General features: G+C 37.2%; 2 long non-coding RNA genes across 2 annotated transcripts; one reads left to right on the top strand and one right to left on the bottom strand.

Moving 5' to 3' along the window:
• Window positions 1-23,488: 23,488 nt before the first annotated feature.
• LOC134419403 (uncharacterized) lies at window positions 23,489-133,153 on the bottom strand. Its single transcript, XR_010028035.1, has 3 exons — window positions 132,801-133,153; window positions 28,250-28,380; window positions 23,489-27,683 (listed from the first exon to the last, which is right to left on the bottom strand). It is a non-coding gene; the product is annotated as an uncharacterized LOC134419403 (long non-coding RNA).
• Window positions 46,116-59,686, top strand: LOC134419852 (uncharacterized). Its single transcript, XR_010028173.1, has 5 exons — window positions 46,116-46,178; window positions 48,146-48,252; window positions 50,582-50,671; window positions 54,105-54,215; window positions 59,266-59,686. It is a non-coding gene; the product is annotated as an uncharacterized LOC134419852 (long non-coding RNA).
• Window positions 133,154-144,179: the final 11,026 nt, after the last annotated feature.

Genomic DNA, 144,179 nt, shown 5'->3' with positions numbered 1-144,179 from the left:
GGATGTGAGGGAGTTGCTGTGAAGGCCTTGGTTGGTAGCTGGGGTTAAACCACTATCAAGGAATCAAAGTTCCACTATGCTTTTCTCATGTCTAGAACTAATTTATTGAACTTTAAACTAGACCTTAGGACCTTTACCATCTAACACAGTTTCTTAAACCATTTAAAATGTATTTCTACCTACTTAAAACTGTAACTACACTTACTTAAAACTTAAACCCACTCTTCTGCTTCACATCTATGTAGCTTAATATATCTTAATTTCTCTAAAAACTTTAATTCAACCCCTACGTTCACTCTCTCTCTCTGAAGAACTCAGAGACTTACATTCCAGCATCAAGGTCTCACAATATCAAGTCATGATAATTCCTTAGACTCAGATTATCTGGAATACTTTAATATCAAGGCTTATAGCACTTCTGAATGGACAAAAAGGTGTTGGAACCCAGCTGAAATGGCTGGAAAATTTATTGAAGAGGCATCATTTAGCCCACCTGGCAAAATACATTTCTGATGAAAGTATAAAACCCTTTGACATTTTAGCAAGATGTAGTACTTTTTAAGAACTGCAAGAGTATCTTAAGGGGACTTGGATTCATATTGAAAGGTAACCTTGAAGACTCAAAATGAATTGGTTCTTATTATGATTTACACACTCTAATAAAGCTGTCAGCATTTTGGCTTCTCTTTTTAGCAAAACTTTAAGGATCCCTGTGAGCTGCTTTGAATTAATCTTGGATTGGAGATTCTCTCTCAATCCCAGTGGAGGTAGTAGTCTGGGATTCATAGCATGCACCAAGCTGGAGTCTCCTATTCCTATTTGGATTTGTCAGTTTACCTGAATAGTTTTCTTTCTTGTAAAATGCCATAAAAAGTCACTTGATTTACTGAATTCCTGACAGGATTCCATGGTTAGTATTAGATTTCCTCTTTAAAACACAACTGAAGTTGTAAAATTGACTAAAGAAGAAGCTGGTTATTGTGAACAGAAATGCCTGAAGCATGACGAGAGCATCAGGAAATACACCCCTGAAGCTCACAGCATTTGATCTGAACTGTACTTTAAGGAAGAGGGAGTGTGCCTCTTCTGTCATCTCTGCTTGGGACCCACTGGCTAGTCATCTTGAAATCCATGCCAGAAATCCCAATGACTTCAACAAGAACCAAACTGGCCCATATTTTATAAAAGAAGGTAAAATGCATAGCAGAAAGTTGGCTAAATTCTCTATGCTTTGGTATAATTTCCACTAACGAAATGGTCGTTCTTCCTGAAGACCAATAAATCCAAACAACATTGCAAATCTTGGCAATTTCAAAGTCTGAAATATCTGTCTTCACCTTCATTTGTGGCTATTTCCAATGGATGGGAGGATCTCAGAGATGCAGTGATTTACTTCATTTTAGACACAGTGCTTCTTCTTCCCTTAGAACTGTGACTATACAATATGAGAGCCTTTCTTCTTCCCATGGTTTCTTTTTTTAAGATGTTAAAAGGAAGAGAATATGAATCCTTGTGTTACAGAAATAATTACAGCTGCATCAGTGAAAATGTAATTTTACTAGCTCTGTGCTACCAGAATGTTAACACTACTCTAAAAAAGTGCAGATATCTGCATCCATGTCTGAGTTTAACTGCTTGGAAAACTTTGGAATAAATATGAGGGTTCTCCCACCCCTCCAATAGCATGATGTGAGAGCTGCCACAGTACTAGTTTTGTTTCAATACAAGACCTGCACTGTGAGCCTTTGGTGGCTGAAAGGTAAATTACATTCATGCAAAACAAAACTGATGAACTACTGAAAGCTGTAGCTGTTGAAATAAATTCCTGTGTGTTAAATTTATGGGAACTATGCAGTGTGTACACCACAGTGCATTCACTTGCAGCTTCAACTTTCAAACGACTTTCATTACCACAATAAGCAGCAATATTGCAGAACAAGGTCCACCAGTGATGAGTATAAAGCCATAATTTTGTTGTTGTAAATATATACTAATCAGCATATATTAAACCTTGCGTGGATCAAGGAGCATTGCTTCTATATTTATTTTCATTTACTATTCATTACTAACATAGAAGTAATAGCAAGGCCTGAAGGCTCAGTTTAAAAGGTACTTCACTGTATTAACACTGTTCACAGATTTCATCTTGCAGTTTAGGGCCTCCAGTGCCAAGATTTCCTCCAAGATTTCCCAGAGTCTGTTTGTCCTTTTCAAATGTACTTGTTTTCTCCGTGGCAGCATTTCCTGTGTATTTTCTACATGATTCTGACTTATTACACTGACCAGCTATTGAGGAAGACTGAAAAAGGGAGACTAAAGAATGTGTAATGTCTATTTTTCTCTGCATTATAGAAGATTTTGGTGTTTGGATTTCAGACCAGGAAGATGATTATTCCATTCTATACCCCTGTTTTCTGGAGGGTTTTGTTGAATTTTGGGTCACTGTCTCACATAAAATTTTTCAGTGTGATGCTAAAAATGTTTCTTATATTTCTTACATCAAATAATAGAAAAGACAGCAATTATTAGACAGATCACATCCATTTAATACAGTTTTCTCACATGGTATTTCTTATATTCTAAAACCAGTGAGTTCTTAACAGCTTGCACACATGCTAATAGTTGAGATATAATTGTTAAAGTGCAGATACCTCAGATATGACATTTTGCACACTTGATTGGAAAAATACAGATTACTGAACAGACAAGACCAAGTTAAATTTGAATCTAAGCCCTGTTACACAGAATAAAGTTCTCCTTACCAATGGACACCGATTAAGTGAACACAATCGTGCTTAGTAGCACTGTCAGCCCACAAAAACAAAAAGGATTTTTATTTTGATTATTTTTAAAGTTTAATGATAAATCCTTTCCCTTCTTCACATTAAAAAATAAAGGCTGTGCTGGAATCCCATTAAGGGACTGCTTTAGAGCCTGGTTCTCTGAGGCACTTACATTGTTTAAATTTTAATTTCTAGTCTGAAATTTTTATTTAAAACAGTACTTACAAACAAAAAAAAAGTTTCTCATAGTCTGTGGCTCCTACTCTAGCAAAATCTTCTAAGCTTTTACCTGTCCCAGTGTATTCTTTGCCAGCTCCCAGAGGCATGTTTTCCCTTCCTCTGGCCTCCCCTAGTCAGGGCTGCAGTGCTGTGGGAAAGCACTCTGCTTAATGCCCTCCCATGGTACTTTGACAAGGAACAGAATATATGAAAAGACAGAAGAGCTACATTCACCTTTGGTGTAATGACACGGAAGGCAATTCAAATGGCAGTCAATGAAGCAGCAGCACAGATAAATTCATTTAATGCAGCATGCTGGTTTAGGAAATTTCTGTCATGGCTATAATGTTGAGAGAAGGGACTATAACCACTACTTTATTCTGTGAGTCTCTACCTCTCTGGTGCTGTGAAGTATAATTTTCTTTGTAATTAGAAAATATTTGCAGAGCAAATTTGTGTTCATTGCAATTGATTTATTCGTTGCAATTTTCTGGTCTGTGCAAATCAATATTTAAGCTGCTTTGAGTAAAGAGATGGATCAGATGTTACAATTCTCTTTCCTAACCAGATGTAAAAACCCTCAGAATTAAGATGGGTTACATGTGGACCACTGTCCAGAGAGCCCCATAACAGATTTCAGCATCTCGTGGTTACTCTCCTGTATTCCATTTTTGCAGTAGAAACACTGGAAGCAGATGTCTGTAACCAGATGTGTCCCTTGCTCTCTGCTTGCTCACTTCTTGCTTATTCCTAGTGCCCAGTGGGGTGCTGTTACTGAGAGAAACAGATCAAATAGTTTAAAAATCTTCCAAATGAAATGTGAACCTGTATTTTTTCCCTCTGATCTTACACAGGCTAGGTTTAGGATTTTTAAAACTACATTAAGATGTAATTTCTCTGAAAAGTCTTGCTAATTCCTTTTGGGGTTTTTGGGATTTTTTTTTTTGTTTGTTTGGAGTGGGGGTTTTTTTTGAGGGTTTTTTTGAGGGACTTTTTGTGTGGTGTTTTATTTGGTGGTGGTTTTTTTTGTTGTTGGTTGTTGTTGCTGGTTTTCTTTGGGGTTTGTTTGTTTGCTTGTTTCAGTTTGGTTTTTTGTTTGTTTTGGCCTTTTTTTTTGTTTTGTTTTGTTTTTTTTTGTTTTTTTTTGTTCAATATCCATTGGAGTTTTAATAGATTTATGTGATTTTCAGTTCTTATATACAAAAAAAATTATTTTCTCTGAGGGTGGTGAGATATTAGGACAAGCTTCCCAGGGAAGTTTCAGACATCCCATCCTTGGGAATGTTCAAAGCCAGGCTGGATGGGGCTCTGAGCAGCCTGCTCTAGAGGAAGGTGTCCCTGCACACAGCAGAGGAGTTGGAACTGAATTATCATTAAAGTCCCTTCCAACACAAACCATTCCATGATTCTATCATTTTTGCAGGGAGCCTTTAGAGAACCTGCAGTAAAAGAGATAAATTCCTGTCCAGCAGATACCCATATGGATGAGTAACACATCAAATACAAATCTAAAATCCAAACAACCAACACAAAACATAATTCCTGGTTTAGAAACAACAGGTTTGATTTGGAGGCTGCAGATGGCTTTCCTGCATGTCTGTTATTCTGTTCTTTTCTGTGACTTTGCCGAATACAGCTGGGATAAGAGTTGTTAGTGCATTGGTCTTGTTCTTCAAGTTTAATGCAGTCTGCATTTGGGTAATGCTTGGGAAATAGATTGTATTCCACAGGCACAGTTAAGGAATAAAGCTGTAAGAAATACTGAAGAATACAGTTATATAAATGTCAACAAGAGGGAAAAATTCCGGTTTAATACAGATATTCCCAGAGAAACCTGTTTGTCATTTCTCTTTTATATTTTGAGATCTGTTTGGTGTCTCGGCATAAAAACTGAATACTGTCACTGAATACTCAGAAGTCATAATGCAGGGATATAATCCCTTGTATTTATTCACAGATCCCTGAGTGGATCAACAACAGCTATGTCCTTGATCTGGGCCTTTGGAAGGTGATAGGATCAGTGGAATTGTCTGAGAATGTGTTGAGCACACAGGCAAGGTACTGCTTTCATCCTGCTCACTGAGGCATTATGACAGCAAGTATCTATCCCTTGGTAATATTTCCATCCCTTTCTCTCTGTAATAAAATACTTCTGAATAAATGGAATTATTTTGACACTAGTTCTGCATTGTTTCTGCTCTAAATCAAAACATGTCTATGATACAGCTCCAAACCCACAAAAGCTGTGGGAGAAACTGAAGATAACTCATAAAAAAAAGGAGTGACACAAAACATTACTTTAAAAATTGCTTGGAAGTTGTGACGTGCCTTGCTAGGATTCTTCACACTCTTATCCTGTCCTGGTAAAAATGACAGCACCATCAATAATTCCCTAATCACCTCAGTCGTTAGAATATCCCATCTGCCTCCTGCTGAAACAAGTGTGATGCTTGGGGTTTAAATGGAATGCAAAAGAATTTTGTTCTCTTACTTTCTCCTTTCTTAACTTCTAGAAAAAAGGGCCACCAGAGAGAAAGCTGTTGAGAGTTAAGGGCTTTGGTCTGCTCTGAACAATTCAAACAGCCTATATTTCCCCAATGACTTTCCCATATGGGATATTTTCCCTCTCCCAGTATTTGTTCTCTCCAAGATGAGTGTACCATGGAAGTTGTATGGGTTTTACTCTGTAATAAGTATCTCAAAAGTAATCATGATAGGTTTAGTTTTTTTTTTTTAGATGTACTTAAAAACAGCATGTTTGTCTGATGAGGCACAGTTCAACTATTCATGGACTTCTGGCAAGATACATCATGAGTTAGTATGTCATCCATACTGAGATGAAAGACATTGATAACTAAGAAATTGTGCTAATTCACAGCCACTAATAGAGAGCATCTGTTTGAAATTAATAGAAATGCAAACAGATAAAATATGACACCCTATTGATGTCTCAGGACTACACTGTTGTATATTTTTAGCACATAAATTTTCTGAAAAAAATAATTTGTGGTACTCTGCTCTCCACTGACCTGTATCCTCTACTTCTGTTCACTCTAATTGGCACTTACAGGTCTGGGCCCTTAAAACTGGCACAAAAATGAATTAATGTGATGTGTTTTAAGCTTCTGGTCTTATCACGGTTTAATTGCAAGAATAAATTAATTTTGAATATTTTTATATACTTAAAAAACCCTCTTACTTTAAGAACCAAAAAGGGGTGATCATTCCATTCTCATTACATCCCCAAAATTGCCATGAGAAATAAAATAATTAATATCTGTGCTTATTCTTTATCATTAGTCTTTGTCCTAAGAATGGATTAATGAGAATATTCAATGAAAGTCAGAACATCCTGGCATTCACTTCTGTGAAAACTCATCCTCGTGTCAAAGACTGTAATGAGGACTGAAAGAAGCGTACAATTAATTCACAGCAACCTTAAGGTTGCAGTGAGAAAATAGTACATCATTCCAGACTGATGACCAAGATCAGCATATGAGAAAATGAAGGATGAATATGAGAAGACTGAAGGAAGAGCATTTTAAAGCTGAATTATAAAGCCTTTGCTTGATGGTGTGTCATTTCAAAATCCACATTTGCTTTTATTGACTACAGTTTTCACTCCATTCAGTTTATTTTCACCTCTCCTTCCCAGATGTTCCTTCAGAACTAAGCAATTATCTAGCAAACTGATTTTCTTCACCTCTCCCACGTAAGAGGCTGTCAAGAAACAAAAGATGAAACTTCTTGTATTCCACAAGAAAGGCTAAGAAATAAGGACACTATGAAGACCTTTAGAGAAATTTCCTTGACACCTATGATTTTGTGACAAGCATAATCCACTTTTGGCCCCGTATATACATCTTTAGGTATTCTTTGCTGCAGTGATTAAACCATGGGGTTCTGTTAGAGCCGTGGTAATGTTTGGTCAAAGGTTGGACTCCATGACCTGGGAGGCCTTTGCCAACCTTAATGATTCTGGGATTCTGTTAGGGCTGCTCATTTTCTGAAGGGTTCACAGCCACGAGGAGGAACAGACACTGATTAGTTCAATGGTTTCCTAAGGCCTTGTGAGGCCTTCTGTTGTGTCAGTTGTGGGTATTATTTCTGATCATTGTCCTCACAGTGGTGTGAGTGTTGCTGGCTTTGAGTGACAGGTACTGATATAAAATAATATATAGAAGCAAGAAATTAAATGAGCACATCTCCTTGAAAAATGTTTAAAATGGGTGCTTTGCTTTTGATTAATAATTAACATTGCTTAGTTTCTCTTGGCCTAAAGGAATTATTACAGCAGCATGCCTGTTCCATTATACTTCAGGTACTACCAGGTTTTTCATTATTAAGCCCTGTATTTTCAGTTTGTTTGGTAATGTGGCTATAAACATTGATTCCAGCCATGAACTTGCCAGGAAAAGATCTCAGCTTAGCAGAGACTTAAAAAAAAATTATTTTAATTTTTAAATAGTTCAGCTACTTGATAGTTAGCAGGGGGAATGGAAGCCTGGGATAACTCTTCAGAGAGAGAGCTAGTGATCAGAGCACGGCCTTCTCACTGAGTATTATGTTTTATGTTGTTTGTTTCCTGTCACAAAAAAATGCTGCTGGAAGATAAGCAGAGAAAGTTGGGGTGAGGAGCGTGACAAAGGAGAGACTTCATATCCTTAATGAATATCTGGTTCAGTATCAGAATAATGCAGTTCTTACTGTAGTTCCTTGTGGCTCCTGATATGGAGGTCAGAGCTCAATTTAAATTCAGAGAAAAAAAATTGCTGTCCGGGGTTGGAGAGAAGAATTTTTACTTATGGACCATCACTAAGAAATGTGGCATCCAGTGGAAAGATAAGAGGCAGTGAGCACAAACTGAAATACAAAAAATTCTTATTAAATACAAGAAAAAATGCTCTGACTGCAGGTGGTCAGACATTGACATAAGTAGTCTAGAGATGTTGTGCTTTACCCTTGGAGCAATTTAAAGCCTGACTGGGCATGGTCCTGGTCAACCTGCTATAGCAGACCCCTCTTTGGGCAGGGGAGTTGGGTTAAAGAATCTGCACAGGTGCTTTTCAGCCCCAGCTGTTTTGTGCTTCTTTGAATAATAATACTACTGTTAATGAATGGATCTGGAGCAAGATTCAGACTTTGGTGCTTTCTCAGCTTTGCATTGCCTTCAGCCTGGTGGAACAGCCTGACTGAGCATAGAGATCGACAAACATCTCCATGGATGCTTATGCCTCTAAAACTTTTGGTGAATTTTAACCCTCCTGCTATCCATGTCAACTACTCAAGTAATACAGAGTTACTTTATAGTTTCCTATGCCAAACTGTCTTTGAAAATCCTTTGAAGGCCTTAACCTGGCTGCTTTTTTGGCCTTTTCTTCTTTTTCTTTCTCAGTGATTTCTAGCAGGATCTGCCCTTGAAGTGAGAAGGAGGGTGCAAGAGGAGGCAAGCATTTCACAAAGATACTGGCAAGATAGTTGGGAGACTTTCTGCTCTTTTCTTCCTGTAAAAACCCCCAAAGGGCTGCAGAGTTCCAGAGGTGTAACCAACAAGTGAGACAGGACTGGGATTTTGAATCCTACTGCTAGAATTGCTCATGTATGGAGCACTGCCCTGCCAGTGGCTCAAATGTAGAAATAAGAACAGAGGCTAGCTGTGAGCTGAGTAAGATTCCAGAAGGCTTAATGCAACTTTTACTGAAGTAATGTTCTTCATACTATTAACTGCAGAAGCTCATGTTCTTCCCTATTATTCCAAGAATGAAAGATCTGACCAATGCTGAAGAGCATTTTCCCAGCATTAGAGACCTCCAGAAGGAATAAGACAGTGATTGTTGAAGGGTTTACATCTTCCCATTCAACAGCAGCTTCATGTTCTGACCCAGAAACTTGACAAAAATCTCTACCTTGTCAGAAGCCCAGCATGGGAACCTGGAGAAGAACCCAATTTGACATAAACAGGCAAAAATGCTACTATGCTGGAGAAAATTAGGGAACCAAACCCTTCACTTAAGATAACATCAAGGAAAATGTGTACTGATGAATTAGTTACATCATATAGGTTTATTCTTTGACAACAATCCCCTCTTTTTCATCCTCTCTGAGCCTTTCTCTAGTGCAAAGCAATGAGACTTTGAAAGCTGCACCCCATTCCTTGCAGGAATTTGCCAAAACCACAGCCCAAGGTGGCCTTTGAAAACTGAAATTTCCTTAGACCACAATGGAACTGGTGAGTACATTTTGACACAACCTCTCTTTGATTTCTTCACTTATATTTTAAAAATAAGACTACTGTAAAACTTCTTTTCCCCCCACCTTCACCTTTTTCAATTCTGGAGTAACACACACAGAGACAGCAGTGTTCCAAGCAAGGGGTTTTTTTTGTGTGCGTGTGCATTGAAATGGTACATTTATTTAATGAAGACACCTTGGGGCTCAAACCTCATCTTGAAATCACAGTATAAAAAATTTAATACATGTATAGTGTGTGTGTGAGCAGTTGCCACTGAAATCTGTGAAAGGAAACTGAAAATATCTGCTGCACACATACTTAATAAATATTTTTTTGAATTTCTGTGATGATTCAGTGTCTTAGCACTATGATTGTGGTAAAAAAACTAGTGAGCTTTGTAAGGGGTTTTAACAGTGAAATATTCAGTACAACCTTCTCTTCATGACTTTCCTTGCATGCGTATATGGTTTGTTAAAGTGAGAATTGCTTCCTTGTGTGTTTGTGCAGTGTTTAACACAAAAGAAACCCCCACACAAAATATCTGGGGGGTCTTTGCTCTATTTTGGAGCATGTAAAATTGTAAATAGTAATTGACAAACCCAAAAGCAAGTTACATTTAGTAAGGTAATCACAGAGAAAATGACAAATTTAACTAAGGATTGTAATATCTCATTGTATGCTAATACAGTTCTTGCAGGTACTTTGACAGCTTGGAGAATTCAGATCACATTTAGGATCCAAGTTCTCTATGCAGTGCAAGGGCTGAGTTAAGTACCAAAGAGAAAAATTCAAAAGAATGTAATTCACTTGTGGGACTAAGGAGAGGAAGGTGGACCAAATTGGCCAGAGCAGTTGATGTCAAATAGCAAGGAAGGATCATAGCTTTGATTCTGCCCCTTGAACCGAAGTTCTTAACTCTATGGTTAGGTGCTTTGCCTAAAATAGAATTTTCTCAAAAAAGCAGTAAGGGAAGAGTGTTTACTCACATGCCTATTCAATTCTTCAGAAGTAATTATTTATTAAAGTGAAGAGGAGCCTGGTTATTTTTTTCTACATCCTTGACTAAACACCCTAAAGCAATGGGCAACAGATTTGATATTTTCTTTGGCTCTTTTGTTGTACAGTACATAGTAAAAACCACGTGTTCTTTGAGCTTGTTCTATGGAGAACAAAACCTGGATGGCAAAATAAGCAATCTCACCTACACTGATGATAAAACACCTTTCAGCTGCTTTCTGGGAGGGAAACCAAGCCCACCTGAGTGTAATTTTGGAGTGCTGAGACTGTGAATTTGTCAAGGGAAAGACCTTTAGCATACTTCCCTCCTTCCACACTATTATAGCAGATTCTTCTGTTGTATGTGTATGGTTACTCTTCAAATGGAATGAAGAACTTAATCATCCTAACAGAAATTAATTTTCAACTTTACTGGCATTGAAATCTAATCTTTGTCTGGAAACAAACCTTTCCTGAGCAGTACTTTACAGCTAAGGAGCAGAAATCAACCTCTGTGGCTTTCAGTAAACTAGAACACATTTAACTGCGTGCCCTAAGAGAGACTCTCATCCTAAAATCTGGCTCCAAGCAAGGAAATACACCTTTTGTGGAATGTGCTGAAGCTAAAGTATTGATCTTAGGACTGAGTTACTCATATGGATGCTGTTCAACACTGTTCTAGTGGTACCATAGAAGCGAACACAAAAATGTGCTCTGCTAAAAAAAAAAAAATAAAATAAAATCTTATGCATCTCTGCTTTTTAAAGTGTCTTTGTGAGAGACACGTTTTTTGGATATAACAATAAATTCTATGAATGGGAGCTGTGAGTCTGCATGCATGTGTTAGTTTTACATAGTACTGAACACAAATATCTGTTCCAGAGCCCTTCTGGGAACAGATTTATTAAACAAAAAGAATAACTCATTTTGTGGAAGGAAAAACATTGTCTACTGTCAATGTTATTACAAATAAAGCTTGAATTGTTTCTTTTCAGTTTTTATTTCAGTTTATTGCATTTCCTTCAGTTAGTGGCATTCTGGTGAACGTGATGAAAATCTTGCCTCCTGCAAGAGTACGTGTGTGAACCATAACCGAAATCCAGTTTTGTCAAAGTTTTTGGAAGTGTGAATGTTCATAGAACATTCAGAATAGTTTGGCACAATCTCCAGTGTGAACACACATGAAAATACTAGTTAATACTATCAAAATGTGACATTTTGTTGTTTCTGTTTTCATTTATAGATCCTGCCTGTTCTGCAGCTGTTCCTTGTTATACAAGCTGACTAGAAACTGAAGAATAAACATGAGGAAGAAAAGAATAATAGTACTATCTTAACCTGCTCTTTTGATTTTCCAAGTTCACACATCAGCCCTTTGCACTAAATGTGTGTCTGTCTAGTACAAATCCCATCCAAGAGCACTTCCAGGTAACATAATTCTAATTAACAGACCCAGCAGACCAATGTTCCCCACAGAAGTAAAAAATCACCAAACGTCTGTTATTCCTGACTGGTCTGGTTTTTTTTGTTAAAACCAACCCAAAAACTCACATCTGAATATTTTCAAATCTACAAATACAGTTTTGCTGGAAGTAGGGAAAGGGGAGAAGAGTAATTGGTATGGACCAAAGGTGCTTGGTGGATAAAAAGTTTCTAATGAGAAGTTATTACATGCCAACTTCTCTTGATAAGTTTTTTGCATGGGATTTTTAAAGGGCAGAACTTCCCACCTGTCTTATGCTGTGCTATAAAACACCATAAATCTAGATGAAAGGTAGGGGGGTTTGTCCACAATGCTGTTAGCTGAGCTGTGCAAGCATTGATCCTTATTAGATAAAAAATATGAGAAATGTCACCCATAAGGTGTCAGTTTTCCTTATGCCCCTCAAGAGTGCTAATGCCTCCATGCCTCCTGGGTGGGAACAATCCTGTTCTTCGCCTGCTCAACACCCACACTACACAGAGAAATTATTGGATCCTTTCAAGCAAAACATTAGAAAATTTTGCATGGGAGCAGTGGTGGAGGGATGAGATCGAAGAGGCTTCTTGAATTGTTCAGCACAAACTGAAATGTGCAAGTCTGTGGTCTTCAGGACAGTACCTGCTTCAGTATTCTAAATGGCTAGATGGGAATGATTTCTTTTTCCCTCATAAAATTTGGGTCCTCTTGGACTCATGGCTTTTGAAATACTGAGCAAAATGGCTGTACCTTCACAGCTACCACATGAGCCTGGAGTGGGGCTCTCCAAGTGAACTGTTTCTAAAATGACACAGTTTTGGTTCTTAGTCAATCCACTTCAAAACCAGTATCAATGACTACCAAAGAGCACTCAAATCAAGCTGAAACCGATCGTAGCTTGTGGTTCTGAGATGTCCATTGCAATTCTAAGTACTGGATTGTTTGGTAGGTTTTTTTCAGGCTTGGTAAGTTGTGTTTGAAAAGGCAATCTAGGGAGTGTTTCACGGTGCTGTCTGTCTCAGTCTGTATGAGGCAGAATTGATTTCTTACATTGGGCAAAATGTCTTGTTATGGAGAGAGACATTGAAACTTTGAAATGCTTTTTTCTCCTGTTTTGGAAGTATAACATCAAGCTGTGGACTCCAAAACTGCTGGATTGGTGGGGTGTGAAGTCTTTTCATTCTGGAAAAAAAAATAAGCATGGCTAATAACACTTGTTAATGGCTAATAATAAGAAAATAGGCATGGCTAATGGGTGAGGGGGACCATAATTTTATGCAGTGTACATATAATAACAGACTGTTCCTGCTGAGATGCAGTAGAATAAGCAGAGAGTAATAAAAAGTAGGATAATTTTGAGTTATTAGCCCAAATTTTAGGAGAAGGAGTCTCTCAACAGATGACATGTGTGTTAGAGCTGGGAACCAGAGCCAACAGGCTGCATCAATCACAGGGTCAATTGTTCTGATTTTAAGAGAAGGAATTGTTTGGGCAGCCTTCGAGAGCTTCACATAAGTATCAGATTGTAATTCCAGCTTTAAATTTCTTACTTAAACCAAACCCCAAGTCCAACCCCCCTGGGGGTCTCTCAGCACTGCTAATGCACCCGTCAGTGCACATTCCAAGCAGCATGTGTATCCAGCAGACAATAGGGATTGTTGTGGTGGCAGGCAAAGTATGCAGTGGGTTGCAGTAGCAGGGATCATATCCCATATATTTTTAATATGATGTATGGCTCATGTTTCAAAAACTGATTATAACTAAAATTAGGGTATGAAATATTTGACTTTGATTAATATTTGCATCCAATCTAATGCCTTCATTTGTTCTGTAGTTTCATTTGAAACAATCTTATGTACAAAATGTTATGTCAGCTGAAGCTTAGCAACTGTTATTTATCTCTTATAGTCTTGCTGGAAACTTCTCAGCAGTTTACAATATTTAGTTAGGATATTTGAAGAGACCTAAAGGATTATTATAAAGAAGCAAAGCTAGGTTTGGCAAGGAGCCTTTCTTTTGTCTCTGAAACCTTCTGCAGTAAATTTAGAACAGAAGAGCAGTTCTCTGGAGTAAAAATATATGTATTGCTGGCTACAAGTGTATGTTTGCTGCTTCACAATTTTAGAATTAGATGATGGACTTATTTAGTAGACATTGGAGAGTAAAAAGTAAAACCTCTAATTTAAAACATTCCACATTACCACATTCCAAGAAAAACATGGACCGGTGAACAAAACCAGCAGTATTGTAATAAGAAAACAACTAGGTGCATTTTTTCCAAAACCTAAACCCAGAAATCTAAATGTATGAGTTACTGGCTAAAAAATCCCATTTTCATGTCTCAGTTTCTTCATGAACTGAAAAAAAAAACCAACTCAGACTTCAGAAAATTAAAAAAATAAGATCTAAGACTCCAGGTCAAGGTTTAGAGCACAGTTCTGATATTATAAAAATCTTTTTTGAACCTTAATGTTGCAATTTTTTTGTTAATTTAAAAATGTGTGGGTTTTTTCTTTATAGGTGATTTAATGTTAAAGCATTTTTTAATGTAAAGCTAGGATCCTTGTGGTGATTTAAAAAATAATTTTAATACATGACTCTTCATTTAGATGCTCATCGTTAGCTTTAAGCACAGGGTAACATTCCAGCCCAGCTTTCTACAGCATCAGCTTAATTTGAGTTTTACTGAATCCTAACTGCAGTAATGCATGGAAGTGAGACTGGAAGATTGTGGGAAGATCAAAGGGAGAGAAAACTTGAGCCAGATTCTTGAATCCCTGCTCTTATGAAGAGTGCTAAAGCTGCTTTGCTTTGACTTTCTTAAGGGATTTGCAGAACAAGAGGATCTGTACCTGTGCAAGAGGCACAGATAGAGGCAGACAGGTAGAGATCCTAGAACACAACTGCAGAGATTCTTGTTTGTATTAATGGAAGGCCCTGAATATGGATAAAAACCATTGTGAGGAAGGCAGGGCATGTATGTACAAGATTTTGGAAATCTGAGGTACAATCTCCTCCTCCTAGACATCACTGTCCTGCTTGGTTTAGCTCACCCTCTCTTGAATATTTAAGAAAATAGTTGTGATCAGAGATGGATCAATAGCTGTGTGAATGACATGGATAGAAGGAAGGATGTAGCACTTGGGTGCTTTGGAATCAACAAGGCTCCACACTGCTCTGATTTTGGCAGGAGAATATTCTTTTCCAAACTCATAAGGACTTTCCTCCTGTAGTAGGCCATGTCTCTAGATAAGCAACAGCTGCTTTCTATCAGGCAATTTCTCTTATGTCTAATCCTTCTTGCTTTATCCACATGGAAGGAACAGAAGGGATTGGACTACTACCCACTGGTTGGTACATCTGTATGATTCTACTGGTATGTGCAGATCTCTAACACGTTACAGTCAGTCACTTCCCTGTGGCAGCTTTCATGGATCCCTGTTCCAGATTTCACATTTAGTTATCTTCCTATGCCCCAGAATATCTCATGAGGGCACAATATTTTTTTAAAATAATATGTCACTTTTGAAAGGGTGATGGGGCAAAGGCTCCTGGATCCAGGCTTGCTCAGCTGTTTGAGCTCTTGCTGTTTATGGATAGATCAATATTAATCAGAAGGACACTGCATGTAAAATATAATCATCTTTGTGATTATATCCTTTATCTCCCTCTTGAAAATCTAGTCAAAAGGCAGCCTCTTTACTATGCTCAGTGCTTTGTACAACTCCATGACAGACCAGAAAAAAGCACCAAAATGTGGTGTGTCAAATGCAGCTCCCTTGGGAGGGTCAGTGTGACTGCTCCATTATGTGCCCTGACCTTCACTGCCTGAAGGACAAGGAGTTTTGTTCTTGGATCTGTTTCTCTCAATCTCTGCCTTCCCATTTTGACACGTGTTATAAATACAAGTGCCATAAATAGCTGTTTAAATAACCAGCCTGTATTGTTTCATTGCACTTGCTGCGATGTGCAGGGAAAGATAGATCTTTGATACATGATTAGAAGTACATGAGTTAAACTATAGCCCTTCAAGGTAAAAAATATGGTTTGATGAATAATATCTTCATATTTAGAAAATAAGGAATCCAATTCCAAGTTAGCTGTAGATTTTTTATGTAATAATAGGATGAATCACTTAACAGTTATGAGTTCACCTGATAAAAGTGGTATGAGGTTAAGCTGATGCTCCTAAACTGCTTGGGAATGCACACAGCAGGTTGCCACTATTCAAAGCAGTCCTGACTGAAAAACCTCCAGCCCAGCATCTATAGAGGCACATTGCTCACTGTGCCATAGTGGCAGCACTGTGAGCTTTTCCATGTTGGAGCTTACTTTTGGGAATGTGCAGCATTAGCTCAGCAAGGCAGTGGACCATAAGAAAAGTAGGTCACAGCTACTGGGATGGATAAGAGGGATACTTCTTGGAGTCCAAGTTTCTTAGCTGGGTGTCTAAAAGTCTTGAGGGTTTTAAACAAGTTTGTATCCAAAGAAATTCCATGTTTGACCTGGGGTTAATACCAGTGCAGAACCCCAGACTGGCATGAAAAACCAGTGTCAATCCATGCTTACAAGTTAACTGAATTACTGTCTGTATTCAAAGTTTTCTCCTCTAGCCTTTGGTCTCTTCTCATTTTTTTTCCTCTTCTGTTTTCACCTCAATTTATATGTGCTGTATTTTCCATCAATTTCTCCTTTCCCTTTCACTGGCCTCTAGGTAGGAGATGGAACAGGTAATGTTGTTTGGGTTTGGACCAATATTTTTCATATCTGATATTCAGTTCTTTTAAATTAGGCAAAACTTATTGCAACTAAGAAGTGGAGGCATCTTTAATTCAGCTGACACGCAGGTTATTGTTATGAGGGCTGCATCTGCGGTTGATATCCTGCTAAGTGATGCAATTATTCCACATTGCTAGGAAAACTGGAGTGCAAAGCACACCCACCATAATGCTTAAGGCAGTGTGCAGTATGAAAACATTTTGAAATATTTACTACAAAAAAAGTCTAACATCTAAAGAGAAAAAGAAATTCAATCCATGCAGTTCAAATGAGATGAAAGTCTACCTAAGAAAATTGCAAAAATAATGCAGGGAGTCTGAAGCCAATAAAATATATTTTTGGTTATGACCTAAGAAACTATCATGTTGTTGCATTACAATTGAATAAAATAGGAAGCTGGGTTATTGTCTGAGTGATAAACCCTTTGTGAGACGTTGAAGTTCACTGAAGATTATTCCTGTGTTTTCCCTCACATAACTGTAGTATCATTTTATGAGTTGCAAGCAAAATGTGCACCTCAAATCATGCACTCTTAAAAATACCAGCAATATAATCTATTTAGAGAAGGCCTGAAGCATTTTCAGAACAAGTACATCATTTTTAAAGTTTTTCCATGGGGAATTACTTATAAAAATATGTATCTTTTGGGATTTGAACCAGGATATTTGTTAATTATTGCTGACATGCCCCCCATAACACCATAAGCTCCCTCAAAGGGCAGGAAAAGAGAATCGGTCTCCCTTAATCACCAAGTATAAACCAAATAAATTTAGCAGCTACCTCTTGCTATCGAGGCAACAAACTGATACATTCAGAGTTCCCTAATGACTTAAATGTATAAAAACTAACAGGAAAAAATAGTGCTGCATGTTGTCAGGTTGAAACCTGAACTGGTTTCATTTTTTAGGGCACTTTCCAGAGCTACCCACTGGCTCAGAGAGCTGCAAGTGGGGTGAAACCAAAGGTTGTCTAATCAGTCAGAGGGATCACTTGTGTCACAGAGGGAGCTAAATTGACTTACAGGTGTAGTGAATGAGGCCTTCAAGGAATCAGGAGAGGGGACAAGTCCTGAATGCATTTAATATCTAGAACAGCATTTTGAAAACATGAGTTATCTTGCTATTTTGGGAATTTTAAAAATAAAGACTAAAACCCAAGGATTTGCACAAAGAATTGGTGTAGAGTATCCATGAAGAGTGCTATATGTCATCTTCAACTTTGCGCAACTCCTCTGAACATCCAACGTCTGTTAAATCAAGTATAACATGCAATTTTGGTCTATATGACTATTTTCCTTCTGTTTATCCTCATCCATTGATTTGTGTTGAGTTCTTCAGGTAGGAATAAAGTGAATACTTACTTAAAAGAAGTTTTCTAGCAGGGTTCCATATTTTTATAGACTGATAGTATGACAGCTTTGTAGACTCCCAGGGGGCACTGAGGTTACATTGCACTATTTGCTTTAAAAATTTCTAAAAGAGACAAAGCCACTCCAGGTTGTTCCTTGCTATTAAAACTGTATTTGACTATGAATGGGAAGCAACGTAACCATGTGCTTTACATGTAATATATCAAAGCCATCCATCAACACCAGCTCACTTGAATCTTGTCTGAGTTTGAAGTCCTGTGTTTTGCAGAAAAGGGCTTGAAACCAGATGAGTTTTATGACAAATGTTTCTCACAATGTTAGATGCAATCCTTGTGTATTTATTTATATTTTTATCCTGGAGAACATTTAGATTCTTATGGGAATGGGAACTCATTTCCAACTGACTTTATTTAAAGTTATGAATCTGCATTGGTTCAATGACCCTTGCACACAGGGTTTTAGTACAGAAGGAGACCCTTAAAATCACTGTCAAATTACACACAGGCCTTCACACTTGCACTTACTAGAAGAAAAATTTATTTGGTGCTTTTACTTTTCTGTTTATTGTTATTTTTTCTGACAATTTAAAGGAATAAAAGACTGATGTCCTTTATCTATACAGGAACATGTAAAATAATTATAATCATTGTGGTGATATTCATCCAAGATTATTTAATCCAATGATTTTACTTAAAGAATGTACTTTTAAATTTTAATTTTCAAATGCTTCAGCAAAGAGATGAAGGAGGATGAATGAGAGTCTTGTTCCGCTGCAATCTCTAACTTTTGCAGTTCAAATTTATCAATCTGTTATATTGTGACAAGTACAGACTCAGACACCATAACCTTCCTCTGTATTCATCTGATTCTTCTACTTTTGCCTTACCAGTCTTTAGGAGTTTTCTAAATAGTAGAACTTTTGTTCAGGTACATTTTAATGTTCTTTGGAACAAACTTGAAAGACGTTTAATGCTTTATCCACAGGAAAAATTGAATTAATTTACTCTTTCCACTTCAAAACTCCTCTAAACCCCTGTTCAGTCATCTGCTCACCCTGGAGCCAACTAAGGTTCGCAGCTACTAGATTGTTGCCCAATGAAGTTCCTAAACATGTATTGTTAAAAATCTGTTAAGTAAGATTGCACAACAGGTTGATTCCATGTCTGGGGCTTGAATTTTGGAAAGTTGACTTCTAGGTTTCTAATTCAATCAGTGTGTCTATTGTTTCACATATAAATATATAATATATATGAGGGAACAATAAAGGGAAACCAAAAGAGTATTTTAAAGTTCTTTTCTAAAAAAAGAGAACCCTTCTCAACACTAGAAAACACGACCTTTCATCCCTTTCTTGGTCTGAATTAAAGAAGAAACAACTTGCAGCTGCAAAAAACTCAATGATTTTTTTGCCTTATAAAACGATAACTTAAAAATCTTTTTACTCAAGATTTTTAAGAACTTTTAAAACTTTCCAAAATATTGTCATCACATACATCCCTGATGTCAAAAACATGCACTGTCACTAGAATAATTTGAGTCATCATCCACAAAAACAGTGCAGCAAGAGAAATGAACCATTGTTGCAAAGAGCATACATCTAATGACACTTGAAAATCCTTGAAGTAAGAAAAAAACTTTACTATTTAAGGTCTTATTTGAAATTTAAATTGATTGAAATTGAAATGCTTACTAATTGAAACTCAAATGCTTACTTTTTTGGGAGTCTCCCCGCAGGATCTACAGAGCAACCTATGTTTATCTAATAATTTTGGATATTCACTTTCCTAAAAATTTATTTTCGTACTTCATACTTTTATTTCATAAACTCTTTGTTCACTCAAGTTATATCTCACTTTTCATTTAAGTACATATATTTTTTGACTGGACAACCCTGTTACCTGATGTCACCAAACAGACCAAACTCTCTCCAAGGGGGAAGGCTGTCTCCATGCTGAGAATTGCAGGCAGCAGTCTTAGTCAGGAATTCCCATTTCTTTAAGGGTTTTTTATACTTTTTGATTTTTCCTTTTTTCTTTTTTAAGAAAACCCTATGTAAATGCAGTAAACAAATAATCTTACAATCCCCCAAAAATCCCAGGGTTTATGCTACTGTTCCATATCACACGAGGGTGTTAGGCCCTCTGCCAATGTTAATCCATTCCATATTAGAAACCTAAAACCTCTCAGATGTATTAGGCAGCCTACCAACACAGCCGTTCTGTGCTGGAATTTGGCTTAATTCCTCACAGTCATCCCTTTGCACTTCTTCAGCAAGGAGAAGGCTGGGGTTCCTAAGATCTTGTCATGGGTGGCTGCTGAGATTTTTGGTTGCAGCGGAGTTTCATTAAAGCTGTTACTGGAGCCATGGGCTTTGCCATCCAAACTGCAGTGGTCACTACTGAAAAACTGAAGGTTTCATGCCACAGAGTCAGAACATGCTATATTTGCCAGCACATACCACAGTTATTTCCTTTCCTAAGCCTGTGGAAATAGACACAAATGATAATTGTTAGCAAATGTCGTGTGCTGTACTGTTTGCAGAGAGGCTTACATAATTAATGTGCAGCCCAGAGATACTGGTGTTCACTGAACTATTGTTAGTTTGAAACACCTCAGCACCTGTTTGCTTTTTTTATCAATCTGTCTTTATGAAGCTTTGAAAATGATGTCACAATGACACCAACACACAGAGCAAGCAGTGATTTTTGTTTTCTGGACTTCACAGACTCCAGGGGAAAAGTAGTGACTACTGATTTATTCAGATGAAGCAAACATTCCATTTTAAAATATAAATGGGTGTTAACAAATGTTAGCCAGCCTCTAGCCTGATATCCCTGTTTAACATAGTACTGCTATAAATTGTATCATGATATCATGGTCCTAAATTGTGAGGACACTAAAAGAATCCATTCCAAGGGCTAGATGCAATTTCAAGGCTTTTTTTTCCCCTTAAATTCTCTTCATGCCAGAGGTGAATATAAACTAACTGAATTATTTCACCCTCTACATCATCAGCCAAACAACTTGAAGAGCAGTTGCCATTTTTAGATAATTAATACCCTAAATCAATTCATGTTTATCTGGGTGTCCCTTACGCAATCTGTTTCTGTTATCCAACACAACAGCTGGGTATAATTTATTTCTGGCTTATCTGGCAGCTTACAGGCATAGAATTTAAACTTACATATTCTTCAAAAGTGTTGTAAAACAGTTACCATGAGAGTATCCCCTTCTAGCACAGAGTTCTGTTTTGTCTGAGTTGTGTTGGATATGTTGAACCTTTTTTTACCCAACCTAGGGGCCTCTAAACACCTATGTATTTTGTAGGACAGGAAAATGCCATCAGACGATATTCCCAGTATTTACCCAGCTAACAGCTTCATAGGTTAGAGCTGAGATTTTGGGAACATGCATAAGTGTATTTAAGAAAAGGATTTAAATGACAGAGCTGCAGACCTGTAAATACTGTCAGGTGCTGCTCTGCTTAAAGGAATTTAAGATGGGGCTGAGGAGTGGCAAATGGGATAGAGCTGCTGGGGAATGGGTGTCAGAGCCTGCCTAAGACCTTCTGCAAATCTGGTCTGAAGATGTTGTGCTATAAGTGGAAGCATAGCAAAGCTCTTTGACAGCCTTGACAGCACCACTTGAGGAGGAGTGTGACAGGAGTGGTGACAAGGAGCGCTTTACATTTGTGGTCACACACACCTTATCCCATGCTCCAAGTTTCTGTACATCCTACCAGTGACCAATGGCATGGACCCATCTGCATGATGCTTTTAATAGCTTTAAAGCACGTGGAATCCAATATCTTCTTCTGGCCGGCTATCCATGTCTGACAGGATGTGCAGGGCTGCTGGCCAGAAAGCTGATTGACTTTTGGTGTCTTGGGGGCCGAGGCTCAAAAGGCAAAGAGGAAGACTGGCCCAAAATTTCTAATCAGCAATGAAAAAAATAAAGATCAATCTCATTCAAGTGAAAAGGTAATTTGAAAGAGATAAATACTACGTATTCATGAATGGTATTAAAATATATACCAAGATATTAGTAAAGCTCATTTTTCAAAAGAAAACATGGAGTGAAAAATGTTTGTATTTAAAAGTTGCTGTAGTAGGGTAGTAGGTTTTTGTTTTGTAAAACACATTTCATAAGAAAAAGAACATGCCATATAAACACAAACATACACACACACATCTGCATACACATACTTCCCAAACCCGTGAGATGTCTGTTTGAAAGATGTCAGTTCTTTCAGTGACTTAAAGTTTCTTCAAGGCAGAAAACTATGGAAGATACAGTATAGCCGAACATCTGTCTTGTCATGTAGGCAGATATTAGGATTAAATTAACTAGAAATGAATAGAATGATATATGACAGGGTGCAGATGTCCCAGCCACAGTGTGATAATTTCATTGCAAAACTATGTAATGAATTCCATACATTGCAGAAACACAAATATACCACTTTAGGTAATTGTGATGAAAAGGTATAATATGGAATGGATAAACAGATGGTGTACCCAAAGGCATTTCTCGTTTACTGTTGCTCTCGAGTCATTTTGAAATTACTTTATTTGGTTTACTGTACATCTATTATTACATCCTTTTCCTTCTTTTAATTTTTTTTTATCCTCTTAGCTCTCCTGAATCTGGATTCCATGAGGAGGTTTAAGGGCCATTTTGCATGTCTGCTTCTGATAGATTGGTTAGCTCCTATTTTCTTTTGTAAACTGTACATAACTGAGCTACATCTGAAGCCAACATTTCCGTGACTTCAGCACAAATTGGATTGATTCTGGTAGCCTTTTGCCTTTACATATTTTCTAAATTGGCACATGCTGCATCTGTGCTACTTGAATTAGCAGTACCGTTCATATTTTATCACAGATTATTGGCAAATTTTCCTTTATTGCCTGGAAATGGGTACTTTGAATAGCATGAGAGGTTCAGTTGAGGCCTAATGGCATATTAAAATGTGATTACATGAAGATATACGTTACGATATAATTATTTGACCATCCTGAAAAATAAACCCCCTTTTTTACACCTGTCAACAGGTGTTTTTTCAGTGCTACAAATAGTTAAATCTGCAACATGGCTTTCAATCACTGGCCTCCTTTGGAGAATATATCCAGCTCTTGAAATTTGGATGTGCATAGATGAACTTTAGGGAGATCAATAGCTGAGGTGCTCCATGTAGAAACTTAAAATCTGTTCACTGCATCCATATTTGCCTGTTCTTGGAGGCTGGACTGAGGCCCATTTGAAAATACAAAATCTTAGTTCTGCTGTTAACTACAGATTAATTGGCTCATCAACCTAAAAAGTGATATAAAAATATTTTCAAATGCAGTAGAGATCAGGAAAAAACCATCTGCAATAAATTATTATTTATTTTTGCTGCTATCATCTTGATTCATATTGCAGTATCACAGCAATAGTATCTGAAGCATTGGTGTTCACTTGCAATAAAGAGAATCTGAGGTTATCAAGAGTTTCAGTTCCAATTCAGTATTTAATCACCTGCCAAAGATATTTATTGCTGTGTATTCTCCAATTCCATGGATGTTCCCTCTTAATTATTAACCATGTCTCTAATTTTAGATCTATTTTTTAAGAGAAAAATCTTTAGTAAATGAAACAAAACAGGCGAGTGTTGTCAGCTGATTTTATTTCTATGCTAAAGCAAATCAGTGACTAAATATGGCAGCATTTTTATTGCCACCAGTACAAACACATGCAAGCACCCTACATATTTCAATCATTTCTGCAGTGGTTGGTTTTATTGCTGGGTTTAATCGCTTTAATTCAATGCAGTTTATACAGTGGTTTGATGTAGGTCCAGTTCCAGTACATTAAAATGTTAACACATCAGTTACTAGAGTTTTACTTCATACCTGCTTGTTTCATTTTCAGGTTCAATGTTACTTTTTTTCTGTTTCTTGAGCTTTCAAAGGAAGGGAATCTATTCAGAAGCATATGTTTTTAAATATGGAGACAGCACAGTTCATTTTCTCACGATGAAAGCATATTTTGGATAATCATTTTTTTCCAAACAGATGCCCAGTTTATCTCACTTAAATCAACTATTTCTGACTGGACCAATTCCTGGATGAGTTAATTGAGCATGGCTAAACCCAAAATGCTGGACTAATCCAAGGAAATAGGAAGAGGTGATGACTGTGAAGATTCTCAGCTTTCAGTAAAGGTGTTTAGTTGTTTACTTATATTCTCACAACAGAAGGAATGTAACAAACTCAGCCCACTGGAAATAATTCTGGATAATCTCACTCCATTACTTTCAGTGAAATTGAGTCTGCTCACTCTACCCTTGTGAACCAACATCTCGGGGAAACAAGAAGGTAATAGCTCATTCAGGCAGTACAAAATAAGTGACAGAAGGAAAGGCAGACTGAAAGCTGTGTGTCTCTAGTTTTTAATTCACATTAGTAGTCCACCATTAATGTATTAGTTTTCAATACCTACACTGAGCACAGGAAATCAGTGAAATGCTGTCAGCGTTGTTGGCAATGTTGTTCATTAGTGCCAGGCTGTCTTGCACACATCACAGCTGTCCATCTATGCTTACTTTTCAGACTTGGAAATTTTAGTTTGGTGAATACTGATACCTTGTTTGATCCTTTCCTCCCCACAGCATCTCCCATGAAATCCTATTCTGAGAAACATATACTCAAAAATTCAGATTCTTGAATATCTTTGCTATAAAATAGCTTACTTTCTATTCTCAGTGCTTTGTATACACTCATCTATCATTTCTGTAATAAAGTTCATAGGCAGACCACCCATGGGATCCTTTTGCACTCCTGACAGAGGGCACTGTGACTTCTAGATGGAATATAATGTTCTTCCTATTGGGTTTGGGTTTGAAGCACAGTCATGGAGTGATTGTTCTTCCTTTAGGCTTTGGATTTGAAGCACAGTCATGGAGAGATTTGCCTGAAAAGTTCACACCTTTTCTGAGCAGTACCAGCCAGTGCTCAGAAAATTCACTCAGGCTATGAGAATCAAGAAATGCTCTTAGGTGCCTGACAGCTACTATAAGTAAAACTGAAATACCTGAAATTCTAGCTTTACCTCTCTCTGCCATTTTTACATCTAAGGGTGAGCATTCCATCCTTTTGAAATATTAATTTTCAGTACAAAAAAAAAAAAAAAAAAAAAAAAAAACAAACCAGGCAACCTTGTATTTTTCTTCTAGAAAATAAAAAAATTACTTGAAGGATATCAGTCTACCATTTGCAGGCAAGTTTACAATGGCACAATGAGGTTTGTTTGCATAGAGGAGAATTTCTCAAATCCTTTCACATACATTTCACAGGACTACTAGAAAGTGAGTGCTTCTACTATGGAATGGTTCTGCTGATAGAAATATATTGCTTTTAGCAAACATGCCTTGCAGCATGGCTTTGAATTGCACAGAAATTATATTCTTCTTCCTACTAACCTCTGCTTGTGATTTTTTATATTTCAACAGGTTCTTTTTTCCAAATTACCATTGTTAAGCCCTTATTGGAAAAGCAGAAACAAAAACTCTGAAACAAAAAAATCATTAGCACTTCAGTCTGACCCCAGGCCCTCCCCCTCAGAGAAAAAAAAAAACACAAAAAAATCAACAATTCTCTTCCAATACTTTGTTAAGCAGATGTGCATGTAATAGGCTCACAGTTGTCACAGTCTGATTTTTTTTGGACAAGGCAGCTCGACTGGAGAAGGAATTAGGAAATCACTGGCACAGAGGAGGAAGAAATAAAAATAGCCAGGGGTTCATTCTGTGAGGACTTGTTGGGTCATATGAGGTTATCAACTAAACAAGTTAATGGGATCACACCCTGCTTGAAAAACAGACAAGAACATGCTTATGAATGAGCAAATGCAAACCCCTTTTTTTCCTGTTTATTATTGTTTGCAGACACAAAAACACTCAAGCAGATTTCTGAGGCTATTAATAAAAAAACCTAGAAGAAATTTAGAGGTTTGGGGCTTTAATTTTACCTATTCCCTGTGTGGCTATTTACAATCAGTACTTTTCTGATATTAATGACAATGAGCTGCAAAGTGGATTTGTGACCATGAATGAGACCAGCAGAGCTAGGCCTTTAAAAGTGAACTTCTGCCTCTGAATAATAATAAACTAGATTGTTTATATTAGCTTTTTTATCTATTTATTCCTGTTGTGGATGTCTTATTAGGATCTCCATCCTAATAACCATTTTGACTCACGAATGCAGAAAAAAAACCTGGGCAGCAACCACCAAAATCATCAAATATCATCTCATTTTTATCAGGGTGAGGTGTGTTCAAGAATCAAGAGTCAGGGCAGACACTTCTGACTGCAATATGAGGAATTATAACTAATTACAGAAGAACTCAAAATCTTTTTTCTATTCTGAGGCAAATGGAGTGGTACTACTTACCACATTTCTTAATTTTTTCTCTCTTTCCTCCTCCCTCACCACTACTAGAAAGCCAACAATAGACATTTCAGTGAAAATGTGAGACATCTTTAATGAATTTTAATCTAAAAACTGGGTTTCAATGCATCTACAGCAACCAATAGGGCCTGTTAGCTGAAACAAGGCTATGCAAAGAGCTAATGTCTAATATTTGTAAGCTCAGTTGAGTTTGTGTCTCATCTGAGGCATTGTTGCATAAAATGCATTTCATGTTTTGAAAAAAAATTATGACTACAGTCTTTAGTTATTTTTAATGCAGACTAGGGGACCATAGGGAATATTGTGATTTCCAAGATTTCTGATAAGAATGCTTCTCAACACATGGGCTGGAATACATTTCTGTAAGTCTTTATTCATTTATTTATCATGCTGCAATTCTCTAAAAAGGAAAATACTTGTGCTATAGTGGTATCACTGCTCATACAGGGAACTAATCACAGATTAAATTTAAATAATTTATATGTAAAATTAATTTGCCTAATGGTATAGGAGTTCAGTTAGCTGTACAGCAGCTTTACTGCTATCCTGAAGCCCTTACTATGCTGAAAAAGGAAAACAAACCCAAATGCAAAACATCAGTGAACACAATCTGAGATTTGCATAAGGACATTTTCCACATTCAGGATGTGATCTTGGTGCAGGAGCAGACTGGAGTGCAGAACTGGTTGCAGTAAGTGTGTTTTATCTTTTCCAGGTGCCCAGCCTGACAGAGGCAGAAATGCACACAAGCTCAGGCATTAGGTGCTTAGGCCTGACCCACACTGGTGCTACCTAAAGAAGCTTTTCAGGTCATTTTTGGGAGGCATGGATGAGGATTTTCGGATCAGAATCTGAGCAATGTGAATACAGCAGCCTTCATGCTGTGTTTTGGTGTAAGGCACTTGGCAGCCCTGTGTGCTGTGACTTCAGCCTGGAAACCTTGGTGTCAGCGATGAACTCTGTGAAATGTTCAGGCTTTAATGAAGGAAATAGTGGGTTGCACTAGTGGGGTCATCGTAGGGTCAACGATTGAAATATTATTATAAAACATACTGATACCCTGCTGCTGTTCTAATTAACCTCCCTCTGAAATTACCTGAAGGTCTTTGTTAATTGTCCTAAAACTGGTATTAACAGTATAGTGAAAAAAAAATCTGAGGTCCAACATGCTAGGAGATGGATTTCTTTTAAAATACTGTCTTGGAAACAAAAGCTTTTATTTTTCTGTAATGAATTATATCTACCTAATAAACCACTGCTTTTGTAACTTAGGAATATGACCAGTCTTCCTGGGACATGGTTACTTTTATTGGAGACTCCACTTGAAATCTTGACTTCTTTTGATCTTCAGCTTAAAAAGTTGAAGCAAGTACTTCTCCCAGAAATCATAAAATCTCTGCAAATATATTAGGGAAATGGTATAATTAATAAATTTAAATATATGCTTAAACCAAAAGAAAAATTCTAGACTTTGGGTGTAGCAAAGGAGTACTTATACAAAAAAAACCCCAAAACCCAAAAAAAACTCCAAAAAAAAAAAAAACCCACAAAAAACCCCCAAAAAACCAAAAACCAAAACAAAACAAAACAAAAAACCAAAACCAAAACCAAACCCACACCCCCCCAAAAAAAACAAACAAACAAACAAACAAAAAAAACCAACCAAACAAAAAAAAAACAAAAAAAAACCCAGTAAGAGTGGAACATAGAACCTGGAAAGAGAGGGACAAAAGAGAGGTTGTGTCTATTTACTGTTCAGTGATTTTGTAAATTCTAAAATTCTAAACATGGGAATTACTTATGTGATTCCTTCCTTTCTGTGTTTTTATTTTCCTTTTCTTTCTTTTTCTTATCGTGCTCAGGGTTCAAAGAACCATCATCACCACTGCTAGCTTTTCTCCAGGCAAGCTAGGAGAAGGATTCAGGAAAAGAGGCCTAAAAGTCAGTTTAAGAATGTGTCACCTTGTCCACCCTGCCAGGGACCACATTCCTTTCCTGCTGGTCCCCATCAAGGTTTAAGGTCTTTGCTCTCTCAGGATCCCCACGAGTCCAATGGCAAGGACTTGTTAGCTCAAAGTCTTCTCACACCAACCCTGAAAAGAAAGAGAGCACTAGAGTTAAGAAAACTACCAAAATAAAAGAATAAAAGTGTCTCTGTTTTTTCTTTTCTTTTTATTTTTTGGTGTGTGTTTGTGATGGATTATATCAGGGAAGGTGAGAAAAAGACTGCATTAATTATGGTGAAAACAACAATCTACTGTACTGCAGAACACTGAAGTAAATGCGTGAAGCAGCAAGGAAAAACATTCCGTTTATTCCACAAATACCCTAAAATATTTCCTGCATTGACATGAGGTGCTTCATTTTCCACCAGAAGTTGTGTAAAACCATGTAACCCATTGCACAGGACTTTCTTCTGCCCTTGGGCCAAGTCACACGCTTTCTCTTTGAGCAGCACTCTAATTTCATTCCCTAGCATGTGCATAATGTGCAAACAAGCTGAGGCAGAGGCTGCTCTGGTTTTGGCTCATTATATGTGTGTGGATGTATAAATATATAATTTTTTATTGGACACATCCAGAAGTACAATAGTGCAAACACCAATGTTGGAAGGTGCAATAAGGAAGTTTTTAAGGGGGCAGGGAGGCATTCCAAGAGACACATTGTTAATGCAGGCATCACTCAACAGGTCACTGCAAACCACCTAGTGTGCAAATAAAAGATGCTGATTTGGTACATAATCCTGTTTGCCTGGCAAATTGTCAGTTTGTGACACAGCACTATAAAAATGAAGAATGAAATGGAACACAATGTTGAGAATTTCAGTATTGTTAAAAGAATAGTAACATCAGCTTTAAAAGAAGCAAGGTGGTCATTTTCTTCCCCCTATATGACATAAAAAATTTCAGGAATGATCCTGATATCAATAATTTTGCTAGGAAAAGTCAGAAGCAGCATCAGCTTTTGCACAATAAAAGTAAGCGAGATCCACAGCTAAAAGAATGCAGATGACCAAGGCATAATTTTTATATGAACACGTATGAGCGTGAATAAAAATAAATAGACACAGCTTATAGTCAGGGACAGTCACAGACACACAAACACATCCCATGTGTATGCAAAATGTAAATGCACCTGTCAGGTAGCACACACTCATTAGCCATGATTAAACATAAATGGCATTTCCTATGAAACATTTCACTAACTGCAAGAATACTCATTTTTAACTAGTATTTTACACTAGTCATGAGGATTCTGCTAAAAGTTGTGGACAGACTATTACAAGATAGAATGTTCTTCATACTGCCTCCATTACAATGGTCTTTGCTCCTGATAGAGCTTCCAAAATATTAGATCAGCCCAAAAGAAGTTGAAGAAGAAGAGATCTTTAGATAGGAACGTACAGAGCTTCTACGTTATGTTTCTTTTTTTTTTTTTTTTTAAGAACATTTTAGATTCTACACTTTGAGAATTCACAACCCATTTAGGAGATTGTGGAATAATAAAATAAATACCTATCAGAAAAGGTTTTGTTTTTAATACTGGTCTTCACTGGGATTTGGTTTCCTGGTGGATAAGTAAGAGAAAAACACTAGCAGTCCAGAAGCAGCAGCAGCTGCAGAAACAAAAAGGTCATGAAATGTAAGTGCTATGCAAATAAAGGAAATAAAACAAACAGATCATTTAAAGTATAAAAGAAATAAAAGAAACAGCCATAAATCAACATGCTTGGGAAAGAAAATTAAAATAAAGGGCAGTTTGAAACAAATCAAAATGTCATCAAAACAGAAAATGGCAGAACCATAAAGAACTAATAAAATAAACAGTAATTGGAAGAAATTGCAAATAAAAATAAAATAGAACTAACAGGAGCAACAGGTGGTTGCTCATGTTACACCAAAGACTGAGTGGAAGCAAAAGCTTTTGTATTTCTCCAAGACAGGAATGGTGTTGGACCAGAGGGCCTAGCTTGTGAGAGCATAAGAAATAATCAACAAATCTTAAAGTTTTATTCCAAACATGTTTGAAATTTCTGGCAGTATGGATGCACAGTTGACGACTGTTTTTCCCCCACTATTTGGTAGGCTACAGAATTAAAGAGAACCAAATCAATCCCTCCAGATCTCTCTTCCCAAAGCCAAAAGCGTTGATTCAAACACCTCAGAAGCCAACAAGTAGCTAAAGTCCTGCGTGTGTCTTTTGTGAGCGAAGCTGAATTTCAAGTCTGGACACGAGCTGGGCTGCTGGAATTGCTCTGCTCATGTTGTGGAGTGAGGCCAGGGAGCTGGGTTTAGTTCAGATCCTTCTAGGAGGCCTGTGAAAAGCAGTATGGGGCACAGGGACAGACAGGTAGGATGAGACAGGCCCAAGAGGAAAACATAATCACCAGGAGGTGTGCATGGAGAGAAGAAAATTACCAGCTAATAAATGACTGAACAGGCAGGATTTCGCTTCTAACTAGACACCAACTCCTAAAGGAGAAAATCAACAAATTAACATGCTATGTCTGTTTTACTAGTTGTGACAAATGAATGACAAAGAAACAGTTGTGGTCAAAGTGTTTGAAATAAGTTTAAATTGATAAGGGGCCTTAGCTGTGCAGGACAGAGGTGCAGCACAGGGGCTGCTGGTGTGATGTATTCCTCTGTAATAGCCTAAATCAAAGGGCAGCCTTCCCAAAACTTGTAGAGCTGGGATTGATGTCCTGTCACCAGCAGTGTGATCAGCTGCTTCCCTGGCACCTGCCTGCAGCTGGGCCCTCTGCCACGGGCACCCCTCGTGCCTGGCAGGCTGCAGGGCTGGGTTTGGGTGCTGGGGCACTGCAGAGGGACACCCTGCACTGACATTTGTCACCCACCTCCATGGGCTGTGTGACACCTGCACAGAGGGCTGAGCAGGCAATCCCTCCACACCACTGTAGGGAATAGAGCAAAAGTGACTCGGGGCTGCAGCTGCAATAAGCTGCAGATAAGGAGTAATTTCCTAACCACAGTAATAGATTAATAAAGTAGCTGAACAGTACATGTTCATCAGGCCTACTAGAAATCCAACACCGTACTTCAGCAGTTTATTTTGCCTTTTTTTTTTGTTCTAATATATCTGTTCTTAAATGGCCCCTAAACCCACGCTGTGCAGTAATTTATACAAATATTCACAGGCAACTCTACACTCAGTATATATAATTTTATTGTTTTGACTTAAAAGTCACAGGACTGAATTAAAAATGCATGGGTGGCACTTTGCCATACTGCACCTAGAGAACAAGAGGCTGTCAGCCCGAGCTCTGTGCCAACAGGTTGCTGTGTACTAGACTAAACTGAACAGCAATAAGTCTACACAGCAGAGCTTTGCTGAAAGATGTGATCACACCTCCTAATGTGACTCCATGGCTCTGTTACTTACAGCTAAATTACATTATTATGACTTCATTGTTGAATCCCAATTCTCCTAATTATAGCCTAGAGATCTATTATTTGATTTTGTAACACCAAGTGCTTCTTTTCTAAATCATGTAATCTCTTGTAGCTTATTAATGTCAGGTTTGTGCACACGCAGGGACTTGGTTGTTTGCCAGGGAGAATCAAATTTTCAAATTTTCACTGTGTTATGTTGCAGGGGTTTGCTTGTTACAATCTAATTATATTGGCACTGAAAGCAAATTTATATTATAAAGCACTTTAACTCTTTCACGGAAACGTATTTGCATATGTAAGTGTCTCGCCATTGGTTTATTAGCTTTTTTCATTGGGAAATTTTTATGGGATTCTGTAGAAAAGAATAATAATTCTGAAGCCATTAACTATTTCTTTTCCTTTGAAAATATGAAGGTTTTAATTTAAAGTGATGCTCATTGTAATAAACCTGTGAGTGAAATGCAAGTAGGTGCCACACATGGAACTGGCTTTAAGCTTTGTAATGACAAAAGCGGAAAAATTGAAATTTATTGTTTTTTTAAATTGCATAAATTCTAAAATGCCATTTGAAATTGAGACTCTATTTCCCCAGCATAAAACTGTCTGACAGGTGGTTTGGATTTTATTTACATAATTCCCAATAATGATAAGTATATTTGGTTACAGGTAGGGTATTTCATACTAAGAGTAAGCTTTAAAGCTTTTAAGTCCCAATAACATGCCTGTCATTAGCTTCTGCTGAATTCAATGGATGTTTAAGTGACTCATGATCTTCCAGACTCAGGGAGTGAAATAAAAGACTGCAATTCTCAGTGACTATGGTCCGCTTGTATGAGACTTGGGACCATGAGTGATTTTAAAGCTCTCTTTAAACTTCCTGATTTTGTAATGTTTTTTCAGGGCTGTGAGGGCTGTTGCTCCCATGACATAAATAAAAGGCTGCTGGTTCAGTTTCCTCCTCTTCTGGTGAAGCTGTGAGTGGCTCCTGAAAGGGATGGGTCTGCACCACCCCACTCCAATGGCTTCTCCCAGCCAACATGCCTCCAACTCCTTTTGCATGAGGTCAAATAACATTGGCTGCAACATAAGTTACACAACTGCCAGTTTGGTGATTTTTACTGTTTTTTCAGGTCCCCCTGCCCTCCTCCCATCACTTGCAATTAGATCACTCATTTGGGCTGAATAGGAGGCCACTCAGCTCAGTCCAATACAAGAGAGATGGAGAGTGGCAGGAGAGGGGCTGCCGCTTCCTGCAAGAGCTATAATGGGTTAGACAGAAGATAAAACTGTACCCCAAACTCTACCCTGTCTGTCTCCTGCAGCACCTAACCTACAGTGTCCAAACTCCCTTCTCTGCTTCTGACTCCCAGCATTTGGTTGGTTCTGCATTAAGTGTCCATCATACAGGAAAAAATGTTCCACAGGGAATAATTCTGCCTAGTATGTGATAGCTTTCTGCCATCAGTAAGAAAAAGAAAGGATCAGCATTCAGCAGCAAGCCTAGTTCTAAGCAGCTTGGGGAAGATTTTGTCATTCACCATATATTTATAAGAGGCTTAGTAGCATGGGGCACAACCTTGCTGCTGTAGTCAGGCAGAGGTTTGCATACTAATATGAATATGGGATTATGATGGAGAAAACATATGTAGACACAGTGGCCAGTAGAAGTAAATGGATTGCAGATTTTTGCTGCCAACCTAACAGGCTCTGACCCTGTTCCCCAAAGAAGGTAGGCCCAGAGGTTTAGTCAGAACTCAAGAGAGCCTTTCCTATTGGCTTCAGTGGGCTCTATTTCCGCTCCAGGTAGCTAATGTGTTGTGGCAACCTGTAAAGCATTCTTTGATGAATATCAATAAATACTGACCATGAAATATGAAACAACAATGATGTGTTTCTCAGAAACAGTTAATCAGTACTGATATTAATGAATACTGTTCTATTTCTCCTGTATAGGGAGAAATACACCCCCAATTTTCTTCTTTCCAGATGTACATTGAAAAATACCAAGCTGAACACTTTGCTTGCAAGCTCACCCTCCTGTCATTTGAAGAAGATCCCTATCTTTACTTCTAGCTCCTTGTTAGATTTTCCATTTATTTCTCCAGTCCATGGCCACCAGACCAAATAGCAGTTGACATCTGTTTATGCAGTTAGTGCTCCTTACTGAATCAAGTCCAACGTCAGTCCTACTCAGTGAATAATAAAGTGTAGCTTTCAATGCCTATTAAAAACACCCCATTGGTGGGTTTCCCTGCTGCAGAAATGTGTAAACTCTACAGCCAGATTTAATGGGTTGGTTTATATGTGGATCACCTTACACTGCACGTCAGTACTTTTAATATTTACCAGGATTATCATCTCCATTCCAAGTATGCATTTGGAATGAGAAGGACAGAAACAAGCACCATTTCTGTATAGTAAGGTGGCTTTTCTCTGCATTTTTATTCTGCAAAAACATCTGTGATCACCAGCAAAATTGGTACCAGTCAAGTGAATAGTAAGAATAAAAAGAGACTTCCATGAGAGAATAAGATTCCAAAAGGAAAACTGCTACCAAGATACAGTGGAACAAATGGGTGTCTTATGCATCTAAATGCAAATGTTAATTTTGATGGAGTTTCAGGAATTTTAATCTCTTTGAGCTGATCCCTGTAAAATTCAGGCCTCATGTTAAAGTTCATCTTTAAATGAAAACTGAAATTAGAATTGCAATGCAAGTGACATAGAGATCTTCTGAGTTTCCCCACAGAGTAACTTTATGCACATACACAGACCCATATTACTAAGCAACATAAGCACTATGAAATCTAGAAGAGGAACTCTTGTGTCTTCTGTGGTGTAAGTATCAGAGATTGGACCAAGGAAAGCTACAGTCCATGATAAAGAAGCGATGAAAAGCAATTACACAGCGAATTACCCTTCCATGTGGGTGTTTAGTAAGGAATACTGATCTGTAATGCAATTTGCAGCAAATCATTGATCAAATGTATGGATACATCCAAGGGTCCCTCTTACTGTGCTATCAAAGTAGCACATTTAATACCTTTATTTAGCTGTCTAACAGGAAGGTGAACTTTTGATGCTAAATGAGCATCAGAGTTTACATTTTCCTTGTGGTAGATCCATAGAATTATGATCAAATAATGGATTGTGGTATTTCTTGATTACACAGTTAGGGAGCAATCACCTGCCATGTTTGCTTATCTAGTTTATTTTCCTAATCAAGCCACACTGTAATTGAGGATTTTGAAACAAAGTCAGTGCAACTGCTGGAGAAATTGCCACAATTTTGATTCTGAACTTTACATCAATCAGACTAGCTGCTCCCATGACAGTTTGCTTTTGCTACAAATAGTAATGAACTTTCTTCTTTTGGATTTTGTTTCAGACAGTTGATACTACAGGGCTTTGTGCTTTGCCTTGCACTTCTTTTTTTTTGGTGAAGTGCGTATGTATATCCTGGCCTAATCACATATACTGATGCACTTCATTTATTGGAAATTGCAGCAGAGATAGATGATACAACTTGCTGGTGAATCTGAAGATGTTTGAATAACTTTGGAAGAGTAGTAAGGTCTTCTGTGCCCTAAAGCTGTATTTTTTTCACTGTTGCCTTTCTTACCACTTATAAATATGTAGTTGATCTCAATCCATTAGTATTTTGTCTCAAAACTGTGCAGTTTCAGCTGGATTTAATGCACATGCACTTATGTATTTTTTTCCCTGCAAATATATTTAATACAAAATCAATTATTAAATAAGAGGGGTGTGAAGAAATTGAACCACAAGGAGTCACCCAAACAAACCCAATTTTTGTTGGCTGCATGACTCATTAGTGAACCTTACTCAGTGCTCCCATTGTGCTGAGCGCCTCATAATGAAACACACAGGGTTAATGGCTGCAGTGCAGCGGGTTTAAGTGAAACCACAGCAGGTGTGAGCCTTAACGAGGCGTTAATGGGGAGACAGGTGCATGTAAACACAGAGCAGGAGGGCACAGGAGCGGCCAGGGGAGAGGGCAGAGCTGTGCCACCAGAGCGCTCCAAGGGCAGACTTCAGCCCCATTGTCCCAGGGTCTCGGACACTGGCCAGTCAGACCTAAAAGACTTCATATCTGCAGTAAAACATTCTGTGCTAACCCTTCTGTGGAAGACGCTGGCACTAGGGAAGCTCCAAAGGCAGCTCTTGCTTCTTTGTGCGTTGGGCTAAATGACCTTTCCTAGGAAATACTGTGGGAAGTTTTCCCCGGATTAATCACTGGTCCTTAACTTGGTGTGTGTGGCTTGGCACACAGGCATATCACACAAGGGGGTCACATCTCCACCTGCCTTGCACAGAAAGCATTTCATTACACTCCCTTCTAAATAAAACAAACAAAAAAAACCAGATATTGATAGCAAGGGCCCTAAACTGATGAGTGAAGCAGCAATAAGAAATGCTGCAATAAGAAACCCAGCAAACTGCAGTACCCAGCCTGAGTGCCAGGGAGAGGCAGTGCCCTCAGCTAAAATCCACGTCTTAAAGTAGGAATTGATTCACATGTTCTCAAATGATAAGAAACAACATTTTTGGGGTGGATAGCAGCTGACAATTGCTTCATTGTTGGGGGGCCATTCCACAAGTATCCATACTCTAGAAAAGCACTTGCCCAAAGTTAGAAAGTTGAAGCCCCCTTTCAGCAAATTAAATTGTTAGTCTTTGCTACTAAACCTGTGACCTCTCTTATTCCTGCCCTGGGAGGCAAGCCTCCTTTTATCCTTTCATTTGACTTTGCAAGCAATAGTTAAACAAGGTTTATTGTTGATGGTATCATTGCTCTGACATGTTACCAGCTAAAGGAGGAATAAATCACATATCAAAATTCTCTGAGCTTGCCCTGCCACAGAGATCACAATTTTTCTCCTGGCTAACTTCTAATGGTGGAGTCTCTTATTAACCCCCTTTTCCACCCTGAAGATAGAGGCTTCTTTTTCAATAACAAAATAAAAAGTAGAGACCTGATTCTGGGAACTAATAGTCCCAAGAATATGTTTTCTTGACACTGTGAAATGCCATCTTGTTGCCTGTTATACTCTGTTTGTGGTACACATTAACAATGTTTGGGACAAATCGAAATAAATTCCTTTAGAGGATTCACAATGAACAAAATCCTTAGGAAGAAAAAGTTTTTAATAGAACTTTTCTTATTGTTTGTTCCATTTTGACAGTTTCATCTTCCTCTTAGCTGTGAAATGGGAATATAGGATAAGTCAGCTCTAAATATCATCCTCAGGGTATTTTTTTAGGCTCCTGACATAAGTAACATTGGCTCAGATTACTCAATTACCTGCTGGCACTCTGAAGTTGCCTAAAGAAATAGCGTGAATATATATTGCTGGAATTTGCGTTAAATGTGAATGGGTAGTAAAAAGAAATCTGGATTCTTTGACCTCTTTGCGGTTTGCATTTAAAAAAAAATCTAACTAGGATCTCTTGTGTTAGAACAGCTGCATGCTTTAAAAATGCTCCTAAAATTTATTTACTTTTAAAAATGCCTTTATTTATAACTTTTCAAGGTTAAAAATTAAACTAGTCTATTTCCATTAAATTACACTGAAAAAAAAATTAAACAAGAGAAACACAAAATTTAATGACCCTGCTTGGGTCTCATGGAAAAAGGAAAAATATGCTAAGCTCTGAAGATTGCTTGTTACTCTTTCAGGTAATTTTTTGAGCTGTCCATTTTTTTCAGTTTGTAAGGCAAGCTGACAGGCACTTTGGACAACTTATCATGACACTGTGAGCCATAAATGTGATGCAGTGCTTCATAAATGTTACAAAGTACTTCCAAAACAACTGTTGACTTTTAAAGGCATCCTACTTCTCTAAAAGGAGGATATTTACTCTAAGTGCAGTTTGTCGGGATTCTCAGCTAATTTGCTACCTACGCATCTTTAGTATGTTTGTGAATTCAGAAAATATTCATAATTGTAAGTATCTATGAGATTACTGTATTTTAAACCAAGCTTGACAGCACAATAGAATCCAATAAAAGAAAGCATCTGTTGTACAAGGGATGCTTGAAAAGAAAGACAACTTGAATGCAAATAAGATAAAAAAAAATAAATTGACAAACTGAAACTGCATGTGTATGTCTGTACTTCATCCTCTCCACATCATCTCAAGAACTAAACATAAAAATACTATTGTTATAATAAGAGGGGTTCTAATGAAAACCGAAGTGTAGAGGAGTTAAGATAGAACAAAATGGTTTCCCATCAGATTGGTACATTAATAATCTATAAAAGATGATGCATATTTAAATTTTCCTAACTGCTTAAAACTCTTTCCCACTGCTTGTGTTACATGAAGAAATTTTGCTGAAATAAAATACGCTTCCAGCTTGATGGCTATCTGTGAATTCAGAGTGTGTTTCTCAGCAGATTGAGAAAATTCCAGTTGCATCCAGCCTTACACTGGAAAAGATCAAGTGATATTTACAACATTTAAATGCAGTCAAACTAATGGCTTCAACAAAACCTTCCCACTGTTATTGTCATCACATATCAGATGACTCACAGGTAATACTACTGCATGAAACTTTTTAATGTGAGAACAAGTTATAGCAAAATTAAACAGTGCCTGATTATAGAAATATATTCACCACTAAAGCTGAAAACAAAAGTATACCCAAAATCTGCTCTGTGTCTGTTTTCCAGGTATGGTCCCAAGCAAGACATTTGCCACTTAGGAAAACCCTTGGCAGGTGGAAAAGGCAGCTACACTGTACTTTAGCTTCTGTTACTTCTATATATCATCAATTATCATCAAGGAAGAGCTCAGGAGTGGCAATACCTGCCTCTTGAGGCACTGATGAAGGCTCTTTTATTGATCATTTCTAGTCAAGCTTGGTTAAGAAGTTGTGATTCCCCTCTCCACTCTGTGTTTCCTCACCACATCACTGTGACACTGCACGGGGGCAGCTACACACAGCTGGACCTGAGCAGCCTCAGCTTATCCATCTTTATAAAAACTTTGGTTCTTCCAGGGATTTCCAGAAGCAACCATCAGGATAAGCAGAGGAAGAGATGAAGGTCTTAAGCCACATTCCATATCCATGCCAGGGCTTTTATCTTTACAGCTCTGTTCCTCAAACTGTCTGCCATGACAATCCAGGAAATTCATCCAAAGGCATTGACTTGTTAGTCTAGTTAGGAAACTTTCAAACAAGGCTTGAAATAAGGTGATGATAAAAATCCATCTACTGCTATAAAAATGATCCTGGAGGTTAAAAGGAAATTACAAAAGAGAAAAACAAGACTGTGGTAATAAGGAAGGCAAAAGAGATTGGAGATGAGTTTATTTATCCAGCCATCTGTGGCAAAAAGGAGCAGGTCCCTTTGGCATGTAGTGTAGATGTATTTCAGAAAGTGGAGAGAAAAGCTCCAGATGTGATAGTAAACCAAAAGAGTTCAAGGCATGCAAGAAAAAAAACAAACAAGAAGGTGGTGGGAATAACAGGAGCTAGATGGCAAACCAACTGAGGGATCTGGTAGACAGATTCTTATAAATAGATTCAATAAATTGTATGAAAAATAGGACCTTGGAGAAAGTGGTGGTTACACCATTAAATATTAAAAGCACACTTACCACCTGTCTCAATTGAGACAAAAAAGGAAATGTAACAAAGCAATATAAAAGCTTCAAGACCTTTATAGTATAAGTCAAAAGAAAATAAGGACTAACAAAATAGAAACAGTGTTGACTACATATATGTACAGAGATTGACATGTCAGGTTTAGTTAAAACAAGTCAAAGTACAAAAAGTCTAATCAGTATCAAAACAAATAAAAGGTGATCAAGATAGAAAATGTTGATTCATGATAAATGAAGAAAGAGAAAAGGAAATATCCATTACTGAACTTAGAAAAGAAAATGAAAGTAGGTGTCATGAAACAGACTAAGGTGTTTTCTGCCCTTTTTAATTCCTTCTCCATCAAAAAGTTTAGTTGCATAGCTAGATTTTTCATTTAATATGTGTAGAATCTGCAATGCGAAGCACGTGAGTAAAGTTGGTTTAGAGGAGTTAGATGCATTGCAGACCCTGATGGAAAACCCACCCTAAATTTTTTCTAAAGCAAGGCAGAGTAATCACTAAAACAGAAATTATTATTTTCAAAAAGGTGGAAAGGCTGGGGTAAGTCCCAGAAGAATTAGAATTAAAGAAATGGAAGCTGTCTTTATTGAAATAAGAGGGGAAAGGACTTTTGAGCAGACTGGCTTTTAGAAAGGCACCTGTCTCAAAAAGCCAGGAAAACATAACATGTCCTAAGGTAAATACACAGAAACCAATGTTCAATTCTGAAAGTTGCACCTTGACATTACTGGAGACCCAAGAAGTTTCTCTTGGTACTTTCACAGATGTAATTGGATTGGCATGGTACAATTTCCAAGAATAGAGAAACCAACAGAATTTAAGAAACTTGAGATGTGTTCCCTCTCAGATGCAGGACTGAGACTTCAGCTTGAAGACCTCGGTCCTGGGGGCAGATCTAGGAGTTTGGGATTACAGCAGGGGAATTTGCATGTCTTTTCATTTGGGGGTCTGATTCAAGCTGGCACACCACGATTAACTGCAAAGTCTCAGATGGTTTTTATTTTTACATATTTATTTTTCCCTGCCACAAGATACAAACTAGGATGTTTAGTTAGAAAAACATGTTTAATTGTACTCTGCATAAACTTCCATTTAGAAAGAAAATGTTTTTCAAATAAAGTTCTTTAAATGTTTTGTGCAACATCTGGACTTTTTTTTTGTATAAAGGATCTGAAAAGAATTTAGAATCCCAGACTCCTTGTGGTTCTCACATCTTCATAAAAAGGCAGATACTAGAATGTGCTTGCTGCTGGGAACTGACACTTCACAATTAATAAGGGAGGAAAACGTCTCCTACTAAGCACAGGTTTGATCCCGTAGTGCCTAGGAGTTTTGCCTGAGGGTCTTTCTGAAGAGGACTGGGAATTGTATGCAAGATGGGGAAGGGAGCTTTAAAAGATTGTTTCCTCCTGCTATCCCCTGGTGCAGGGGCTGAGCCCATTCATCCTGGCATGGCATGGCCTGTGTCACAGTGTGCACGTGCAGCATTCCTGTGGGCACTGGAGACAGGAGGGCGTCCTCCTGCAGCCGCCATCCTGACAGGTGCAGCACAGAGCAGAAGCCCATACACACAACAATCATGCAGATTATATTCCCCAGACTACTTAGATAAATGCAGTATGATCCAGTCTCCTCACTTTATCACAACTCCTAAACTTTATTTGTTGCTTCCCAGGAAGATCTGATTTCTGAAGGCAAATGATGATATGAAATCTTAATCTTTGTTGAAAAAAAAAGAAAAAAAGAAAGTATCTTATAAACTCTTACACTTCTGAAGAAGGTATAAAAAGCACAAGCTGTAAGGGTTCAAAACCAAAAAAGGCAAGAACCAAGTTTTTAGCATTTCTTCTACTACTTTGGAGTTAACCTTACCCCTTTTATGGGCTAGATCAACTAAAATATTGTCTTGGGCTTTCAATCCATGCTCTACTCCTATTCTCTACAGTTTGAAAATTATAGCTGCTTTGAAGATAAATGAATTCTAGTCCAGGGCTAGAGAAGAATAAAAACTTTCAACAGTTTTCAGGAATACCAAAAATTTAGGTCCTATATCCCTTAGAATGGCAGTGGTAGCCAAGTGTTTAACTCTTCTAAGCTCCTTTGCAAATCTTACCTGAAATCTCTGTTATATGTAAGTGTTTTGCCTGTTGAGCTGAAGGACCAGAATCGACTCTTGCACAGTATGTTTCTTATAATTACTCACAATGGGAGGCTGCACTGACAGCCAACTCTGGGAGGTATTTCTGAGTCTCTGATTTCTAACATTCTTCACTTTCTCACCCTATGGTATGAACAGACTGCCTTATATTGCTGACAATTTATGTTTTCCCTCTATCACCCACCTACGTAACATCTATGTTGAGCATTTACGTTTACACTAATAGCCCCTGAGAATCAATTACCATAAGAAGATCTGTTTCTTTACACTTCAACTGATGAATCAGTCATAGGTTAAAACAAGAGGAGGTAAAAAGCCAGCATGTCTGCACAGATTTTCTAAAAGCCCTTTACTTAAAAATACTCTGGATACAGAGTTTTTTTTTTCCCTGTCATGTGCATGCTCAATATTATTTTACCAGCCTTAGAATCTGCTTTCATAAATGAATTGAGCAGAAAAGCACTCAGTATTAAGTGTATATTTTACACACTCCACTACTGTGTAGTATCCCCATGCTGCAGAACACAGGCTGTTTAGTTGGCACTCCCTGGTGGAAGGAAGCATGATAGCAAACCGAGCTTAACTTCAGGCCTGAGGTTGTAAATATGGCAATGTGAGGAGGACAGAAAAAAATCTTCTGATTTCTCAGCCACCACTGATTATTGACCAGCCCCAGATAGAGTTTTTCCATGGAGATTTTGTCCGTCTCTCACACACAGAGAGGGGTTTGTGGATCTGTTGATGTCTTTCCCCTTCTTTCTAAAATGCTCTCAGTGATAAAGTTCTGCAACAATGAGTCCTTTCTACCCTTCCCAAAGGTTTTTCAGATGTGTGGAACCATCACCTGTACAGAATGTGATGTCTGTCCTGATTTTTCTTTCACAGAGCAAAAATGGCTTAAAGAACCTTACTCAGACTTCTAAAATAGATCTCAGACAGCCGAAGTTGCCCAAAAACTGATTATTATTTTACCATTTCAAATATTGTTTAGAAATGCCTTCACTTTCTCATTGCTGACCAAATACTCCTTATTAGAAGATGCAGTTATGTCCCATAAGTTTCCTGGCATCTGTGTGCATTTCCAGAATCATTTATACTGTGGCCATAATAGTCTGAGTTGCAAAGCAGTCTAAAGACAGGCACCTGCCCAGTGGCCTTTCTCTGCTGCACATAATTTCCTTACAACAAAGACAATCCAAGCCCCAGGTCCTGTCACCTAACTGGCACATTTCCATAAGCAAATGTACAGATGTACACTTATCATACTTTCCTGGGAACAAATAGCTTCCATTCACAAAATATTGAGAAGAACTTGGATATTCATTGGCAGTGTGATCCTATTAGCCAAATACTGCCTTTCTAACCTTGATTATATAGGTGCAATCACAAAAGAGGCGCTGGATGAACAAAGGCAGTTGCCAGGAAACACTGGCAAAATGTTTCCTAAGCACAGGCAAAATCAGCAAAAATTCATATGTTAATGCAATTTAAATGCCAATCTCAAAGCTCTCAAGATCTTCCTAATTCTGAAGTTCACAGTGAGGAATTTATAAAACTATCAAAGGAATCTCTTTTTTTGGATCAAATCCATTTCAATTTAATTAAACATCCTGAAAAAATATTTTGTAAAAGACAAATATTTTTAAAGTTATTGCAAGGCAACATTGATATGTTTGATTTCCATCTGAGAAGTATAAAAACCATATGACTGCTGTTCATAGTTACAGTCTCTCAGCAATTTCCCAATTATAGCTCCTTATTTAAGAAGTGAAAAGACTATTTTCAAACCACTTGTCTCTTGTCTTATACATTACTATCAGTATTGAAAACGTAAAAGAAAATTTTATGGTCAGCTTTTAGCCTTAGTTCCAGGTATCTAAGGCTCATATTGTGACAATGTCTAGAAGACATATAAATGAAATCTCTGTTTACAATGCAACCACAGTTAAAAAGAATTGGAGAAATATCTGAGTCACTAAAGTCCGTAACTTCTTTGACTTAAAGCACTTGCAGGGCACATCTGCTTAGAGAAGAGATTGCCTTTTTATATAAACACTTATTTTTGGAGTGGAACCATGATGCAAATAACTCCAAATAAAGCAGGGAGACAACCTAACTAGAATTAATGTCTTGCAGAGCCAAAAAATTGATGACAGCAGGAATCAAACTACAACTATAAACAGGCAGCACCGTGCACAGCACTGAGGCAGTGAAGGTGTGGCTGGTTTGTTACTTAAGAGACTGCAATGCATGGAGTCAACTCCTCTTCCTGCCAGATTTCCTGTATTGATGGAGTGTTCTGGGCAGAGGGACTGGGATCCTGCTTAGGTACTCCTGGGATAGGTACATCTCTGCAGCTGTCATGCCCCATTAAGGGAACTCTATTTTATTCCTAAATCAATCAGAAGAGGGGAAATGCTAGGGTCCCCCATACAGTGATTTAGCAAGATGTTATCCTTCCCTTTACTGCTAAGTAGAGCTGCATGTCAGCTGCAAACACTCAAAGAAACCCCTATTGTATTTTTGCCTGTTAACTCAATTTTCAAGAGAAAGAGCTTTCAATATTTGTGTTTTCACAATGAGCGAACACTTATATACCTGCCTTTGTCTAGTACTAATGACATTCGTAATTAATTCCAGGAAAATATCAACTATGTCTCCTTTGTAAGGATTTAAGGATTTTGGCCTCCACAAGTGGCTGCTTTCTCTTACATTCCATGGGCAAGATCCAAAGTCCATAGAGTCAATTGGACTTGGACAAGTGTGTTTTGGCTGGGGTCATGCATGTCCAGGTTACTTGGCATTCATTGTTAGTGAAATTACTCCTCTGCTGTCATGCCTGTTATCCATTTTCCCCCCATAAAATTATGCATTAATCTTTCCAGTACTAATTTTCAGGTATCCTTCACCTTTTTCATATGGTCCATGGACTCAGCTCACATTTACATTTGCTTGGTGTTCATACATGGCCGTGGTTGAGTTCACATCCTCCTGGTAACACATTTAACTGGGGTAACCTGAGCGTGCAGCTGACCCTTGGCTTTCCACATTGTTACATTCCAATTTGATCTCTTCAAAACTGTTCTTTGTTATAATAGTATATTTGCAGGTTCACTTTCCTTTGCTCACATCACCCAAACATGCCTTGGGTAAACCAATGAAATTTAGTCCTCAGGGTTGCTAATTCCACAGTTTTTCATAAACTGCAGGAAATACCACTTTGGTCTACTTACTCCTTCTTCACCATTTTGCTGACAGCCATGCTTAAAGTAATGCAGGATATTTTAAAGTAACATAAATAAATGGGAAAATGACACTACATCAGCCTAAATGCTGTTCAGGAATGATGCAGAACAAATAGGGAAAATATCATATATGTAAGTCATTTGTGAAATCAAGTTAAAATTAATGACAAACAAAATTGAGTTCCCTTTGTGGTTGATTTCCATTTAGCTGCACCCAACAATAAAATAGTTATCAAAGAAAGCTACCAATTAGATTTTAATTCAAAACATTTCCAGAAAAAAACAGTTCCCAAATCTCAATTGATATCTCTCCAACAACATCCTAATTGCAGCAAGTTGGTGGTAAAGGGGAAGAAAAAAAAAACTGCTTTAAATGAAAAAAATGTATTCCGTCTGCTGGAGCATGCAGGATCCTTTCCTTAATTATTCCCAGGATTTCCCCTGTACATGAGCTTCCGCTGAAGATTATATATAGACAGATAAATATGTCTGTGTTGTCTGTGCATGTGCATACACACATGGATGTGTGCTGAGGGAAAGAGACAGGAAACGTTATTGTTTCAAAATCTAAGGAATTTATCCAATGTTCCACTGATTTCTCATGAAGCAAAGGTTCTACTGGGCAAAGGTTAAAAAGTCCACAGTATTCAGATCTCAGGATTTTCTTCCATTTAGTTTTATCAAGTGGCATGCCTTCTTGAAATGGTCTTAAGAACAGTCAGGAATTTGCAGTCACCTATAATGAGACTCTCCAGAACCTATCCAATCTGACTTTTCACTGTCCAAACCCAGAGTAAAATATGTCACCTTAGCCAGGAAATGCAGCAAAATTTATTTTTCCTCTATTTTCCTGTCTGAAGTAGACAGACCCATCCCATGATTATGCCTTCATCTAAATGAGACCAGACTCTTCTGAAACCTCTCAGTCCTTGCCATTTTCCTCTGTCCACCATTGAAATCTGTTGACAGCCCTCTGCAAAGTCCTAAAATTGAGAAAGATGACACTGAGACATCTAAAGCCTGATCTGCCTGGCAAGAATATGCTCCACATGATGGAAAACCTTAAAATTATTCTTTATGATTTAAGCAGAAACTTCCAAGCAGATGATCAGTGATGTATTTGAGACATGCAAAATCAGCACTACATTATCTAGGAAGAACTGAAGATACTTGACCACCTTCTAGACTGCAAGGTAAGAGTACTTTTTTTTTTTGTTTTGTTTTATTACAGGTCAATGTGTAACAGACAATATCTTAACTCTTGCTTTCCTGCTTGGAAACCGTGTAACCCTCTATAAATATTTAACCATTCTGAGCTGGATTTTTAAACATCATCTAGCATTTGAAAATATGGTTATAGTGCACATTCCAGTCCCCCCAGTACAGTGGTATTGCACTGCTGGGAAAGATGGATTATCAAACTGAGGATGAGGCAAAGGTAAGAAGACATTGCTGAAAATCCTTTTCAAGAAAGGACTTGATGATCAGCATGCAAGGAGTGCAACAGATATTTATCAGCTGATGGTGTCACAAAATCAGGGGGTTTTTTTGCAGTACATGCATACTCTAAAAAATAATCTCAGTAACACCAGTCAGCGCACCTCCTGAAATTCCCCTTGCATTGAAATTTTTAAATCTGATTGAAGCCCTGGAGAAACTGGTGCCATTGATGTTCTTGGCAGCCACAGTTTCTGGGAGATGAAGGTCTCATCGGCTCCCCTCCAGCTCTTAGAGTTAAAAGAGAACAATGTCTGGGTAGATTTTGATCTAGAGTGGAGCATATTTTAGGTTCTTCTCACAGGGTTCTAGAAGCATCACACCAAGCTTCACCAGGGGAGGTTTAGTTTGGAGATCTGGAAGAATTCCTTCATGGAAAGGGTGGTTGAGCATTGGAAGGGGCTACCCAGGGAGGTGGTGGCATCACTAACCCTGGAAATGTTCAAGAAACAGCTGGATGCGACACTTAGTGCCATGGTCTATTTGACAATGTGATAATTGATCAAAGGTTGGACTTGACAATATTTGAGGTCTTTTCCAGCTTTAATGATCCTGTGATTGCACGTATGGTGTATTAGTGGGCTTAAAGGGTCCCACTGTGATAATTTCCTACATAACACTTCTAAAAGAACAATTGAGGGATGTCTGAGGTCCTACACGTCTGTACATGAAAGAATTATCTGAAAATTATAGCAGTAAAGAAACAAACTTGGGGCGTGTTCTCTTTATCACAATATACCTGCTTTACTTTCAGAAGGAACTCAACCAGTGTGAAAGAACCTTGATCTTCTCAAAAAGGCATTCATGAAGAGTCTGGCATCCTTGTTACATATTTAATTAACTCTTGCAATTTCAAAAAAACTCAGCTTGTGTCTAGAAGATGCTTGTGTCCATAAGATGCCATCTCTGTTTTTCTGGCTTGCCTTTCCAATTTAGTTTAATTTTCCATGGTTAAGAAATGTATCTTTAAATACCAGAACAATTTATGATTATGTGAAAGGAATTTTTATAGATTGTGCTTTCATTTGTTTAGTAGGAAAAAAAAAAGAAAAAGAAAAAAGACAGGAAAGAAGATACTTGGTGTCTCCAGCAGAGTAACAGAATGGAATCAAAAAATGTCAGTACAGGCTTGGGCACATCCAATTTAATCATTATATCCATTCAAAGAAGTTCTAACACTGTTCTTTGTAATGTCATGTCCCCAGTAACCTTTTCTTGGTCAAATCCACCCACAGAAAAACACAGATTGCTTCCCTTTCATGTAAAGGTATGTTAAACAAGTGACAAAGCAATGCCTTTTAACAACTGCAAAGGCTGTTTTAACAGGGATCCTACTTGCCCCCCATTCTACAGCTAAAGTCAGCAATGAAATTTGGTTATAAATTTGAATATTCATGTAGTTCTAGATTATTTGAGTTCAAGTGTTTTGATCAGAAGTGCCTTTGGTGTTCCAATGAATGTGATAAATAAGGAGCCCTGCCCAAGTGTTAAGTCTCAGCAGAAACTAAATTTACCAGCTATTGTCACAGCCACACATAAAACAAATGAGAGGTGGAGCTGCCTCTTATAAATATTTTCTGTCTTTCATCAGAGGAGTGTGGTCTGAATAATAGCTCTGACAGAGACCAGCATGTCTAAGATCAAGGCTGCAACACATACCAACAGGCCAGAGGGGAAAATATCTCATCTAAACACCAAACAGAAAAATCCCTTGTAGCTGTGATTATCAGACAGACAGAGAACTGCACTCTGGAAGGTTATTGAGGCTCATTGTCCCACCCCCCTACTATTACACTCTATCTACAAGAAAGACACGGAAGTCACACACCAGTACCCACAGACATCCGCAAGTATTGACTTCATTAAAATCATATTGTGCTTTTTTTCTCTCTGTTTTTTTATCTGTAGGAAAGTGTCCTCTCCGGATGTTTTCTTCCCCCATTTCCCTTTTTAAGATGCTGAGGACTCTGCCTCCTTCTTCCTGTGGGTAACCAAAAGAAAACCCACAAGAAAAGGTCATCATTCGATCCCTGCTTTGTCTCTCACTATAATAATATGATCTTCCTCTACATCACACGTTTATATGCTTGACATCTATGCTTGACATTTAGTAATAAAACTGAAGTCATAATCTGCTTTCAGTTAGAAGACTCATCTTGAAACCCTTTGGTATTCTTGTCAAAAATAATAATTGCTCATTGTCAACATTAACCTCCTTGAGCCCACAGATCCATCATTCCCATTGCACGACTTAACAAACATTACTGCCTACAAAAAGCTGCTGTTGAGGTAATGGATGGCACACCGTAGCTGTTACAGCTTACTAGATGTTCTTATAGTAGTACTTCATGGTAACATTATCTGGGAATGGTTCAAAACAAGTCCTTAGTTACAGTAAAAAAATAGAGGTTTTGACAGAATTATAATAATTCTCAAAAATCCTCATTTGTTAGTGCCACATTAATAACATATTAATAACAATATTAAAATTAAATTAAAACAAAGTGCCACATATTAATAACAATACCCATGCAGGTTCGTTCTTTTAATGTTTTTAACCAGAAAGTGAAGTTGTTGTACCACATAAAGTATTTATGTGAAGTGGGATAACACTTGAGATAATAATCTTTCAGAGTTTTCCACAAAACTTTTCCAGTGTGCTTTAGGTAATAATGTCTCCACCTCAATACTTTAGGATATCTGAGGTACACAAGGAAAGTTGGAAACATGAGAGAAAGGTCTAGTATGTAATTATTGAGATCAGTTTAGAAATAAAAATAATTAAATTACCGCCAGATTTTTTAAGAAACTAGAAATCTGGCTAGACGTCCATTTGAATAGATGAGAAAGTATAATACACTTCAGGGTCAGAAATTCTGCCCATTTAGAAAAAAACCCAAAGAATTACAAGTGCTTTCTCCACAAAACACTCTGAAAAGACATTAATTCTCTGGATAAAAAACCCAAGCAAACAAAGAAACAAACAAAGAAACTAACACCCCAACCCAAAATGGACAAGTTGTAAATGCTGCTCATCAAATTTCAAACCAAGAATTACAGTACAATTATTTTGCTTCTTCTTGACTCGGTTGTCTTTATGCTGGGTAAACTGAAGGGAAAATTCCTGCTTCTGCCTGGGCTTTTTCATTAGGACCCAGGAAGTAACTGACTACAAGAAAAATGGTTTTCCTAGAATTGTTTGAGACTCTACAACTTGCCTTGCTATCTATTTCAAACATTTCTTTGAGTTCAAGTTTCTTAGTTATATTAGTGGAACTACATGCAAAACCAGGGCTGTGTAAGACAAGAGAAGACAATGTAACTGGTACCACACAACACTAATGCCAAATGTATTTATACTTCTACAGTGTAATTACATGAAGCTCATTTTGCAAAGACAACCATCTAATGTCAGTTGTGTTGTTACAAATAAAGGTATCAATTGACAAAAAAATATTGGACTAATATGTGAAGGGAATCAGTACAGTTTGACAACTGACACCCAAATATACATTTTCAGTCTCACTTTATTAGAAATCTAACATCTCACTAAAGGAGGTTATTTGGTAAAAAAAAAATCAGGCTGATAAATTTATGCTGATTGAGGAAGAAAGGGCCACCTCTGATAAATTCTGCTCCTTCTCCCTATGTCCCACTGGTTGGGATCTCAGATTTTCCCATACCACATGCAGCAGAGCCATGCAGACATACAGCACACCCATTTACAGGCAAAAATACCCAAGGTACTGGCCCTCCTATATTCCTGATTTTTGATCTGAAAGACAACCAGAGGTGTTGACAGCCTGGACAGGCTTACACCCATCAGGGGTGGCCACTGCTGAGAGGAATGCTGCTCAGTGTGCATGTTCCTGTTATTCTAGATCCCAAATGCCCCCTCCTATGCTGCACTGGAGGAATCAGTGCAGAGGGTATGTGATCTCAAAGTACCACCTTCTCTAAGGTCAGTTTATTGCTTAAAATGAGGGAGCTTCAGAATCACAAAATACCCTGGCAAAAATCAAGACTTGTGCTCAGGCTAGCCATCAGCAGTGTGCCCCCAAAAAACTCAAAGAAAGCTGTATTCAGCTACAAAAAACACATTCAATTCACTTCACAGAGAGTTTAGTGTTGATTTGGTTAGTGCAAATGTGATATTTGCGTCAGATTCTTGTGTCTTTAGAGTAGGTAAGGGAAAGGTCAGCCAGAAATTATTTCCTAACTGTTTTTTTAAGAGGGGCTGTCTGTATGTAGGGCATTGCTTGTAGAAATACCAGAAAAAATTGTAGGATGATGAAATGATATAAAGACTATCTAAATATATTATCTCTCATGTTAAATCTTCAGGAATTGCAGTAGCAATGAACAACTTTGTTTCTACACCAAATTACTATGGCTCCAAAAAGGTGGCCGTGCTGTAACTTGTGTCTGAACCTGGTAAGGGCTTTCTCCTGTTTTCTGAACCAAAAGCCCATTGAACTGTGCAGTCTCACTCTCTCCAGCCACCACTGCTTTTGAATAAGGTCTCATGTTTTTCCTGCTGTCACTGTGTGCTAACTGTCCTGCCTGCTCTTTCCCACTCTCCAAATCCTGTGAAAGCGCAAGAGAATTCTCTGTATTGAACTTGTGCTGGACTTAGTTAAAGCGACTGAGTGAGGTTTTTGAGGTGTGCTGCTGCACCACAATCTCCTTTTGTTTTATTCCTCTACTATCCTCACATTTTCTTTTAAGTTCTGAAAGACTTGTGCTGGGAACAGACTTGAAAAAAAGCCTAAGTTTTATTGTATCTCCTCTCTCTTTTCCAAGTTTCTAATAGGTGAGATTGGAGAGGAACTAAATAACATGAAACTGCTCATTACTCTCACAATGACAGCTTTGCAGCTCACCTCTGTGCTGGTTTTGGCAGGGGTAGAGTTAATTTTCCTCATTGTAGCTAGGGCAGGACTGTTTCAGATTTGCACTAAAAGGCTTTATAATATAAAGATGCTTTCATTCTTGCTGAGCAGCATTTACAAGGAGTCAAGGCCTTTTTTGCCTCTATTACCACCACCCCAACCAGTGAGGAGGCTGAGGGTGCACAAGAAATTGGGAACAGATAGAGATGGGACAGCTGACCCAAGGATGTCCCATAGCATGTGGCTTTATGGTCAGCACATCGAGCTGGGGGAAAGAGGAGGAAAGAGGGAATGTTCAGAGTGATGGCATTTGCCTTCCCAAATCACTGTTACACATGATGAGGCCCTGCTTTTCTGGAGATGGCTGAACACCTGTTTGTGTTAAGTAGTGAATGAAATCCTTCTTTTTCTTTGTTTGAGGGCACAGTTGTTGCTTTACATATTAAACTGCCTTTATGTCAACCCACAATCCAAGTTTTGTGGCTTTTGCACTTCCAATTCTCTCCACCATCCCACTGAGGGAGACTGGCTGAGTGGCTGTGTGGGGCTCAGTTGCCAGCTGGGGTTAAATTGTCACACTTCAAGATTGAGTTACAAGAGGCTTAAAATGGGAGCCCACCAGCCCAAATAAAAGATTTACTTATCACCTAGTTAATCCTGGCTTAATCTTGCAAGTATTTGACAAAACATAATCACAAACAGGCCTGCATATGTGAAGAAGCCAAAAAACATCCAAGGATCAAAACACCAGTAATTACAATTTGCTGCAAACGTTGCCAATTTATATTACCTGCATCTTAAGTTATCAGTTTTCACCTCAAATTAATATACACTGAAAGGTTTTATAAATGCTACAGATATGTGTCTTTACCAAAGTTTGTGGTATCAGAATAATCCTTGTAAGCTCTACAAAGTGTCTGTTTCCAACAACATTTAGAGGAATTATAAAGACATTTTTACTTTTCTGATGTTTGAAGGTTTCACATTAGCTTGTTGATTTTAAAATACAATACAACCACTGACTATATTACAAGCTATTGAAAAAGCCACTTTATATCAGTCAGATCCATTGTCCAAAGGGATGATGGTTTTATTAGCTCACCTTTCACCTATGACAAAAACCTTGGATGCTTTGATCTGGTAAAAAAAAATGCAATTCTAGTAAAGAAGAAATATCTTCCTTATTAAGAAACTTGTGCACAGAGAAAAAAAGTACTATCAGTAGGACAGGTACCAATAATTATTCCTGGCTACTGAAAATGAGAAGTGCCTGAGTAGTGCCATCATAGAATTGTAAATCTTCCTATTTCCAAAATGTTGCTTTAGATAATATTTTTGCAGTAGTGTGCTTTCTAATTCAAGTTGCACTGGTTTAACTGGGGTAAAGCTGTTAACATACACAGTTAACTACATGAGGAAGGGTTATATGAAGGGTTTTGTGCACTGACTGCCTCCACAGCTTATGCAGGTCACTGAGGAGTATCAGACTAATCACAAAAGTAATTTCACTGGTGATAGCTTATACATACAAAAAGACTTAAGACTCAAAGATGCAGGGTTTTTTTGCCCTGCTGAGCTACCATGCATCAATAAAAAACTTACACAAATTACCTGGTTTTAATTTGCTACAAGCTAAAGTATGCACTCTACTATGAGGTATTTAGTTAAATTACAGTATTCTTGGTTGTCTCTGTATTTTTGACCTTACCAACTTGTAGTTAAAAGCAGTTATAAAAGTTTATAAGACAACTGGTGACAAATATTTAATCTAACTTATTTAAATAGCAAAAGAATAGCTTTTTTTTTGCAAAATCATTAATAGAAGACAAGATTCTCTAGACTCTTCAGGGAAGAGCTATGCAATATTTAGCAAATAAAAAATATTTGTTAATTGCAACCACTGTCTCTAATATTTAATGGAGTTTTGTTTTTCCAAGCACAATGACAAATAAGATTTTACCAGGGTTTTTTTTTCCCTTTTTAAAGCAAAACTTTCCACAGAAAGAGGATGCTCCCTACCTATTTTAGCTGTCATCATAGAAGACAGTACACAACTCCATACCATTTCCTCTCTGCCTTTCACAGCTTGAAGCCTGATATTTAAGGCAGGGGATTAGACGGAACTCAGCTGTCACAACGTTGTTCTCTGAGTGTGGCTGGCAGAGGAGCTGGCTGTGTCTCTGGGGCAGTTAGAGCAGGGGATCACACAGCACAGGGGCAAATCTCTAGCTGGCATTAGCTGCTGCCATCCCACTGAAGTGCCTGCCCCCGTGCTGATCCAGGGTGGCTGTGGCTCTGAGCTGCTGCCCAGATAGATGTGCTCCAGCCTCTGCCACCACTGGGCAACTCTTCCTGGACTGTAGGGCTGGGAGTAACCATGGCAATTTGGATCCCACTTTGTGAGAGCCGCTGGCACCCGCCAACTTTCTAATGGCAGAGGAAGAAAGGAGCACCATCAGCACAGTCTGCTCACGCTGCTTCTGTTTGTGATGCTGACACTTGATGTCCTGAAAGCCACTGCCATTGCATCCTTCCCTGTTGGTGCCACTGCACATCCTTAGGATAAAAGCCAAGCACTCTCCTGCTGAGATAATTTTAACCCCTACACTCCCTCAAAATAAAGAATCACTGATTCAGGCAGAGACACAATTTCTGTAGAACTCCCAGCTTACTTAAAACAATCACTTCAAAGGCATGGAAAGAATTTACACAGTATCATAGGATAAGCAGTCCTATTAATTCACAGTATATTAGCTGAAAAGCTCTTGTTCTGTAGTGACAAAAACATTGATTTTCAATTAAGTTGTTGAATGTATTATCTCATCTCCTCAAAATACTTCCTTTTTTGTGTTGCCTGCCTTGTTTCCTGACTTCCTAGTTACAACTGTATATTCACCTGCTTACACTAGACATAACAGTAGCTTCCATATTACAGATGTTTTTCCTTTTTCTTTTTTTCTTTTTTGTTTTTTTAGGGGAAGAATCTGAGAAAGTCAAGGGTTTGGCTCTGTAAAACCTCATCAATAGAATTTTGGGGTTTTCCATGGAATTGAAAGAATGGAATGGAAATGGAATTTCCTGTTCAGGTGCTTGTTCTGACTGACTCACTGAAACTGGGACTGGTGGGGGTAATTTTAATGTGCAACTTCTGACCACCTCCAATATTTCTCAATACACAATACTCATGCATCCTTCAGCCTCTCTACATATTTCAACCACCTACGTTTGTTACTTTGGGTTTTTGTGACAGTTGCTGCTTTTCTCCCATGATCTCTTTTATCTTTCAAAAAAAGTTTAATGAAAATTGATAATCTTTTCTAAGTTTAAAAAATATCTGTCAGGCTGTAACAAGAGGAGACATAATTTTTCAGGACCTTGTTTTCCCAGCTAGGGACTTTGGAGGAAAACTGGCTAGGCTTTGAATTTGCTTGGAGAGCTTGAAGTGGAAATAGATTATCTGAAGACTCAGACAGCTCTTGAATCTACTTTGAAATTCCTTTTTGAAATAAGCTATCTTATGTTAGGGGACTTCTGTGAATGGATCACAAAAGTACTGTTAAAAGGTTTAGTGGACAAAACCATGCAGTTTTTAAATAGGGATTTATGCATGGCCATGCAGTTAAAATTATTTTGATATTTGGGTTGGGTTTGGTTGGCTGATGAGTTGTTTTTTTTTTGTGTTTGGTTGGTTGGATTTTTGTGTTTGGAATTTTTTTACTGTCTCTTAAAACATATGAAGTAATTGTTGTTTTTCCATCAAACACATTATCTTTGAAACAATGACTTACAGCTTGCTTCTCATTACACTGGTCAGTAAACACCAGGATAAACTCAGTATATTTTTCATTAAGTAAATATTTCTAAACTGCAGTTCTTTATCAGTGTATATTTTTTTCCAGCACAAAACAAAAGAGAGTAAATATTCTTTTGGCTGATGTTTTTCAAGCAACTCCTTAAAGTGCTGCTTTTAAAACATGCTACACTGGCCTATGAACATCAACACAGAGATTTGAAATAAATGAATTTAATAGCAAGAAGAGGATTGGGTCTGAGTTACATCTGTACTAGGATGGAAACACTGAGGAAAGTCTACTTTAAAAAAGCTCAGTTATTTTAATTATTGAAACATTCCAGCAAAAGCATTGAACAGATACTTTGAATATGTAATTGAACTTAATGCCCCAAATAAAAAAGAAAGGCACTGGTGCTGTTAACATCAAAGCTTGCATTCACAATCTAGGCCCAGCAACTGATAAGCTCCTTCTGAAAAAAAAAAAAAAAAAGAAAAAAGAAAAAAAAAAAGAAAAAATGGAGGAAAAAGGGGAAAAAAATCTGCATATTTCCATGTCACTTGAGTAAAACTGACATGATAAAAGCAAATATGTGAAGAAAGTAAAAGCAAAGTGGGGTCAGGTTCCAGCTTCCAGCAATACTGTAGCATACAAAGTCTTAAGTAATGAACTTCATTAAAAAGTAAATTAAATATTTCTTAGGCAGCTACAAATGAGACTTTTTTTCTATAGACTGTATTGAAACGTTGCTACCACAGTATCAAAGCAAATAAGCAACAGATACACAGAAAGCAATTCTGTTCAGATAGAGATTTCTATGTTGCTGCAAAGCACTAATGGTTAATATATAAAAGCTTTTTTTTTTTCCCTGTCAGATGAATTACATTAGTTTTGGGGGTTAATAAGAGAATTAATTTTCATTATAATCCACAGAGGGATTCTACTACTCAAGCGATATGTTAAGAATGACTAAAAAATATTACCTTAAAAATCAGTAATGTTACTACAAAATTTCCAGAGCAATTTTTATATTAGGCATATGATAGCCCTGAACTCTTTCCAGAGATGCCGAGGGCTTTCCCATTCCTACTATTTCTGTGGAAGGTAACATTTCTTGTCTTTCAACATGAGACTTTTCATGTAAGTACAAAAATACGTTATATACTACATGCAAACACATGCACATTTCCTCTTAAATATATTCAATGCACTTACAGATGGATATGGATCCATCAATCTTGGATATTAACTGTAATCCAAATATTGCTACTAGCTCAGGTAAACTTAACTGAAAGACTCATACACACCCTGGGTAAAGGAAAATTCTCATTCTACTTCAGTAGAGCTGCAAAAAATATTCTCAAACCAGACATCTAAATAATAATTCCCTCTCAAATAATTTGTTTGGCATTGTAGGACTTGTGAAATCCCAGATAAAGAAATGAACAGGAATTACCTTACTTTTTTAAAATAAAAGAAATTAACAGGAATTATCTTACTTTTTAAAATGAAAAATCTATATACTAAAATACATCAATTTCAGAAAATATCTGTTCTCCTGAGTCAATCTTGAAAGCACAAGCTATTTTTGTGTGATTTTTTTTTACCCATAGAAATTAATAAAGTCTGATAATTTACCTCTTTTTCAAAATTATCTTTTCAATTTCAAGCAGATTTTTTTTCCTTCTAAAGCCCTTTTAATTCTGTTTCTAGGACTAGAAGTCAAGAATACAATAAGCATGCAACTTTCTGAAACAGGGGAATGTATAAACACAGAGCAAGCCAGTTTTCAGTCTTTCAATAACACACACCACCCATTACCCACAAAATGAACAATTGCCAAGGTATACAAATATCTCTAAAAGGTAGATTTACTGTGGTCAAAGAACCATGTATTCTTCCAGGGGGTAGGATCTGAAGAATCCAATGGATTAATCATGAATACACAACCTCCCTTGTCCTTATTTCTGAAAAAATAGAAGTCAGCCCAGCACAGGGGCACAGTGTCTGGATGACTATGCTGAAATTCACTTCCACTTGCTCCAAATGCAGCAACTGCTCTAATATATTTCTTCATGGGAAGCACACAGTCAATAGTGTGCTTTTTCACAGTCCCAGTTATGACAAAAATATTACAGTTATCATTTTGAATTTCAGATAGCCCATGCTAATATATCTCAAATCAACAAAAATAATGATATCATGAATATTGTATTTTTATATATATTGAACATATAGTTAACAGAAATAAGTCTTTGTATCTTGGCTTGACTGATAGCCATGAGGGCAACATCAGTATCTAATGCGTTTTAAAAAATACTGTGGCTAGCTATGGATCAATTATTTTTTCAAAAATGAAAGAGCACATCTCTAATTCTTTCTCAGGGGGAGGAAAAAACCCTAAAAAACAACATGGCTGGGCCTACTTTCTTTTTAAAAAGGCATTTTCTAGGTTGGCAGAGAGTGGAATTGCAATTCAACCCTTGCCAAGAAACAACTTGCTGTTCATCCAGAGTAGTAATTCAATACATGGAACTTGACACAGCAAAATACTAGAACATCTACTTAACTTAAGCACATGTTTAATCAATTTTCTGGGCAAGACACAGATCTGCTCACATGCTGCATTTAAACTGAAATCCATTGCTTAGCAAGCGGGTTTCACTCTCCATCACTTTGTGGAGGCTCAAAGTTATCCTTGCAGTAAATACTCTTTTATTTATTTAAAGTTATTAATTGATCATAGAATCAACACTACTTTAACTGTGATCTAATCTTTCTGAGGACAAATACATAGAGATTATGTATAAAGGCACACTATATATATTATCACATATATATTATAGTTGAAGGCTTCAAAGTGACCTAATTGCAGCCTTCCTACCCCTGAAGGGAGCCTACAAGAAAAAGGGAAAGAGACTATTCACAAGAGAAGGCAGTGACAGGACAAGGTGGAACAGCTTCAAACTGAAAGAGGGCAGGGTTAGATTAGATATTTGGAAGAAATTCTTTCCTGTGAGGGTGGTGAGGTATTGGCACAGGTTGCCCAGAGAAGCTGTGGATGCCCCATCCCTAGAAGTGTCCAAGGTCAGGTTGGATGGAGCTCTTGAGCAGCCTGGGATAGTGGAAGGTGCCCTTGCCCATGGCAGAGGGGTTGGAACTGGGTGATTTTTAAGGTCCCTTTCAACCCAGGCCATTCTATGATGGTGACTCTATGACATACACCTCTCTACATTTTATGTATTTAATACATACTAGGTATATCAGATGGAAATGCAATCACGCTCCATCCAGTGAAAGTTTTGCCAAAGACTACAGAAGTGCCATGACAGTGATGAACAAGTTTCCTGTGTTTAAAATGAACTTCTTCTGAATATACCAGATATACACAATTTCTTTTTAAAGAAAGGATACATTCAGTTGATAATACAGTCAATTCCCATTACTGATTCAAAAGCAGTTCCAGGTATTTTATATCCATGTCTGAATGTTTGTGACAGATTCTTTGAACTTTCAATCATAATTCACATATCCTATAAACACTTTTCAAAGTCTTTGTATTCTCTCATGCTGTGTGAAAGACCTTGTGAAACTGTGAGAAAATAATGATTTTTCACAATATACAGTGGATTACAGAAAGCACATTGGGGAAAATTTAAAAGTAATAATTTTGAGTACACAATTTTTTTCAGATAGATTTTTTTCTTTTGGACGTAGATCAAACTAAACAAGAAAATTCTACACCTTTCTAAATTTAGATTCTTAGTATACCATAAATCTTTTCCAATTCACCAATACAGAAATATGGTTGAAATCTGATTGTCTTTAATGTTTGTGCCAACTGGCATATGACAAAAATGTTCATGATCAGAACCTGATCCAGTTTCTTTATTAGCTTCACTGAGAGCTGGACAATTTACTACATATGTAGGGCAGAGAAGAGAATGTAATTCTAGGCATAAATGTCTACCTATTAGAAAATATGTAGCAGCAATTATCTAAATATGTCATGCAGCAGATACGTACACTACATGCAACAAGCCAGACATGCAGCACACACAGTTGGAAAAGGCTTCACACATGGTGTGGCTGCACAGGTGAGGAGGGAAGAGTCATCCCAAAGGCTTGTGCAAAAATAGCAGGGACCAGAGGTCCAAAAGATCCTACATGTTTGTAGAGTTGGTAATGGCTGTGAAGCAAAATTTTCTGGAATGTTGGAAAAGCGTCCTGGGTTGTAAGATGTGGTTTGGAGGTATTCTATTTCCCATCTGTTAGAGATGGGGCAGTTGTCTTCTGTTAATTGGGGAGTTTTGTTTATCTCTTCCATGACCCATCTTCCCTCCAGGAAATCTCTGCTGCTCATGGGCCATGGAGTGTCCCTGCATGACTGATAAAATTACACCCTCCCATTGGGAGATGCTCTGCCCAGGGGGAGGAGCCAAGCATTCCTACCTGGATATAATCTGGGATTTGGAACACCGGGGTGGCTTTTTCCCGCTGGATTCCCAGAGGAAGACCAGAGATATCCACATCCTCACTTGAATTCCAGAGGAAAACTGCACCATTCTACAGGATCATTGCTTCAACAGAACCACACCTGCTACTCCAGGAGGACTGCAGCCACTATTTAATGGGACTGCTACCAACACTCTGACCAACAGGGTGTCAGGTTGTATTCTGACTCTCTCAGTGTTATTTTGTATTACTGCACTGTTTCTTTTATTTTTCTTTTCTTCCCTAATAAAGCACTGTTATTCCTACTTCCATATCTTTCCCTAAGAGCTCCTTAATTTCAAAATTACAATAATTCATAGGAAGGGGGTTTACATTTTCCATTTCAGGGGAGGCTCCTGCCTTCCTTAGCAGACACCTGTCTTATCAACCAAGACAAAAAGAGAAAGTGGACAGGGCTCAGACTTACAGGAGGATCTGAGCCTGGCACTGAGGCATTCAGAGCGGCAGAACGCTCCTGCGAGCTCAGACATTTCATGCTCTTGTTTCCAGGCCTGAGGCCCCTTCCCTCCAAGGGGCACTGCTCTGGGTTATGTCAGCTGAGCACAGAAGCACTGGTGAAACCCTCAGCAAAGCCACAAAAGCTCCCTGAGACCTGGCATTTCACATCTCCTGCAGAGCCAGTCCGCCCACTGCTCCCCTCTAAGTGTTCTTACAATTAAGGCACAATAAAAGATGCTGACATGCTGTGTAAGCATTGTTCCTGACTCTAGTTATCCCAATTATTTTTTATGTTTTCCCCTTAAATGAGAAAGACATCAGGTGGTAACTCAAACACTGAGATAGCTATTTATGTTTTAGAACAAACAGTTTAAACAGTATTATATACAGATGTCTAAATATTTTGAAAGTATCTGTTTATGGAAGTAAAATGGAACTACCTGTTTAAATTTAGAGAATTTTATTTAAAATGTGCATGTAGAACTGAAATTGCTTGTTAGTTGATACACAGTGGCAAATGAGGCTTATTTGCAGAGTATATGAAGTGCTTGGATTTCTGTTTGAATCGGGAAAAGCAATACATTTGAATTTTCATTAGACTGCTCCATTTTTACAAAAATGATTCATTGTATAAAAACAGTAGTAAGTGGCTTACTCTCTGTCTTTGTCAACAGACAACTGGCAAATTGCTGGCTGCATAATATTTCTGTTAGACTACTTGTGTATGGAAATCTGACTGCTTTGCAAGCAATTTAATCAGCAGTGTAAATAACCTGTGTAAAATAACCAACAGCACAAATGCCTTTAAATAATCAAGGCTCTTTAATGTACATAAAATAGGCTTTTGTACCTACAATAGACTTGATCTTTATAACCATAGCTGGTTCTCACCTATTATACCACATTGTGCTCTGCAGTAATCAATGCAATATAGAACCTTGATTCTCAAACCTACTCTTTAGTAGGTGGAATTTTTCACCCGCAGAGAATTGTGTCCACAATCTCACACTACTAATAAATTGCCAGAAGAAAATAGGATTACTGATGTAAAGCTGTGAGCTAGGACTGAAAATTGGACTGCATGAATAAAAATCTATCTATAATAACAAAAAAACCAGGTAATTTGCTAATGTTCTTGAGAGCAGTCTCCCATTTTTCTTGGGCAATGAATGTTCTCTGGGCTTTACAATGTGATAGAAGTTATTCAGATGTTTTATGCAGCATAATGTATTTTCAAGTTTTCCTATCTTAATGTCTATCTATATACAAATGCTGAATATGTTTGTGATTTGCTTAATTACACAAACAAATGAGTATTTCTCTATGTTCCCTGGCAGATGACGTCACGCACTGAGAGGAAATAGAGCTGGAAAACTAGTAGGCAGGTAGGAAAAAACCTTAGGATATGATGTTAAGGTGAGACAAAAAAAAATTGTTTCAGCAAGGCAACAAATTAAAATAGTTGTAAATATAATTGTTACACACTTAGAGCTTTCTTTAGACTCTCAGAATAATCTTATATCTGAAAATCAAGCTGTGCTGCTCATTTTGCTTTAAATTTTCCTTACCTGCACATTTCTATCATGTGCATTTTAAGATACCTTTTTAAATTAAAGTATTTTTATCTTTTAATTTTTTAAGATTACAAAAATTGTATGCAAGGATAAACTTATTCAGTCTTGAACTTTTAAAAGAGTTAGAAACACCTTCCCTTTTGTTAAAAAGGAAGTTATTGAGGGTGAATGGGTTTAAAAGAAGAAGCTTTCAAGGAAATTAACTTCAGTTTTAGGCAAGCTGAGCAGTAGAATGTATTAGGATATATGAAAGAGCTAAAGATACTTATTACCAATTATATGAAGTTAAAAGTTACACATCACATGAGCTTTAAGGTGCTAACAATGAGCCCGACATCCCAATGTATAACACAGTCATGTATGTACTTTTTCCTAAATGTTAAAATACACCATTTTGACTTTAAATCAACCTAATTTTGTACCTTTTAATTCTATCTTCACCACACCTTCTCTTCCCAAGCACTTGCAATGAGCAGTTCTGCGCCCAAGTCAGGGGCCAGACAATCAGTCAGACATAAAATATATCAGTCAGATATATATATATGTCAGTCAGGTATAAAATTTGGGAAGAAGATGAAGTTCTTTCAAAGGCAGTATTTTGGAAAAGGAAGTTCATTAAAGATAATGACTGGTAAGATCAGCCCATTGCATTTCTGTCTTTCCCTTTTCAGTGGTTTTGGTGTTTCATCTGTTCCCTCCTCATACACACCCACCCACACAACAAACAAACAATTTAATGCCATAATTCTCCAGGCATAAATGTCTATACTTATACCTCCAGGTCAGTGAACCTGGTACTGATTCACAGCTCACCACAGTGTACCTGAGTGCAGTACTTTTGTAGTGCCTGAATTGTGGTGTCACTAATTCATGGGAGATACTGAGTGCCCAATACTGCCACTGAGGTTTACTAAAAGGTTATTTTACTGTGGTCCAGCTATTCAGATACTCTTACTCACATTCATTTGGGGAAACAGACTGGATTCCAGATGGTTCTGCTGGCCGTACTTTAACTCAAAATACTATGTTAAACAGGTACTTGTACCTTTCTACAAACACTGCATGTCTGCTAGGAGCAAATGAAACTATTTTGCATTTCCACCATGGGTTGTACCACTACTAGGACTGTAACCACCTCTGTCTGTAGCTAACATCCTGTGCAACCAACACAGACAATCTGGGTTATTGTTGCAATAATTACTACAGTCAATGACTTCAAAGAAATTGTCATAAAGTAAATTATCTTTGCTTGAATTTATCTTCATGACTTCTACTATTACTTCTCCAGAGCTCATTGAGATATCAGAAAGACACCTGGTTGTATGAGAGGACTTTTTTTTTCATGTATTTCAGGTTTATAGCACTCATAGCTCGTACCTGTTGTATACTTTTTTCCCCAAAATTATTTTGATACATTGGCCTAGAAACCAGAGCTCTTATTCGAGAAAAATAATCAAAGTTATGTTTGAGTAGATCTAGGCAAAACAGTGAGGTCTTCAGCTGAACTGGAAATCATCTTATCTCATCTTAGATGTCCACATTGCACAGTCCATTCCTCCACTAAACTGTCCGGGTTGTGCCTACATCAACAGAGAGATATTTGCCATCTAAAGGTACGGATCACCTCACCTATTTTCAGTGTTTCTTTGGAAATTAATCACTACCTGGAATTTCCTCCACAGACAAAAGAGTGCATCAGAGCATGTGGTTCAGATGCAAATACCGGTGCTGTAACATCCTAAAATAAGATTAATTCCAGCTGTGGATTTTTTTCCATGTTACAAGACCATCTTCTGCATCCTTTAGTGGAAATTGCACCAATGGTAGCCCTTGGAAAACAAATCAGTGTAGCCATAAAGGATTAATGTGTCCTCTGCTCTCACACTGGGCACTTTCTCCTTTCACAAGAAGCTCCTTTATGGAAATGGAAAATCTCAAAATGTCATACACTATTGCAATGGGAAAATGGTAGTGTTTCTGCTGGTCTCAGAAAGAAATTATGTAAACAAGACTCAAAGTCACTTTTACTTTTTTTACTCTGTTCTTACTTAAGAACCCCCACATTTAACCTGAAATGACTACATAAGAAAGGCTTACTTGATTTTTGAATCTGTACTAGACTATTTGACTTTAACATATATTTCACTACCATCGTTGCTGGTGTAGCACTTGGAAAGGGTTACTGTTAAAAAAATGCAAGCAGGTAATTTGGAACTCTGTCTTTAATATGTAGTAATTATCACTTTTGCTACTTTCCAAAAGTTACAGCTTCAACTTAAACACAGGAACAAAGTAGTGAAGAAAAAAGGTTGTTTTAAGTTGATTTTATCTGAGAGTAACAAAAGAAAGGAGTTCCTTTCTTTTCCTGGTGGTTTGGCCTGATTTATGCAGTCTTTCAACATAAAAAGAACCTGCTGTTGAGAAATATGGCAGTTCAAAAAATGGTTAATTTTGTGTTACCCTTATGGTAGCTGCATCCCCTTCCGACATTTCTACTAAAGGCTCTAATTAATGCCAAATTCCTGTGTATCCTGCTGAGACTTCTTCAGGGCTCAGAGATATGAAGTTCATTGTGATGTTTGTTTAAAAACCCAAACCACGAAAAGTTTACGGGTGGAGCTCAACAAGCTGCAGCAGAAGGTATGTGTATTCTAAATAAAACAGAATCTCCTCCTGTGTGCCAGCTGAGCCTTAGCACCAGGCCTATCCTACCTAGTCAGCAAGAGATGCAGACCTAGCTAAGAATACCCAAGTGACAGTGTTGTTTGCATGTTTAAAAAGACAAGAGAGGAAGGTGGGAAAGCAGAGCCTCAGGTTGGTTAAGAGGATGAAAAAAATCTGAACTTCTCCTTGCTTCACAAATTCTTCCAAGAAAGAATGAGATTTACCCTTATCCCACCACAGAGTTTCTGTTCAGCCTCTGCTCCACGCCTATCCCTTGCATAAATATTTTCAGTGAATAAACAACTTAGGCAGCAAGCTACTGCAGGAGGGTCGAGAGTGCACAGCAGCTACATTTTTTTCTGACCCTTGACAAATAATTTAGAGCTCTGTTAAGAGTAATAAAATTCCTCTTAAGATGAGTTGCTCTGTTTTTTGTCCATTATTGGAGAATGGTAAAAGCTGTGCCTTATTGCTTTGCAGGTTTCATGGGTTTGCATAATAAAACGCATTATTACAATAAAACATAAAAATAAACAACATTCAAAACACAGCCTACACCCATATGTAACAGACTGCTCCTGAATACAATAGGAATATTTTTCTATCATTATTAATATTTGAATTGTACCTGAATATTAGACTAGAAACATTTTGGTTTGGAAAACTAGATATCAGCTTTCTGAACCTAATAAGTCATATTGTACTTATATTTTTTTTTTTCAGATCCTTCCCACAAGAATTTCCGTAGAACTGGACAGTTTATTTTTTACACATCTCCTGTTCACTGCCTATGACATGCTTCAAAATTTTCTGTTAATGGAGCTGTTTTCTCTATCAACTCAGTTTTTTACAGACTAAACTTAAAGCCTGTTTTATTTTGATGTTTTCTGGGTTAGCCTCCTCTCAACCTATCAAAATTTGAATAACAGGTTTTAAACTTTTCAGTGTAGAATTAGAGAATGTCTTGAGTTGAAAGGGATCTATGAGGACCAACAAGTCCAACTCCCTGCTCCTCACAGGGCTACCTTAAATTAAACCACATGACCAAGAGCATTGTCCATACACTCCTTGGATTCTGAATGGCTTGAGGTCATGAAGCCACAGTCATGGGGATCCTGGCCACCTTCTTGGTGAAGAACCTTTCTCTAATGTCCAGTGTGAACTTCCCCTGATCAACTTCATACCAATTTCCATACCAGGGTTTAGACTACCTAAGAATTTCTAAAATAAGGATATCTGGAAAAATCTGCAAGTAGTGAGAGAAGCTAGGAAATCTTTTTGACCAGACCCTTAGCTATTGCTGTCTTTATATATGAGCAGAAGAAATAGGTAAAAGGGTTTTTTTATAAGATCTGCAAGAGCTTTTCTAATCCAGGGTCATTTAGGACTTCTGATTTCCAGCTACCAGGGAGTTTTATGAGGCAATCTGGCAATCTGCATCAAACAGCTGTTCAGGCAGTTTTACTGTGCAGAATAAGCAGATCCTATGCAGAACACAGCAGCTTTTTTTGACTCATGGCTCAACCAGCAAGGAAAAGATTTGTAGGAATAAACTTGAAGGAATAAACTAATATTTTCACAAAGTCTCAAATCTTTGGTGAAAGAGGATGCCTCTGTTTCAGAGCTGGAGATGGCTTCAGAAAATGTCTGATGGAGAAGACTGGCATTGGGATGTCATGAGATCCTCCACAAGCCTCTTGTCTCCCTCATGACCTCATTCAGTATGAAGAATGCATAAACTAAAATGGCATAAATATGATGTGTTTCCAATGACTCATAAATAAACACAAACATGGTGAGGTGCCTTAAACTGTGAGGGTTACGTGGTTTTGGGAATCCTAATTAAACTGAAAGTTAATGCATGTTTCCTTACTACACTCCACTTATAAAGATGCTCCAGATATAACAGGACCTGTTATAAATGACATATAGCTCTCTGACTGCTTTCCAATTCTTTTTATTCAGCCTTTGGGCAAGATATTAAAATATATGGTGAATATAAATTTTGGAAACATATAAGAAACCTGTGGTGAGAAAGTGGATTTTTTTACACTGAAATTTTTCAAAACTGCTGAAAATTGGACTTAAGAGTCACCTGCAAAAGACCAGAAGTCTTCCACACTAGCAACCAATGTACTGAAGTCAACAGTCAGTAAGAATGACTGTCCTTGTCCTCATCATTTCAGGCTTCAGCATTTGGTTTAAAGATTTAAAAGGTACCAAACAACTGCCATACATTTTGTAAAGTCTCCCAAAAATTCAACTGTAAAGCAGCTGTGAAAGTCAGATACTACATTTACTTAACTGAGTAGCCTGGACAATGCCATAATTTGACAAAGGCTTTGTGACAGCGGTTATGGAACTGAAATGCTTTCACACATAGAACAAAGTGTTTTTTTAAAGTGTGTTTCCTGGCCTCCATCTTTACAAGAGTCTAAACGTATTTCAAAGCAAATGAATACATCATCAGATCAGATCAGATCAGACAGAGTGAGCGTCTTGTGTACAAACACAGCTGAAAAGGCTGGTCTAGTCAAGTGATTTTTCTCAGCTTTGGAGTTCAGCCAGTTTTCAAGGGGGTCACAAATCCCTAGAGAGTGATCAGACACCTGAGAAAACGCTCATTTTCCTCTGATGATCTTCCCAGGATGGCTGACAGTGTCCAAGACCACTCCTCCTCTCTGCTGGTAACCAGCATTGTGAATGGATACCTGCCCAAATGCAAGATTGCCCAGAGCTACATTATACCCCAATAACTTCTAAATTAATGCAAATAGAGATAGTTTATGGTAAAAGCACCATTTGGCACACAGATTCATAGCATGTAGGATATGTGCATACACATAACTGTGCATTTAACTGGCAACAGAAACCTTCAGAAAGAAAAACACCCAAGATTCTGAAATACATCACTCTTCCTCTACAAGAATATACCAAAACAAACCAGTAATATCTACTGAAAGAGTGAAGAGATAAGCATTGTAACATCATACAGTCCATAAAATAGGTGTATATTTTGCTATAGTGCATTTGGATGCCCCAAAACCAAATTCTAGACATTCCATATGTGGGAATGGGGCAAAGAATTAAAAACAAAATTGTCACAACTGTATTACAAAGTCAATACTGCTTACAAACTGAAAAACAGATTCAGTATTCCTTCTCACAGACTTTAAACAGCATTTTTCATGTCTGATTATTGAGAAGCCTTTCAGAATTGCAGCACAATAGTACAGTATACCTAATTTGGGCTTTTTTATTTTCTTTCCTCAAGCACTATGGAGGGTCAGGTACACACATCACTAACATGTAGCAAGAACATCTGAATAACCAGATAACTGAGGCAGTATGGAGAGCTGTTCTCCATCCTTTCATCCCTGTAGACAGTATTCGTCCCTTTGATCCCTGAGCAGATCAAACAAATCCACTAATCAATTATTTCCTTTTTTGTCTTTCAGATGCTGCCACAGGCCTTCAAATACTGATGGCTAAGTACTTCAGGAATATTTTATTTGTTTACTTTTATAAAACAAATATTTACCACAAAGGAATATTTTTTCTTATTATTATTTTTATTATTATTCTTCTTATTATTTTTCCCACCATCCAAAGCCATAAATTTAAATACTCAAATGAAAATATTAGTGAAAGCTTTTTAGTATTAATTGTTGTGAATATAAATTTTGGAAATATATGGGAAACTTGTGGTAAGAAAGTGGACTTCCTGCACTGAAATTTTTCAAAACTGCTCAAAATTGGACTTGAGAGTCACTTGCAAAAGTCTAGAGGGTTGGGCTTGAATGCACTATTTGAGGGGCAGCAGAGGAGAAAACATGCTCCTATAACTCAGAGTTTTAACAAGAATATGAGGAATAGCCTGCACAAAAATCAGAATAAAATTTAGTGACTTGATCTACCCACTTTTCTGTGGCATTTAAAGTGTCTGAGGGACTGACACCCTGAGGGGCCAGTCCACCACATGGCTACCACCTATGTTGTGGTTCCCTACACATGCTGTGTGTCCATCTCAGAGCATCAGTCCTCTTCAGATTCTGACACTGCAGGACAACACCTCAACCTAATCTAAACCCCTTTACTAAAACTCAGAAATGTCTATTACTGCCTCATATTTTTGTTTGTTTTCATTGGTGCTGCAGCTACAGCCCCAAAGGTTCCTCTTCGACTACTAAATCAGAAAATGCTGAAAGGTTCAGTCCTGAGAAGTCCCATATGGCATTTAGTGCCACCAATATCTCAGTAAACTTAGGCTTAAAAGCTCTATTGGTAATTAAAGATAATAAACACTTAAAACTTGACATATCATCCCATTTTGTTCTGTAGGAAGTTTATGAGAATAGAAACATAGTTTCTTTAGACTTTGAGTAGCAGAGATCACAAAGAAAAAAGAAAACTCAGTGAAGGAGGAAGAGCAGCTGAGTTACTGCCCTGTAATCTTCAGGGTGAGAAAGGATACACATTGAGGATGGGAGAAGTCTGGGCAAAGGGAGGAACTCTGAGTTGGAAGTGCAGCAGTGGGACTGGGAGGACAATAACCTGACAGCTGAAGAGGCTACTCACCATGTGAGGGCTGAGAGAAGGCTGGAAGTTGGTGTAGGTGAGTGTCACAGAAACACTGAGGGTTAAAAGGAAAAGGTACACAACAAACTGAATAAAGTTCAGGTAACTTATGAGGGAATTATTTCAAAATAGTGGAAGGAGGAAGAAAAGAAATGGGATGCACTGGAAAAAAAATTAATAAAGCATGTGCAAACACTGTATATTTTTAACTGAAAAAAAAAAAAAAAAAGCTTTTATCCCACAAGAATGGGGATTACCATTACTACCTAATACATTTTTGGAAAATTTTCTATTAGGCTTCTAATTTTTGGATTTGTTTGAAACACTTCTAAAGACAATGCAGATTATTTAGCAAGTAAAGTTTACCCCAATAAATCCTATCCCAGCTATTTTCACAGATATATTTCCTAAAATTCTGCAGTCATTGATATGATAACAAAAGACTATTAACAAAAGCAACTATTCATTGTGAATAAGGTAACAAAACTTTTCAAAGCAATAGCACAGAAGAGGGCCTGCATATATTATTGTTTAACTCAGGTTTTTTAGTTCTCAAGAACAGAAATTAAGCACCAGGATGGAATTAATTGATCTACAAAATGCTTTAGTTTAGGAAGGCCTGATGGAGGCTATAAAGTCACCTTCGACTGCTCAAGGAAGGGTTGAGTTCAAAGGTAACTCAGATTTCTCAGGATTCATACAGCCAGGTTTTGAAAATCTTGAAGAGTACAGAGAGTAAAACCTCTCTTCTGTCACTTTCAAATAAAATATATGAGTTTGTCAAGGTCCTACAGACAACTTTAATTTTAACTTTATATGTTAAAATGCTATTTTTTTGATTCAGCTGTCAGAATTCAGAGGATCATTTATCCCTACTGCAGCTGTCTAATACAGTTGGAATTTTTTCCTTTCTGTGGATATCTATCTCACCTCCCTTGACACAAAAAAGGTCCCAGAAGAATAGTTTATGTGAGACAAGTAATTTTTACAAAACTAAAGTTATATAGGATGGCCATAATGAGGCATTATGACGTTCAGGCCTGAGCTCATTACATCTTCCTCTTATGTGTGGGCCTTTCCAGCAGTCTATATTACTCATGGATTCAAAATGGAATTTCTTTTGGAGAGAATCTTGTGGTGCATTGCAGGGACAGCTTCATGCATGAGAGAAAGCAAGCACCTAGAAGAAAATCATGGGAAACGGCGAAATGATTTGATGATGCCTTTTCTAATGAAGGAGAAAGGGATTGCATAAATTAGGTTCAATTTTATCACAGGGAGATTAAAAGAATTAAGAATTTAAGAAAATTCAGCTGAGACACAGCACTGCCCTGGCACTATGCTACAACTTTATAATTCCATATGAATAAAGAGAGGCAGCAATATAGGTCATGGACAGAGCTGTCTATCTAGCTAGTGCACAAACTCATGCCATTAGAAAAAGAGTCCAAATACTCCTTTGATGAAGAATTACTGGGTCTGCTTGGACCAGCCGTTTCCCACTTGCAAGACCTGTAGATTCATTGGGATTAAGTCCCTCAAAATGTCTGCAGGCTCCAGCAGGCACCTATCCCTGTGATAAAGGGTTTTGCTTAGAACACATTTAGATATCTTGGTGCCATCACACAGCTCCCAGAGCCAGAATCCATGCTGAGATATCCATGTCCTGTGAAGGTGTAGGTTAATTAGAGTCAGAGCTGTGAAGAAAGGGAACAGTTTGACTGGGTGAAAGGAGAAGTAAATTCTCCCAGTGGAACACAGGGAAGAAGGCATACTGCTTGTAATAGGAGGCGGACTTTCAATGGCAAGGGAAGAATTACCAGCAAACTAACTATAGGATTTCCACACATTTCAATTAAAGAAGCTCTTCTTCTGATCTATTGACATTTGTCCATTAAACTGCAACACATCTATTGTGCATTTTCATTTTCCAGACAGATGGACTGAATCTAAAAGAAAAATAAAAGTGAAATAAAAAAAAAATGGTACAAGACTCTAGTGAAGGATTTGGGTGATTATTATCCTTTATTTTATTTTTCATTGATCATATTTCCTTTTGAGTTTTCAAAACTAGCTGTAATTCAGCTGTAATCCCTATGGGACAAGAAGAATCTTGAACTGTGTGTCTGCAACAGGATTTTTTCACCAACCATATTTGAAAAAATTACATATGCTCAGTATTGCTTCTCCTCTGTCTAAACCAAACCCAATTTCTGCTGTAAACATGTGACATTTATGAGCGTTCTTAGTTATTTGCTATGTCTTTAACAAATACTTCATTTAAAATAATTCCATCATATCAGCTACCTGAAAGATTAATAAACCTCACAATACTTGGAAGCATTTGCTGTTTTCCACATTGTTTATATACATTCTCAATCCCTCTCTATGAATCAGAGAAAAGTAAATCTCTTCTTCTTCTTCTTCCCTTGCTTCTCTCCCTGCAGTTATTTAGAAGACCAGTTCATATATTGTGTCCTACTTTGATAAGAAAGAAATATTATTGATATTTTTATTTCAGTTTGATAAAAAGCATGTTTGTTTTCGTTCATAGATTTAAAGCCCCAAAATGGACCAGTACCGTAAATAAAACATGCAATCTCATTTTAAAAATTTATTACAAGGAATTTTGTTTATGATTTCATGTTCTCCAGTAATAATTAATTGGAGGTCTTCACTGGTCCCCACAGACTATCATTCAAAATGCACTAAAGGATGATCAACACACAGCAGCACATCTTCAGCAGTGAAAGTAACCATATGTATTTTTACTACCAGTTTAACATAAATTTAAAACAAGTCATTTTACAGTGTGTGTGTTTTGCAAACACTGCCCAAAAAATAGCTAATTTGCTAGTTTCTAAGAGTTTGAAGCATTTTTACTGAAGTTACAAGGATTACTAAATACTTGAATGAGAATGCTTTGCACTCTTACTGTGACTCTCATTGAAGCCTTTGGAAAAACTCTAAAACTCAGTTGATTAATTAACAATAATTAAGTTCAATAACATATTGAAAGGAATTAATTTTTTATTCTACATGATTTTGACTTCATTTTAAACAACAATACAATGAAGGCAAAACCAGCAACAGTTTTACCTCCACTGAACAGAGAAGAAATTTATCCAGAGAATATATGGCCACTGATGCCTCACATTTTAGCTTTTATATTTTTCAGATTCTGTACTGCTTTAGTGTAGTTCTGAGCTTCATATTAGGGGATGGTGAGCTCTCTTCACAGAGTAGGGAGACAAAACGATTCCTTCTCTAGCTGAGGACAAATAATCCAAATTTCAGGCCCAAGAGCATAAACAACATGAACTGAAGAGAGAAAAACAAGGATGGGACTTCATAACATAAAGCTGTAATTGGGAAATTAACTCCAATATTCAAAGGGAGCAGTACTTATAATAGTGAGTGACCCTGTGACCAGCCATGCATTTTGTGACCATTTTGATTCATCTTGGGTGTAACCCTTGCTGGGCTCTTGTGCTGCCCAAGGTGTACCCATTGAGGCCTTCTAATAAATACCTATTTTACTCTTTAACTCCATTTACTCTCTCTTCTAGGTCACCCTTCTCAAGGCATCACCACCATATACTTCATCCCTCACATGAAATCCCGAATTCTTAGAGCAAAGATGAACTTGGTAGCACATGCCAATGAAAGAAAAATGCTCTCTAATGCACAGAAACCTTATTACCCTCTCTTCCTGTAGAACAGTTCCTGCATGAAGAAGGTTATGAAAGTTAGGAAGCCTAAAGCAAACACTGAGGGCTATTCTGCACTTCCAAATCAGACCTCACCTCGATTTTCACATATTGTAGATGTGTTTTTTGTTAGCAATTTGAATGTAGCACAGAAAAAATAGAACACAAAAGGTATCTTGGCATCCTGAGTCTCTCTTTTCCAAAGTGAATTATTTATTGGTGGAAACAATCCTTTCATCAACCTGTATTTCTAGCTTTTCATGCAATTGCCTAGCTCCTATTTATGCAAATTCTTGAATTTTCCCAAATCAGTCATATTATTCCCTACATGATTTTTACAGCTTAAATAATGTCTTTGTTATTTGACCTAAAACTAATTTTGGAAATGTTAATTTTTCTTTTTGTTGTAGAAGTTTCCATGCTTTCTTCCATTGTCTTTTTGAATTTTTCTTCATTTTTCTGTTTATATTGAGGTGCATGAACCAGTCAAGCACGCCTGGTCAGCCTGTCCCACCAAGGATATTTTGGAATGATGAATGTTGAATATTATTCTCTCTTCTTCACTGACAAGCATGAAGTTACATTTATGTTTTAAAATGTTCGATCCCTTAGGCAGACCAGTGCTTCAACAAAATACAATTCTCCCTAATCGTTTCTATCTTCACTAATTTCACGGATGTCCACGCTAACTGGAGAACCAGAGAGCAGCTGAGGTGTTGTTCTCTGATACCCATCCTGCTCACAGCAGGGTCAGTTACAGCAGGGTTATGTCCAGTTCTGCTTTGAACATCTCCAAGGACAAAGATTCCAAAACTCCTCTGGGCAACCTGTGCCAACATGTGACCAATCTGCTAAAAACAAAAAAAAAAAAATCCAACTGATCCTGGTCAACCAAGCAAATTAAGTCTTGTGTTGAATTTCTTGGATTTGAGGAAAGATGAACAAAGGAAAACAGATCACGTCATTTTTTTCTTCTTTACTCTGACGAGGAACATTTGCTGCACACTAGCCCTTAATGTTATGCCAATTTCTATATAAAGCAAGAAGAATATTTCAGCAACACTAGCATCATTCTCTGCCTAGCATTACTGAGATTGAGTCATGACCTAAAGAACTACAAAGAGAACATATGATTATACCAAACAGAGTCATCTGAGTGTGAAGTATTTGTATTTTCATGGTACATACTGTGTGTTTCACTAAAGGGTCAGAGAGTTCTTGCAACGATTAAATGGTGTATTCTTAATATCAGCATTTCCCTCCTGCAACTAGTTTGTGTGACTGACTAAAGCAAAGGTTCAGCACTTCACTAGGAAAAGGATATGACCCACTGACAAGAAAGAAAATGAGATGAAAAATAACAAAACATAGGACACCAGTCTAAAGAGCTCTTCATCTTTGAAATAGCTTAATTAGCTCACTGAAGTCTGTGCTGCGCACCATAGAGCTCTTAATGACTGGCTTGTGGAGCAAACTCCTACAATTTATTCAGGTTAACCACACTTTTAAACACATGGTATTTATTTAGCTAAGATTAACTGCATTTTGCAGAAGTGCCAACATTAGGAAAACGCATTTTCCTAATGAAATAGTCTATGATCCCATTCCTATTTTGCTGCTGCTTATTCCACCTTGTTTTTAACAATAGAAAGAAACTTCCATCATTAGTTGGCTTAACCCCACAAGGTACATAACCCTAAATGGTTTTAAGGGTGGGAGCTTTTCACTGATTCTAATGAGACACCTGCTTAGTTCAGTACTAGGGAATTTAAGCCAAGAGCAGAAATGTAAATTTCTAACAGTGAATGTGCAGGAACCTTGACCTCCTCTCTCAGGGCATGATGTTCCATTCCTTCCTTACCGTTTATGCTTATACAGTTTTATAGGTTAGCTTTTAGTTAATGCTAATTGAGAAAATAGCCTCTGCTCATCAGAATTAACCCTCTAGAAGAAGATATAACATATATCCTATGTATTTCCTATGTATTGCATATCCCATGGCTCTTACACATCCATGTTGTTCCTGCAGGACTCGTGTAGCATGGATTTGAACTGTGGGTTTATGAGTGAAAAGCTGTCATCTTCACGTGCCAGCCCTATCACTTTAATATTTATTAATCCCTGTTAATATCAAACTTTCCTCACCATGCTTCTAAACCAAGCTGCTCGTTCAGCAGGAGAAGAAAATGGAGTCATTGACAAATCTATACTTTATTATAAAAAATTAAGTATTTGATATATTACGTAACTTACTAGCTAATTTAGTCATTATCTTAAGAGATATACAACAGTTGATTTTTACCACACATATGCATTTAGAAATTAAACCAAATCCTGTAAAACTTAAGGATGGTCTGCATGGAGTATATCAACTCTGCACAGCAACAGATTTTACTCATTAATGACTAATTACACTCCATTTTAAGAACTGGAATAATTTAATTATTTAAGAATCTTGCAGTACATTCACTACAAAGCAGTGATATTCGTAATTCCAATTTCGTATTATCTTTGAAGTTTATGCAGTTAGAAAAAAAAAAGATATTACAGTGAAATAAATCAAAATATGTTGTTAAGAAGACTCTACTCACCCTAATCTTGCCTCTAACCCTTCCTTCCCCCATCCAAAAAGCATTTTCTTTCATTAATTTTATTTAGCCCCTTGCTGCCTGCTGACAAGCAGTGAATGTCCAACAAGAAGCTCTGGGAATGTAGACATACATCATGTAGTCTGTTTATTCACAGGGAATTTATAGAATGCTCTGTAAAGTTCATTTAAAAATGCATGCAAGACAATGTGAAAAACTTAACACTCTTCAGTTTTGCTGTGCAAATGCAGGCAAACCCAGTTTTATTAGTCACATTTGCCTTTTTAAAATTTACGATTTTTGTCTCTTATGCTTGTAATGGATTTTCAGAATTTTTCTATTTCTTGTTTATAAGTATCTTGCCTGATAAATGATATAGCATTCAAGAATGATATAGCATTCAAGAGGCTGCAGACCTCTATAGGCTATTTTGTGGTCAGAAAGATGCCATTTTATTCTGGAACATCAGATATCCAAAATGCACTGTTCTGGAGACTGACAATGTGGCTAGCATTTTATACAATATTAATCTGAAAGTACTGACAGTGTGGCAGCCATTCACTTACATTTCAAAATGTTAACCACATAATTGTACAGGAGGGATTCCTAAGGGCATCTTTCCATTTAAGAGTATTGCAGTGGAATTTGATGCTTCTGTTCACTCCCTAATGGAAGTCATGCAGGTCACAAACCCAGAAAATAGTTTGGTGTTTTAAGTTCCACATACTGCAGAGCAAGTTAGCCACACATTGTTCCCAATTAAATGGAAATTTTACTAACTGTACAGCAGACATCTACATACTTTCAGTCTCAGCATCCATTTGCATGATTTTTTAAATCAAAGATGCTTTTTCTGGGATCTTCAAAAAGCCCTGACCAGCAACTACCAGACACTAAACATGAAAGTTTTCCCACATTCCTAATTGATTTTTACCTATCTTGTCAGAATATTCTCCTGTGCTAGAAAGGTCACCAGACACAAGGGCAAAACACAGTTCCATCCTAATTTTCCTACTCAGTCACCTTTCCCACAGCAGAACTGCTACCAACACGCAGGATCACTCAATCACTAATACCTTTGGCCAAATACACCAGCACTGGCACATTGAGGATTTCCAAAGTTTTTTTAGTTTTCATTGATCATGACAGCTGCTATAAAAACAAAGAAATGCTATTTCATTCTGAAGGACAGCCAGCATGAGTATGCTGTGGCAATAGTTATCTTCTTACCACACAGGCTTCATAAAGCCATGTGCTCATTTCAAGCCCAGGTAGCTCCACTGATTGTGTGGGGTCTTGCTAAAGTCACAGCCAAAACTTTCTGCAATTTAAATTTGAATACAAAACAGACATATACAGTCTGGGTGATAGAGATGAAAATGTTTTAGTGATTTGGTGCTGATGATGGCCATAAAGGTGCTCAGAAATCAAATACAGTAAGCAACAGACCTCTGTAAAAAAGACCTGCCAGTTCTGTTTTACCACACATGCCTCTTCTTCCTTCTTGTTCCCTTATTGGAACAAAATACCCTCTTAGGTATTTTACTCTTTTACTTAAACCCTTTACTCTCTCTTTTACTCTCTCAAATCCTTTGCTTTACTCTATTTTAGAGTAGGGTCATTTTTAAATGACCCTACTCTAAAATAATGTCTATTATTAAAAAAAAAAAACAAAACAAACCAACTTTAAGTACTGTCTTTTTAAGTTGTTTCACTTAAATACCTTTAAAAAGAGAACACTTACTGCACTGTACAGATACATTCAGCTTTTCTGCCAATCCCTTACTATCAAATCCTTTTACAGTTCTTTGTTGTGAAACCAACTATGGTGTTACATTGTCTGTCCTTACACACATTAGTGCTGGATAAAGCCCTTGGTTCCCCAGACTAAATCTGTGCTGTTCCCTGCCCTGGTTTCTCAATGCTATCTCATTGCAGCAGCTCACATTGAAAGCCTGCTATTCCCACACCCACCAACACAGCTCTTGGGATAAGAACTGCACCATTGATACAGCGTGTATTCTTTTCCATAGGTTCCCACCAGCATGTTGCTAACAATTTCCTGGGCCTTATCAAAAAAAAAAAAAAAAAAAAAAAAAAAGAAAAAAAGAAGGAAAGCAGCAGAAAAAAGCCTTTGAAAAGTGAAAACAAAGAATCAGACTCTATTGTTGCTCCACTTTCACTGCCCCAATCTGTTTTCCATCATACTACATGTAGAGACTACAAACATCACCTGATACAGATACCCCAATCAACAGTTTACCATGGGCAGTTACTGTTTGCTATCTGTAATCTCCCATCCCAGTGTTTGTGGTTTTCAAATCGTCCTTTTCATTCCCTTTTAGCAACCTGAATCGAGTTGAACCTCATCCCCTGCCTCCCCCAAAAGAACCTTTTGCCTGTCAGCAGGAGTAACAACTGAGTCAGTTGCAAACTTTGGACTTGATTCATGCAGGCACAACATACAGATCACATGCCTCTGCTACGGAAATTACCCAGAAACAAAAGCGTGGAGCATGCCACTTTGATTAAGTGTACAACTGGGATCCCTTACTTCTCAGCGTGAGCCCTTTCCCCTGAGCAGCACTAAGGGCTTCTCAATCACACAAGGAAAATACTGCTAAATGGGCAGGGGAGCACCAGGAGGAAGTGTGGGGGAAAAGATGATGTTGGCTCTATTGCAGAAAATTATTTCTTTTAAAAGTGGGGGTCTTTCTTTTCTTTCCCTCTGCCCCCCTCCACCCCTGAAAAAAATCCCTATTAAAAGCAAGCTCACCTCAGGGGATATTTTGTGGTTCAGCCATCCTTCTCAAGCCTCAATTTCATTATTCAATACATCAGACAACTCAGATCTAAAAAGTGATATAAAGCAGTAATAACATGCACAGTAGTGCCTCAGGAAACACTGGTCCTTTTTTTTTTGCAAAAAAAAGTGGCAGGTAATGTGCTTAAGACCAAAGATCCTCCAGCTCAATTCCTGTGACTGACACAGATGTGCTAAGCAAACACAGCAAATTTAGCTGCCCTCCCTCAGCCTACATGTATTCATTCACAAAGCTAACAACACATAACAACAAATTGTTTATACACTTCTGATGGTTATCTAATGTCTCACTGCTGGCAGACAAAGCCATTGTGATAATGTGCTTATCTCTGAACAGAATGAAGGGAAAGATGAAAAGTTTAGATGAGGATGCTCACTTTCAGACTTCACCACTCTCAACATTTTGAACAGAACTGCATTAATATAATACGAAAACAAAAATGAAACCTTGTGTTACTTTTAGTTTTACAATTAGAACTAAAAATGTCATTGAATGATAGGGTTTTTTCTAGCAGCGATGGAATTGAGGAATACATAAATTCTAGTACAACCCCTGTTCTTTCCTGCCTTGAATTGTGAGGGGAAATCTTTCTCAGGACATTTTTGAAGGCAGAAAAAATTAAAAACTGAGGTTTTTTTAACGAGTTCATTTTGTCATATTTTGTGTACTTTTTCACTCAAATACAGGTGTGTGCCCACACAGCCTGGAAATAATGAATAACCTTTGAACCATGAGGTTTGCTTTATTTATTTCCTGATCATCGTTAATGCCATTTAATGCAGAAATTATGGAGAAAAATTTGCTTTCTTTATTCAGACCAATGAAACATTTGGGAAGGATGCTTAAGCTCCTACTGCCACTTTTTAATTTTGTCTTAGGTTTCCTGTCTCTTTGACACCATTCAGATTTTGAAGAGAAGCAATTTTAAATCTAAAGGTCAAACAGCACAATTTTCAAAAGGGGATGGATGAGAGGGTTAATGAGAGAAACACAAGAAATGAAGTCTCTTTAGCCATCTCCCCATTAAACACTAAATTTTTGAGAAAGAGAAGAGGAAAAGCAGAAGTGACAGATGCAGCTATAGACTGCTTTTGCTAGAGAGACTAAAAAGTGATAAAAGAAAAATATTTATATTTGTATGGCAGAAATCTTATCAGAGAATTGTAAAATTATTAAGTAGGCATATAAAACATGGCATTATTATTACACCGCTAGTATAAAACTTATAAGAAGGCTTCTACAGTACTTTTATATCCCATTCCCAATAACAGAATCATATAAACCAGCTGATCAAAAAGCAAAAAAAAAAAAATAAACTTGAAGAAGAAAATACTGTGAGATTTTCCCCTCAGTTTATTATTTTTACCAGAGGAGATGCAATACTGTAAATTTTTAATCTAAATGTGTGATTCATAAGAAAACAAAAATGACATGCTTGGCAGGTCACATAACAGCTGTGCACATGCATGTGCTAAGCCAGAGTCAAGTGTGGTTTTGTGTGTGTGCATTTTTTTATGTGTGAGCTGGAACAGGTGACAGGAGAGGGCTTTTTGGGGTAGGACTGCTCAGGGGTCCTGTAGTCCAAGCCCCTTAAAACTACCCAGTATTTAAATTAATAATTTAAATGTTTGGAGGCTCTTTGAGGACAAATATTTAAATTAATAATTTAAATGTTTGGAGGCTCTTGGAGGACAAAGCCTTTGGCCGTGCTTTGTCCTGTGCGCATCCTGAGACATCTCTCAGCGTGGCAGGGCACTGACACCTGAGTGTCTGCTGCTCCTCTCGTGCCCCTGAGCAGCCCTGGGCTCTGCAGGCATGCAGAATTCTGCAAGGTGTCCCCTGAGACTGGTTCCAAAGGGATGAAGGCAGGCCAGAGGCCACGTCAGTGATGCTCACTAAGAGGATGGGACCTGCTCGGCCTGGTTTGACAGCCCAGTCCTCAGCTGCTGCTGCTTTTGCCAGCCTGATTTGACTTTTTTCTGTCTCCAATCCTTTCCAAGATTTTTTTAGAACTCCTTTCTATTTCTGCCCCTTCCCCAGTGCTACAATTTCTGTCTGGAAGAATTTTTAAAATCCACCTCTTCAGTATTGTTTGCTGATCCTTCTCTTGTTTGAGATGCAACATTCAGCTTGAATGTTTCTTTTAGTCAGTTCTGTGAACATTATTTATTAAGCAAATCTTTCTCTTTACAGATAGAGCTCTTTTCCTTACAACAAAGGGGGACAGACTATATTTCTTGTAATAAAATATTTCTAGAAACAAACTAAAGTTTAAAAAATTTTAAAGACTTACCACAAAACAAATATTTTTAATATGGCAGACAATCTGAATAGAGAAAAAATGCAAGCCACACTCAGATTTTAGGAATGCTCCATGTCATATTTGACTGACATAGTTTAACAATAAAACCTAGATCCAAATAACTTAAAAACATTTGAATTACTTAAATGAAGAGTAGAAAATAGACATATAGTGTAAATGTGTTTAAAGGCTAAGGGAAACTGAGTGAAGGGATTACAACTGAATGCAAAGTTAAGTTGTTGTATTAAGAATGATTCAAATAACAAAGTGTGTACTAAAATTCCTGCAGTTAAGGCGACATGTGGCAAGACCATACATTTACACCAGGTCCTTTGAGCCCATGAATTAAAATACTTTGGAAATTACTGCAGTATGCCTCCCAGCTTCCAGTTGTTTTTTGTGAAGAGAATTTCCTTTGGAATACCTGCAGCTGGTATGGCATGCAGCCCTGGAATGGTGGGCAAGGATACTTGTCACTCCCTGACTCCCTGTACCTGTGTTTTCACAAGTAGATGTATCAGCCCCAGAGGCTCTACTCTCACTTCCACACAGGCAGGTATGGATTTAAGGTGCACATAAGCAAAGCAGTCACTCAAAACCCTGCATGCCAACCTTGCTGCAATTACCAAGGGGGGCAACTCGGAGAGCAGAATGTAGAAAATGGAACCACACAGCCCTGTGTAATAAATTCATCAGTGACAAAGACAGTGGCATTAGTGCACTCAGAAAATTTACAGATGACTCCAGGCTGGGCAGCTGACACACCTGAGGGAGAGGACATAATTCAGAGGGACCTGGAAGGGAAGGAAGGGAAGCCTTGGGAATATCATAGCGTTCAAAAATAGCCAAGTTAAAAGTTTTGCACCTGGTTTAGGGCAATCTTTGGTATCAAGGCAGGCTGAGAACATCCCTGTAGAGACAGACTTGGAATACAGGTGCATGAAAAGCTGGACATTTGCTGGCAATGTACACTGACAGCCCAGAGAGCCAAAGGTGTCCTGGGCTGCACCCAGAGCCCCTGGGCAGCAGGGCAGGGAGGGGATCCTGCCCCTCTGCTCTGCTCAGAGCCCACCTGCAGCTGCATCAGCTCTGGGGCCCAGCACAGCAAGGACAGGGACCTGCTGGGGTGAGCCCAGAGGAGGGCACAAAGATGATCAGAGCGATGGAGCACCTCTCCTGTGAGGAAAGGCTGAGAGAGTTGGGATAGCTCCTCCTGAAGAAGTTCTGAGGTGACACTTTGTGATGTCCCAGTACCCAAAGAGGGCTTATAAGAAATATGGGGACAGCCTTTTGGGTAGGACCTGTTGTGACAGGATGGGGTTAATAGTTTTAAACTGAAAGAGAGGAGATTCAGATTAGACACAAGGAAGAAATGTTTTACTCTGAGCATGGTGTAACAAGGAGAGAACTGGTAGATGCCTCATCCCTGGAAATATTCAGGGGCAGGTAGAACAGGACTCTGAGCAACCCACTCCACTTGAAAATGTCCCTGCTCTTCTTAAGGGGCTTGGACTAGAGGACCTTTAAAGCTCCCTTGCAATTCAAACTCTTCTATGTTTCTGTGAAATGTGTTGAATGACTGCACTCTTTTCAGCACATGCTATGTCATTAACTCACAACCCTCACCATTCGCTTTCTTATTTCTCCTCTCTTTTTAACCAATTTGCCTCATCTTTTTTCCCCTTTTCCCTCCTAATGTTTTTCTTCTTTGAGGGAATTTCTCTCTCTGTGTGATAGAAAAGGCAAATATAAATGAAAGAGAGATTAATTCATTTTATGAAAAAAATATTTTTCTCAGCACTAAAGAAATGGGAATGCCTAAGGTACTAAAGTAGTAGATTTATGGTAAATAATGATACATTAATTTAAGTGTTCTATAAATTGATGGAATGGCATGACCCTGAACTTTCTGGTTCAAGTTCATCTCTGGTACAATTCTACTTGATTCAAAATAGAGTTGCAAGAATGAAAATGACACTCAAGGCTTGATTAATTTTAAGCACCATGTGCTTAAAAAGGTACATTTTTGTTTCATAAGCCTTTTCTGAACATAATTCTTTAGCAGATTCTGACAAGCTTAAATACCAGCAAGGTGACAACTTTTTATGTCTAACAGCAGCAGCTATAGCAGGACATCGACTTCTGCACAGAGGAGGAATTTAAAGATTAAAAGACATTGCCATTTGTTACTGTCATAAATGCTGTTGAACTACCCAGTATTTAAATTAATAATTTAAATGTTTGCCTAATGAACTGGACTTGATTACATTAAGACATTCTCAATTAATTCTGACAGATCATCTTCTGAATTAGAATACAGAACCAAAATGTTTTATGGATTCCTGGCCAAAGTGTTTACTGACTGAATATTTCTTCAACAATTAAAAATAGCCCTGTTCTATAGCAAAAATGCTTAAAAAGCAATGAGTGAGAAATTCAGAAAAAATAGAAACAAAAATAGGAAAGCAAGGGTAGCAAATCCTCCTCTCAGCCATCCTGTCAGCTGGAAATTGGCAACTAGAGGAAGTAGAAACAAGAAGTGACAAGTAGTGGAAGAGACATGCTACCTCTGGCAACTATTAAAAGTAAGTTAAGATGTTAGAATTGTTTTTATAATATCACTCAAGAAAACAGCTGGAAGTTTTGAAGAAAGACAAAAGAATAAGCCACAGACCTCTGTCAGATTACAAGAAATCAATGCACAGTTTTGCCTCAAACCAACAGTTTAGTGAGATGCATTGAGCCTCAGAACTACAAGCAGTTTTTAAAAAATAAAATATTAGGCTAGTTCAACCCGTTGTTCTTATTCTCCACAATGGATCAGGTTTTAGAGGTGCTTTAGGTATTGCACTGGACCTGTGAGATTTCACTTCAGAGCAGTTTAGGGACCTCATTCAGGTCTTTGATTTTATAAGGAATTAAAAACTTCCACTAGTCAGAGTTAAATTTTCATACCATATGTTAACACTACTTTCTATCTCATTCTCTTATTCATGCAACAGTTTATTTTTGGGCACTCTGTGTTCTTTGGACAAGCAAATTACTGTTTTTGATTTACCCAGTTAAACATCAAATGTGTACAACAGGATTGGGTTGTGAAACCATTGCAAGAAGAGAGACAATCACTCACATCAGGGCCAGGAATGAACAAGGCAGAGACATGATGGTAGCTAAGAAGGCAAGTGTACATAGCTTTGATTTTCTAGAAAGTTCTTTATTTTTAAAATTATTCCCTAAATATTCTAGATTCAGGAAGATACTTTATGGAAAAGTATTTAAATTCAGGAAGATACTTTATGGAAAAGTATTTAGATTCAGGAGATATTTTATGGAAAGACAAAATAGTTCATATAGAAAATGATCACATTACCAGAAGACACTTTCTACTCCTTGACTTAATATTATCTTTTTTACCAAACTTAAAATTTAAATACCGTCTTTCAGAGGGAGCAGACTCCTTATACAGGAGTTCAGTGTTTCACAAAAGTGTGTTTCTGTTGGCATTGTGTCAATAAGGTGAGTCCTTCATAATCTTCATGGTGTTTTGTCTAATTTTGGGGAGGACAACAAGAGAGAAAAAGCAAAATTACACCCCAATCTTATTCTTAAAGAATTTTTAGGAGGAAGGAAAAATTGGTGCTAATATTAAGCCACAACTGTCTTTCCAGTACCAGACAAGTAGCCATGTATTCACATACACATTTAAAAACTGAGATCGCGTAGGGAGGTGGGGAAGGATGCTGGAGAACTTTCTGTTCAAGAACATGCCACCTCCTACTCACATTTTCTACATCATTCATCATGCCCAGCTCCAAGCTTATTGCAGGTTTGCAAAAAAAAAAAAAAAAATAAAATCAGAAAACGAAGCTGTTCTCATGGTTAATAATTTTCTGAGCTATTTTCCTCTGCAGATCTCCACATCCGTGGCATTCAGACAGAGCACTTCTCTGTGAATGCCATGCTGTAAATGTGGATAACTATCCTCCAGCATCTGCTAAACCAGCCTTGGCAACTCCTCTCCTCAAGCTGATGTGTTCCACCACTGAGAGTCACACCAACAGCCAGTCCATGGAGACACTGATCAGGCCAAATTCAGCCCTGGTCTCGTTTCATCCCACCAGGGAACCTGACACATGGTGTCTTGTCTCTGGCAGGCCAAGAAAGAGCAGCAGAGAGGCTTTGAGAGGGATGTTCGGGTAGTCAGAATTCCGTGGGGAATTCTACACGTGTCAGAGCAGAAGAGCTGCAATTCATAAAAGGTGCAAAGCATTTGTGACTTGCAGGAGGCCAGTTGAGAACTTTTAGCCTCCAGGCACTCCCTTACCACTGCTGGGATGTTCTCAGACTTCACCTCTTTCTGCTTGTTTGTCTGGGCATAGGCAAGTTATCATACCTGGCCTTCAGGTGCAATCTGGACTGGGTGTGCATGTAATGGTCACTGACACAACAAGCAAAATTCATGTGTCCTGCACACTTCTGTGCAAGAACAAAGATGCTGGCATGCTAGCAATAAATAGAACAAAAAAAAAATCCCAATTCCTAGTTTATTTATCTTAATCTACTAAAAACATATATAAATCAATTACAACTTATAGGTTTTTTTTTCAAAATAACTAAACCACATTCTATTAGACAACATCACTTTTTTTCTTTTCCTTATTTTTCTCATTTTTTTATATCTGAATTTCATACTTTATTCATCGACTTACATCAAAAGTGCTATACAATTCCTTCTATATTATAAAAATTTGGAGATATTTGTGGCATTGCCCATGAAAGAATGAGGAACTCCCAGACACCTAAAAATAGCAACTTTCTAATTTAAAAAAAAAAGATAAACAACTACAATTACTTGCAGCAAGAATAGTCATTGAAAGACTTACAGCACAGAAACACTGATGGTTAAATCATATGAATAGAAATTAAATGTACAATACTGAAAGGTAAATCACAATAGAAAAAAGAAGAACCTCAAATAGAATCAGACAAGAAGAATTCAACATTTTAAAAGTATAAGAAAAGCCATAAATATCAACACAGAAAATTGAAAATCTGGATATGTTACAGAGAGAATTTTGACATATCTTGGGAAATACTGGTCAAGGTTTATCACAAGTGTTATTTAGTGTTGCTCTAGAGAGCAACACAATTCTTGATGCATAATAACACAAAACAATATCAAAGAACAAGATATAGCACACAAAATCCAAGTTAAAAATGCATTATTTCAAACTAAAAGCAACTAAATTTCATTGGCCATATTCACATTGCTAGCATAAAATTAGATAATGAAGAAGTAAATCAAGAAAGTATTCAACCATGGTTCAACAAGGGCAATTATTTCCTTTTAGTTTCAATGTGAAGTGGGTGTTTTCAGAAAATTATTGATACCTGGGGTTTAACTTTGGAGCTTTAACTAAGGACTCAAAGTGTGTATTTTTCTTGCATAATTTCCAAATTTCAATTTTTAAACGCCGTGTAATCATTTCATCACTATCAGTTTTATCAAAACACTAGTCTTAGTCTCACAGAAACTTAGCTGGTGGGTAACACAATGAGATGACAATTTTACTAGTACTGAGTCAATGGCAAAAATCCAACTAACTTTGAGTCATCATTTTCCCTGTTTCTGTGGATTTGCTTGTACTTTTTTTTAGTATAAACTATTAACTCACATAAAAGATAATATCTATTAATGGGTAATGTTTATGATTAGAGAGTTAACTTTAGCACAACCATATACCTTAACTTGATGGTTTCGTACTACTTAACCATGTGAAGTATGGGGAGGCAGAGTTTGGCCCCAAAATCATAAACAGTTTCAGTGGGAGTTTTACCTCAGCTAGTTCAGGTCCAGCAATATGCGTGACCAGGGTTCTCAAAACACTGAGCACTAAACAGCTTCCAGCTGCACGGTTTGAAAAGTTGGAGAATAAAACAGGAAACAAGTGAAAACAAGGATTCCTAATTATTGGTCACTTCAAAGTATCTGAGATGTGAGCTAGTGGATGCCTTGCACTTCTAAAAGTTCTTACTTGGTCCATTTGGAGGACAAAATACAGTGGTGAAAATGTGCAAATCAGCAGTGCTGACCAGGCACTTTCTATATAAATCTACCAAGCTAGATTTTCAGATAAGCAAGAATCAGGAATCAATAATAAACGAGACTTAGAAGGTTCTTCTTGGACAGACTTTTTCATCCAATTTCACATTCTGTATACCCTCAAGCGCCCATATTTCAGGTGTGCAAGGAATGTAAAATCAGATCACTGTTGTGAACTTCACAAATCATCCTCCCTCACAATCAACCTATTGAAACCCTTTTAATATTCCACACTGACAACATCGTGCCCAAATCCTCTCCCATCCAACTGTTTTTTATTTCATTAATTACAAAGGTATTTTCAAATGCCAGTGCAATATTGAAAATTAATATAAACAATTTCCAAGGGAATACAGATAAAACCAAACTGGCAGTTTTCTTTTTCTCTTTGTAAATTGAGTTCACCACATTAACCTAACTTGCAGAGCTGCCCTGCAGAACCTTCTCCTGAGTTTTAAACCTTTGATTTAGTTTTCTTACATGGACTCAGCTTCTTACTTATTTACAGGAAAGTGTGCTGTATTTCCATCTTCATTTGACTCCATTATCAGTTTAATTTATTTTCATAATGCTTTGCCAAAGCTACTATTTAAACACGACAATTTAGAAATTCTGTTTGACAGTTCCTTTCTGTTTGATATATGCATAACTCAAAAGCATAAAACGCTTGGCCATTTTTAAGCTTCCCTTAAAGATGTGATGACATCTAGACTGTATATTCTTGTATATTCCCCACTACCCACTGCCACCTACTGCAGAATTAGGAGCAATGCAAATAGACCTACTTTTGAAAAATTCTGAAGTTGAATTGTAAATATAAACTTAAATGCTTAGCGTATAATCTATGCAGATATATGCAGCGATATATATGCATTATGGACTATTTTAGACCTGAACTCAGTAGAATAGTTAGAATAACAAATGGTTAAGCAGTGTTAGCTTAGATCTAAAAGCCAAATTGTTTCTCTGAAGAGGTGTCACTTTCTTTCCATAAATAATTAGTTGTACTGTTTCTAAAACATTTGTATAAATTATTGAGTTTTGGTTTATGTTTATTTTTCAATTTAAAAGTCCTTTGAAGAAGTCAACCTTTTCGTTGAAGCCTCTTTAGGGTTTAATGCATTTGATTTCTAAAATGCAATTGCAAATGTGCAACTACCCCAGCTAAGACAGAGGGCTTGTAAAACTACTTCAGCCCCATCTTTTCATCAGGTGAATTACTCCCTAGGCCTTAATGACAAATGCCATAGGTTATGTAAGTATATATGTTGATTTAGGCTTATTTTTCATATTAAAGAAAGAAAAATCAAATTTTCTGGGAGTTAGACAACAATTTAAAATGCAATTTTCCTTTGTCAATATCCCAGTGATAAGCTTTTAGAAGCCTAGCAATGAATTAAACACTTTTATCTGTGGTAATAATGTAAGCTTATTTTCCTTGTAATTTTTTTTAACATACATCTTATTAAATTAAAATTATGTGACAAAATGGATCTTCCCTGTCCTCAAACCTATAAGCTGTGTTATATTCTGAGTTTTCTTTACCTTTCAAAACCATGAAAAATTAATTGGTTTCTAAGTCAGTTATTTTCTATAAGGGGTGTGCTCTTCCAGGTACAAAGACTTGACAGATTAATTTCCCATTTCTGGTCTTCATGTTGGAATACACATCAGTTTTGACTTCCTGCAAAATTGTTTTTTTGTTTTTAGCTACTTTTTCAGTGTAAAAAATTTAAGGGAGATTTTATCTTGCACATTTAAGAAAATGATATGCTCAGACATAACACTGGCAGAATAATTGTCAATCATATAAAGAATATCTGCATTAAAGCTGCTGCTTCTGTTTAACGCCTACATGACTACATCACCAGTACCTTGGGTAAGAAATAGCTGTAGACCAAAGCTTCTTAACTATAAACTGGTACTAAAAATTCCTTTAAGATAGAAGAATTTTTTTGTTTTGTTTCCAGAACCTAATAGATTTTGAAACAATTTTTGAATGGATGAAAAGAGATATGTTATAAAAACCTTTTTTGAGAGCTCATGTTTGCTATTATTATAAATGTCTTTAGCTTAAAAAGCAAGTAATAAAACACTTCATGTATCCTATATTCTTATCTATATTTTTATTACAGATTTTAAACCAAGTATCTATTCATTCTCATTGCAGTTTCCTCTTGGTGAAAATTTTTGTTTGGAAAGAAGGAAAAGAGTTTGCTGCAAACATAAAATTTTCTTTAATTCACCAGCGCAGAACTAGTAAAGACTACTTAATAGATTTGAGCAATGTTAGACTACACTAACTTCAAAGAAACAAGAACATGTACACTAAATCTTAATCCCACTGGGCTCAATGAAAACTTTCCTCTTAACATCAAAGAAATCAGGATTTGGCCTTTATGTCAACATTAACCCCTGTACCTCAGCTTTCCCACTGGACCTGGCACAAAGTAGTACTTCTGTTGAATGTATGTGTAGAAGTTTTTGGGCTTCACACATCAGAAAATCGTAAGGATCATGCACAAGGATGGATTATTTTGTTTTTACTGAATGCATCAAAATAGTTTTCCTTTAATTTTTTTAAACTAATAATTTATTATAATTTTCACAACACTTCATGTGAAGCAACATGGACATAATACTGAGTCTAAATTCACAGAAATATGTGACCACAATTCTCATGGGACATCCACAACTTCTCTGGGCAATCTGTTCCAGTGCTTCACCACCCTCACTGTAAAGAACTTCTTCCTAATATCTAATCTAATTCCACTGCTCTTTTCGTGAAGTGTGACCAGAAGGGTCAGAACTCAAGACTGTCTTCCTCCTTTTCCACTTCCCAGTCCCTCAGACATTTGTCCCTATTCAGAAGTTAAAACTTCATCTCCGGAGACGCTGGCCTATTCCCATCCATCTGTCAGGTTTTAATTGCATCCATTGGATTCTATTACACAGCACCTTGGAAAATAATTAACTCCAGGATGAGGACTGCTAGCAGGGGCAGATGAGGGAAGAATTCTAACCCTCACCCTGTGAATGGGTACCTTCCTTTTGTGGATCACTTGCTGGCTGGTTACCTTCAGTAACACCTGACATGACTAATTTTTTTTCCCTAGTTGCTGCCATAGTTTTACATAGGTTATGCCCAGTGTTTTACACCTCCTGAGTAGCCAGTTAGTGGTTGTGAAAAATAACTGAGGAAAACAAAGACCACCTTTATAAATGTGGATCAAGGGCTCTTTCTCCCTTTCTTTTTAAAATTTCACATTCCATTACCTAAATAGGACCTACTGGAAAGACAGGGAGGGACCTTTATAAGGGAGTGCAGCAATGGAACAAGGAGTAATGATTTTACACTGAAAGAGGTTTGATTTATATTAAATATTAGGAAGAAACTCTTTACTGGGAGGGTGGTGAGGCCCTGGCACAGGGTGCCCAGAGAAGCTGTGGGTGCCCCATCCCTGGCAGTGTCCAAGGTCAGGTTGGATGGAGCTCTGAGCAGCCTGGGATAGTGAAAGGTGTCCCTGCCCATGGCAGGGGAGTTGCAATGAGATGATCTTTAAGACCCTTTCCAACACAAACCATTCCATAGTTTTATAACTACGATTTAAATTTACTTCCTGCTTCCAAGCACATCTCCTGTCTCTGACATCAATTTCTCCCCAGTTTGGATACTTAGTTCATATATTTTTTCAAGAAAGGAGTCATTTTGAAACAAATTCCTACCCTGACTCAAAACTGGCTTTTTTCTCTGTGTTTGCCTTTTAAATAAAATTTAAATTTGTGTTTTACTGCTTTTTAATCATCTATGGATAAAAATGTTAAAATAAAATGTCTTGATGCATTCTAGTTTAATTTAGATTCACATGAATTAAAGTTTGAATTTGCAGTAACAAGTCTGCAAAACTGCAGAGATTTTGATGATCAAGAGTGTTATGGTATACAGATTAACAGAGTACATAATATACTGGCATCCTACATCTATCCAGCTAATCTTCATCCCTTGACAAATGTTTAAACGCAGTATTTTCATAAAATTACTTTTTAAAAAATGTAATGTGCTTAGTGGATACAAACCACATGACAAAGACATCAAAGTACATAACCTTTTAAATATATTCTATGCAAAATTACCTCTAAAAATATGGTGGAGTCTCAAATGTTCAATGATTTTGCTCATAGAAAGCTTTAAATTAAAAATTAAGGTAAAAAACCACAAGAAACACAATCTCTTAGGAAACAAGCTAATACAAACTACCAAATCATGTCTAACAACCAGATAGCAATAAACTTCATTGCATTTATTCTGATTCTTGTTTACAAAGGTTTTGGCATTCCACTGAATTTGTCCCCCCCACCATTTGGAGAACTTAATTTTGTAGATGTGGCCATCCCTGAGCACTGCACAGTTCTTTCAGGGGCATCTTTTCCAATTGACAGAACAAGAGTTATAATTTCAGTTTATCTTCTGACATGGAGTTCTTGGAAGAGACAAACCACAATTTTTAACAGTTAAATGTTAATAACCCTACTCCTCCGTGCTTGTTTTGTGTATTTGCCTATGTGGGACTCAGATAAGAGAAAAGCTGCTCTGCCCTTTGGCGTTAGATAACATCTCACATCTCACTGAATGGGAAACTGAGAAGCTGAGTTCAGGTGCTCTTGATTGGCAAACAGAGCTTAAGATTGAGTTCCCTTCAGTTTCTGCAAAGCTTCCAGAAAGACAAACAATAGTTTTATCAAAAAGCTCTGGGGTTGTGTCTCCTCCTCTTGTAGAGAATAACACATTTTATTGAACAGTAATACTTGAAAATATATGTGCATATATACATCGTGAAATTTCCTATCTTTTGCAGTGTTATTTTAGATGAGAAAAGCTTTAATAGTCCTAGCTTTTAACTTCAGATATCTTATTTTGTAAATCTCTCATTTTACAATATATGCTTTCTTAAGGTTTTATTTTTTCTCTCTCTCTCTGTAGGCTAGTGTTACCTAGAAAAAATTATTTATAGAAGCAACATTTTTTTAGTATTTTGCAATAAAAAAATGGTATTTTAAAAGCATACACCATAATGCAGTGGTAGGAAATAGAGACTCATTCTTCTGTGTTTCACTAATTTAAAGATAGACTGCAGCATGGTTGGCTGTATTAATGCATATGAATTATACTTTCTTGTGCTGCCAAAATTTCCACAGTTCCATTGTGATCAGTGGGGATCACATGTCAGATCTGTCCTTTCCTCTTTGAACATCCCCACCACAGCCTTGATCACAGTAACTGAATTGGCCAGACAACAACTTGGTTTCAGAAAGTGCAAACTGAACACTGTGTTTCAGATTCCTCTTTGCCCAGGTCATATTACAGGGAAAATATCAAGAACAACTCTGAGTCAAAGTGCAAATACTAATAACAGCCTCACCATTTTTCTGTGATATAGATAAAGATTTCTCTTTGCTGTATAGAACTGTAACTGTGTGGAAGAATCTTTTTTCCTAGTGATTATTAGCTGCCTTCTTCAATCAATGTGGGAAGCATTCTTTATGGTAGCCTATACTTCTTTTAATCAATGGAGAGAAAATTGTTGTACATAAGTTACTTTTACAGTGTGTAGCTGAATATCAGTTACAGACTGGAAACAAGGCTAGAAAAAGACAATTAATAGGACTGTGAAAGATGAGAGCTATAAGAAAAAAAAAATAGAAAGCAAATCACAAAAACCCTTAATCAGATCAGAGTTTGACTCCTGTCTAAGTCTCTGCCATGCTGCTGTGCATATCAGCTGAATACATATTTTCAGACTTAATGTAATTATCTACAAAAATTCTTAATATCACATCCCGGAGTTCTGCTTTTTTAAAAGAAGTTTTTCTCAACAGCCTGTGTTAATAATACAGCTTACTTTTTCCCCTGTGCAATACTTGAGTTTATCAGATAAAATCAAAACCGTTGACTATGGGAATACTGAAAGACACATTCCATACCCTAGCAACAATTTATTCCCACTAACATCTCTCAGCAAGTAAACGTTAAGTTGAATGTAGCTGTTTGGCAAAAAAAAAAAAAAAAAAAAAAATTAAAAAAAATCAGGAAATTTCTAAAAACCCTTGGAACTGCCTTTCATTCTCCAGTGAACAGAGAAACACATACACGCATGGAAGATCATCTTTGCTCCCAGGTCTCCTGCCTCTCCTGCAGTCCATAATCCTTGTCACCTGTTCACAAAGCACTGAAAATGTGTCAGCCCCTTCACGTGAGCATCCTGCCTCTACCACGACAGTAACCCTGAGTGTGGGCATTGCTGAGACCTGAGCTTGATGCAAAGTGTTTCTGATCTCAGATGTACTCATCAGGTGATAATCTCTTAACAGATGTGAGGCTATTTCCCTCAGCTAAAGAAAGATAAATCTAGAATTAGCTGGTTATGGTGGCCAGCTCTAAAAGGAGCTAGCTATACAATTAGCAATAGCAGCAATGAAAACTTGCAATTGTTCTAGCATTTCCTTTGCACATATATTTACTAATACACATATCTGGGGGACATGGCATGTTTTTTAAAAAACAAGCTTCTCCTCTCAGATGAAAGGGAGGGAGAACTGAAACCAATTCATGGCTTGCAATCATCATTCATCCTGGAATAAAAATGCATGTCTGCTGGTTGGCAGTACTTTGTAGTTCAAAATTCAAGAATACAGTAGATAGAGCTGACAATGAAGTAAATGTTTCATGACAACTAGAATCTATAATACTTAAAGTGTGTGTATGGTTGCAGCTTACTCAAACAGGGCATTCCATTAGAAAGCTTACACAGTTCATACTAAAACATAATCAGATGGTCCAGCAAAAAATCATGGATCTCATCAGCAAGGATACCATGCATTTGGTTTGCCAATTGATCTTTTCCTAGAGGCAGATTCAAGCAAACTTGCTTGATTTCACATTTTTAGTCTTAATTACAGCCTGAAATGCAGGACAGAGTTAAAGGGAGAAATGAGTGAGGGGGCAGGGGAGAACAGGACTCGTGCCTTCAGTGTTTGGATTGATTTGTAGTGCAAAGACACAAATCTCTTGGTACCTTTGCAAAGGATTTTTTGCCACTTTCAATCTTGTAGCATGCATATCAGGAGACTCTGAGAAGCCAGCCAGCAGGATGAGGTTCTGGGGTAATTACAGGTCAGGAATCAGTGGCAGCCCTAACAGCTGGCTGTTGATTAAGGATGAAACTCTAGCCCTGTACAGAGGGCCTGAAAAAAGAGCTATACAAGACTTCAAACAGTGCTTGAGTCCTGAACAATGTAACTGCACATTTGTAAAGCCAAGTACTACAACAGCAGTCTCTTGTAGAGCAAACCAACCATTCCTTGCACTTCTTGCACTTAATGGCGACTAAGGGCCTGAACCTGAATATGACACTCAAATTCTTTTTTTTGGTTTAGTAAATGCAAAATAAAAAATATTTTCTAAGACAAAATGTTTGATCAAATGATGAATTTGAGATGTTGCTTTGCAGAGATTTACCAACAGAGAAATAAAAATTTAAGGCCTTTTTTTTCTCCTCATCCTGTGTTAATGTTACTGCATTCCTTTATCTTGGTATCTAGAGAGTAGAACCTAGCACCCCCTTTTCTAATCTGTTTATCCAGATGTAATTTCCTCTTTGAAATATATGCTCAAGTTCTTCAATACAGAAAGAGAAGAAGCAAAATTGTAAACACTTCCTACTTCTTCCAGATAGCACAGCAGGAGCTGGAAGTGATGAATGATGCCCAGAGTATGGAGTGCTGTACATAGAGGTACCATGGTGAGCACAGCCTTTATAATTATCATTCACAAAGGGCAAGAATATCTCACTGAAAATAAAAAAGTAAATCAACAAAACAACCAGAAGTACGTTTTCTCCTCTATTGCCTTTTCCATGAGGTCATCGTGCCTCCTTATAGATCTGCCCATAAGTAACAATGGAATTGAAAAGAGGATATGAAAATTCTGGATTGTATGTAGCAATGGTCTCTACCTACAAATGTTAGTACCAGTTCCTTTATAGCAGCTTTCAGAAAGAACCTTTCTAATGTTCTATATTCCATCAGAGCAGATAAGAACCAACCAGAAATACAGCATAAGTGACAGGATGTACTGAGGCATACCCTATACACTGATCTTAGAGTACATACAGGAGACATTTTAATTTGCATACTCTTTTGTAACAGATTTGGGAATCACAGTACATACACAGGAACACCAAGGTACAGAGGCACTTCACCGGCCCAGGGATAAAACCATGCATTTGTAACTGATGGACACAAGAACATTCTGCTGAAAACTATATATATATGAATGTTTTATGTACATGGAGTCTGAGAAAGAGGGATAAAACACTGCATTAATGTTATAGATTAACTTGACAAGACAGCTGATCCCATTGTGCTCACATTAAGTGAATATGAGGTTCACTGAATGTTAGCACAAGAGAAGGAATTATTTTCTGTAGACACTGCACAGATAAATCGTGGTCAAAGTATTATTACCCTTGCATGTGAAAGCAATCTCTTGAAATGATATACAAGTTGTATTTTCAATTTTCTTTAATTTTTTTTCTGACATTGATCTTATTAACTAGTGTTTAAAGTCTACTTTTGTAGGGCATTTTGTAATAGTACAGTAAGTAAGACCAGGGCAGTGATTGTCCCCCTGCACTCGGTACTGGTGAGGCCACACCTCAAGTGCTGTGTCCAGTTTTGGGACTCTCACTATAGGAGAGACATTGAGGGGCTGGAGTGAGTCCAGAGAAGGGAAATGCAGCTGGTGAAGGGTTTATAGAGTGAGTCAGTGAGAAGCAGCTGGGGGAGCTGGGGGTGTTTAGCCTGGAAAAAAAAAAAAAAAAAGAGTCCCAGGGGTGACCCCATCACTCTACAGCTGCCTGAAAGGAGGGTGAGGCAAGGTGGGGTTGGCCTCTTCTCCCAGGCAACAAGAGGACACAACAGCCTCAAGATATGCCAGTGGAGGTTCAGACTGGACATCAGGAAGAATTTCTCCACTGAAAGGGTTGTCAAGAACTGGAATGGGCTGCCCAGAGAAGTTTTGGAGTCACCATCCCTGGAGGTGTTTGGAAAACAACTCAGTGTGGTCTGGTTGAACTTGATGATCTTGGGGTTCTTTTCCAACCTCAATAATGTTGTTCTACTTTTTCATATTTTGTGTTCTTTTTCAAAGTGAAAAAAATGTTAAGATCACAAGTAAAATTGTGTGAGTAAATTAAATGGTTTTAAAAACTCTCAAGTAAGTAAAAAAATAAAGAAAAGCATAAAATAACTATTTTTTAACAAGTTCCTTTTGGGACTAGATACGATGAATAGCAAGGTCACTTTTAAGGAGTGGATTGTATAACCACTATTTGGTAACACCTAATCTTACTCATATACACACTTTTCATAGTCACAATAGTATGAATTATTTCCCTTTGGCTTGTTGTCATCACCTTTGGATATTGAGAACTCTAAAACATGTATGTTTATTTTTAATTTTTCTAGTGAGATTACAATTACAATCCAGTGAGACTACACATGATGTTGAGCTAGGAATGAGCTATTTTTGTGGTCATATATCTACTCTTTACTAATGCTTTTGGTATTTTAATAACAGAACATGGAAATTAATTGCCACAATCTTAGAAACAATTAGTATTTTAAAAGGAAAATACTGTAAATTGTTTCTGAAATAGTCTTCCCATTATTCTAACTAGAAGCTAACATAAAATGCTGCAGATCTAGATGGTAAAACTGTATAAGAAAAGTATCATAACTTCTCAGTGTTCTGGGCAACTTAATAGCCAAAACAAACCAAACAAAAACCAAAACTGCCCTGAACTTGTTCAAGACCTGCTGCTCCAGCTGGATGCATCAAGTTATGGGGCCCAGTGGGATACATCCCAGAGTACTGAAAGAGATGCCTTTGTGTGACCCCTCAATCCATGACTTTTCACCACTCTTGGGAGTCTGAAGTGGTCCCAGTTAACTGGAAGCTGGAAAATGTTTTCCCAGTTTTCAGTAAGACTAGGAAGGAAGACCCTGATAATTACAGGTCTCTCTGTGTCTGCTAAAATTTTTAAGAAAGTTATTCCAGGACTTATTTGAGAGACAATACCACCACTGATGAAAGCCAATATGAGCTCATGAGGGGAAAGTCCTGCTTAATGAACTGAATTTCCTTTTATCACTGGGTCACAAGTTGAGTTGGCCAAGAGAAGTCAGTAGATGTGGTGGGTTTAGATTTCAGTAAAGCTTTGATGCTGCCTTTCAGACTAACCTTCTGGACAAAATGTTTAGCACTCAGGCAAGTCCAAAATATGCTGGGTGAACAATTGCCTCACAAATCAGGCTCAAAATGTTTCAGTAAGTAGGATTATGTCAGGCTGGTAGTGGGCTCCCCCAGGCTCAATTTCAGGGCTAGCGCTCTTGAACATTTTTATAAATGGTCTGGGTGCAGGAACTGAGTGTACATTAAGTGAGTATGGCAATGACACTAAAACAGGAGGAGCTGTGGGCTCCTCTGGGAGGAGAGAGAGGCCTTACAAAGAGATCTGGGTAGACTAGAGAGCAGGGCAATCACTAACCATAAGAAATTTGAAAAAGGATAAGAGCTGGATCCTCTACCCAAGGATGTAAAGAAGACACAGCCAGGCTCTTTTTTTGTGGTGTCCAGTGACAGACAAGAGGCAAAGGGCACACACTGAAGCATAAGAGCTTCCATCTGAACATCAGGAAACAATTGTTTACTGTGAGGGTGACTGGGCACCAGAACAAGTTGTCAATAGAGGTTGTGGAGTCTACACCCTTGGAGATATTAGAAAAACATCTGGACAGGATCCTGGGCAGACTGCTCTAGGTGGGCCTGCTTGAGCAGTGGGGTGGCACAAGGTAAACTCCAGAAGTCCCTTTCAACCTCAAGCATTCTGTGATTATGTGACTGAGTGAGAACTGAAATGAAAATTTTGTAATTCTACTAAAATGTTGTAATTCTACTAAAATTATACAGCGAAAATAAAATTCACCAAGCTCATCAGATTGGACAGATTTTTCTTTGAAATATAATGCAATGCCCAATTAAAAACTTAAATATATAATCAAAGGTGATCTCTCTAGCCCTGAGATATAGGATAACTCTGTTCAGATCTTCAGCAACAGACAATTCACTGAGAGCAATTAGAATCCATTTTGCATTGGTAAATATTTATATCTGCATATGCTCCGTTATTTAAACAGGAATAGAATAATATCCCTTTTGACAATTTCAAACCCCAAAGTTAAAATCAAGTACAGTGAAGAACACCACTGAAAAGCTAGAGACAGGTCACAGTAAAGTGCATTTCTCCTTGCACACCAGAATACACAACTCATTGTATGTTTATTTTAGACTCACAGTAGCATCACACTCAACTGCACGAGTACAAAAGGAAGAGAAATTGAACAAGTGGTTGATAATGGAAGCTGCTTAAACTGTGACCCTTTACAAAAAGTTGTGTTCAAGAAACTAGAGCTCAAGATCTGAATCATCCTCTAGTAGTACCTACTTATCTTCTTCGACTATACTTATATCAAATGTAATTAAACTCTTTAAATATACTTAGTCTAACACTTAAAGTAGCCATGGCTTAGGTTCTCAGCACTTTCATTAAGAATAAGCTGCGTGGCACTTGCTGAAGTTCTAGGGGTTGTTGGCAACAACATTCTGTGAGATGCTTCTGCTCATTTTTCTCTAGCAGAAGCATGAGCCATTCAGGGCAGAAAGCCAGAAAACTGTGACATTCTTTCATATCTCAGGAAGTCCTCTCTGTGTATCAGAAAATCTCATTTCTATGGATAATTTAGGTAGAATGGATACTAAATATTAACTAACAAAAATCAATACTGCTTAAAGGGAAAATGACACTCAGCTTACTAGAAGAGCTTTCCAAGAATCTTAGTCACAAATGTGAGCAATTCCTCCAGAAAATTAAGCTGGAGACCCTTCTCCTTGCTTGTGTCGTGTAACCAGGATAAAAATGTGGTGCATGCTTAATACTCCCTTTCTTGGATATGACTTAACAAGACATGCAAAGACAAAACAGGCAGAAGATAAAATGGTTTCACAATAGAGAAGGAAACAAGCTGCCATAACCTTTTTATCTACAGCTATTTATAATAATCCCCAGCATCTATGGGAAGGGAGCAGACAAGGTCTTAAGTTTCACATGGGTCAACTGCATTTTCCATAACAAAAACTTCAGAATAATTTTTAAAAATCGTGGAAAATAACAGACAAATAGTACAGAACTTGATATATGAAAGCATTTATATGCAAATCAACAAATTATAGATTTATATTGGACAAAGGTTAAAAAAGGGAAAGATAAATGAATTGACAGTCATAATTGCTATATGCAAGGAGAAAACAGGACACTGGTTCACTATGCAAACAAAATCATGCCTGAGCTTGGGACTTCCCTTGATTTATGAAAATATATCACTACAATATGGTTTTAAAAGAAATTCATCTTTTTAAGTCAACTGCTTGAAATCAATTGAGGTCTGCAATTCAAAAGATATCTAATCCCCATTCTGCAGGAGATAGCCTTATTTCAGTGATGGAATCTGATTTATGTGACAGGCTCAAATGCAGCTCTGACACCTCAGCCCATAACCAGACTCTGCTGTTGCTTGGTCAGGGAGGCCCTGCTTAACACTCCATTAGAGAGTTTTGTCCACCTGAGATAGTTTATCAGCCCAATGGAAAGCTCACACACCTAGCTGCAAAAGCACCTTACTGTTTCATGGAAATGCCCACACCTGTGCTGAAGAGAGACAACCTAGCTACCTCTAATTCCCTGACTACTCCACAGAATGGAATACCTACTGTTTGCCACAACTTCCTGCTGACATTCCAACATTACACAAGATTAAAGGGAAAATTACATGTGTAGATAGTCTAAGAAATTGATGCTTAAACTCTTTAGTGACAACAAGAAATGCAGATTACCAGCAGACATACTATGAAGTGAAAGATGGCCAAGATGGTGTATTTGTATGAGAAGGTCCTATTGTATTTCATATTAAGAAAAGGAAATGTTTCTTAACCCAAACAGTCTCTTTTAGAGGTGTAGAATACTGCATTTCCACTTTGGTATGGCAGGGAGGCTCTCTGCAAGACCTGAGTTACAACCCAACATTCAGAACTCCCTGTTGATATATTAGTACAAAACTTTGCACCACAGTTCAGCTGAGCAAAGCTCAGTCTTGCCTTTCCAATGTAGTTTGAGGCTGCCTGTAGAAGCAGTGTGTTACCAATTCAACTCAACTAGGCTGAATTCTCACAGGGTCCAAAGATTTGCCGTGGTCCCATAAACGTTAACCCAGTTGTGTTAGCAGTAATGCTTTCAGAGGATGCTGCCATCGTGCCCTTAAAGAGTAGTGCAACAAGAAATTATACTGGCAGGTGAGCCAAAGCCATTTCCACGCAATAAAATAAACTTCCAAAAGAACTTCAGTGATCTGGGTAGTATCTGCAGTGCTACTCTATGACAGATGTTAGGCCTTGTTCAAATCTGCCTCAGCAAGACCTGCAAAAGAGCTAGAAATGATAGCCTGGAGCTAGGTCATTATTCCCGCTGCATCAAACAGTGCCTGCTTAAACATGTAGCCACAAAGTATGTTTTTATGCCATTTAGAGTCCAATCTATACTCTCGAGATGTAGTTAAGGGCCTAATGGACTGGACATTCAAAAACCCCTTTCAGGATCTAGACATTCCATCAAATGTCCAGTGAAAATTAGAAACATAGAATATTAGAAATACAGAAATAAGAAGTAGGAAGATAAGAATAGTGTGTTTGGAGCTCTCTAATAGAAAATAGAAGTGCATAGAGCACTTTTCTCCTAACTTCCCCTGTTTTATAAGATTTTAGTATCAGACTCAGAGACTGATACTTATATTCAGAATTTAAATTACTCCTGTAGATCAAGAGATGGTTGGGTTAGCTTCCTAATTGATAATAATTCTACTGCGTGTTTGTGTTGTGGGTTTTGTTGCTGTTTAGTTTTGGGTGTTTTTGAAAGGGTAGCAATTTGACGTGAATTACAGAAGTCATTTACAGACAGAGGACTGGAACTGCAGGCACCTTTCTCTCACCAATTGCATCAATCCCTGAACTATGGCACCTTGACCCTTTCTGCTCTGCCTCTCTTTCCCACTGAATTAGGAGTTCATTCCTCCAAAGTGATTCTTGTCCAAAAGGAAAGCAAAATGCTGCCATACACAAACTGCCCTGGCATAAGTAGAAGACGTAACCTCAAAGAGCTTCTGTTGGAAAAGACAACTGTTACCCACTTTCTGTGTGAGCATTCTAAACTCTATGCACTGCTGTAAAAAAGGAGGGCAACATCAGCATCACAGCTTTCACTTTAAAAGGAAGGAGCAAGATTGGATCAATTCACTAAAGAATGCCTGGAGTCACCTATTTTCAGCAGAGATGAAGGCTCTGATTCCCAAGGGAACTGAGATCAGCTGTGAGCCTGGCTCAGAGCCTTAAATGTACATTTATTTGACATTCCCCATTTAGATTCCATAGTTATAATTTATACCATTAGCTGTTTCTTAATCCATGAGATATAATTCATAATATAGGTTGTTTCTTTATTCATGTGTTTCCATCATGATATGCCAGCCTTTTTCATCCAGTGTGGGAATACAAGCAAGCTGCTATTCTCAACACATATTTGTGACTTTGGTCAAAGTTAGGGTATTTTGATTCCTTTAGGATGCCAACTCTAATCAGTCATTAAACAAGTTCAAACAAAAAAATTCCATGGCTTTCAGTATTAATATTAAAATAACAATTGAGGATAAAGAAGCAGCAGCTTTTAAAATTTAAAATATATAAGATATCTGCATGAATAGAGATATTTGCTGCTGCTGTGAGAATCCACTGATTCTAGCAAAGGCACCTGAAAAAAATTAGGTCCAAAATGTTTGTCTTATCTGAATTACGTTCCATTAAACACCAAACCTATTTCAACCTCCCAGGTCACTCTGGTAAAGAATTGATGGCCGTCTGTGCTTAATTATAGAATATTGTCTGACATAAACCAAAATCAAACCTTTGTGTGTCTCTGTTAACTAATGAGATACAGCAGATACATTTACTTCCCTCTCTTGATTTTAGTCAGATGTTAGAATGAATTTTTAAAGCAACTGCTAAAGTAAATAAAAGTGAAGAGTTGACTGATAAGGCCAACACTGAAAGAATCCTTTGGGAATATCAGCACCAGACTGGGTGGAACATCACTTACAATTCTGACCCATATTTGGTATAATAGCTAATCCTTTCCCTCTGTTCGAAAAACAGCTCTCATCCATCTACCATGAATTTAACTGAGAAAGGAACTGGGTACTATGCAAACAAACAACCTTAGGAAGTAGAGATCCTCAGATTGAAACACTCACCTGTTTCAAGTATGTCTTGAGATAAAGAAGTGCTAAAACACTGTGGCATGTGTCATTGCTACTCCTTCTGCAATTCACTGAAATTAACTTGTGACTTAACTTCTTCATAATACCAGCATTTTCCTCTTCCTGAGCAAAAATGAATGCACTGCACAGTAGGACATATTCTCCTATTATGAGCTTTCTTTTATACTCGGAGATTTATCTCACTGTTAAATATTTGAGCAGTCTGCACCTTTCCTTTTTTATCCAACAGAAGTTAATAGAAACAACTCCATTACAAAGTTTTGAAATCTTGAAAAAATGCCATAGGAAACAAATGAAAAAAAAAAAAAAAAACAAACTCTGGCGACAGTTTTCTTTCCAAAAACATCTGATAGAAAACGTGTTTATCAGCCCTAGTGTGTATTTATAAGCTAAAATAATTAAAATACAATATCAATTAAAGAAACAGATGTAGATGTGGGAAAGGACTATAGCATATGTTTGGAATCATGTGAGCATGTTCCTATTTGTGAAAGATACTCTGTCAACATTTTTTTAAATGTAAAGCCAGCATTTCAACCACAATTATTAAATGTGGCTACAGTCAGAAAAAGTTACTAGGCAAAAGTTTTCTTCAGTAGATCTGTTCTCCATATGCAGTCAGCCCAAATGTACTCACTTAAGTGATAAAAATAAATTGTTACCATTTTTTACTCCTGTTAGCTCTGTACAGCCAAATACAGCTAAGAGGAAGTGAGCTGTATTCTAACTCCTGCTCCACCACCAGATGATCTAGATGTCGGATCTGTATTATTGATGATACCATACCAGCCAGAAAGCACACAGCTTGACTGTGCAGGAAGACATGATGCAAAGGATGTGGTTTAATTAGGCAATGGCTTTATTAACTCATCTGGCAGCACTACCCAGCAATGTGTCATACAGAGCAGGTCATCGCCCTTTCACCGATTGTTCCAACCCGTCTTGAAGGTTGCTGTCAACTTTCCCCCTTCTAGACTAATTCCAGCTGCTGCTGGGGCCTCATCATCTCCTCATCTGTACCCTCTAGGGTGCTACCTGCATGGCCCACTGTGACCCTTAAACAGGTAGGCAGAGGCTCCAAACCATTGGCTTTGATCAAAGCGTGTCAAGGAGTAAGGCTTGTTTTTTTCTTCCCCCTGGACCTCATGGGAAGCAGCAAACAGCACATTACATACAACAGGTCAGAGAAAGTGAATTACTGAGGGTTTCCTATCTCAAGAGAGCAATGCAAGAACTAAATATGGTTTCCAACTGGCAGTATGTTCCAAACTTCCTTACCCATAGATTTCAAAAGACACCTCTAGATTTCGCTTTGCAAATGGGCACTGGGAAATGGGTTTATGTTCTCTATGTGATGGTGAACGAACATTAGCACATGCTGCCAGGGAAGCTGTGGAGTCTCCATCTTTGGGGATATGCAAAAGTTGTCTCAATATGGTTGGAGCAAGGGGCTGGGCAAGATGACCTTCAGATGCCTCTTTCAGCCTCAGCTCCTCTGTAATTCAGAGTGCAAACATGAATTGGGTGTTAAGTGGCAAAATACATACATGGCCTCACAGACAAGCTGCCATTCTCAATTTTATGCTTTCACCAGCAACTGAGAAACTCAAAATTCATACATTATCATAGCAGTTAGAATTCCTGAGGAATTTTTGACCTTTTGTATGGATAATGAAATGCAATTGACAACTGAATGAGAGTCAATTAGCAGCTGGCCAGAAGTAACTTGATAGATTAAGAAAACATGAGCAAACAAAAATTCACACAGAAAATCAGAAATCAGATCTTATGGCACCAACTTTTTGCCTCAACCTCATCTATTATGCTTGGAAAAAAATCTTTTCTTCCTGTGTATTGACTATTTGTATATATATTTTTACACACATATGTAGTGCATTCCATTTTTTGATATATATAGGAAAACATTGCAGGCACTAGCTTGGTATTTGAAGCTTGTATTTAGAAGCCAGCTTCATGTGCAGCACTGCTGCTTCCCTCATGACATATTAAAAAAACCACAGTAGCTACAATATGCTTCCACATGCTTAAGATGGTTTGTGTTTAACTTGCTGTATTTTCAATGAGGTACATTTAAAAGAAGAGGATGCCTGGCACCACATGCATAATTTTGATGAATAGACAAAACATTCTCATCTGAAGTATGCTCACTTTATTAAAAAGAGTAATCTAATCTTAGCCTTTATTCTGTTAAATCAGTCATGTGTGACCCATTACTAACCCACTAACATGGAATGTAACTCGAGAGCCAAAGAATTATTCCCACCATATTGCTTATCAGAGAACTGAAAAATAGGTATATACTATATTTTCTTGTTTAATCATTCCCATTCATGATTTATTGGCAAAGACACTATATTTGTGCATCTCTCTGAGCCTCACTCTTCATCTGTTAATTCTAATTATCTTCTTCCTATGGTTGCCTCTTTCACATGCCTTATTTGTATAAATTCATACAAAGCCAGCATGCCACCAAACAAATATAAAAAAACTATTTAGTGACTACCCAAGCAAAAAAGTCTGACACTGGAGGAAAGCCTGGCACTGTTTCCAGAAACAAAGATGAGAATCAAACACAACCTTTTTTCACCTGTTCCAAACAGTCAATTGTCTGGAATTTCTAGACAATTTTCCTGGAGTCCACTGAAGTTCCTAGAAAATCTGGAAAATGGATGCTAGATTTCTGAGTTTATCGTTCAAGAGGAAAAAAAAAAAATCCTAGTCTTGCTGAAGACAGCAGTTGCACTTATTTCTTTGCAATTTATAAAATGCTTTGAGACAGCCTTAGAAGAGATGCACAAGAAAAGCTTGTAACACTCATAACAGGGAACTGTACAGTTTACAGATCTTTGGAAATCACAGAACTGCTGCTGTATGTCAGGCTTTCTCTTGGGGATTTATTGACCTAATATCTGGCAAACGAGCAGACTAATATCGTGAGACAAATATTCAAAACTAGAATTTTGAAATGTGCTTTTAAGACTGTAGAAGAAAGATGTTCTAAAGGACAGCTAGAACAAATCTGAGTGAAAGAAAAGTTGCTGTTGGGGTCTTGGCTTTTTCTTTTATTTTTTTAATTTCAAAACATAATTTAGACATTTATCAATGCTTTCTCCACCTTATCCCAGACCAAAAAAAAAAAAAAAAAACCAACAACAAATTGAAATTTTAGTTGCTTCAGTAATGATTTCAGAAGTTGCCTTTGAACAGAGGGACCTAGGAATCTTCATACAATATAAAAGTTAGGTCAAACTAAACTGCAGGTTTCTGATGAAGAGATACCATGGATCTTCTCTTTCTTAAAGAAACCAAAAGCAAAACAACAAACTAACCAAAAAAACTCCCAATACAACAACAAAACCAAGCTGTAAAATGTGTTCATTTTAATGCTAAGTATCTAATTCATATGAAGAAAAAAAATACAATAAAAATTGTTTTACTTAACAATGACTGTGAATAGACAATATTTGCCAAATGCAACTGAAGTGTTTCTGCCTGGATGGGATTGCCTTAAAAGACAAGCTAGAGAAATGTTATTCCAACTAAGAAAGGCTTAAACTCTGCAAGAACCTAAAATAACATTTATGCATCTCTAAGAACGCCACTACACAGTAGAAGTAAAATAAACAGGATGAACAGGTTTCCAGGGTTCTTATAGAGAGAGATGCATTACAACTTGTAGTGGAATCTTTTTAGCTGTTCTAATCATTAGAGCTACAAGAGACTCTGCTATTTATTCAAAACAACTTAAAGCAACTCTAAAGGCCCCAGTGTGATGTTTTCACTTCTAATTTTCATAAAATGTTGATAAGAGTGGAATCAAACTAGTTAGTTATCAGTCTTGATGTTGGCATAATGTGACTGGAAATGTACAATTTGTAATTACTTGAAAGGAAACAAATTACCTTTAAGAGGAAAACCATAGGTAGAAATTGCAGAAATTAGATGTGTTAGGCTGCTCTTAAAAAAAAAAAAGTACCTGTTATTTAACTTGTATTCTATGAGAAAGAATATGTATGCAAACCAAGGGCAAGTATGTAGTGGTAGAAACATGGAGTTGATGGCTGAGCAGACACTTTTTATCTACAATTTCCATTAAAAACACTAACAGCAAGTGACTTTTTCATGAGATTTATTCCATGTCTGAGTTCTTAGAAACATGACAGAAGATGGAAGAATTGCCTGATGTCAGACTTTAATTTAAAACCCCTCAAAATCAGAGCTTTGGAGTTTCGACTTTGAAATAAAGCTCAGACAAAAACCTCATGAAAAAATCTTAGGTCACAAATAATTAAGCATGTGCTTAATTTTAAGCATATTTTCAGTCCCTCCTAATCAGTACAGTTAACCTTTAAAGGCACATTCTGATGGATTTGAGATCCTATGCAATCCTTTGGCTAAGTGGAAATGGATACCAAGGAAGAACACAAGTCTCCAGCTGTATCTGGACTTAAATTTGTCATGAAAACAGACAAGTATTTTTCTAGTCCCGGAAAAACACAGAATTTTGTACAATGAATTTCTTGGTTGTTGGAAAAGCAAATTTTCCTTAATTGTCTCTTCTACCACTATTATCTACCTAGCAATCTTAAGGTGGGCATGTAGAATATGTTTCCTGAAGTGGAATCATCCTGGTTATTGTATTTTATGTTAGCAGACAACCTGAACAAGGAACCACTTAAAGTAAATTCTAGTCAGTCACTATAGATCTCTAGAGTCCAAAAGCCAGAAAGAATCACACTGATTGTTTCATCTGACATTTTTATAAATAAACCATAGAATTTTCCCCAGATGTGGAATTACAGAAAATAATTCTAAAAATTCAAACAAAGGAGTCAGAAGAGAGGAAATCTTAATCTAATCATCCTGAGCCAAGATTTTTTAAAGAGCTGTTCATCTTTCCCAAGCAACACGTAATTAAGAGCAGTAAAATGATGGCTGGGGGACAACTCCCCTGTAAAGTATGGTGGCTGCAAAGGGAGCTGAACTCGTTGAGGAGAGTGTGCAACAACAAGATCACTGCATGGATTTTTTCCTGGATGATAAAAGGGAGGGACTGTTCCAAAACACAGCAACTGCATTCTACCATAACCACCCCAGCCCAGCCTCATGCTGCTGAGCACACAGGGCTGCTCAGACACTTTTCACAGTGTGGAATAGGATGGAAATTATGTCACATTGCTCACCTCCCTGTGACAGACTACTCACCATGATACTCTGTTTTTCCATCACACATTTCATCCTTTAAATGCAAAATATGGTCCTTTGCTTTCCCTAAGCCAGAGAGTATGACTCAAGAGGAGCTTGAACTGTGAAACCACCTCCTTTCCATCTCTCATTCTTTGCTTATTGATTGGAAAACTAGCTAGCTTCAAATCTAAGCAACTAATTAAAAAATAACCACAGCAACACCATAATCCCAGGACACTTAAGAGCAATTTTTTTCCTGTCTGAAAATAGAACTGTCCAATCTTTTATCTCTCTGAGTAACAAAGGGACAAAAATATTGCTTTACTCTTCCCTTCTTGGTGCCTAAATTTCTTCAGCGTTGGGGTCTGACCCTGGCCTTCCCCACAATGGCATTTAGTGGAATAAAGCACCACTGATCCTAAAATCTCGAAAGCCAAAAGTTTAAGAAGGGATCATCACCAAACAATATAATGTTCTGAGACAGAGTACCTGAAGCTAAACTTCCTTAACCCCTGGCCTGTGCCTAAACTACAGGGAAATTCTCTTTATCATGATAAAAAAAGGTTTAGTGAGGTGATAATAATAATAGTCTGCTCAGAGCAGAACTCATTTGCCTGAACAAGATGTGGTTGGAATGATCTCATGATGGAGCAGGAAATCTTATTGGTTATACCTTTTGCAAGAGCAAATCCGTACTACCAAGGCAGAGACTCCTTCAGACACAAATTCAAATCCTTTAAATACCATACTCCCACTTCAATATTTTTACAACAAAACCTACATTAAATACTTATAGTAACAATAGAATTAATTATACCGATAAAAAAAAGAGACAGAAAATACCTTTTACCAATACCTAACCTGTGCATTATTTTTTTTTTTTGTTTTGGTCAGCCTTCAAGATAGATCACTTTTTAGGAAAATGGCTACTGTTACGCAAGGTTGCTGAAGTAAACTTTCTATCTAGTCTGGGTAATACCAAGGTATTTATTTTTCTTACTTTCTAAGGATAAGGCAGTTTCCTTTGTAATGACCATGATCAGATTGGCCCCACTCTAATCACTTCCTATTGTTTCTGTACATGGGAATGTTTAACAACTCATAGACTCTGTTGACTGAGAATTGGCTCAAGGGAAACAATCTAACTCATCAAGTGTAATCAGCTGTTAATTGTAAAGAAGTGGAACTTTAAAATTGAATGTCACCTTCCACTGAGTCAGTATAACAAAGGCTGTTTATAGGTTATGTGAGCCAGAAGCTCTTCACAGACTCCAAACTCTCCTTAGAGGTGGACATCAGTAGCATTTGGTTGCAGAGAATAACACAAGTATTCCTGGAAGAAACATGTTTCACTTGGGAAATAATTTTACTTCCCAAAGAGAACAATCACAGGAAACAGGCATATAGAGTGGATGCAACTGTCCTGAATTCCAGACAAGAATGGGCCTAAGAGGTCTTAATAAGAAAATGTCACAATAACTTTAGTTTCCACAAGTCATTCTGCATGTCCAAAACAATTTCTCTTAATAAAAGATCAACCTTAATATTCTTAATATCAAGAGACAGGACAGCTTCAGGACACCCCATCAGATCCACTTCTCCACTGTTTGTGCATGTACTGAAACCTGTCTCCAGTCCACATCTGAAAACCATACTGCATGTCAGTAGCTGGAGCAATATATGTATGGAGCATAATTTAGTTTTTCTAAAATTACTCTGCTTTCTTTAGAGAGATTTAAGAAAAACACTTTTCAGAAATCTCTAGGAAAGTCTTTTATGACAATCCTGTACGTTTAACATACATCACCCTGAGTACCAAGAGACAGTAATCACATTTGTGCTATTAGATCCTTTTTCTTTCTTTTTCCACTTGATTCATGGCTGTTCATGCAGACCAACTTTTATTCATGAGTGAAATGCTACCAGCCACCATGTTAAAACCAGCAAATTTTCATGAAGTAATGTAGTCTGGTCCTCAATTCATGAAGAACATTATTATTCCTATTTTTTACAAGGGGGAAAAAAAACCCAAACCGAACTCCTAATTCAGGGAGTCCTTCAATATGTATTTCTGTACTTAGAATAAACATGACATGTAGAAATAGCAACAATGATGCTATTGCAGATGTTCTGTCCTATATCAGGTCTTGGAACCAGAGACATTGTGTGGAGTATCTGCATGTTGCTATGTATATATGCTAAACACATATGATGTCCTCAGACTAGAATGTGATGTGAAAGCTGTTGTGGGAACAAAACCAAAACTTTATGCAATTTAGCTGCAATGAAAACTACAATAAATTATAGCCTGGATTAGAAGAATTACTCATGGTGCCCTAGTATTAAAGGTAGTAAAAACATATCCAGCTTTTGAGAAAGAGTAGATTTTTAAAAGGCTGTTATAGCAAATCTAGAATGCAGGGATGCTGCTGGTTTGACAAGAAAATTTTATGTGGCAAGTAAGGAAAGGGGTCCTCAGACATCGCAACCTACTCAAGCACCTTTCTACTTTAACTCAATTAATTTTTTTTTCAGAAAGTGTTAGGGGGATTTATTTTCACTCCATCAAGGAACATATGTGCTGAAACTTCAGATATTGCCACAAAATTAGATTTTCATCCTTTGGTCAGATCTACCATAATTTCTTGCCTGAATCCTTTTCAGTGGTAATTGAAAACAAAAATGTTAATGATTACATGCAAATGTCTTTTTTTAAACCGTTGGCAGTTTAAAGGAAGAAAAGTTAGGGGTGTATTGCTGCTAACCAAAATTCATATGCTGTGTTAACTTTTACTGCTTGACTTCCTGAATTTTTTAGCAGGGGAAACTTCTTGAGACAGTGCCCATAACCACACCATTTCTGAATGAGTGAGATTCATATACGAGCAGCTTTCTAGAGCAAAAATGAAGGCTGGCATTTTGAAAAAAAAGAGCTGCTGTCTTTGTGAAAAAGACATAGATAGAAAAAATATTCAGAACTCATGGATTTCATAGGTATTTCAGTAGAAGAAGGCTCCATGCATAGCTCAATCTATGGAGAGGTTACCAGAAGTGTGGCCTTCTCTCCAAAGAACACAATAAAATTTACATCATGGTTCGATGACAGGGAGCTCAGTAGCAATGCTGGTTTAAAAACTCAAGGCTTTTTTCTTGCCTCTTGGCAAAGTTTGCTGTCAGTCTCATTGTGTTGACAACTCATGGAGCTGTGCTGTGAACATTTCATAGAACCTGAAAAAACAACCCTCTCCCTCTTTCTTTTTTCCCCAGATTTTTTTTAGCTCTTAAGTTATGCACTCTGACTTCCTGCAAGAGACAGAAAATGGGAAGCAAATCTTCACTGCAGTACCCTCAATCCCCAGTGGGCTTTCAGCTATGGGACTGACACAGACATCATGTCCTCTCCAATTTCAGACAATATCAGCCTGAAGAAACAGGATGATAACAGCAGACAATGCCTCCTGAGAGCAGGCATTGCTACACCCCCAAACAAAACATGACACCTACTTCAGCAATCACATATTGCTCCATAGTCTCTCCACAGAAATACAATGGCCAGGCTTTTCCATCTCCTGCAGTTCTTTCAGAGAAGGGAAAGAACATCTTAGCCAACCCCAGACACCAAAAAAGGAATGGCATGAGATGAACAACATGGAGAACATTCGGGATTCTTTTGGAGAGTCCACTAGAACAGGGGGAGGTAAAGATTCAACCAGCACAAGTTTCTGCCAGAAGAGATAAAAAGGCACTGCTCACACTCCTAAATATTACAGGCACCACCTCTTTTATTTCACTAACTCATCTGTAACCAGATCTTGAGGAAGTTTTTTTTTTCCATATAGGCAGCAATTTTTGTTAGCAACAGATGAGAGAGGACCAGAAATCCCTCTCAGACCCAAGTGTCCTAGCAGAACATGTCCCCTGGGGTTTACATCAGAAGTAGAGGAGGGTTGTGTGGAGAATAAGGATAGAACTGTACTATATTCTAGTGATTCAAGCAGGAACCTTTGTGACACTGTTATCAAGATCAGCCCAGGAGCAGTGTTTCAGCCCAACCAAAACAAAGATATGACTGTATGAACTACCCTGATTATGATTTGAATCATAACAGAAGATTAATGGTAATTTAAGTGTGAGATTTTGCAGAAGGTGCCTAATAAAAAAGTGCAAGTCATGCTGTTGGAAGACGGTTTTAATATGCAATGGATCTTCAAGGCAGTGAAAATAAAACATTTATGCACCTTTGATGAAGATGGTTGTGGTAGACTTACAAAACTGTTATATTAGAGATTGATATAAATCTGCTTCATTCTCTACAGCTTCTGCACAAAATAGTCACATAAGAATGATCCATGAGTATTTGCAGCTAAAGGTTCAGATGAGGTTAACCTCAGTTGTGCATTCTCTTTTCTTGTTTGTTTCTCATTTCCTCAGAGGGCCAATAAAAAGTGGAATAAAGATTTCTAAAGTGTCAGAACCACCAACTCAGGCTACTGGCTGTAGTTTTACATGGAAAAAAATGGAAGTTACTATGCAAGAGAGCATCATTGCTATGGAAAGTTTTCTTTCAATTAAAATTAACTGACAGCAACTCTGAAGGACAGCTGTGGACAAAATTATCCATCAGGGGAACACTACTTATTGGCATGAAATGGCAAAACAAAAATGCCTGTGTAAAAGGAGGGGTAATTATTACCTATTACAGAGGGAGGGTTTTGTTTTATTTCCAAGTTTAATATATAAGAATTTTTTACTTTAAAAGTTTGAACTACAACATCCATTTACTGAGAACACAACAAAAATGTCTAAAACATACAACAGAAGATCCATTTCTAATTTAATTTGTAGTAGTTAATCCTATATCTTTTACACCACAAATACATCATCATTCTATAACCAGAAAGAGAATACTAATTTTGCTGTAGAAATGCTTCTTCATATCTAAAAGACAGAATTTTTCCCTTTAAATTAGAAAGTCAGCTCACTGATAAGGGAACAGTGAACAGGACTTCTCATATGTAGCTGAATGCAGTCATATTAAAGGAGGAACAAAAAGAAAAAGCCTACTTCATAGAACCATTTGCAGGAAATAATGTGTGATATATTCTAGGAGATTCATTGCTTATGCAAAAACACCCATTTGTTAAATATGAATATGTTAATCTTAATAGCCTCCATTTTTCTTAGGCTCTCCTATGTTCCAAAAGATTCTGACTAAGAAAGACAGAAGATTTGTTATTATGAGAGTGGCCTAGCTCATAAGTGCTTTAATTAAAGGAATATGATCAACTTAGAACAGCTTGTACATAGATGTATAATAGATTGTTTTATCTGTTGTCCTAAGCAGCATTTTTGTAAATATAAACTAAAGGTTTTCATGGGAAACCACAGTGTATGCATTTTGTTTACTTTGTATATTTGACATCTGTTTGGTTTAAATTAATTTCACCAGATATTCTCTGTGTAGCACTGCACAAGTGGGCTCTCCATTTCTCATCTTCTGGTAGAGCTCCCAAAAAGTAACAATGTGAGAACCCTTTTTTTCATCAGAAAAATTACCACAAATCAGCAAAAAGTGTCACACAGGCTAAAGGGCAGAGAGAGTACCTGTAAGTTCTTTTAACAAAGTTGACAATATTCTTTTTATCTTGCAGTAAATTTCAACTGAGATAATTTAACTGCTATTTTTAATGTTTCCAGCCAGTGTATGAGAAAAATACAGACTAGACTGCTAGCCTGAAGAATAGTGTCCAGAAGCATTTTGTTACCCTTGACCTTGTCTGAAAGCTCAGTTTCCAGAGACCCCTTGTCTTATGAGAACTTCCTAGCAAAAATGCATTAACAATGAGTTCTGCTCTGTATCATCCTGCAACACCACTCGTCTTGCACAGAAATGAAAACAAAAATGCTTTCTTGCATAACCCACAATGCCATTTTCTTTTTGTTCCCATGGTCTTTGGTCTTGGTTAATATGCTTATCAAAAGAACATTGGAATGTTACCAGCTCTGCTTGAAATAAGCAATATGGCCTCTTAAAAGAAAATGAAAGGCTGTCCACTTCTCCTTTGATTTAGATATTTATTTAAAAACCTTTTTTTGTACTAAGTAGCCAACTAAAATCATAACTGACAAATCAAAAAGGTAAGGCTGAGATTATTAGTGATAGCTCACCACAGGTAAATTTGGCCCAAGCACTTCTCTGTTTTGGTATTTGCAAGAATATGTTCCAAATAAAAGCTCTCTGCTTGGACATAAACTACAATAATTTCCACTGATCTGAGAGTCTGATCCAGAGCATCTGCTTTGCTGCCACATGGGCCTCTCCCAGGGTTAATGTCATTTGTGTGGCTTGATCAATACTGAGAGGAAAGATCATTTTTTCCCTGCACCCATATTTGTGAACTCTAACTGGAGCTGTTCTGAATTCTGCTGTCATGGAAGTTGAGGATAAAGTTAGACTTTTCCCTGCCATTCCAGTGCAGGGCTTACACCATCCTGTCTGTACGGCAGACCCTCTGGCCTATATTTAAGCAGTAAGACATGACAGGCAGTGCATTTTCTGAGAATTATTATATGCTTTGGATAGTGTGGTAAGGCAGGCAGCTGAAGGCTTTCCTTTAGGTGTCTTTTTGCCATTATGAAATGGAATTTTGAAATCAAAACAGAGAGAGAGAAAGAGTCAGAGTCCTGCATTTAGAGGGCATTATTGACACGGCTGTGACATCACTGACAGCCAGCCAGGAAGCTCTGACTATATTCAGACTTTTAAAAGCATTCTATAAACAGAACCAAAGGAGATTTTTACCTTCAAACTTAGCATGAATACAGCAGTGAGAATTCACAATGGACTCTATGCCTAATTTTTCTTCAGATATTATCAATGAATCTGGATACAACTGAGGCAAGGTTTTGATTACTTTTGCTTCAATAGTGTGAAGTGGTCAGAGTTTTATTATGATTAAGAAAGAGCCACCTCTGCATGCAAAGCTTAATCTTTAATCCCCATGTCAGCCAGTACTAAATACAGAATATACAATTAAACTTTTGCTGGAGTTTTTGTTGATTTTTTTCTAAGAACTTCAGTGAACTTTTGTGCTGTCTAGAAAATTACTGCTAAATAATGCAAAGCAAAACTTTAGGCAGATGAATACGCAGAAAACTGTGTTTGGAAACTTATTTACCCATAATTTGTTTTATTAAAAAGTTTCAGCTGAGTTCACCCATTCAGCTACGCATGCTATGGAATGCAGTTGTGCAGATACTGTGAATATAAATGAAAAACCAGCTGGGGTTTTCCTGGTCACTTTTAGTCATTATCAGCAATATTAAAAAGAAGAGATTTTGAATATAAAAAATTCATTAATCAAATTGGAAATTGGAATACAACAATGTTAACTACTTTCTTAGATCTCTGCCTGGGTGACAAGATAGCCTAAACTAACCCTAAAATACTGGTGTTTTTTAAATTTCATTTGATTATTTTGTTTGGGCTTTGTTATTCACAGTGTGGAATCTGACAGAATTTAGTACACCAAATTGCTTCCAATTGGGTTTTCTAGCTAATACATTCTCCCTGCACATCTCCTGTCACTCCCCAGTCCTTTATTATGAAAGGTCAAACAAAACTTCTCCCTCTGGTTTATGACATATAATTTTACCATCAGGATAACCTAAAATTAAGCTTGTAGTCTGCAACCCCATTTAACCAGAATAAATTATCCTGCAGTGAGCCAGCATTTCCATCTGGGTTCTGCAGCCACTCTGCAGGACTTGGCCCACCACAGAGCTGGGTCATGATGAATGCTGGCCACAAACATTCCAGGAGGTCAGCAGCCACAGAACTCGGCTTCACTGGGGAAGAAAAATGTTGTTTTCCTACAGCTGGTAGCACTGGCTTTCACTTCTGACACTTTTCCTGAAACCTGCCCAGAGGAAGGACGTGTGACACTTTTCTGGAGGAGTACTGCTCTACAAAGAAATTCAGCTTGTACACAATACTGCCAGTAATACATGAGTAGGAGAGAGCGAGCTGAAATTCTAGAAACCACTTTCAGAATTAAATGTCTGTTTATCTGTAGGTGGGCCAGAATTCCTGGTAATTTTCAGATTGTCAGATCTTAGGAAAGAAATTTTATCCTAATCTCTCATAGGTGAAGTCCCAACGTTCGCTGAAGTCTTAGGGGTTTTTATTTGGTTTCCAAATAAAAGAAATTAAATAATTGTTTCCAAAAGAAAGAAAGTGAAAAAGATTCTTTGGATTTCTATATAGATCTAAAATACATTTATCATTGCTGAAGATTTGCCACTAAATTAACTTGCAGCAATTGAAACAAAAACCTAAACAAGTTGAACAAGGACTCTGGTGTTGCCTGAAGTATATCCACATATTTACAGTGCTCTAACAAACTTCTCTTATGCTGTTATATCTTAAATAAAATTAACTACAACAGAACTTTCAAACTAAAGTGATGTCATACCCAATGTTATATCTTATATTTTTCTTAGCATCCCTAGATCTTCCTCTATTGGCTGTCTCAATGAACTAAACATGCACATGAACCTAAGATGATTTGTCTTAAAACAAACAGCTACAGGACTAATTATAGGTCCACAAGTCATTTAAGTGAGGAAATAGGAGATATTGTGAGAATTAGCATGAGGTGAAGAAGCAACATGAAATAGTCAGTAAAAACTGGTAACACATGAGCAAGAAAAATATTAGGTGAAATATAAAGTGAGTTTTCTGGGTTTCCCACTTCTTCCTACAGAATACCACAAAATTCCCTAGGTCCAGAATTCCAGGACCTCATTCATAGTATTTTATTTTCCATCCATCTTTGATCAGATATTGTCAAGCGTATCCTCCTCTCACCATTTTGCACAGAATTGCGGGTTTCAGATTCAGTCCAAGCTGCCAAACACCAGGCCTTGGCATTTTAGCTCCAGACACACAGTGCACTGTGTTGAGCATCCATTAGCGTGAAGCTACACACATCAGTTCCCATTCACACGTGTAGGGAGTAGATGGATCAGAGTTTGACTCTTAGATACTTCTCTACAGACATAAATTTTGCATATTTTTGAAACAAATTTTCTTCGGCTTGAATAGAAATTTAGACATTACCATAACACATATTACTCATACAAAGTAAGAGCCTTAATAGTTTTAAGTGCAACACCCACACTACTTCAGAATTCAGTAACAATTGGGTTTTAATCTAATTTTTATTGGCCTATTAATGACTGAGGCATTTTTTATCTGAATTTTGTTCCTTAAGAGAATACATTACCTTTAGATTGGAAAATGTGATGAAGAATCTATTTTTTCAGGTTTTTTACTTGGATGGGAACCAGTGTGTTCCTATAGAAGAGCACTGAATAATCATGTGCAAAATAGGACCACCCAACATCTGTCTATATTCACTTGGAAGTCAGTTTTATATTTCTCTGCTAAAGGATTTGCAGGAAATTTATACCAAATACATGGGTGGGGTGGGATAGAATCCTTCCTCTTTGCTTAATCACATTCAGGGAAAAGTGATGATCCATTTTGTCTGGTTCGCTCCATTACTCTTTCTAAAATTAACTCACATCTGACATTATAACATATGTTAAATATTATGTAAGTGGTCTGTTCTATATTTGGTTTATTCAGTCATAAATCCTGGCATGCACGCACACACACACAAAATAGTGCTGTGAAAAAAAAAAAAAGAAAGCCCACACCAAAAACCCCCACAACCTTGTGCAGACAAAATGAAATTGGTAAAAGTTGGATTATTCCTCCCAAGATCATCAAGGAACTGTAATAATCCACTGACATGAAAACTGACAAGACATCATCCACCAGGGAAAACATTTTGCAGGTGCATATGTTCTTTTACTTGGTAGAAATAGAATTTTCACCTTAATAGAAATAGAATTTTTATCTTAAGTGCTACAGTAATTTATGCTGAACCAGGCTCCAGTCTGGCATGACCAAGGTGGCCCATGAGCATGTGAAAGCCAACACATAGTGGCCACAACAATGAGTTAGGAGCTCTCTCCTTGCCTTTCTTACTGGTCTTATTTTCTACTGATTTGCCAAGAGTATGAAGATATCTCTACAACTGCAAAAGTACAGTTTTGTCTAGAAGTAAACTTTGGTTTTTTTGAACCAGTCTCTCAGCTTTCCCAGCCTATTTCCCAAAAGCTGTGCACTGTTTAGTACAAAATTTCCAGCACTGTTTTATATCAATATTATTGGTTTCATTTGATTTGGCATGTCTGAAATAAAATACAGACACTAAATTATACATAGAACACCATTTGTATTCTAAGGCTTCTGACTTCTCTTTCTAACCAGTGTTTTGAACTATTTAAGAGCTGAAGGATTTCATACCACAAATGCTGGAGTGAATGTGGGCTCTAACAGCTGCAGAAACGCTTTGACAATGAGAGGTAACATAAAAAGCCTGTCTTCCCTTCTTCTCCTTAAATACCATTTTCTGAAAATAGCTTGGAAGAGCTTGCTTACAGGGGTGGCCCTCCAAGGACAGACAGACAGCTACAGCACAGCTGGCAGCAACACACAGCTTAAGGCTGTTACAGCCATTTCAGCCAGCTGACAGCAAGGTGCCCAAATACCTTCAGCTGAGGGCTTAGATTGTCCAGTCCCTCTGTTTCAGGAGTTGCCAGGGGCAAAAGCAACTCAGAAAGTGAGATATTGTCTAGCACTCAGCTCTGGACCAGAGGCAATTATCCAGAAATATCTGCTCTCCTTTCCTCCTGGCAGCCCCCAAGGCCTTGTTTCTCAGGAAGGCGTGCTCACTTTTCCTCATAAAGCTCCAGAGAGCAGTCTGTGTCTTTCTTCGATACAGATGTCAATTCCCGTGGCTCCAGACTCAAGCATTTTTCCTGTGCTTTCTGATGCTATGGAGGACTGATCCTGATGCCTCAGGCTTTAGCTTTTATATTTCTCAGATTCTGTACTGCTTTAGTGTGTAGTTCTGAGCTTCACATTAGGGGACGGTAAGCTCTCTTCACAGAGTAGGCAGACAAAACAATGCCTTCTCTAGCTGGGAACCAAGGACAAATGATCCAAATTCCAGGCCCAAAAGCATAAAAAACAGTGAACTGAAGAGAGAAAAACAAGATGGGACTTCATCACCTAAAGCTATAATTGGACAATTAATTCCTATATGCAAATGAATCAGAACTTATAAAAGTGAGACCCTGTGACTGGTTGTCCATTTTGTGACCATTTTGGTTCATCTCGGATGCAGCCCTGGCTGGGCTCTTGTGCTGCCCAAGGTGGATCCACTGAGGCCTTCTAATAAATCCCTACTTTTTTTTTTTTAACTCTGGCCTAGTCTCTGTTCTAGCTCAGCCTTCACAAGGCATCAATCCAAATGCTTCTAACTCAGGCAAATATTGTATGGACATTTAAGCAACAAGGGCAAAATATACAGATCTGTCAAAGAAACTTTAGCAAGTAATTAAAAAGCTTTGAATCATCAGGAAGGTTATCTCTGCAATTAATTAGTTCCTTCTATCACAAGCCCTGAACTGAAAGAGCTGTTCTTAAAATGTGAACAAAACCACAGGTAAATAAGATTTTTTCTGTAGTGAAAGTTATCCCAAATCTACATTTACACCTCCTTTATATCAAATTATCTCATAGCTATAATTATCTCCTAATTACATGTTTATTTCTGAATTGAAGTAAGTCCAAGCCATATATAATTACTTCTTCTCTTGGTCACTGGTGCTGAAAAAAACCCCAACTTTAAAATTGAAACAAAGACATTTTCATGTGCCAAGGTTCACACTGAGAGACAGCAAAGCTCAGTTTCAAAAGAGCACCCAAAGCCTTATCCTGACCCACACAACAAAGCAGGACATTGTGAGAGCCTGGTTATATTCAGCAGCAATTCAGGGCTGAACGGATGGTTCATACTCTAAAAGTGATTCCATCATGCTGAACTACAGTAAAAATATTGGAAAACAGTGCCACCATCATTTGGAATGAGAAATATTTTGCTTTTTTCTTATTACAATATGACGGATGATGGTCTAACATGGCATTACAGAGCAGCAGAGATCACCATATATATATGCTTGTATCACCATCATATATGCTTAAATGTCCATTTTAGCCAGCACAGGCTGCAGGAGTGAACACCAAGCTCATCTTAGCCAGCTTTATCTCCCTTGACAGGCAGCTGAGCCTTCTACCAATGTTATTCTCTTACTACCATAGGAGATACTTCAAATCAGCATGTGTAGAGCCCCCAGTCCTGGTGTAGCTGGATTTAAGAACTGAAACTACCTAAGTTATCATGCAACAACAAAAGCTACTCTTTAGTCCCTAAAAGTTTTCCATTCTCTTTTTACCCAAAATCAGCCAGAGCCTCTTGCATGGGACTCTTTCCTTGAGTATGTGGAAAGCTGACAATTATTATTAACTGACCTAATACTGATCTAGGCTCTGTTGCTGCCTAGTGGGCTGAGTCACACAGAAAGGAGCTAATTGTCATAGGAGGGAGAGCAGAGATTAAAGAGATACTATTGAAAAAACAGCATTGAAGAGCAATAGCTTGAAAGAACAAGGTATTGTTCTATTGTACCAAAGATAGGTAAATACCTAGAGAAAGAAAAAAAAAAATTATTCAAGAGTTCTGCTTTGACTTAAAAATAAGATTGGTACCATCAATCAATCTGCTCTAGCATCTTATGAACAAATTTCATAATATCAAAGAGACTATGCATTCCAGCTTTACATATAAAAATATCTCAACATAGCTCACTGTAGAGGGGGGGAAAAAAGAGAAAAACTCCCATAAACTTGTAAATTAAAATGACAGAGTAAATTATTTCTTTTAAATCCCTACAAAGTATATTTAATGCACGATTTGAAATCACAGGAGGCGTAAAAATTGAATATTTGCAGTATGGAACAAGTGAAAGGAACAAAATTAAGCCTGGGTGGGTAGCCTTAGTAGGGTGGAGTGACAATGATGAAGAATTATACGAGGAAGAAGGGAGCTCACTAGCTCCCTAAATAGTTCACATTCAGATGCTTCAATATTTAGATTTCTTTCAAATGTATAGAAGGCTTTAAAAGAAAATGTAATCTTTATTGAAGGAGTGGGATGGAGAGAGCAGGAAAAGGAGTAGAAGCAGTCATTGGGTGGATGCCACCTAAACCAGGCATTTAGACTTTGTTCCATTTCATTGAAATCATCCCTCTCCACCCTGGCCCAGCTGACAGACACACACACACACACTCAGACAATGCACAACACACACAGGAGGCTGTAAAAAGCTGCTGGCACAGGTGTTATGCCAAAGCATACAGAAGGACCTTACTGAGAGCCTTGTGAGAGGGCTAACTATGCTGAGGAGCAAAATCACAACATTTTTTTGGCAACTATTATACTCAAATCAACAGAGCTTCTCTAGCCCAAGCAAAATCACAACCAAAAAACAACACCAAAAAGCAGCATTGCAGGTTCATCTGCTCCAGGGTTTCAGCTAAAACATCTTTCTACTATTTTCACTCACTCTCTCATTCATCAGCTACTCACATTAAGACACAGTGTGCCTTGAAGGTCTTTGTTTAAGGCCTTTTCTACACACAAAGCCTGTATTCCTTAGTGATTCTGATGTAATAAAAAGGTGTAAACCTGCTCTTCCTCAACATATAGACACAGTTCCTCCGTATATATACTTCTGTCAGTCTAGCTTCATGCCAAATGGGAAAAAAACCACCTGTCAGTGGCATATCTACATTCACAGATATGGATTATTACATTTGATTGCACCAGAAAGAATCAAACCTGAAACATCGTACTGTAACCCTAACTAGCTATACCAGAATACAATGTATACAGACCACCTTAATGCAGATAAAGGTATGTGTAGGAAGATATGTATCCTAAAACCAACAAAATGCCATTTTCCAGAAAAACTTTAGTTAAAAATGAGGAATTAATTAAATTCTGCTAGAAAATAATACAAGAAAACAATAACACCCACTGTAACTAATTTTTTTTTTTATACAGAAGTCTGCTACAAAGAAATTATTTAATAATAAATTTAAAGCACAGCTCTAGAGAGACCAATAATCACACTGGCTATGAAATACTCAGGAAGAGGTAAATTTCAGAAACCCACACCCAGAAAAACAGAATATTATCCAACATTAGCAACGCTCTACTTGTATACCATGTCCCTCAAAAGTCTGATCTCCTGAATAGATGTCATTGACTGACCACAGCCCAGTGCCACCTTCAGTTGAAGCCCATCAGTTCAGGAATATTTGCAAGTCACATTTTTGTATTTCTCAGTAATAATTTCTAAGTAATTATGATGTTCTTGGCAGAGTTTATATTTTTACTTACATTGGATTCTTGGAGTATTGGATTCCTATAGCAGAGTACAGCACAAAAATCTGTTCACGTTTGATCTCCTGTTCGCTTGTACAGCAGAGGTTTGCTGAAAGCAGGATCAAAGATTACTCAACCTTTTTTTCCCCCCTTTTCTGTTTTCCCTGATGACAATTCCACGCCAGCCTTCTTTTTTTTTTTCTGGTGGGCAGCAAATTATTTCGTACTAGTCAACACCTGAGCTGAATTTGTGAAGCTAATTAGCAAAACATGTACAGGTGTGGAGCAAACAAGGCAACACATTTTAATTTCCCAAGAATGTGAAAATTCAAGTAAACTACCAAGAAATGAAGCTCTCAAAGGCAAATGAATCCTAATAATCTCAATTCCACTATTTTGTGTTGATATTGTTAAAATAAGCTTTAGCTCACATGGCTATAGTTCGTAGTGGTTTCCTTTACTAGAATGCAAAATATGTAGGTTAAATGAACTTAGCACTTTACAGTGATATAGTCTTTGTATTTGTGCACTCGCAATTAAAGTGCAGAAAAATGGATTTATTGTTTCAGTAAAGAAAAAAATATTGAAAACTGATTTGGTTCTGGTTCTTTTGCAACAAAATCTGGTGGTTCTGGATGGCCATTAGGTGAGAAAGCAGCCTCTTTTATGCAGGTAATGCAAGTATAAAAAAAGCTCTGAAAACAAACTCAGGAAACCTGTACTGTGGATGGACCTAACAAAATATTTCTAAAACAAAATAATTAGAAAAGCAAAATAAATTTTATTGTCTCTTTCAAGTGTAATACCTCCAGATCCTTAGTAAGCTTTGAAATAGTGACATTCATGACATTCAGCATTTTTGATGTGTTCCAATGAATGGTACAGTCCTGTAACAGGAGCATATCTTGTTCAGCATTATTGCCACAAAAATGATATGTTAAAATGAAAAAGAGAGGGGAAAAGAGTGGATAAAATGTAAATTACATGAAATAATAAATCAAAGACCTAAAGTCTGACATTTAGATTTCTGGTGGTCCATATGTTTTACATATTACGAAACCATCCCCATAAACAATTCTTGCTAAAGAATACAATTCACATTCTTCCTAAACCATCCTATCTCATTTGTTTACAGTTTTCTTCTCAACAGCTTCATTAAATTGAAGACAGCATGAGCAAGTTGAAACAATTCATAAAGGAAAAAAAGATCTCTATTAAATAATGTCAACATCAAAGGCAACAATAAGTAATCTCCTGCAAAGGGAAGGCTGTGAAAGCATCTTTTGAGCTGGTTAAAAACTGGCAATTATCAATTTCATTTTGACATGAATGAGAAGGAGGAATGTTCTGTACATGCTTTAATCTTCTAACATATATTTTATAACAAAAAAAAATTCAAAACACCTTAAGATATATTTGGTGAATATTTAACTAAGTCTGTACTAGCACAAACAAGTTTGCACCACTGAAAGCATTATGCCTCATGTCTTTGCTTTATCCTTTAGTTTTTATAGAATGCGTTTTATGGAATGGTTTTGTTAGCAGACAGAGGTCTAGTATTTATTTAGACAAAAATAAATATTTTTTTTTATTTAAAATAGATCCATTGGAAGAGGTCACTGTGCAGGAGTGCAGGTTGGTCACAGGGTGCTGGGCAAGGGGCTGGGGAGAGAAAACACCACATTCCACCTTTTCTTGTCACTGTAAGGCTCACAGAGTTTAATAAAATAGTCATGAAATATCTGATCTAACTCACACTCCATCATTCACAGGACACTATTGAAGCAGCTCTATCCCACCCACAAACCAGCTGATCCAAATTTTCCTCATCTTTTAATCCCTGATAGTAATGGAGAGAAAAACAGAGGAAAATACAAATTAATTTTTTTTCACTCAGTTCTAATCACTACTTTATAATCATATTATTTTTTCTTTTCATTTTTCTCTTATCTACAGGAGAAGAACTTTCCAAGACAAATATATTTACTCTAGTTATTTAGAGGACTTTCATATTTCAAGAATGGTATATTAAAATTATGGTGAAATAAGTAAATGTTTGTAAATTTAATATCTAATAAAATAACTGTAAACAACAAAACTATTTATTTTCAATTGGTAGGTGTTAAAGACCTCTCTATACATTGTTCATCTTTCCCAAGCTGTTTAACATATGTTTTGCCCATTTTCTAATCATATTAAGGAAGATCAATAGTAATGGTACCAGTGTGATTCTATTTCCTCTGTAGATTCATCTTCATACAATACACAACACTTCCCTAGAAAATGTGTTTCAGTAAGGCTGATGGGATGGGATCAAAAATTCAGAAATATACCCCAGACAAATTTATCCTATTAGCAATTTAGGAGAAGAGAATTTACTGTGGAAATAAAAAAACCATGGTGGTCAGCTCTGTCAGATCTGGAAAGATTTCATTTAAAACAATCATTTTGAAGGGCTTGTGTGCATAAAAGCTACCCTATTATCTTCAGCTTTCTCAGGTAATTTAATAAAGGGGTTTTTTTCCCACAAGCCTCACTAAGGAAGGGTGCCAAATTGCACCTCAGTCATGGCCTATGCAGAAATAGATTGAACCTCACCAGGCTTTTCATTTGACATTCAAAATGGATAGGATTACCTCATTTAGATAACACAATTGGCACAGCAGAGCTACTTGCAGAGAATAGCCACCCTTTTCTTCATCTGTTTTATATATAAATATATAAGTGCTATTGCTTCTCAAACCCCCAGAATTTTTACTTTATTATGCTACATTTACATATGACTCAAATGGTTTAGATGCTCTTTGATCAATGTCGAACTTTGCAAGGACCCTTACAACAAGTGAGAAGATTCTCTCCTTTATTTTTTTTGAATCTTGAAACCCATGCATGTAGAAGAAAAAAAAAAAAACGCAAAAAAAGCCACTTTGCAAAGCTCTACACAGAAAGGCAACTTATTTTCTCATAATTTGTGTGTATACATCCCACACATTTTATTGGGAGGTCAATCTGAGTCAAAAGCTGCTCCATAATATGAACTTTAATTTGCATTAAAAAAGTGATTTTATTTGAGTCAAAATTGTGATCACTGTATGATCTAGGTCAAGAATCAGCAGCCACTCAACATTTTCTTATAAACACATTAAGTTTTCAACCATTTTGTCTTTAACTCCCTCTATGTAATTACCTCCTCCTTATTTCTATGCACACTAATTGATTCTCTAAGGATCCACATTTCTATTTTATCACATAGGCAAGATAAAATGGAAAAATACAACAAATCCTTAGTTTTTCCTAGATCTCTCTCTGCTTCCTACAGTATTCAGTGCTACTGTTTTCACAGCACAAACTGCCATTTGTGGATATTATTATTACTACTATTTATGGATCTGTAAATGTAGCCCTTCTGTTCTCCAAGTTTAGCCACTTGTCTACCAGGAGTGAATTGTTTTAGGAAAAACACTAAAGAAAGCAAAAATGTACTGCAGTAGTCACAACATATGGATGAAATAACAAAAGTTGGCAGGCTCAAAGTAAATAGTGATTTTTTAATTTTTTTACCAGACTAAAAGAGGTACTTTGTAGATTTCTTATTAAAAATTTTGGTCTTATATATCACAAATTTATCAGTGCCCTCTAGCACTTGTTACCAACTCTACACCAAAGTCACTTTCTACACCTCATCACTTTTCTTTATGCAATCATTTAAGGAAGTGTAGAGCTTTCTATTCCAGTTACACTGATGCAGATGCTTAGGGTAGGTGGCTGTAAAGTTGTGGAAACTATTTTTGTCACTGTATTACCTGACCTATTCCAGACTACAAGGAGAAAATAGGTTCAAATCAGATAAAGATGAGAATATAGCTCTAAATACTCTTGGTTTGAATAAAAGCTGTTCAAAGATGGAGGAAACCCTTTTGCAGTATTTTTATTTAGTACAGTACAGTACAGCAGGAGCAGTGTAGACTCTTCCATGCTGCCTGGCCAACGTGTCTGTTTCTCACTTAGGAGAGTAGGAAAGTTCCATCTCTTGGGCTATTTAATCCTCAGCATCTTTGCCAAGATCGCCAGCAAAGCTATCAATTATCACATCACAAAAAGAGAGTGAACAACCATCCTGCAGAAGCTGGCATGAAACCATCAGCTCTTTTCACATACCTCTTCATAGCTATCAGATGGTAGTAGTTTTGGGTTGCTACTGAATTAAATACTTCAAGTGCTCAATTTTTTTGAGGAAAAAGAGAAAAGGACAACTTAGTCCCAATGATGTCACAAGGTCTTACTGGAAGTCCATCGCAGGACATTACCCAAGGCTCTGATGGCTCCCATATTTAGCCATATCAGTTTCTGTCCTTAGTGCAGCATCCTGATCCTTCCCATGAATTTCTAGGTGGGAGCCCAGTGGGTCAGTGCCAGGAAGCACGCTCGTGCTTGTTCACCGGAATCCAGAGTGCTGGCGAACACTGCGCTGAAACTCCTCTTAAGGGTCTCAAGTGTATTTCAGCACACTCAGGGTATTAGAGCTTTATATCATTTGAAAGAATCCTTTATTTTTAGTGCTAAATCAACAAAGCTGTTAATGTCATTTTCAGTCAGACTGTCATCTACTGGGAATTCAAAATTACACTCAGCTGCAAACTATTGACACTCCTCTTAACAAAAAAATGTTTTTAATAAATCTTTACATTAGCCTATGAGATAAAAAAATCTTTACCATGAAATATACAAGTGTATAAGTGTTTTATGAAAGTTTTATTAACTTTACAAAAGAAGAATTGGCAGTGAACCATGAACATCCTGTACTCCTAACACGTGGTTATAAATTACATGTTCTTTCCAATAACATCTGAAAAAGAGACTGTAATTTAAATTTCAAAACCACTTGGCATACCTACTATATAGTGCTGACATGAAGTAAAGGGAGGATCTGGAGAGACTCAAACAAAGAGTGAAAATATAAAGACATCCTTAGCTAAAAAGCTGCTGATGAATACAATTCCTTTCCAGCTGGACAGGGATCAAGTACTTGCTTGTCATATCATTCAATGCACTGTTCAATCAGGGATTCTTCCTTTCAACAGAAAGAAAACTTAAGTGCTGCTAATCATCCCTTGTAGAACTTTATCTTGCAGATACCTTCTTTATGTCAGGATTTCTCAATGACCATTGCCAACAGTAGAAGGATCAAAGTTGTTATTAAACAAAAATGCCTTCACTGATGGGGAAAAGCTATCTTCTGTTCTCACACACAAGATTTTCAGCTACTAGCAGCTTAATGATATTTGGTGTGAAGTAAAGAAAAATCCGCATGAAGACTCTGAAGAAAATCTATAGAAAACATTTTACTTCCCATTTCTAGAATGACGATGATGACTGCTCAATATAACCTCTTTATTCTGATTTCCTGTAGGAAGATATATGCCACTTCATCCATTTAGGGATGTACTTTAAAATGATAACACATTCAAAACTGACTTTTTTGAATAGACCTACAGTTTGCTGTGCCACATAGCAAACCATACTCTCATATGGTATGGCATTTTTAAAGTCCTAGAAATGTCTTTAATAACAGACAATGCATATGCTGACAGGAAATGTAAATTTTTTGCAAGCAGACTGGATAAGTAATTTCATGCAACTCATCCTCACAGTGCTGTCTGGTTAAAACTGGATTTTTTGCCTCCCAGCAGTACGTGAAAAGCCAGAGAGAAGCTCGCTGCCAGTTGGTTTAGTGGCTTGAATGGAACACAAGCCTAGAGAGAGAAAGCCAAGCCTCAAATAATCATGCAACATCAAGATTCCTCAAGACCAGTCCTTAGCACAAAGCAAACACAAGACCACTCTTGAGAAGATCAAGAGAGAAATTAAAAAGCCCAAACAAAAAAAAATATTAAATGTCTAAGATTTAAAAAAAACCACTGCTGGCATGCAACCCTTTTAAGAAAAACAAGTAGCAAGATCACTAAGATTTTCTAACAGTATACTCACCAACTTTGCTGAAATATTGTTAAGGTCCAGTTGCAGATCTACTTTTGTTAGAGAAGGGAAAAAAGGCTAAAACAGTGAGAAAAAGGACTTAATTTAGAAAACTTTAAACAGATTGGGCAGGCAAGTCTATTTTACTCCAGCCCCTACAGTGATGTAATATGTTCTTAGAACCATGAAATGTCCCGTTTGACATATGAGAAAGCACCAGAAGACAGGACCAGTTAATTGGATAGTTTGGGTCAGGTAGGAAAACAAATTACAAAAAGAAATATAGTATTACCTCGGAAGAGTGTGTTGGGAAAAATGATCAACATCTAGTAAGACCAGTGCACCTTTCTATGGGGCATCAGTAACATGCTGGAAGCTGAAACAAAATTCTAACTCATAGCAAAGATTCACAACAATCGAGTTAGCAGCCACAGAAGAAGCCTGGATAGCAACTGAAAATACAGGCAAATTTTCTCAAAGTCTATGTATATGACAGACCTGATGCTTTGAGTCCTGCAAATAACTGATGCTTATATCCATCACTTATTTTGAAGAATAAAAAGAATAGCTTGATTTCAAACCATAGTTTTAGAAATGTGTGTTAGCCAAAGAGTTGAGGAAGACAGCATTTTGGTCATTAATGTTTTGTTCAACATCAGGATCAAAGCAGTTGGGCAAAGCTATCAAGATGGCAGATTTTCATTTATGGAAATACGCTTGGGAAAGTGGGCTCCTCTCAGATCCCTCACATTAAGACATGGCTTAGGGGACAAATATCAAGAAGATGTGATTCACAAAAAATTATCTAGTAACAGAAACAGTTTCTCTGATGCCTTAGCTGAATTATGGGGCCAACAGATATAAATTGGATGTTAATGCTATTTTGATAGAGTACAGTGACCTTAATTGGAACAATAACAGTGAAATAAAATATGCAGATATTACTCAACCAAAATACTTTGCAATTCTGGAACACTTCAAAATCCTAGCTAAAAGAGAAGAAAAATGTTGGGATTTCCTCAGAATGCAGTTCCTTTACCTTGCTGGTTGTATTTTCCACCACAGCTCTCAGTCATTTTGCTTAATAACTGTTGTTTTTTTCTAGACCACATATGTTTCTGTGTTGATCCTTCATTGCAAGCTTAATTTTGAATTACTGTTAGAATAATATATGTTGGCAATGTTAGAACACCCAATCATATAGCACTTGAACAACAATGTAAGATTTAAAAAAATATTTCCTAATTTATTTAATTATATTAAAATTACACTCAATCTCTAAAAAAAAAAAAAGCGATATTTCTTGATTTCCTGAAAAGATCGGTCCTATATTTTTCTCATTTCCAATATATCCAATTAATTTGCTATTTTCTTATATAGTCATCACGTCTGAGGACATGGTTTGACAATGCAAAGCTGATGGGAACAATACAACTGAAATGGTTCCTGTGCACCTTTTTTGTACAACCATCCCAACATCTGAGCTGAGGTGCCAAAACTCTTTTTGGGACTGCTCTGAGGTAGATCAGGGAATTGATCTAGGTTAGAAAAAGAAGAAAAAACAAAGGGCTGAGGTAACTGAGGAGAAAGAGGAATGACTTAGGCTGAGTGATTGAGTCATGGCTCTGCTATGAGCACCATTGTGCTTTTGTCTTTTTAAATCTGTCAGGAGCTGCACTGAAACAATCAACATGGGCACACTGGTGAGTTTGTCCAGCTTCCTTATTTAGTCTCTGCTACACTGCAAGGGGACAATTTTCAATTGCTTTAGGATGACAGAACATGTCAAGCTTAATCTTTATTACTATGATGTTTAATATTTTATTTACTGCCCATTCATTGATGAGAGAAACAGAAAAATGCTAAATACATAAATAAAATGGAGCAAAAAATAACAACAGTCCAATACTTGAAATCTTTGCAACAAAAGGATTTGGATGCTAGGAAATTATCTGCTCTTGATGGAAGACCTTGGAACCTTCGACCAAATAAATTAATTTTTTCCAGTTCTGAATAAGTGATGCTTGCTACAAAGTAAAACTTGCCCTTCTATGAAATGTGTTAAAGGAAAATATCATGCATATAGCGAGAATGTTGGATTTCAAGGGCATGATGTTAATCATAGCAGATCACAGTGCTATGCAGAGACAAAAATAAAAGCAGCAAAGACAAGGAGAAACATGTACCACGATTTAAAATAGAACTCCCACGCTTACAGCAGGATGAGATTGATGTATTAGACACAAAGAACTTCTGGCAAGTGACCTCTAACACTTATTATATGAAACACTGTACAAAGACTGTTGGCAAATGAAGTTATTTAATATGAAAACCGGTTCCTTTTTAAAAATCTGTGTCAGAATGACTATCTTTAACAATAGCTCAGAAATATTAATGATAATGTAAACAAGTTACAAGTAGGAAAGGAAAAGCAGAGAAGCAATACCCACAACTTAGCAGCCTGACTAATCATTCTAGAACTGGAAAAGTGCAATAATAAAAAATAAATGGTTGTCATACCTTTATTAAATTTTAATTTAGGTTCATTTTGGAAGATACAGACTATAACTACTTCTGCAAGTGATAAATGAATTTATTTTTTGCTTGGTCATAGGAAGCTTATCTTAAAAACAAAACAGAAATACAATAAAACTTATTACCATTGAAAAAATATATATGGAAAGTTAAGGGTCAAATAATGCAAACACTACAAAGTCTCTATGACCTTTGGTTTCAGATTCCTTATCTTTACACTTGAAAATAGCACAGCTCCTCTTTGCTATTATTCCAGAAAAAAAAGTAAATGACAATGGTTTAGTAGTTCTACTTGTGAAAAAGGGTTATTACAAAGTTTAGAACTAAGATGAGCTAGAAATGTTCTTCCTCTGAAAAATAATCCAGTCAGCATATCAGATTTATGACTGCTTCCTTGCTTAGGCATAGATATTTCACACATGAAGAAAAAGAATAAAAATTATCTGAGACACCAAGAATCCCTTTCTAGTCTTGACCAGATTATTTAAGATGGCTGCAAATCTGAAGGAGAACAAAACATGGCACAGAATATCCATGGATACAGAAAACAAAGAGGATTTACAGTGCCACAAGTCAGCTCCCTAACAACAGTTAAAAAATATTTTTAAGCAATATCCAAGTAAAATTCTTGGTTGAAAAGTCCTCCTTACCCAAACTCACAACAAAATAATTTGTGCCATATCTTGATGGAACTCTTCTAGGTAAGATTTTTTTCTAATCTCCTATTTTGACTTGAAATAATTTCTTTGTTTCTTCCTTCAGAGGAAATGTATCCTGGACTTCACTATACAAATGACAGCATCCATACACTAAAAAAAAAAAAAATTTGTTCTAAAATTAAAAAAAAATAAAATTGGATTCTAGTAGTATAATTATTTAATTATTTTGGATTTGAAAATTTTATGACTGTGGCCAGTTGCCAAATTGTAACAAGGTACTGACTTGTGGAAACTCATTGTTTCCAAATCTTTCAAGGAAAGATGAAAAATAACTTGGTAGTTTAAAACTTGGCAACATCAGTGCTCCAAAAGGAAAGTAGGTAATGAGGAGGAGAAAAAAAGCAGCTACAGCTGTTCTAGGTGGCCTGACAGAGCTTCTGCATAAAAATGCAAACAAATATTCTGGAAACTGTTCACAATTGTTCTGCAGGAAAGTTAATGGTGCTTTTCTAAACCCCTGCCTTCTCTCTCAGTGTAAGATGACAGTGGAGCTCATGACAATTCCTTGTAGGAAGCTGGTTAGCACATCATGCATCAGTGAATACTTTATTGCCCTCTGTGATATTACTGATACAAGAGCCTGTCCTCTTTCCATCTGCTTCTTATCACTAAATACAAAAAATGTGATGAAAATATTACCTATCTTCCTAAATGGATTCAGATTTGATCATCCACAAGCAGAATAAAAAATTATTGAGAAGGCTTTCTTATCACAGGTTCTCAAGGGATTCTACCCAAAGACTTTAAGACACCTTTCATATTCCCCTTTGCCTGTCTATAAAGTGCTGGGTGACCAATTTGAGGACATTACAAGAGTAGCAAATGCCACCAACCAATAGTGACAACATCACCAGGCAAGGCTGTACTGCCTAAGTACATCACAGAACCGAACTTTTGTCACTCCTGACCATTTCAGAATGATTATTTCAGAACAAAATAATCAAAATATTCTGATTATTTCAGGATGAAATAATCAAAATTATTTTCAAGAGTTCAGTTTTGCTTCCAAGGTACTTTTTTATTTATGATAGCCAAGTCAAATACAAGTATTTCTAACAGCTATTAAATATCTGACATATATTAAATAATTTCAAACAAATGTTAGATTTGATGAAGTTTTGAATAATCAAGATTTTTTTCAAAGTATTAATGAGAAGAGTTTTTAATTTAGAATAGAGAACAATAATACAGAAATTGAAACCTCCTCTGAACATACAACTGTTTCTGGCTTTCTTTTGTCTACTTTACAATCTATCAAAACCACTCCTTTTACTACTTTTGTTTTCCATGTCTCTCCAGCTGTACCTAGCAAGGTTAGTGTTCCTTATGAACTTCAACATTCTTTGCAGCTACCAGGTTATTTCTTCCTTATTCTATGCAGGTTTATATATCTTCTGGAAAGATACTATTTTCCAGAACATCAGCATTTGATATTATTTACTTTTTATAACCTTCTACCTCACTCTTATTTTCTCTGTTTGCTTAAATCTCCCCACCTATTCTTTCATTCGTATGTCTTCACATGTGAGAGAGGATATTAAGTCCAGGGCTTTTTTAATATGTTTTTTTTTTCACACCATGGAAATGCACAGATCCTAGACACATGTAATGTCAAAGGAGAAGCATTTTTCAGCAATAAAAGAAAACATGTAATTCCAGCCTTTTCTTTGCAGAAGAAGACAAAGGCAATGAGGAAATGAGGTAAAAAACCCTAACCTAGACAAAACGTAACTGTGACTGATATAGCTGACTTCAAAAGTGCAGTGAGGATATTTTAAAGCATTACAAAATATTCTGGAAGTGTATAGGTAGTTGAGAATGTTAGTGAGAACACTGTAATCTTGAAATAAAATTCTGGTCTCCCACATTCTGACTGGAGTAATTTTATCTCAGATGTGTTTTGCATAAGATGTGGAGTATGTTTTAATCAGTGAAGTATTTTTTGTGTGTTCTTTTTAACATCATAGAAAACAAAGTACAAAAATTAAACATTCACTACAGTAAAACAACTGGAAATATCTATGACTAACAGTATCAGTTCCCCTTCTCCTTAAATTCAGTTACCTTAACAACTTTATGCCATTTAATCAAGAACATCACACAACTACTTAATTTCATTCTAGATCTCATTAATGCAGTTGATTTTGCTATCGCCTTAATTTATGAGTCATTTTAACCACATCAGCAGACCCATGCTGTGAATCACAATTTGTAATCTTTATTCTGGTTCCAGTTACAAACAGCAGAAAAACAGCCAGTAGCTCTCATATGAGTTACTTACCAGTAGAGTGGAACTTCCATTTTTGGAGAAAAAATGTCCAGTTAGGAAAACATTTCTTCCAAGGAGAAATATTCGCTATTAAAAGGCCTGGAATGGAAACAAAAATGTTTCATCCTGCTTCCCATTATTATCTGGTTACAAACTAAGTTCACAGCCTAGATAACACTGCCTATGATTTAAGTTAGGGAGAATTAATGTTCTTCATCTTGTTTATGTCTCCTGCTACCACAACACTGTTCTGCTCTTGACAGTGTCAGAAGAGGCAAATATGCAGGGCAAGATGTGTCCAAAACCCAGCTATTACTACTGGAAGAACAGGACACAGAGAGGAAGAAGGTTCAAAAATAAACAGAGAGAACACTGAATCAAAGCTAAAGGGAATTTTATGTAAGATGCGGCCAATAATTAGCATTTGAAGCTGCATAAGGGGTCTGGTTCTAGTAAACATTAATAAAATAACACATCCTCGTTTGATATTAACTTTTCCTTGCAAATGTCTGATCTTTTTTCAAAACATAATTGCAAAGTTTTAGGTGGTTCTGATTAAACATTTTCTTGATATATATAAAATAATTCCTCTATTTTATTTTTAATTTCAATATACAAATGCAATATATATTTGCATGTGGTCAAAATCTGACGATGTATCATTTCAATAAAATCACAACTTTGAGTACAACTGACCAAGTATGAATATTTACTGAAGATGGACATTGAATAGAATGATTCAGCAAGGTAAAATTGAAAAGGCAAAGGAATAACTTCTAAAAATATGAGACATTTTAAAATAAAATTACGCCAAGTTTAGATATGCAAACATATCTAAAAAAAGAAAAATGTTTTATGCATTTAGTAGTGTGAAATTAACACTTTGTTTGTGAGAAATTATATTTATAATTTAAAACCACTTGCCTGAAAACCTCAAGGAATATTGCCAATTCAATAGAGTGGCCACTGTTACCAATCTGCATCCACCAAATGCTGCTTTTTCTCCTTTATGTGCAAAAGAAAAACATTGTCATTTCCTTTTACTAACTTGCTAATGGATAACCCTAACAAGGCAGAGTTACAAGGCTAGGAAAGAGCAATGAAGGTGTAAAAATATAATATTTTTCCCATGTTATTTTGTTGACTGCAACAGATCCTTGAGGGGAATAGAAAAGGAGAGGGTAATATGTCAAATAAATATTGCCATGAATGACAGAACTTTGCTAATTTACATAGCAAGAGAACCTCCATATGCTTCTGAGTATTTGGCAGGGGAAACCTACAATATATTCTCCTGATAAAAACTCACTACCTCAGCAAGTTAAACAGAAATTCTCAGATTCTTCTGGAAGTTTGCTCTAGTGGCCTCTAGGAGAAATTCTCTCCTCAATTTTCCTGAGCTACAATACAGGACTTCACCAGCTCCATATAAAGAAAATGTTATTTTTCTGAACACTTTGATTATGACAATTCCTAAGAGAAAAGTAAAAATTTAAAATGAAAATACTGGATGAGATGAAACTCATTTTCTTTTCTTTACCATAACCTGAAACCAGCTCTCCAGGGCTGAAAACTCACCTGCTATTTCCCTCCAATATTTCAACCTTACAAGCAACTCAGTGGAGAAATGCAGACAGGTAAAAGAAGACATAAAAATGTCAAAACCAAACCCCACACTTTTACTTCTACTGCAAGCTTTAATTCCTGTACATAGGATTTCCAAAGCCTGCTGGCCATGGAAGTTGACAAATGCTGTGTTCTGCAGATGTAGCTGCAGTAACACAGCTGGATATAATGCTCTGTGCATCTGGTGCACAGATGTTTGATTGTGTCCTTGGTAGTTAGCCAGATTTTGAAGGATCCATTTAGTTCTTGGAGTGAAATTGAGAGAATAGGAGAAAAGTCCACTGGTAGTAATAATACTCCACATTTCTCTTAACTGCCTTAACCACTCTCACTTTCCCTATTAAGCTGAGTCATGGTAGTTTTCTATTACCTTTTCTGAATGCAGGATCTAGAAGAGAAAAATAAGTTGGAATTGAGCAAGCAAAAAATCAAAATTCCACTTGAAGTTCTTTGCTATCTCAGAACTCTTATTTTCAGCCCCTTTTTGGGAAGAACTCCATCCAAATCTCTTTGGAGACAATAGGGGAAAAAGAAATTAATGAGCTTTGAAATCAGCCTGGAAAAGTGCAAAATGACTGTTCAACTGTTCAACCTGAGCAATTTCAGCACTGTTATCTCTGCTCAGCTCTGTCAGAAAGAATTTATCCTCCTTTAAATTACATGCTCATTTTACCCTGCATAAATTACCTACATTTTAGCAGTGTTTTCTTCAAAATGTTTCAAACTTTGGTTTCATGTTGGTTTTGGCTGCAGATTATCCTTGAGCTTTGCAGTGAGCTGTATGCAGCATTCCAGAAATATGTGTAGCAACATTAGAATATAAGGTACCTGTTTGCTCCTGCTAATAAAATCTCTGATTCTCTTCCCCTCAGCAGAGGTGAAGATCGTGTCAAAATGTAACAAATCAGCAACAAAAACAGAGTTTAAAAAGACACTCCTGACTTTCTGGGAATACTTTTTGTGGTTTGGATCATCCATTTTTCAGCAAGACACCTTTACCTATGTGATGATGTTGCCACTGCAATAGTGACTACAGTTCAAGTATTAAATAATGGCAATGGACAGAATGGTATAATTGTGTGAATATAGATTTTAAAAAATACATGAACAGTGATGTCAAATGAGGTGCAGAATCACAACAATGTGTTTTCATCAGGAAAAAAGAAACCAAAAATTACTTACTTGGACCTTTCATTATTGGCTGAACTGAGATATTTCTCTTTTAGCAAATTTTGTTTCAATAAAAATATAATTTTGGATGAAAAATTATCAGAGGAAACATTTTAAACTAGCTTTTATTCATACAACTGATCCCAGAAGCAATACTAGGATCATTAAGAACATAACAATTACCTTGCTGTTAAACAAATCCCTTCTAGCTTCGGCCAGCTCCCTGTCTCACACTTCACGGTGTCGACCTAGAAAGACAGTAAAAAAAAAAAATCCTATTGAATAAAAAGGGTCAGTGGGAGTTCCATGCCTTCTTTGTCCATCTTGGAAGCTGTTTCCACTGCTGGGTGCTGAGCTACATTAGCTGATAAAAAAGGGGAAGTTTGTATTTGGACCCGACCTGTCCCTTTCCTGCCTCCTGACCTGTCTGCTGAGACAGAAACCAGGGAGCTGAGCGGAAAGAGCTTTGTTGAGAAATGGATCCCGAGTCAGAAATTGTGACTTGGCACTCAGGCACGTGAGATGTATCGTTTTTGAAATTCATTCAGCCCTCAGACTTTAAGAGCAGCTGAAGAACATTGCAGTGGTGGCTTTCATCCATAAATAAAGTCACACATGTAACAGTTGGGAAAGCATGCTAAGTGAATGCTAAACATTCAAGGGGAGAGGGAAATTTTACAGAGGGGAATCTTACCTCCCTGAGAACACAAGACTCTGGTCAGAACCTTAGAATTTATTAGAGTATAATCTAAACCCTGAAGTTTTACATTCTGACAAGAGCTCTTCTCCTTTCAAAATAAAATCAATAAAAAAATTCAATTTTTCCTTCTCTGAAGTTCTATGCTTAGATTGCATCATTCAAACATGTCCAAACCAAGAAATAAAACAGATAAATCTGAGTGATGACAAGAAAGCAGCAGTAGCACAACAGCAACTTAAACGTTGCCCAAATTTTACTCAACCCATTTGCAATGCTGGAAACTGAAATGTTTTATATATTTCCCATTTATTTATTTCTGAGAGTGAGATCTGGTCCCATGGAAGCCAATTTGAAACACAGCATTGTTTTAACTTGAAAAAACAATTCTCTGCATTAGCAATATAATTCAGTCTGCTCATGGCATAAAATTCCAGAAATTTTGGATATGTTTAGGTTAAGCAACTATATTACCTTCCAAAAATTAAAAAGAAGTCCCATGAGTGAATGAAATGTAGGAAAATGGAAGCTGGGAGAGTCTTTCCTTTTTTGCTCCACTCATTTTCTCACTTTTCTCCCAAATTCTTATTCAAAAGAACAAACCAAAAATAGACATAGATGCATAGAAAATTAAAGGTTATGTAGAATCAGGGGGTCACCAAGGTTGTCTACAGGACAGATTAAAACAGTTTCCGTACTATATAAGGGTAAAAATAATTTCTCAGTTGGAAAAAGACATGAGAAAAGTTTATAGAAATAGGAATTAAGAGGAGAAAGTGAAGAAGAAACAGTTGACTTCTCTTTGAAAAAATACAGGAATAAAGAAACAGCTCAGAAAATACCCAAGTGGGAGATTAAAATAAGTCAGGGTACATTTCCATGAAACACATTACCACGCTGCAAACCTCATTGCCATGGGATGCTATGGAGGTCACACAGATAAAAAAAGATTGGACAAGTTAATGGAGGATAATTCCACTGATAAACCAGGCAGGGATTGTGGGGCAGGATATCTGCTTGCTGCAGCTGGGATGCTGTGACAACAAAAGGATGACTCCACAGTGATCCTTTACCTAAAATATTTTGTAGGTGTCTACTACTGGCCGTGCTTAGAGACTTAAGAATGGTTGCCCAGCCATAAACTATCTGTTAAACCAGCAGATTCCGGGCATATTTTTAATTATTGCTGTTTCCTCAAATAGATGAGAAATACAGCCTCCCTTTTTAGCCATAGGAAATTAATACAAGGATGACAATCCAAAATGAAAGGAGATGCCACTTGGAGTATTTATTCCATTTATATGCATACATCTATAGAACACAACATATATAAAACTTTAAGTAAGTTTTTCTCCCTCCAAAATCTGTTCAATTACACTAAAATGAGAAACAGCACGCTCCTCTTTTGAGCCTTTGGAGTCTCCAAATCATTTGAGAGCTGTTCTTTTAAAGATATGGGAAACCTACCAAAATACCAGATGTTTAATCAATACTCTTAACATTTTGGAAGTCTAGAGTGTGGAAAGGAAATGTCAATTGAATCGCTCTGGAAAATCGGATCTTTTGATTTTCACAGTCTGCAATGCACAATATTGACAGTGAGAAAAAGTTGGCTTCTTTTTCAAAAATACAAATCTGTGAGCAAAACTTTCACCATCTCCATTTCATAAATATATTTGCTTAAAAAAACCCCAGCACCATAAACAAACAAGATCTTGCGGAGTTTCTTTGGAGATTTTTTCTGCATCTTATGAAATTTAAAATACTCCATCTCTTATTTCTTAGGTGGACACTTGCTTAGAAATGAATGTATTTTCAGCTTCTGAAGGTTAACAATCTTAACTTTTCAGACTTATATATCTTTACAGAAATGAAATAATATATGTACAGAAATATACAAAATATAATTCATGGCAGCTAATTATATATATCTGTATATACATGTATGAAAATATTTTTTAAATTAAGTTCAAGAAATCACGTTCTGTGTTAATGCATAAACCAGATATTTTAATACATTTTTTGCTTAGTTAATACTAAACAGCAGACTCATTTAATCATTATCATTGCAAATTTTTATGTTGAAGACAAGAGGATTCTATTACACAGATTTTAGTTTTAATTAAAAATGCTTTTTAAAAACTTTTTTTTTTTCTTTTTAGAATGGACTTTAATACCAGGACATTCTCTTATGCTTACTAATAGATGCCAAATGACAGTTTCTGACTTCAAATAGGTCAGAACATTTCTTTTGCTGCATGAAAAAGTCTCTTTCAGTTTATGCTTTTTTCAGAAACATCTCTACATCAAGAATTTAATTCAAAGACTTCTTCACTTTCTAAAAACAAGCCCTATCATGAGCATATGTATTCTTCCATCTAATACTGAAGCATCATTACTTCAGTCATTTGATATTTTCTTCTTCCATTGATAGCAAGCCAAATGATATCATGCTAGATTTGCATGAAACACTAGAAATATCTTTGTTAAATCCACATTTAATCAGTCTAGGAAGGAGAAAATATATTCTTATTCAACACATTCAACACATCAAACAAATGGCCAGAAACTGAGGTAGAAATGAAGAAAACAGGTTCAGTCTCTTTGCTATGCCTTTTAAACTTGTTTGCTAATTTGGTTGACTCATCTTTTCAATGCATAATCACAGTTTGAAGACATCTCCATAATTACCTTAACAGGATAAAAGCTAGCAGCGTTGATACTGGGGTTCTTTACCAGCATCCCCTAAATAACCCAACAGCTGTCTCAAATTTCCTGGTTTTATTATATAAGCATTTTTTGGTAGATTCTCTAGAGGCTGAGAAAAGTTTAGCGCAAGAAAGTATGACAGCGCTTTTATGTTTGCTTAAGAAAAAAACAAACAAAAAAAACCCAAACAAACGAAACAAAAAAAAACAAAAAAAAAAAAAAAAAAAAAAACAAAAAAAAAAAAAACCAAAAAAAAAAAAAAACAACCAAAAACCAGATCCAGAGAGCAGCCCTGCCCAGAAGGACTTGGGGTGCTGTGGGTGAGAGCTGGGCATGCCCCAGCCATGGCACTCCCAGCACAGAGAGCCAAAGGTGTCCTGGGCTGCACCCAGAGCCCCTGGGCAGCAGGGCAGGGAGGGGATCCTGCCCCTCTGCTCTGCTCAGAGCCCACCTGCAGCTGCATCAGCTCTGGGGCCCAGCACAGCAAGGACAGGGACCTGCTGGGGTGAGCCCAGAGGAGGGCACAAAGATGATCAGAGAGATGGAGCACCTACAGAGAAAGGATAAGAAATTTGTGTTTGTTCAGCCTGGGAAAGAGACAGCTCTGACATGACCTAATTGTGGCCTTCCAGTACCTGAAGGGAGTTGCAAGAGAGATGAAGAGAGACTATTTACAAGAGCATGCAGTGACAGGACAAGGGGAAATGGCTTCAATTCTTTTATTAGTAGTTTCACTGATGATACCAAATTGGGAATGAGTGTAGATCAACTAGAGGGGTGTAGGGCTCTTCAGAGAGACTTGGAACGGCTGGACATATGGACAGAATCAAACGGGATGAGCTTCAATAAGTCCAAGTGCCGAGTATTGCACTTCGGCCATAATAACCCCCTGTACCGATACAAGCTGGGGATGGAGTGGCTGGATAGTGCCCAGGTGGAAAGGGACCTGGGGGTGCTGGTTGACAGTCGATTGAATATGAGCCAGCAGTGTGCCCAGGTAGCCAAGAGGGCCAATGCCATCCTGGCCAGTATCAGAAATGGAGTGGCCAGCAGGAACAGAGAGGTCATTCTCCCCCTGTACTCGGCACTGGTGAGGCCTCACTTGGAGTATTGCATCCAGTTCTGGGCCCCTCACTTTAGGAGGGATGTCGAGTTACTTGAGCGTGTCCAGAGGAGGGCAACGAAACTAATAAAGGGCTTGGAACACAAGCCATATGAAGAGCGACTGAGGGAGCTGGGGTTGTTCAGCCTGGAGAAAAGGAGACTAAGGGGTGACCTCATCACTCTCTACAACTTCCTGAAGGGTGGCTGTAGTGAGCTGGGGGTCGGCCTCTTTCTCCGGGCGACAACGGATAGAACAAGAGGACACAGTCTCAAGCTGTGTCAAGCTAGATGTAAGTTAGAAGTAAGAAGGAAATACTTCACAGAAAGAGTGGTCAGAAACTGGAATCATTTACCCAGTGAGGTGGTGGAGGCATCATCCCTTGAAGAATTCAAAAAAAGACTGGATGTGGCACTTGCTGCCATGATCTAGTTGAACAGTTAGAACATCGGCTGGACTAGATGATCTTATAGGTCTCTTCCAGTCTTGAACTTCTGTGATTCTGTGATTCTGTGATTCAAACTGAGAGAAGGATTAGGTTATTAGATATGAGGAAAAAATATTCTTTACGGGGAGGATGGTGAGGCCCTGGAATGGGTTGGCCAGAGAAGCTGTGGATGCCCCATACCTGGAAGTACCCAAGCACAGTTTAATTGGAGTGCTGACAACCTGGACTAGTGAAAGGTGACCCTGCCAACAGCAGGGGTTTGGAGCTAGATGATCTTTAAAGTCCCTTTCAAACCAAACCATTCTACAGTTCTATGAAATATAGTTAGAGCTGTGGTGATGTGCATATGTCTTCAGAATTCTATGGTTCTATGATAATTACTACTATACAGAAGGATATAGAGAATAAAGGAAGCTAGTTTTTTAAAAAAAAAAATATAAAAATCTATCTAGCTGCCACCTCAGTGCTCTAGAATTATAGATCCTTATAATTCTGTAAATGAGGCTCTAAAAATAACCTTTTCCTGAGCATGTTGACACTGCCTGCACTGTGGTAATAATCATAGATCTAACATGTTTGGATCTTGCAAGGATTCATGAAATAGATATTCCTCTAATTATTCTGTCTCTAGGTTCTCTTGTGGAGGGCATTCTCCAAACCTACTTAAACTTTCCACAATCCCACTATATCCAAATAACTGTTTGTGCCTGAACAAAGCAGTGTTGGCAATATGCCCCCAGGATGCAGGAACCCTGGGGTTTCTTAGTCTAATAATTACATCTCTATCTCAGTAAATGTAATCTTAAAGTCCAAATCATGGGATATTTCTCAAGCTATGAAGACATAGATTACATCACATGATGGCTTCAATTTTTTCCCATTTCTATGAAATAATAGGTCCATGGTCCTCTGGTTAGAAAGTTCATACTGGAAGGCAGAGGAAGAGCTACAGTTCCTGCTCCCCAAAATATATGAGAATTTCATATTAACTATTCATGGAAATAACAGGTAGAGCATTCATCCACCTTATATTCCACTCTATTATCCCAACCTATAGATCATGAATTCCACACTTGTTTCCTTTTTGGCTTGAATGAATATTTAATTATGTCATGGTAACAGAACACATTCCTTACAAACTGCTTCTTAGAGCTCTCACATGTCAGACAAAAGTGAAGGAGCCAAACTCCATCAAGAAGTGGTTTATGCACCACTGCATCCCACACACCTTGTGTTGTTAGTGCCTGTACAACCAAATGCTTCCCAAAATTAAAAAATATCTATCAACATGATGGACTAAAGAAAAAGGAGAAAAAAAGAAAAAATGCCATTTTTATAGTATTTTCTGTCTAAAACTTATACCGTCCCTAAAATGAGAAACTTCAGAAAACCACTTCTAGAAGAAGCATCAAGAATAAACTAAGCCATAGCCACCTCAGCTAAAATCTGCAGATCTAACAGAAATCAGGAGAAACCATACACTGAATGTTCAAATTTTCTAAAACTAAACTGGCAACCTCACTTGAAAACATATACTTCTTTACATATAATTATCATCAGAAATAGGAGATTTCAGATTCATGAAAGATTACTTAAGTTTTGTCTGTCAGTGTGATCAAAATAATGATAAAGTTTTCACAACCTTAGATTTTGCTCATACCTGAAAATAACCTTTTATTGGAACAGAATAAAAGATTATAACTTATCAACTATAACTTGATTCTCTGCAATAACTACAGTCCTCTTAGGCTTATTCAAAGGTGAAGAACACACTCCTAATGTCCACACCTAATGTCCAATTAGAAGAAGAAAATAGATAAAGTACTCAAAATTAGTGACACTTAGCTCATTTTATGTTAGAGGTAGTGATGGTAATCAGCTAAAATACATAAACATCAAGTATAAGTTTATGAGCCTTAAGCTTGATTTTAGAAGTGCAGGTCTATAAATCCTGGTATTATTTTTAAAATTCTTGTCTCTGATTTAACATTATTAGTTCTTTAAAAAGAAAAAAGCGAAATCACATGAAAAAAAAATATAGTAATAATTTTAAACAGCATCACTCCAACATCAGCCACCTCCAAAGAACAGGAAATCTTGTTGCTTTAACAACAGTGAGGGGATATTTAGACATACAGGAAACTACAGAGGGCTTTGTTTGAAACAACCCCATTCCCAGACATTATCCTGTCCCCCAGCTGCAATTCCAGACATGAGGGGCACAAGACTAGAGTGAAATGCAAGAACAGAATCTTGATGTTTACTATGGACTTGGGCTTCAGTCTCCTTGTTTGCCTTATAACAGGTGCTAATCCACACTTCTCTGCTTGCTGCAACCTAAGCTGTATTCTAAGCCTAAACTCAGTGAGGGGAATCCACTACTTCTAGAAAAAGTACTGGCCTCTCTTACAGGACCTTCTGAATTTTAAAATTAATCTCAGTTCTGTATCCTTGCTCTCCTTGTCTAAGATCCTAACTCTAACTGAAAAATGCTCCTTGACTACAAAATAGGCACCCACAAATGTCTGAAAAATGCCACAGCTACACAAGGTGTCACTCACTTCACAGCACCTTCAAAAATTCTACAGTTTCAACTGGGAGACACTTAGGGTCCAGAAGACCAAATCTCATCATTAATATTAGCATTTCCCAAGACAATTAATTTGTCCCAAACTCCTGTTAGCCCCTCCAGGCTCCTGTGAGTGTTTTTGCCTGAAATCAACAACAGCTTGTGCTTTGCATCTGAGTTTGCCTCCCTTTAGGCTGCAGCACCGACCCGAGGATGGATGCAGACCCCCATCTATTGACAACTCTCAGTTCCCTTCAGCAGAGCTGCCAAACCACACAAATTACTCTGGTTCTACAGCCCTTCCTTCCTTAAACCCAGCCTTCCCTAAAGACTATGAACACCATCACGCCTGCAACTTACAAAATGTGGTTTCATATCAATTGATAACCATTCACACTTTATGGTTCTGGATGTTGCTGAAGTCATCAGCAGTACACGCACAGTGGACAAAAACTTGCTGAGCTCCAATACCATGCTTGACTAAAAAACCTACAGCTTTCAGCCTTTGAAAACTGAAGGATAAAAGCTATATCAGTTGATGAAACTACCTCAGTTAGATTTTAAAAAATCAGAAATACCCCCCCAACATTGCTGACTTTCCCTCACCCTAACGCCCCTCTCCTTGTCCCCAAAAATATAAAGCCAGAAATTCATCACTGTATAGAAATTACAAATCAAACATGCATATCTGTTGATGTCACAACCTCAATTTAAATCACAGAACCCTTCAAATAACTGTAGTAATTCAGAGGCGTGATCATTCTGCACAGAATAATAGTCCAGGATACCCAAAACATTAAAATAAGTTATCCCAATCTTGATATCTGCTCAGATTAATCATTAAGCAGTGCTGAAGTGAAGAACGAGCCCATGTTCCGCACTTCCAAAACTGCTTTACAATAATCCTTACTCCCAGTTGGAGCACTCACATATTTAGTAGATGTATCTCTTTTCTTAATTAGACATTCAAACCAACTGCAATCACCTTCAGTGTAACTTGCCAGATTCTCTGGGATATCTGGTTGTATTCCAGATTCTGGTTGTATTCTGGTTTTATTCCAGATTCTCTA

This window comes from Melospiza melodia, chromosome 6, assembly GCF_035770615.1.
Source record: "Melospiza melodia melodia isolate bMelMel2 chromosome 6, bMelMel2.pri, whole genome shotgun sequence".
NCBI lineage: Eukaryota > Metazoa > Chordata > Aves > Passeriformes > Passerellidae > Melospiza > Melospiza melodia.
The sequence above is the reverse complement of the archived record's forward strand: the minus strand, read 5'-3'. Positions and strand labels throughout refer to the sequence as shown.